At 46.3% G+C, this 144,179-nt stretch overlaps 4 protein-coding genes across 4 annotated transcripts; 2 read left to right on the top strand and 2 right to left on the bottom strand.

Annotated features, from left to right (window-relative positions):
* Nucleotides 1-10,972: 10,972 nt before the first annotated feature.
* LOC119383154 (general transcription factor 3C polypeptide 3) lies at nucleotides 10,973-13,755 on the bottom strand. The gene has a single exon (XM_037651170.2). It carries the CDS (start codon nucleotides 13,723-13,725, stop codon nucleotides 11,125-11,127), a length of 2,601 nt encoding a protein of 866 aa, XP_037507098.1. The 5' UTR covers nucleotides 13,726-13,755; the 3' UTR covers nucleotides 10,973-11,124.
* A 42,121-nt stretch (nucleotides 13,756-55,876) lies between these two features.
* LOC119383152 (centromere protein I) lies at nucleotides 55,877-93,302 on the bottom strand. Its single transcript, XM_037651169.2, has 16 exons — nucleotides 93,174-93,302; nucleotides 91,963-92,094; nucleotides 89,705-89,823; nucleotides 87,335-87,439; nucleotides 85,675-85,770; nucleotides 83,061-83,144; nucleotides 82,068-82,160; nucleotides 81,228-81,290; nucleotides 77,728-77,851; nucleotides 74,664-74,737; nucleotides 71,179-71,361; nucleotides 70,575-70,651; nucleotides 67,722-67,875; nucleotides 63,392-63,516; nucleotides 60,278-60,566; nucleotides 55,877-56,127 (listed from the first exon to the last, which is right to left on the bottom strand). The coding sequence occupies exons 1-16, from the start codon at nucleotides 93,214-93,216 to the stop codon at nucleotides 55,993-55,995; spliced, it is 1,896 nt and encodes a 631-aa protein (XP_037507097.1). The 5' UTR covers nucleotides 93,217-93,302; the 3' UTR covers nucleotides 55,877-55,992.
* A 4,895-nt stretch (nucleotides 93,303-98,197) lies between these two features.
* LOC119381656 (endothelin-converting enzyme 1) lies at nucleotides 98,198-104,661 on the top strand. The gene is made up of 3 exons (XM_037649430.1): nucleotides 98,198-98,425; nucleotides 100,000-102,036; nucleotides 104,653-104,661. Exons 1-3 carry the CDS (start codon nucleotides 98,198-98,200, stop codon nucleotides 104,659-104,661), a joined length of 2,274 nt encoding a protein of 757 aa, XP_037505358.1.
* A 29,033-nt stretch (nucleotides 104,662-133,694) lies between these two features.
* Nucleotides 133,695-140,941, top strand: LOC119381200 (putative gamma-glutamylcyclotransferase CG2811). The gene is made up of 3 exons (XM_037649151.2): nucleotides 133,695-133,759; nucleotides 137,383-137,614; nucleotides 139,082-140,941. Exons 2-3 carry the CDS (start codon nucleotides 137,402-137,404, stop codon nucleotides 139,463-139,465), a joined length of 597 nt encoding a protein of 198 aa, XP_037505079.1. The 5' UTR covers nucleotides 133,695-133,759; nucleotides 137,383-137,401; the 3' UTR covers nucleotides 139,466-140,941.
* The last annotated feature ends 3,238 nt before the right edge of the window (nucleotides 140,942-144,179 follow it).

Here is a 144,179-nt window from a genome sequence, read left to right as displayed (position 1 = left end):
GCATGTAGACAGAAAAAAAAAAAACTGCTGATCCCCAAGAGGAAAAAAAAACAAAAAATAATTAATACCGTTCGCATATAAGTTAATCAAAGCAATGTCATTGCGGCCCTAACAAAAAGAGCGAGCGCCCTAATTGCGAACCTGATTTTTTTCTTCCCGCTCCTGCTTCCCTCTCCTGCAAGAAAAGTAATTAACGCAGAGACTCGTCGTATAGCTCTGATTTTTTATGTTCACACAGTGTAGCATTCTCTGGCATTCGTGCAGTTTGATGCCTGCTCTAACGTTGGACTGAACTCGCTTTTGAAAATTTTGGGGGGAGTTTCTAGCGCACATCTTCGGTTCTAGACATCATATATATAGGACAATGACATAAACGTAAACTTACTATGATCAAGATTAGGATGGAGGTACTTTATACGTGTCAGCCGTCAACTTCTCACTCGTTATTCTCCACCACAACCGCTAATCAGCGATTGTTCCGCGTTCCTTCTCGACACCTCTGCAGGCCATGACAGTATAGAGAAGCCTTCCCTGATTAATGCGACTCCGCCCTTTCATTCGCGCGCTCCTAAAGAACGTGACTAGGGCCGGTATTACAAGGCTCAATGGTGTGGTCATTCATCACAGGGTTGCGTCGCGGTCACCAGTGCCTGGACGGACCCTTGTTCGCAGGCACGCAATCACCACGTCCACAGAAAGAGCGCTTGACCCAGCGGCCCAAAATGGCGCAAACGTGGAGGCCATCTTGCTTTCCACGAATGTCGCAGAATGCTGGCTTACCTTAGTATATTTTTGATGCTCGTATTCTTATTTATTTATAGGATCATTATAATGCAGACGTAGGCAGTCGTCAAAGTTATCATGCTACAGCCAAAATGATATCTTGGATGTTGCAGAAAATACAAATTGCGGGGGCAAAAAAGGTACGTTGAATATTTGAAAGAAACGTCCACATATAACTCGAGCTCTGAAAAGATATTGCAAGGACACAGTTTAGAATAAATATTTTTGGAATGAATTTCAAGTACGAAGGATTAGCATACGTTGGCAACATTCCGAGGAAACACAACTTATTTACGGTTTGTTGGGCGCGAAGCATGAGCAGTAAGATTTAGGAGGAATTTTCACACATTTTCAAGGACATACATCGTTTGTCTCCGAGCGCAACGCTTTGTACATATATATATATATACATATATATATATATATATATATAATATATATATATATGTGTGTGTGTGTGTGTGTGTGTGTGTGTGTGTGTGTGTGTGTGTGTGTGTGTGTGTGTGTGTGTGTGTGTGTGTGTGTGTGTGTGTGTGTGTGTGTGTGTGTGTGTGTGTGTGTGTGTGTGTGTGTGTGTGTGTGTGTGTGTGTGTGTGTGTGTGTGTGTGTGTGTGTAGAGACGTGGCGGTGAAGAAAGGTGTGTGTATGTATGTATGTTTGTATGTATGCATGCATGTGTATGCGTGCTTGTGTATGTGTCTCGCAGTCTCTCGCTCTGCTATGCGAATATTTTCTTCTCTGCGGGTCTCTCTCATTTGCCCTGAGGAGTCTATATCGGCCAATACTTGTGCGGCCTTTCTTATAATTCTTGTCCTAACGAGACAAGAGAGAGAGAAATAGATGAAAAGGAAGAGGCAGGGAGGTTAACCTGGTGCGAGCGACCGGTTTGCTACCCTGCACAGGGGTGGGGATATAGGGGTCGGAAAGAGGACAGAGAGAAAGGGAGATAAAATAAAAACAAAACAAAACATGCACACATGCACATACATGCAGGATGTCCTATCACAGCCGTTCTGATAGCCCGGTTGAACGCAGAAAGCGCATTAGCGCCTGCACAGCCTTCTTCTGAGACGTAAAGTCCTGTCGGTGGCGCAGGATTCTTTCTTCTGAAAGAGTTCGGTTGTCCAATTTGTCAAGCGCGTTGCAAAGTGACTGTCTCTGCGAACAGTACTGTGGACAGTCGCACAGAATATGCTTAATTGTTTCATCACTTCCGCAGTGGTCACAAGCTGCGGTGTCGGCCATTCCTATGCGGAACGCGTACGCACAGGTAAATGCGACACCCAACCATAACCTGCACAGAAGGGTAGCGTCACCTCGACGAAGTCCTGGGGGAATTCGAAGGCTGAGTGTTGGGTCTAGGCCATATAGTCGTGCGTGCTGGAAGTGTGGCTCGTTCCACTGCGATATGGTGAGATGGCGAGCAAGCACGCTGAGCTTCCGTGCAGCGTCAGTTCTGGAGAGCGGTATTAAGAGTTGATTGTTTTCAGTATGGGCGGAACGGGCAGCTTGATCGGCCCGTTCATTGCCGATAATTCCACAGTGACTTGGAAGCCACTGAAAAGTTATTTCGTGCCCTTTCTCAGTTAAATGGTGCGTCTCTTCTGCAATCTCAAATACAAGTTGTTCGTGCGGGCCGCGTCGTAAAGGTGACAGAAGAGACTGCAGTGCCGCCTTGGAGTCGCTGAACATAGTCCATTTTTGTGCCCGTTCATCACTTATGAAATGTAATGCGACACGAAGCGCTGCGAGCTCTGCTGCCGTCGATGTCGTAAGGTGGGAGGTCTTGAATTTGAGTGTTGTGGCTTTGATCGGTATCACAACTGCTGCAGTTGAGCTGTTTGGCAAAACGGAGCCGTCAGTGTATACGTGTACATAGCCTTGGTACTTCTCATATAGAAGAAGTAAAGCGAGCTGTTTAAGGGCAGGTGACGACATATCCGCTTTTTTCCGGATGCCAGGTATTGTTAGGCTGATGTTGGGCTGAGTCAGGCACCACGGAGGAATCGAAGGTCTCGCGGCGGGCATGAAACATGTTGGTAAAGACTCGCGGTAAGCGGTTACCGTTTGGCAAAAAGATGCGCGTGGTCTGTCTTCTGGTAAAGAGGCTAGGTGGTGGCGGGGAGTCCGAGCCAGATGCCTTATATGTGTCCTGAGTGTTTCAACGTCAATGTGTGTCTTGATGAGATAATCTCCGGCGATCGCTATAGAAGCCGCCGTCGATGCACTAAGAGGCAAGCCTAGACAAATCCGGAGTGCCTGGGCCTGAACACTTTGTAACGTTCGTAGGCTTGTTTTGCTTGCGTTGGTTAATGCAGGCAAGCTGTACCGCAGGAAGCCGAGAAAAAGTACCCTGTACAGCTGTAGCATGGCACTTGGGGACATTCCCCAAGTCTTCCCAGCGAAAAACTTCAACAGATGACAGACGCCAATCAACCGCTTTTTTAGGTACGATACGTGATGGCTCCATGATATGTCTCTGTCAATTATGACACCCAGAAACTTGTGGGATCGAATATACGGTATAGCTTGACCGTTGATTATTACGCTGTAGTTATTCATAGGCTTGCGCTAACGCAAGCCTAACGAGACAAGGTCCACACAATAAAAGTGGCGCTAAAGTTAAGTTTACAAAACTCGAACGAGTAAAAGATCACGAAAGTGCAATATCCGGCGCCTTTACAGGCGATAGGTTACATTTCGAATCCATGCTCCGTCTCAACCTACTTTCTGACGACACTGCAGCCAGTTTGATTCACTCTGCCACTGGGTTTCGACTCAATGAGCGCATAAAGTCAATGAAAAGCCTTTTCTCTCTTTTCTTTTTTTTTTTTCACGCTAAACAAATGCGCTATTCGATGACCCCGATGCTCATGAGCAACATTTCTACTCTCCTCTTATCTGTTAAACTTCTTCGAGTCCTATGGTAATGCCAGCAACCGTTTTTTCTTTCTTTCTTTCCTTCACCTGTCACGCGCTTCAAGAAATGCAAGGACGCAAAAAATAATACGCATTTGAAAAATATCTCACCACATGTGACTTCTTGTCTGTAGGAGTTGTATTTGCAGGTTACTTTATGAAAGAAAAACAAGTCATTAACACATATTATCTACTACACACCACAGAACTTTCAGCAACTAAATTCCTTTAGGCCTACTTTCTTGGCGGAAGCTTAATACATTTTCTAATTCTTGAAAACGCTTTTAATCATGGCAAAAAGGTCACTCCAATGCGAAGAGAAGTTAAGAAAAAAACATCAGTTATTTTGTACAGCGAAAATACATTGGAAATTATGCGGAAGCATGAACTAAATATATATTTACTCGTTAACGTAGTCTCCAGGGTGGTATCCATTCGGTTCACTGCACGTTTGCTAGTGCATGAATAACGTCACCTGTTGGCGCATCAACATATATTTAATTTCAACGCTCAACTACACGATTTCATTGACAAGCGCGCTATTATTGAACGTAACGAGCACTAAAATAACTACATTTGCAGCGAAACCGTGCATAACCCCCGAAAACGCGACAGTGACGGGAAAATTCTGCAAGCGACTCGGTGAAATGAGGAGCCCAATTCCGCTTGTTATAGGAGGAACTGGCAACTCTGATCCCCGAAGACAATCCAACAACGCAGATAACGACAATGAAGATAGTCTTTTTCCGTTTCTCCACGCTAGCAAATGCAGTTATGTAAGATAATGGTGATATGCAATGATATTCATCAGCATATACTCGTAGACTAACGCAAGCGAACTGATTTACAGACCTGATTAAAAGAAAATGTTCTTTTTTGCGGCTTATTTTAGCAAGTAATCAAAAATTCCACGCTGATAGTTTTTCCTGATAAGTTGACGCGAAGATTGGGACGGAGACGAGATCCCTATTTCCTTTCATGTTCACAAAAATGTTAGGTCGATGTCGATAGTGATCCTGGAAGCACCGTCGTATCATAACCTGTATACGTGGAAGTGCTACAGGACTGTCTGAACGTGTATGCATAAATAGGAAATTTGCATACGAACTCTCTTTTCGGCCCTGTTGGGAGCACCGAGGCGCAGCACGGTTTGTACAGTCGTGGTATTTGCTTCGCGAAAAACGGATCATTCCGCTCCGATGCTCGAATTTGCTTGTTCCTCTGTTCCTCGATCCGTTCAGCGGAGAGACAAGACATTCACTCGGCGGGCGCTCCGCCGCTCCCTTACAATGGTATAATCACGCTTGACAAATCTCAAGCAAATTCCAAGCTACAGTACAGAGGTACGCTCGCTCATTCGGAAACGAAACTAGGGCTTTCTTCAGGCTGCTATCATTTGTTTCACGCTTTTTTACTCACATGTACTCGAGTACACACTTCAAAGAAATACGCAAAGAGACCCTATCATCTTAAGCTCCAAAAATTCACGCATAATGCACCTGTTGAACTCTACTTTATCCACGTAGCAGAAAAGAAAAAAGGGGGAAAAAAACTAAGTGTTCTTAGTCATCAGGTTATGTTCGTCTTTGGGCTTTACCAGAACATTTTCTCGTTATTCTGCCCAAGAAGAGCACTGCCTTTAAGATAAAGGGGGAAAAAAGTTTCATCGTGCTCATCTGGAGTAACACGTTAGGTGTACCGTCAGCCAAATCTCTCTAGGACTCGTTAAAGAATTTACCTCGATAATAAATAATTCCTTGGGTTTTACGTGCCAAAACCGAGATCTGATTACGAGGCACGTTGTAGTATTGACACCAGATTTTATGCTTAACAATGTAACGACACAACGCTCCGATACTGGGCCTGTGAGGTATATAAATAAATAAGATAGGTTAATAAATAATTAATTAAGTAATAATATAACTGAGTAACGAATAGACTAAAATTGTCATAACATGAGACAACCTTCTTGTGTGACGTGTTTTTTCAGAGGACAAGCACATTTGACGCTTGTCATCGGGCATGATGATATCGTTGATGCCTATAGGAAATTACCATGTATGATTTTTTAGGTGCAAAGCACTTTAGGGGTTCGGCTTGTTGGCGTCTAATTTCGTCACGGTGTGTCATGTAGTAAGGTCCATCATTAAACGGGTACGCGCCACAAAAAATTGGGTAAATCCCACTGCTCGCCACCGGTCCACTACAAATAAAGAAGGCAACAGCTAGCCCAACAAATAGCCGACGACGTTAGTGGAGGGGAAACACCCTTCCCTACATGCCATATGGAACTGAAACCGGGCATGTAAAGAAGAAGACGAAGAAGAAGCACCTTGGGGTAAGCTGCATTCCGACGCAGTTTTCCGACGGCGTTAGTGGAGCGGAAACACCCTTCCCTACATGCCCGGTTTCAGGCTTGGCACCACAAGTGCCTCATCAAAGATATCTCTCAAAAGACTGCACGCTACGCACCTGCCCAGGTTTCACGTTAGTGGAGCTGAAACACCCTTGCCTACATGCTTCGCACCTCCCGAGTTTGTTTTTTTCTGCACACTCCCTGTGGTTTTAATGTTTCACCGTTTTTGACAGACTTCCGTGCGCTTAGCGACCTTAGTTACCCGTGTTTCTGTCAAAAATATCCACGACATTCGGGATTATTTCACCGACTCATTAAGCTCGCCTTCCAGATAAGACCGGTGATAGGCGTCGGCCAGGCTTACGTGGTGTTTGTGCCAGATCGACAGTTTAAGAACTATAAACGCATACGCACCGTGTAACACTTTCAGGAGATCGTCAAATACGAAACTCACTTTCTACAGCCCCGTTCTATACGATTGGGAACTCTGTATACCTTCGGCAAACTGGAGAAAAGAAACTTCAATCGTGGCGATGATGAGGAGCCTGAGAGCGAATTAAACTTAAATGTCGACAGTCCAATCTGAGTTCCTAGCGCCAGTCATTTACAGTATAGGTAAGGAAGGAAAAGATGTCTCTCGCCCCATAACCTTCGCTGTATAAGCGTATGCAAATTCCCTGCGAGATAAAGTTTCTCTAGCTGCCGTTTAGCTCCCATGAGACTTCCGCGATGTAAGTGCTAAGGCGAGCTCTGCATTGCCTTCTCAAAGCACTGTCTGAAACATTTTATTGTTGTTCTTTTTTTTTCTTCTAAGAACGTGCGCCGAACATTATTCGAAATTTACGTGCCTTTACGTGCGTTTACTTGGCTGCATGGCATTTTCTGGTTCCCCAATAAGTTAAAGAAAGCAAAGCAGGAAGAGAGGAGAGGCAGGAAGCTTAACCCTTTGTTTCCCACATGCAGTCTGCGCAGTGCCCACAACCGAAAATGATATTTTCAGACAGTTTTCGTTCAAGGTAATACCTGGCAAAAATCTTACAACAATACATATACATTTTATAAGAATTTTATTACTGCCACGTTTGTTGCCGTCAGGAATGAGGAGTTGAAAATAGGGGACCATGCATTGAACTCTCAAGGGCTTTTAAGAGGCATGAAAAATTTCAAAGCAGTTGATTTTTTTTTTCGGTATAACGCATAGATAAGACGTGTTCTTCTCCACAGTTGATCTTGAGATCCTTCTTCACCCAGTGCCATATCTTTTTTTTTTTTGTTCGAGTCGATATAAGTTCAACTTCTTCATCCTCACTGTCTGTGGAGCTTTCGCCATCCGTGCGTGGCAGTGTCTCCGGCGAAATATACTCATCTCTGCAATCTTAGCCTTCCAAGTCTTCATTTTCGCTTCCGCTTGGATATTAATTTTGAAAGAGAATCTTTTTCATTTGCTCGTCTGTCAGCCGTTGCCTCCATAAAGAAAAACCTTTTTAAGGCTTTGAGGTGCTCTAAAACTTCTTTTGCAGTAAATTAATGAAAAAGAAACAGAACTGCGAAGCACTGCAAACTTCTGTACACTTTCTTGGCCTATCTGGAAGCTGGACTTCGTAGTCCTGAGTGTACAAACGTGTATGCAAGCCTAAACTGCACATACGCTTGACAATAACCAATGATACAGAAATACTACAAACTAGGCTCGTTCCGTAGGCTTCGAGAAAAAGAATACAGGAATTTATAACTAAATATTACAAGTAATGAGCAAAGAGGAGCATGAACAAGTCAGAAGCTCGCCGTCCTTGCCGGCCGCACGTGGTGTCCATGTTTGCAATGGAAGAAGCACTCAAGTGCACAGAGCCATATATACCCTTCGGGAGAGTTTGGCGATTGTTTCATCTCGCCGCTCTCCGCGCCCCGCCCCAGCGCCGCCTTCATCACGTGACGTAAATCCTCTCTCCTCGCCGGCTTAGTGTTAGTCAGCGCCCGTCGCAGCCATGGCGGCGACTCGCCGCCATGGCTGCGACTGGCGCTGACTAACACTTCTAAGTTTAAATCCACATATATACACTATAAAGTGGACGGGGAGATGACCGCCCCCGTAGCTCAGTGGTAGAGCATCGGACGCGTTATTCGAAGGTCGCAGGTTCGGCCCCTGCCGGTGGCAAGTTATCTTTTCGTCCACTTTACTTTCTTCACATTTACGTTCTAACTACTACAAATAACACCCCCTATACTTTCCTTGGCATTGCTGCCTGTTAGTTCTCATTAATGTGTGTTGAGAGAGAGATAGAGAGCAAATTGACTGAATAAAGCCGTTTCCTCCTCTACGGGTACCGCTGTAAAAACATAAAGGCCGTTAAGCGTAAACAGAGACACCTGGCGCTCCCGTCATACGAGTAAGAGTTAATAGAGTTCGCAATAGGGGAGTAACAGTTAGTACTATAGAGTATGACCAGCCACTGCTACCGCGACAGGGGTACAACAGCGTGACGTTGACGAAGGCAGTAGTTGGCGTCTTCGAGGCGAAACTCTTTCTTTGGGCGAACTTCTGCCCTGAAAATGAACAGTCAAAATGCATACGATACACGCTGCGCACTGATAGCGGCGAGAACAGTCGTCGGCAGTCGAGTAATCTGATCATCGGCGGAACGCGCCGTCCTTTATACAGCAGTCATCGAACCTTCTAGCGTTATCGCCGGTGCTCGCGTAAGCTCTCGAATAAACTCGACTAATCACGTCCTGCGCGTAATCTTAGCAGAATGATCTCAAATAATCGCGAAGCTTCCCAAACATTGCGGCGCGGTCTGCGCCGAGCGCTGCTAACAACTTTTGTGGGGGAAACCCGAATACGCCAAAATAAAGCAAGAAACGCTCGTGGCACTATGAACAGTATCTGTCCTCACTCGGCGCTGTGGCCACAAGATATGGGTTTTTTGCTGTACCTGGACAGGAGGCCACGGGCTCGACTCCCGGCCTTACAATAAATGGTGTCCATACTGACGCCTCAGAACCGGCGTCTTTCAAGATAAAATTATACAGACCTTAAGGAGGCCATTGTTGTTGTCCTTGCATGCAGCGAAAGTAGGACGCACTCTAGCGTTGGACACCACCCATGCGGACTGAATTCAAGCGTGCTAGCCTACTTAGATGCAGGCTCACATATTCAAAAAACAAAAATCTGGTGGAACATTCATTGAGGCTGACCTCTCAGCTTTTCTACCGCAACGTATGTTTCTCCCTCTCTCTCTCTCTCTCTCTCTGATGGGCCCATCTAATGCGGAACTTTTATTTTTTCTGTATATAGCGCGGCTCACAGCTACAATGTTCCGCTCGAACGTTGAACTCCAAGAATCGTTACATTGATTCGCCAAGAACCGTAATTGAAGGTGCTACTTGTCTAACGTGAGTTTGAAAAGCACCACCACCACCACATATGTTAGAAAAACATCGCCACAACTGCTTACGGAACACCTTATTTGCGATTTGTACAGCGTGGTTGGTTGATGTGGGTCATTAAAGCACGTGTCTGGGTTTGTCTGCTGGTGAGATTAAGATCGCCAATGTAAGAAACGGTATATTTTTTTCTCTTTTTAAGCCACGCAAGGTGTGCTCTTATAAAATGTTCGATGTCTATCTTTGCTGGTCTTAGATTGATATAAGCTGCATAAACTGCCAGAATATTTCTTATTTACTGTATGAATGCCACAGTGGGTGAACACCAAGCGCTTGTTGTTTACAGAAAAACAGAGCTTGAGAACTAGGCACAGCATAGCACTACAACAACCACCCCCACCCCCCGTTGCCCCAAGCATACACAAAGAATGTACCCACACGGCTCTCTCATATACGTGTCAAGAGCATCTGTAAGCGTAAGGCAATCGCAATCCAGCAGTCGTTTTGCGTAAGAAAGCAATCGATAGCGTCCGTTTTATTCACGTAGGTCCAGTAAACACCAGTAAGAGATATATGGGTCATTCAAAAGTTCGTTCCAGCAACTTCAACGTATTTGTTTTGTCTGTTTTTAGGTTTATTTAGACTAACTTGAACGTGCGCTAGCCGTTTTCACACGACTTGGGAAATGGAGAGCGAGAAATCACAGCCATTTGGGATAGGCCGTCTCGAAGTTCGTGTGGCGCTCTATATTATCGACTGCGTTCCCTCTCATTCCTCGCATTTCAATTTCGCGAGCCGTCAAATCAACAGCGAACGCAAGCTGCAGATTTCACTTGGCTGAAATGAGGGCGCGTTCTTTACGTGAATGCGCGTACGGCGTATCTGAAAAGAACTGGGGAAAAAAAGGGGGAAAAAACGATGAATTCTTGCGGCGTCTGAGGTCTCGAGTTCTACCTTTCTTTTTTTCCCGACCCCGTCATGCTATTCATTCCATAGCGTCTCCCGTTTCAAGTGAACACCACAGATCAAACGAAAACCAACGAAACCTCTTCCATTATCCGTCTACGTAATTCAGGAGCAATGGCAAAGTGAGGCGTTCGGCTCCGTTATCACGCTGTGAAACGGCACCTCACGCGCGATTGGTGTAAAATACAACACGAAAACTAAAAAGTAGTCCTTACACAGAGACACGGATAGGAGTGCTTCACGGCCGTAACACTTGCATCAAGCTGTACTACGAAGAAAAAGGGCAGAACGGATGTTGCTGTAGAAGTTTGAGATTGAGAAAAATGAAAATAAAAATTCCGGAAGCATAAGCAAAACATCCATGCGCATGTTGTGCGCTTTACTAGGTACGACAGAAATTGATTTCGTTTGCCACCAATATACGCAAGTCCGGAGTGAACAAACTGCTTGAGCTAAAAGAACGTGAGCCCCGGCTATGTATTTAAGGTTGTTAGAGGCTTAATTTATGAATGAACGCTTCAGCTAAGAGCTCCCGAACCGAATCTGCGAAAGGTGACTGAAAAACTTGCCCTCCTTGCTTCTGCATGAATTCGCGGTTCTAAACATGACCCACGATAACCTTGCACCTTGATGACTGTCACATAATGTGGTCACATGGCGACTGCACAAATTTTGATTATATGTAAGCAATTTCATCCCGCACAGAGTATTCCGATTCAAATGACACAGTAGTGGTTGATGCACCAATTGGCCAATTCACTGTTGCCTCCGAGCTGGTACAACAGGCTCAGATTGAAGGCTATCTCCCGTCGAAGGTCGAACACCTCTGGCATCTCCTGCACTGCTGGTGGCGTGGCGAGTGCCCGTTGATACATGTCGAAAGCCATATGCGGGAAGCCCAGTTCTTGAAGAGCGCGGCCTACGTTAAAGAGGGCCTCCTGGCAACCACTGCCCCGCGCACGTAAGTAGCGGCACAAGAAGGCCATCCCCTGAGTGGCCAGCCAGTAATATTTCCCTGAAGACTTCTGGCTCCCTGAAGACTTTTTGCTCAGCGGAGAGTTTTGGCTTAGAGACAACTGTTGGCCTGCCAGACGCAGCAGGCAGATGCCGGAGCACAGCAGCAGCATTGGCTCCTCCTCTCCAAGATGGCGCAGAAGTTGCGTGTACTCCGGCAGGGCGTGCTTGTAGTTTGCACACAGAAAAGCGTTGTGCCCGACGAGCACCCTGAGCGGCAGGCTATTCTCGTGTTTGTATAGCAGCCGGAGGCAGAATCCCTTGTTACGGCACGCCGGCATTTGGTTGACCACTAGGCCCAGCAAATTCCACGCGCGTACTTGGTTCGGATACTTGAGCACCATGGAACGGATGAGGGGAAAGCTGTGCTCTACGTGGCCCGGGTCCTGGTAGTGGGCGAGAAAACTCAAGAACTCCAGCTCCTCGGTGCTCGCCGTGTCCCTATTAAACATGGGCGCAACGAGAACTTCCGTCGCGACTTGCCTAAGGTCGTCCATGCGGCCGCTCTCGTGCAGTGCTCGGTAGAGCTCGAGAAAGCATGCCTGCAGTTCGTCGACAGAGACGCCGCTCTCCATCGTGAGCCAGCCTGGTGCGAAGCCGCGTTTCTCATGCAGGTCGCGTATTGCCTTCATGCGACTCAAGTGATAGGTACTCGAGTACACTGCCTCGTATTCTTCGGTGGTGCAGACAGACAGACAGTGCGCCCGCACCAGCGTCATGGCCGACTCGATGAAAGCCTCGCGCGGCCCGGACTCCCACAATAGGCGCGCCTGACAAAGCAGCACGGACGCCGAATCCTGCTGCTGCGCTGGCGTGCTGTCCTTGGTGTCCTGCAGATGTCGAGAATCGGTGGCGAGACAGTCGATGGCTTTGTCGCGAAGCCCCTGCGCGGCTAACAACTGGCCCAGGGAGAGGCGTGACGGCGCGTGGCGCGGTGCCAGCTCGCACGTGCGTTCGTACGCCTTGGTCGCATCCCGCTGGCGGCCGAGTCGCTTCAGGCATTCTGCGTATCGGAGCCAAACAGCCGCTGTCCCACAGTTGCGAGTTCGCACAAGCATGCGCAGCAGCGGCAGTGCGTCGTTCTCGAATTCTGCATCCATGAAGGCTTCGGCCACTTCCAATAGAAGGTCACCAGATTTTTCGGGGTCCAGTTCACGCTTCAGTTCTCTTAGTAGATCCATCACGAGGTGTCGGGCATCCAGATGTATTAGACAAACCACAAGCTTCGTCTTTTTGTCAACGGGAAACTCAACAGGCACTAAGCATCTCTCAAAGGCGTCGAGAGAGTCTTCAAGTAGTTCTGTGGATATTTCTTCGTGCCCCTCAGGCAACGGCAGCAGCTGCACTCCGCAATGGTCGTGAAGCACTAGCAGGGCACCTGAATGCATTTTGAGCTTCAGCTGCATCTCCAGCAGCGTGCTGATATCTTCAGCTGAGATGTGCGCGGGAAACTTAGTGGCGGCGTTCAGGAGAACTCGCACAGCTGAAGCCAGGTTTTGGCGCTTTCGGTAGACATCCACGAGTCGTCGTGACAGCTGCAGGCATTCAGCCGGTTCCTCTATTCGACGTGCGAGGACTGCGCATGAAACCAGCGCTCGGGGTTCGTCGCCCAGCTCCTCGTACAGCGTGCACAACAAGCACCGTAGTTCCAAGTCGTGCGGATCAACCCTAAGCGCCCTAATCAGACACGAAGCCGCTTTACGGACGAGACCCTGCTCCAGGCAAAGCTGCGCCAGCCGGCCCCACTCGTAAGCCTCCTGCGGGCCCAAATAGGCCGCGATCAAGCCGAATTGCAGCGCCCTACTAGGATCACGCAGTTCCTCGTAGATCATGGCGAGCGTCTGGAAGGGTAGCGGCGAAGTGGGCGCAAGTCGGACAATCTCGAGGCACATCTTGATAGCGTCCTCGTAGCGACCTTGCGCGAAGCACATGTTCGCCTCGCCCATTAGCCCCCGAAGGTAACGTGGCAAGCTTATGGGAATGTTTTTCGTTTCCACGGGGCGATCCTCGACGACGTCGTCCTCCAGCGCGTCCTCTTCGGAGTCTTCATCCTCGGATGCGAGAAAAGAATCTACACATCCTGTTAACCTGTCGATCGTGGTCTCCGCGTCGGTGCGCTTGGAATCGTACACTTCGTACTGCCCTTCGTCATCATCCGTGTCAGTCGCGTCACTGTCCTCCGATGACTCCGGCGTCGTTTCATCGCTAACCGAACTTTCCGACCAGCTGTCATCGTACAGCGAGGCACCTTGTAGCAGGTACGTATTTAAGGCCATGTACTCGTCACACTGGTCTTCGGCCATTGCGCCGAGAACGGGCTTGAACAAATCCGCCTCGTCGTCCGTCATCACCGCTGCTTAGACCTGATGATGCTGATACCTGTACAGTGGCGCACACCCACAACGAGAGAGTGGTCAAGAAGAGGAAAATAAGCGTCATCGTATTTTCCCATGTATTAGCAGAAAACACCCTGAATTAACCAGAAATCACGGTAAAACGTTTGTAAAATGCACATTAACCGTCATTTTATAGGATTCTGTTTAGCAGAGGAAAGATGTATGTTCGCCAATCAGGCCGCTGTATTAAGGTGTGCTTGAGAGACCATTCGTCATTACAACCATACGGGGAAACGCATATGGCCGCACATTGTACATAATGTTGGCGGGATCCTTGTTAAAGAAAGTAGAAGTTGCTTTATGCGTTACCTGCTAACACCGGAATTAACAGAGGCCTGTCACATTAGATACAGTGGAGAAGCATGTGTAATGCAATATACTGTGATGATTTACGATAAGGTGTTCCTTGACTGTCAATAACTGCGCATTGTCTGTTTTAGTTGTTTTTTTATTGTTCGGCTTTGCAAATAAAGTAACTGTTATTTACCTCACTTACCAGTGCCCTATAACGCATGCGCTGTCGCTTTGTTGTATGTGTAGTCTGTTCAGTGAACATCTAAGTTCAGACTACATGCCATGTCCTCTTCTTACCTGCGTCCATTTTTATGCCCTTAATTTTTGTGTTCAATAACTTCGTAACCTGGATTAAACTTACTATAGCGTGGGTGCGAGTGCGAAATACAACTTGTAAAACTTGCAGGGTCTCTTACGCATTCGCCTAGCACGACTCGAAGGGGAAAGCCATCGTCTTCTTCTTCTCAGACGATGTAGTGATCCTAACCCTCCCCCTTACGAAAGATTTCTGCACCCTAGCGCGGTTTTGCACTGCCTCCAGAATCACAGGCATTGCGAGCTTTCTGCGCCTCACCCGATTTTGCATTGCCTCCGGGATCGGTGCACCTTTGATCAAGCAACGATGTCATGTGGTGACGTCATCATGTGACGTCACGTCAAGCGCCGTCACAATATGACGTCATGACGCCGTGAATTTTGCCAACCTGTGACGTCATCGCGTGATTTTTTTCTGCATCACTTGTGTTGACGCCAACAGTCAATTACCGCCTATGATGAGGCACTGAAGCTTTCGCCCTAAAACCACAAACTCTCGGTGAACAGTCCACTTGTTCTGCTTCGTCTCCTACTGTCCGTACATGCATAAAAGCAACCGCGATAGGTATTAGCCTTATATCTAATGAAATTCATAACCCACGGAGAGCCACAATTTCTTTCTTATGCGCAATTTTCGTTCGGACCACGCTCGCCAATGCAGTTACATATTGCCCTTGGTAATTTGGTTGGTAATTTGGGTAAGATGGCGTTAACGACATCCTAACAATGCTGGCGAAAGCCAATAAAATCTATATAGGGTACCAATCAGAGAGCAGTCATTTATTTATTGAGGTAATTTCACACTATTCCAGCTAGTGTGAAAAGTCAGAACGCATTTTTGGAATAAAAATTGTATGTAAAAAGGAAGAAGGCAATGTGTCTCATGTTCAGGAAGTAAAAATTCACCCGATTTCACAATTATGCGATTACGGTTTCTTGTGTCCCGCCACGTCTTTAGTTGTGTATGCAAGCCATCAGACTGTAGCAGCTGTACCGACGATAACAAGTTAGCATTTGCCCCAACAGTGTCGTAGTAATTATGCGAAACTAGCCAAACACAACAGTGCATATCCGATGAAGGTGGCTGGTGCATGGTGGACTGGTTATCCATGTTCTGAGGAAGGTGTCATCTACTGGTGCAACCATGCATTTTTTTTTTCGTGGAACCAACAGCCTGCTGCTTGTTCCGTCGCAGAAGCTCCCGCGCCATGGTCTCCCTTAGAATAACTAAACTTTAACCTTGACCCACACCTTGTTTGTATTAGTGTCCCTGAACGTTTTCGCGCATGTTCACTTGAAAGAGGCAAATAATTCCAGTACGCAGGAATCCAGCAAGCACGTCGTACAAAACCGTCTTATTAAACAAGAAATGCTTTTAGCTCCCGTTATCGCCTGCCTTCAAGTGGCCTTAAGCCAAAAGTCAGAGCTGTTATCTGGGCACTCACACAAGACCATTCGAACAATCAAACACGACATACGGGCTCTTAAACGAGATCATCCGGGCATCGTTGCGAGAACGAAATGAGACATCCGGGCACCAGCCAAAACTTTAAAGATGCGGTATTTGGCTGCCAACCCTCCGTACAGGACCGCATTACATACGGCATAGTTACGGTCCAAGAAATTCTTAAAATATTGCTTCCGAGTTCTTAGTGTTTGTTCACACTATCACTGAAGCTGTAACTTTCAATACGCTGAAGTTGTTTTGTTATCTTCATAACAGAATTCATCTCTCCTTCGTTTGTTTGTCTTTTCTTTCGTTCTGAACTAATCGTCGTTATATTACGTTTTAATATTTTGTAGCACTTGCATAGAGAAAGAAAAACAAGTTGCACTTGCGCTGGATAAACCATAAAGAACGCGCCTTAGCAGCGAGGTCATTGCTGCTTCGCAACAAGCAAGCGCATAGACGCAGACACTGCAGCTTGTGAGAGCGTGTGCGTTCCTGGAATACGGAATACGAAATCCTGGACTGCGACGTGATTCAACTGCAACATACTCAAAGCGTGGCACACGCCGCCGTGGTGTAATCTTCTGCATAGTGATTGCATCTGCAACCGCATTAGTTCTTCGGGCTGTTTACCTTGCGGCGTTTGTTTTCAGAAAGTAGAGAGCTGCGCAATCCCGTGTTTAGTATCGGCCCAATCCTCGCTGCTAGCGCTATTCAGGAAGGGTTTCGAGCTCCTATGTATTCTGATCCTCTTGTTTGTACAATAAAAGCGCTCGTGCTCAGCCAAAACAAACATTCGATCCTTTCAGGCGTTGAATTGTATAATAATTCCTGTCCTTCAGCAGAGACGTTGCGCCATCAAAACTTTTAGTTTCTTGTTTATCTCTTCTTCTTCCATTGAAACTGCGTAACTTCGTGCGCAATGAACGTGTGCGGCCACAGTACATAGGTACTCTTCTCATCGTGCTGCACTAATCCAACAATTCAAGAACTGCGCAATGCAAGAATAAAACACTGCACATTTTACTTTTTCCTCTCTCACATGGGTTTATGTGACCCACATAAAAAAAAAACTTTATTTCACCCTGTGTGTTCCGGCATAAGCATTACATGCCCATGCCTACTACTAGACTTTAAAAAATTGTAGGCAGCTCCACTCTAAGTCAATGCTGGGGAAGTGCAATGCATGCCCTGTCCCTGTGTTTCCCTAGTGTTTATATTTGCTCGCTTAGACCTGACGGCGGGATCCGCTCTTCGTCAGTGCTGCTGTTCTCGGGCAGGCGAGCGTGCGCTGTCGTTCTCGACGAGCCTCCCAGCGACATCCATGGCGGGAAAGACCCCCCGCAAGCCGGTGCCTACCTATTGGATGGATGGATGCTATAAGCGTCCCCTTTATAACGGGGCGGTGACAAGTGTGCCACCAGGCTCGACAAAAAAAAAATCTTTTTAACACGAAAGTTCTTTATTCCGGGGTCCACCACGACTCCACTGACGTATTTCTGTCACGGATATGACGTTGTAAAACATAAAGACTAACAGATGGCAAAGAAAAAACTAGAAGAAAAAGATCCGTCACCGGGAGTGGAACTTACGACCCCTCGCTCCGCAGCACGCGGCGCGAAACGATTAGGACATAGATGGCACGTTCTTCGCCATGCTGACGGCGAGCTATTTATATACGCCATTTGCCCGTGGCGGTACTCAGAGATCGGTGGTACATCAGCGTGTTTTCGGTATCACTAGCGAGATGGCGCGAAGGGTTCGAAGAGCGCGCTTTAAAGATCGACGCCCCATGCACGAGTCGCGATAAGTGCGCGCCTCTACAGGGCGTGGTCGCTCGAGCGAGCGCTTATATCTTGATGGCGGTGGTTCGTACGTCTCGTGCTCTCACCGCAGGTTTGCGTTGAGAGCACGAAGGTCACTTCGCTCACTGCAGCGGCCGCTTTTGCGAAAAGAGCACGCTGCTCACTCAAAAATAAGTTACAACTGTGACAGTTCGCGCTAATCCTGTGTATGTTCGTTCCGTGTGTCCTTTCTGCTTGAGCAGCGGGTTGCAAGTTTCGAGCTGCATGCCGTTCTTCGCATGACATTACAATTTGTTGCTATAGCATTCATTCCTCCGCAGTTGGGGAGAAAGAATGCCCACCAAACGCTCAACTACGCCTGTGAAGACACGTTTCACTTTCGTGTTTTACCGATTCTTATGACAGTGGGATCAGCCATGTTTTTTTTTTCCTTTTTCCCTTCTTTTTTTAATGTTGGACTAATGCCTCTACTTCGATTAAATCTATCTTACTACAGGAAAAAAACGCCAGGCCTGCGCGGAAAGCGCAGCACAGTCACAGCGAAAGCTGGAAGAGCGGCATTTCTAGAGCCCGTTGTAAACTCTCTTGGGGCTACTAATCCAAGTACACTAGCAAGGTACTCACTACGCCATAAATCACAATATTTGTGAAATTGGGAAGCGCCTACAACGCCATTATTCGTCATTGTGCGCAGAAGCGAGGTTCCAGGTACACATATGTAAGGCATTATGTGCACTTTGTTTACGTGACGACTGATGACGATGAAGAATCGTGGCTCAGCCCTTGTAATGGATTGGAAACTTTAAACGGCTCACCAGTTACTTAATTCGCATTATGTGACACCCGGTTGCTATTTCACTCTCCCACCATGCAATATAACATACGTTGACGTGAGAAAGAGAGACAGAGAGAGGAGGGAAGAACTTTATTGAGACCCTGAGGAAATGGATTATGGGCTTACGGGCTTCCTGGGCAACCAATGCAAGTGCACTTGCGAGGAACCCACTACGCTATAACTCATCATAATTTCTGTGAAGTAGGGAAACAGCCACTATGCCATTTTTCGTCATTCAACGGAGAGCTGCGGTACCCGCTAAAAACATGTAAGGCATTATGCGCACTTTGTTGGTGTTGTGCTTGATGACGATGAAGAATTATTGCAGAGCCCTTTGTAATGGGTTGGAAGCATCCAACAGCCCACTCGTTGCGCTATTCGCATTGTGTGATGCCTGGTTACAGATTTCGCGTTGTGTGGTGCGTGGTTGTTATTTCACTCTTCTACCACACTAAATTACATATGTTAATGTGGTTCCTTCTGGACATGAAGCCTGTATAGCGTCTTCTTGCAAGGCAGTTCCAAGCACCGGCATGGCTCTGAGGTACAACACTGGGCTCCCACGCAGAGGGCCCAGGTTCGAACCCCGTTCCATCCTGGAAATTTTTTCTTATTTCGTTTTTTTTTTTTATTTCGAGCGATAGTGGTTACGGACACCGGCGGCGGCGGCAGACAACTACGGCGCCAAAAACGGCCGTTGAAATGATCTCATAACAGCTTTCGCTGTAAAAAACAAATTCTCAGCCCAGTTCTCTGCCCTTTACGGCAGAATGTCCTTATTTTTTCCAATATTTATTTTGTAGCGTTAGCTACACTGCCTAGCCAAGCCAGTTTCGCGTGCATCCTCAAGAGCCGTGCAGCGCATGCGCGAGGATCAGTGATGTCACGCACCGGAGCTAGGGATGGTAAAATCGATGATCGATTAATCGATTAAAGGTCCACAATTTTTCGATTAATCATAATATATTTGTGTCTTTCGATTAATCGGATTAATCGATTAAAACTATTCGATTAATCGATTACGGCATCCCCCACTCCCGCCCCCAACCTCGCCTCTTGGCCGGAGCGCATGACTGCGAGGCGCGCTATCCTGAGACGCAGACCCTGAACGCTATCCTTGACGCAGGAAGTTGCAAAGCCGAATACTACTACTTTTTATGGTTCTGTTTGGGATGCCGTCGATCGCGCACTTCTACGCAATTGCGTTGCACTGGAGTACGATCCGATTAACTAAATGCCTTCTCAGTTCAAGACATACTATAGTAACCCTGTAGTCGATCACCGCACCAATTCGAACCCACTTGAGACTTGGCACAGCATGCGAACTGGCCTAGATCATGTGTTTGACATTGCAATAGACTATTTGCCAATTCCTGCAACGTCAGTAGCATTCGAGCGCCTTTTTTCGCATGCTGGATGTGTGACGACCCAAAGGAGGTGTAGGTTGTCGCCCGAGCATCTCGGGCAACTAACATTTCTTCGCTCAGTAGAAAAATGCATGTTGTTTGGAGCAGCAACCCCGTGAAACAAAACAAAAGGGGACTGTTGAGAAAGTAAGCAGCATGTGGATTCGTCAACTTTCAAAAGAGAAGTTTCTTCTTTTCTGTAAATTTCATACGTGCCAGCGCATCGTCTTGTAGCTTATTTTGTTCGTGTTTGTTTTTTGCCGCGCTGTGTCATCGTGTTGCCGCATAAACGCATGTCTGCTTACATTTGATAAACGAGTAGTTTACGTCACCTGTAGTGTCTATCGAAACTTTCTTTGTATTTTATTCAACCCTCAGATTTTACTCGATTCTTGTACAAGTGCGGCATTGTAATATGCGCTGCTTATTTCCTCACTGGATCTGAGTGCCGTTCTGTTTTACTCTTTAGCAAATAAAATATTGTTTACCAATGAAAGAGAGAGAGAAAATATATTACAAGGCAGAGAGGGTGGCCCGAGCTAGTACGCCCCTGCCTGCTACTCTGCACCGGGGAAAACGCAACGGGGGAAAAAGAGTAATGAAGTACGATGATGGGGAGATGATTAGGTAATCCGTATATACATAATAAGACACGTTTGCTAGATTAAAGAGGAGAAGGACGCTAGTAACCATCTTTTATTATGCTGTATACCAACTAGCCCAACTGTCCGTCTTATAGTGTATATATACCATTTTCATAATTGTTGAGCTAACTTTCCTACGATGCAGTTAGCCCAATTAATGGCAGCTAGTCACTTCTTCAAACAGAGTGTTCAAGCGCAGTTTGCTTGCGCTGGGACGCGGAAAGTGTAGACTCGGCTCTCTTGACACGAACACGCATAATAGACAGCACGCGCAACTACGACCTCGTCTCCACTTGAAGCAAGAAAGTTGCTGCCATTACTTGAGAGAAAATGTGGCGCAGGAATGCGCACTCGCGAATTGTGAAATGGGTCTTATAGACCCTTTATGTAATCCGCAACTTTACGCGTCGGTTTACCGAACGTCTAGCATCCAGTGCATTACTATTGAAGAAGTGACCTTGAAACACTTAGTAATACTGCATCGTCGCGTATTTAGGGAGAAATACAGCTTTCAGCTAGAGGCCCCCGTCTTCTGCTGTGACAAGAAAGGACAGTCGCGCAATTTATGCTGTAATGTCTGGTACACTAGATAGCGCTCACAGTTCAGGATGTACGCACGATTGAAAAGGTGTGAGTGGCGCCGTGTTACGCCAAAGATCAAGTGAAACCTGCGGAGTATACTGACGCAGCTGCTGTTTTTTCTAGCCGGGAGGCAGAAACTCATGTCACTCTATTTCCCGCAATATTAATTAGAACTTACAGACAATAATGCCAAGGGAAGTATAGAGGATGTTATTTGTAATAATTGGGATATCACTGTGAAGAAAGTAAAGTGGACGAAAAGATAACTTGCCGCCGGCAAGGACCGAACTTGCGACCTTCGAATAACGCGTCCGATGCTCTACCACTGAGCTACGGTGACGGGTCGAGGGTACACATGTGCATCTAAACCTAGGAGTGTTAGTCAGCGCCGATCACAGCCATGGCGGCGAGTGTGGAACACTCTTTTTGTGCCTTTTGGCGTCACGTAGCAAGTGACCTTTTTTTATGAGCTGGCAGCTGACCAATAATCCCTCGCATACTACCTGAAGGCACCAAGTCTGCCAGAACGAGACCCTCGCTATGAATGAAGCAAAGAAGGTGACTTTTAGGGGCTCGTTTTTCTTTGTCATACACCCTTAACATCACCTATACTTTCCTTCGCATTATTGTCTGTCATTTCTAATTAATATTGTGTCTAACAAAGAAAAACGAGCCCCTAAAAGTAATCTTCTTTCCTTCATTCATGGCGAGGGTCTCGTTTTCGCAGACTTGATGCCTTCAGGTAGTATGCGAGGGATTATTGGTCAGCTGCCAGCTCGTAAAAAGATCACTTGCTACGGGACGTCAAGAGGCAGAAAGAGAGTGTTCCACACTCGCCGCCATGGCTGCGATCGGCGCTAACTAACACTCCTAGATTTTAAAATGCACACGTATACACTATGAAGTGGACGGGGGGATGACCGCTGCCATAGCTCAGTGGTAGAGCATCGGACGCGTTATTCGAAGGTCGCAGGTTCGGTCCCTTCCGGCGACAAGTTATCTTTCCGTCCACTTTACTTTCTTCAGAGTTATATCCCAATTATTACAAATAACACACCCTATACTTTTTCTTGGCAATATTGTCTGTTAGTTCTAATTATTATTGTGTCTAACAAAAAAAAACGAGCCCCTAAATGCCATCTCCTTTCCTTCTATTTCCCGCAGTTGCCTGTACGGATGGTCTGTTTAAGGCCAGTATATTTCTGTGTAATCTCTGCATAGGTGACCTCAAGAAAAAGATCGCGTCAGTCCGCAATTATAGTATTATGTAGGGCTTCCACAATATCTAACTGGCAAACCGAGAAAAGATGCCTTGCTTACTAGAGCGAGCGTCTTAATTTCTCATCGTCTCTCTTTTACGTTTCTCGAGATTTCCTCACCCTCCGCCGCACTGCATGTTTCAACTGCAATTTTCCAACCAGTGTGGTCCCCGAACGCGCCTCCGGTTTCGATGAGTTCGAGTGGGCAGGCTTCGAGAAAATACGACCTGCTACCAAATAGTCCAGGGATGATGGCCACAGATTCTTGAATCCGCGACATCAACCAACGACGACGAACCCCGTGTGTTCAGTGTGCGAAAGTGTGAATTTTCGCACACTGGACACAAGAGGGAATTTTGGATCGTCAACGCGTCTAATAAAAAGATTTGGGCCCATATTAAACACGAACGATGCCTCTCAAACAAAGAGATATCGGTTTTAAAGCACCCATTAAAAATGTCGATTAATCGATTAATCGATTAAAAGATTTCACCGAAAGCAATTAATCGATTAAAGGGTAAATCGATTAACGATTAACGATTAACGATTAATCGATTAAAAATTTTAATCGACCATCCCTAACCGGAGCCGGCAGCTCTCGCGTACTCCGCCGCCGCTGGTCTCCGCTTTCCAGAGGAGTGACGTCGTAGCCTTGGCAGACGTATTGGCGGCGGCGCGCGCGCAGCTATTCGCGTTCGCTCTGCAGTCGCCGTCTAACACTGCGCTGGAGCCGCTTGATAGCGCCTCTGACTGTCGTTTGCCAGTATGGTATAGCCATGGAGAAGGAGAGCGCAAATGCTGCTCAACGGCGCAGAAGAGCGGAGAAGCTTAACTCATCGGATCCCGAAGTAGTTGCCTGTCAAAATAAATATACGTGTGCCACATAACACGTATGCCGTGTGTGTGTGTCATTGGAGCAGCAGTAAGCATGAATAATCAAGCTAATCCTAGACAATCAGGAAAGCTAAGAATAATTAGCTGAACCTTTGCTAACGCTACGTTATCCTGGCATATATCCGAGCTAAGCCACTGCAACATTTTTTGTCCTTTCTCTCTAATTTTCTTCCGCCAATACTCTAACCGTATCTTCCTTATTTCAATCGCGGGTGTGTTCAGCTTTCCATTGTTGTCCCTAAAACGCAAGGGTTATTGTAGGCTCGTGCCCAAACGTACACCTGGGTGGATATCTCTACATTCAAACAGAACATGCTCTACCGTTTCCCTATCTTCCCTTCAGCATGTGCATTGTTATTCGTCTTTACTGAATCTCGCTTTATAAGTACGTGTTCTAAGGCAATCCGATCTCGCTTCAAACAGTAAAGCGCTTCCCCTTGAATTATTGTAAAATGCCTCCCTCCTTATTTCATTTTTGCCCTTTCGGTAGTTACTCAGAGCCGATTTTTTCTCCATAGCTGCCGTCCAGTAAATCCTCTCCGCCTCTCTGACTTTTCGCTTAACACTCTTTGTTGAAATATTGCTTACACTACCAGCCGTATATTTACTAGTGAGCCTCCTAGTTATTTTGCTCCACTGTATGTTCGCGCTCTTCCTATACAAATAACGGAACACCTTCTCTGCCTATCTACTCTCCGCCATATTCCTTAGCCTTTCTTCGAACCTTATTTTTGCTCTGAGCGTCCCTCGCCTCAAAACCTGCCCATCCCATATCGCCCTTTACAGCTTCATTTGTCGTCTTCCCGTGAGCACCCAACGTGAGGCGTCCCACAGTGCTTTGATTTACATCCATTCCCAATTGCACCTCTGCCCTCATGCACCACCACTACTGAGTTCCCAAAAGTAAGCCCCGGAACCATTACACCTTTCCACAGACCTCTAAGCACCTCGTACCTATTCTCACAACGCTCTGTGCTTCATTATTGCAGCATTCCTCTTTCCCTTTGCTGACGAGGCTTTTTCCAGTACCTCCATGTATATATCACTCATTTACCCATTCTCCGAGGTACTTGTACTCGCTTACCCTCGGTATTTCTTGGCCTTGTATTGACAGCGCCTGATCAGAGGGATCATTGAATACCATCAATCCACATTTCGTTACACTAAATCCTAGTCCAAGAGCTTCACCTTCCCTTCCGCGTATATCCGCCAGCCGCTGTATATCATCTCGACTGTCCCCAAATAAGACAATATCGTCCGCATAAAATAAACCTGGAAGCTTCTGCTCAATCATCACGCCGCCCTGTTTGTGTGACAGATTAAAACCAATGTGGCTACCTTCTAGCGCTTTTTCTATACTCACCATGTACAGCATGAATAACAGCGGGGACAAAGGACATCCCTGTCTCAGCCCCTTGCTAATACCAACGTTCTCTTTGCTACATATTCCTTCCCATTCTATGCAAACTGTATTTTCTCGGTATATCTCCCTCAAAAACTGTATGCAGTCATCACCTATGCCTATTCCTTTCAATATATCCCACAAAATTCCCTGATTAACGTTGTCGTACGCCCCAGTGACGTCTAGAAAAGCCACGGACAAGGGCCTATTTTCTATCTTAGATATTTCTATACACTGAGTGAGAACAAACAGGTTATCGTCTAACCGCCTGTCGACTCGAAATCCATTCTGAAGTTCTCCCAAAATATCGTTATATTCTGCCCACGTTTCTATTTCCATTTTTACTGCTTTAATCGCCAACCTGTGTAGTACCGGTTTAATGGTTAGTGGTCTACGAGCGAACCTTATCCTTTTCTCCCTTGCCAAGTTGCAGCGCCCCTAGAGGCGCTGCAACTAGGCACTGTCCGCGCTTTGTTATACTGTCCGCGTTTTGTTAAGAAACACTGTCCGCGTTTTGTTAAGAATTAATTCAATTGATGGCGTGCTAACACACGCATCCCGAAACCTAGCGATCTCCGATGCTTCGATAATCTCCCGTGCCGTTTGCGCCGGGTTTTTTTTTTTTTTTCTATCGCACTGCATTGTGTGCACTGGGGCTTGCGACCACAGTTCGTGCAGTGGATGGCTAAGTGGCCTGCTCCTCCTATTCTCATATTGTTTGCATGCTCCCGCAGCCTGTCGTTAGCGCACGTCCCCGTCTGTCCTACGTATGCTTTCCCACAGGACAGCGGTACCTTAGACACGACATTGCTCTCACACTTTACATAGATTTCATCGTGCCTTTTTGACAGTTTAGCTTCTTAGCATGAAGGCAGCTGCTCTAGCCCAGACCAGAAAGCTTGTTGGGGGCTGCAAAGACGACCTTAACGTTGGCTTTGTTCCCTATCTTTTTCAGCCCGTGTGAGGCGTCATGTATGTACGGGATTACTTCGCATTTTAAAACGAAAGCTTCACTGGCCTAGCCGAGCGAGTTTTGCCGTGTATGTCCACTTGGCCTTGAAGCGAAGAACGCATACCGCGTGAGTAGCCGCGTCCGCCGCCGCTGCTCCGACCGCTCAAACGCTGACTCGCCAGCCGTGTGATTAACCACGTGATTCGCCGCTCTCTCTGCCACGTTGGGTCAGCGGGCGAGTGCTTCAGTGTGGCTTCAGTTCAGCCGTTGTTCCATGGTCGCGCAATGGAAGGAGGGAGCGAGGACGCTGGTCCATCTGTGCCAAAGTTGTCTGCGCGGTCCCAGCGGCGAAAGCGGCAAGCCGCGTCGGACCATCCTGCGGCGTCTCTCGGCTTGCTAATGAGTTAAAGCGGAAACATGAGTACCAGTGCGCAAAGTGGCAGGCTGAAACGAGTGAAGAACGGAAACTTCTGCGAGCTAAACGTCGGAAGAAGAATGGAGAGAGACTCCGACGAACGACAATCTTTAGGAGCGGCAATGGACGCATCGCGTTCGACTTCAGCGACGGCTTCGGAAACTGACGAAACGACGGTACTGAGTGCTCGCAGTACGGCACGTTCGACTAGCCATATCGTTCGGTCGGCAAACTGTGTTTCGGCTACGAGGATAAACAAGCATAACCAAGTGTAACAAGCTTTCGCTTGCATAACTGGGCCTAGCTGAGCTAAGCCGCAGCCCTTTTTTTTTTTTTTTTTTTTTGCTCCACTCGCTCCTTTAGGAACGCTCCCGAGAGCCCGTTGCCACGGCTGCTTGTGGTGGTTTCGTGCAAACCCTCGGCCAACGACATCACAGTTTGACAGTGCGCTAAAATAGTAAAACTTAAAAACACTAGACTTTAAAGGCCAACTCCGGCGATTTTTCGAGGTCGATGGATCTCAGTGAAATTCGCTGGGTACGTCCTTGAACTGGTATAGCGCATTACGGGGAAGAAGAAACGGCCGAGCAGACCGACACAAGAGGACAGAGCGCTACAACTCGCCCAACCCAAACCAACTCGCCCAATCTTCAACACTTCGCTGGGTATGTTCCTTTGCACGTTTCCGTCATTTATGCCAAATTACAGGCTTGAGACATGCGCAGATTGTTTGCAAATGAATTTTAAAGATTGTCTGCAAACGCCCTCCTAGAACCCACAATTATTGGCAACATTGCGTCTGTGACGTCAGTGTTGGCAAGGCGGCGGAAGTGACGCAGCCGAGGGCACCGCTAACTTCGGCGCTTAGGCCGCTACAGCGAGCGTCTGCTGTGCATAAGGCGACAGACAGCGTTGGTTTGGCCGGCGCTTCGCTGGTCGTCCCGGCTGTCACAGTTTTCATACTCCGCGCCGGTGTGACCGGCATGCCTTGCACGACTTCCGGTTCGTTCGTAACAATGTCTACGTCATGCGTAGACAGTACACTCGGTTGGGTTTCGGTTTCGGTGTTGCGCTTTTTTGCTTATTTAAAATTATTCTCCAATTTGCCGAGTACTTCTGCTATCGGGCCCGTAACAGGAGCGTCTCAGGAACATAAAAGCACCATTACTTTGACATGGCCAAAAAATCGCCGGAGTTGGCCTTTAAAGCACGGCTAGATGTTGCAACGTTTCAAATCACAATTATTCATTCCAGAGTTTTTCGCTCTTAAGGAGCGCTTCATTCGAACCCCACGTGCAATAACATTATATGCGCAACACAGCAAAATACAACATTGTAGCATAAGAGCGGTAGGAAGCTGGCCAGGATCGATAAGAAGCCTTCTCATGATCCTGTCATGTTTCCATTTAGTCGCACGAGCACCGAGTAACACTGTTGTTTCTCTTCCAAGCATACCATGTCGAGCAGTTACGTAATTCCGGTTTTAAGAACATTCATAAAAAGTCTTCTAAAATGGAAATCGATGGTACTGCTTAAATTTAAGAATTACATTGAATACATGTGATATCGGAGTATAACTTTACCAGAGGCGTAGCCAAGGGGGGGGGGGGGGGGGTTCTAACCCCCCCCCCCCCCAAATTTTTCAGTTTTGCTTGCGTATATATACACGCACGCACACAAACGCACGCACGAACATACATAAAGTATGGTTGAACCCCCCCCCCCCCCGAAAAAAATTTCTGGCTACGCCCCTGAACTTTACTTAAGATAATGACCAGTTAACTGTCAGAATAATTAATGAAGGTTAAGTGCGTTCCTTGAAAAATCGTGAGCAGCTTGGATCGTTGCGGCACCTGGTGAAGTAGATCTCAACCACGTGCCTCTTTCTGTGTGGCCTCTGAGATCCGCCTTGGCAGCGCGCGAAACATAGTCAACCCAAGGAATACACCAGGGCGCGCGAATGCCGACGTGCGAATGCCACCACCAGACACCAAGTCCAGAATTCGGGTCGCCTCCAGATTTTATTCTGCCCGCTGCAGTTTCCTAAAGGTGTAGCGGTTTAGACTTGCCAGTGCGCTTAACATCGCACTGTCATTAGAAAAAACGTAGTGCTGGCTATGCCTGCCACTTCCAATGCAGCTCGCCGATGACTGCTCCACTAGAACAAGAACCTTTCGCGTGAGATCCAAAACAGTCTTTTACAGAGCAGCTGCTAAAGCCGAGCTTGACCGTAGTCATTGACGTTCGCAGCACAGCGAAGCGGGTATGTGCCACAGAAAGTGGGCAAACCCCACTATACTCACCTCCGGTCCACTAAAAATGAAGAGGCTGTCTATAACTAGCAGCGCCTAGCATAGCATAGCCATGTATAGTATAGTATAGTATAGTATAGTATAGTATAGTATAGTATAGTATAGTATAGTATAGTATAGTATAGTATAGTATAGTATAGTATAGTATAGTATAGTATAGTATAGCAATGGGGGTGGGAAATGAAAGTGAAGGTGAGTAGCAGTGTTCTTTTAATGTTCATGCGTTAAGCGTAAAGGGCTCGCGTAATGAAATACGACAGCAAAGCTTGATTATCTGGAGCAATTGCGCATACCAGTTGTCATTTCGTCTTGTCATTGCGAATCCGGCTGCTAAAAGTTATCTGGGCTATGACGTAAGTGTGCCGGCCAATATTACGCCACTGTGATACAAACTGTAGACGGTCGATACTAAAGCACGTTGCATTACATAACCCAAAATAATGCGTTTCACTCCGAGAGCAATGTACATAGTGGCTTCGAAACTCGACAACCGCAATGCATGACATACCATGTATTGCTCACTCTCGTTCCTCGCTGTTCTTAATTATCAGATATATATTGCCCACAAGCAGCGAATCAAGCAATCAGTCATTCGCGAAGCGTGCTGCCGGTCACTTATCAGCAATGTAACATTTAATTGTATCAATCTTCCTACGCATATTGCAACATGTAAACGCCAGAAATAAATAAAATAAAAGGTACTTTAGTATCACTGGTACCACACGACTAGTCAACATATCACTAAACAATAACAACTGCTATATAAGCAAAAATTAAGGTTCGAATTATATTTCTTCAACCGCGTTCATTGATCGCTTTTATGAATTTAACGCACTACGCAGCTTGCCCTAAAATATCGAGAATTCACCAAAAACTTCGTGACTACAAAGCAAACGACCCGTTTGCCACTCTAGAGAGTAGCATCATGCGTGATAGAAATGAATAGAAAATAACACGAAGACTTGTGAAATGGTATTTCGGCTTGCCCAGAAATGGTGTCAAAACGCCGTTACACTCCCCTTCACTATCATATGTCCGCACAACGTAGCGCATGGGTTGTAGATGACAATTTTGCAGTACCACAGCACTAAGCGAACGGGCAAGCCTTCTCATTCTTCATTCGATCTCCGGACTGGCACTGAAACACTCTGGAGAAAGCATCGACGTACATCAGAGGGACGTCGACGTTGTCCTTGCCGGAGACGCTGAACGACAAGGGACAGCGGTAGAATGTCTCGCGCATGTAAAAGAAACGGCTGTGAGACATGCTCCAGTAGCGCCAGGCAGTCTCGACTCTATACCAGTTGGGCTCTTTGAAACTCTTGAGCACGGACGAGAGCGCCAGGGAAGCGGCGACGGTGTCGATTTCATCTTCGATGTCTCGCTCCTCTTTGCTTGTCTTCAGGTAATTATCACGAAAGCACTGGACCAAACCGCCCATAGCAGCTCGCGCAGAGGGTGACCACAGCCGAGTCTCAGTTAAGATGAAGCGCCAGATGGATTTGGCCAAGGCTAGCGCGATGACCGGTGTGTTGAAGACGTCGGTGTGCGCAGGGTCCATTCGCACCAGAGAATACAGCGCCGGAGAGACGATGATGTTATCGCCATTCAGGAGTTGTATGTGATTGTAGTCCCGAGAGGCAGTGCCGGCGCTTTCAAAGGGAAGACCACGACTGGCCAGTTCCAAGCGGGTCTCGTGCTCCGAAGCCTGACCCCTGAGCACCTTCTCCAGGAAGCTTTCGGCGAAGTGGGTTTCCTTGATGCCCGACGGACTCGTCGCCTGAGGCAGCACGAGCGTCATGCTATCGAAGAAAGTCATCAACAGGGAAGAGTCATCTGGTTGAAACACCGAGCTTGAGATGCAGTCCGACTTGATGGCCTCGATGACGGAGTTGACCACGCGGGTTACCTGACGATTCTTTTCAGGAGTGATGAATTCGACCATGTACATCGTGTTCCGCACATTGGGCATGCGATCCACAAGGCGCATGCAGAACGCTTCCCGGGTCTGCATCGATGGCGATGGACGCCATTGCAGATCTATCAGGGCATTGCATGCGCTCGAAGCGAGAAAATAAACTGCCGTTGCGTTCCTGCTCATTGTGTCGGCATCGCTAAGCGTTCGGAATAGTGAGTCGATCTGAGGCAAGCCGCTGACGTCAACACGCGTGATATCACCGAGACCGATAGATACTGCCTTCAAGGCAGGTGCTACTTGCCACCGCTCCAAAAGCTCAGTAGCATTTTCGCCCGAGTAACGTTCCAGCGAGACGTCTTTCTCAGAACTGTTGTCTAAAGAACCGACGTAAGCAGTGACGTCGCTAAGGTTTGTCCGCCAGCCTAAGATCCTGTTCAATTCCGCCACGGAAAAGTTTAGGCAGATTTCAAATAATTCATTGGACAACTGGCAGCCTTCACGTGGATTGCGCGCAACTAAAATAGCATTGACTGCCTGAAAGGCCACCACAATTGCGGACGGCATTCCGTACTTGACGTTAGTGAGCAGTAGGTACGTGAATGCGTTCGCTGGTGTCATGCTCCGCAGCTGGTCACCCGCTATGCGCATGAGGGCTGCCCCGAGCTCCAGTAGGGCCGTCTTCTCGTTGGCGTCTGCGTTTAGGCACGAGTCGAACAACGACCTCAGGAACGTGCTCACCTCACTCCTTGTTCCATTCGTCGCCCTGAGCACGTCCAACTCGAACATCGGATTCAATCGCGGAGGCTCGGGGGAAGAATACATGGCCATCGGTACGGGTTCATCGGAGCGCCTCGCTACAACGCCGGCGCAGACGTAGTCGAAGAAGCTGTCGCAAGGGTCGGTGCTGCCGTTCACGTACTGCGCGAGCGCCTGCACGTCACTAGGACAGCAGAAGGACGAACTATATCCCAGAGAGGATTGCAGCGCCTCCTTGATGACTATGAAGCTTATGAACGCGGAGATGACGATGCACGCAGAACACACAATAGCCGGAGCAGCTCCTATTCCCTCGCTTGGCTGGTTGATGTTGACCGCAGGTGGCGCCGGGGCAGGGGACGAACGGCCAGAGTCCGGGGAAGCAGCGCGGTCCCGTCTGGATACAGGTTTCGAGCGCGCAGGGACCGCGCCTCTTGCCAAGCTAGAAGTCGACGGCGAACGCGGGTGGACTTGTGTCTCCTTTCGGTCTTTCAGTGCTTTAAACTTGGCGCCTTCTTCAGCTAGGACACGAGAAGACGGTTGAGTTGCCCCTCGGAGCTGAGCACCGCTAGCGGCTGTCGAAGCTTTGTCTGGCTGATGATCCTCAGCTGGTTTCACTCCTGTCACAGACGACCGATCGGTTACACTGCCTAATGATGGGGATGACGACGCACTTGCCACGACATCTGCCGACTCCGCGGGCTGAGACGACGTTCCCGAGTGAGCACGCCGGGAGCGCGAAGCATTTTTCTTCTTCCGGCGTCGAGTGCCGCTAGCGGATGCCGAAGCATCGTCCGAGTGGCGGTGATCTTCAGCTGGCTTCACTCCTTTCACAGACAAGCGATCAGTTGTGCTGTCCGGTGATGCTGGAGATGACGACTCGGTTGCCACATCTGCCAACTCTGCCGGTTGGGACGACGACCTTCGTGAGTGAGAAGAGCGGGAGCTCGGAGCGCTTTTCTTCTTGTGGCGTTTGACCATGGCGATGGAAGCTCCTTGATCAGCTTGGAAACTCCTGATAGCGTGTTCAAACAAGCTCAACGGGTTACACGTCAAATCAACGGCGCAACGTTTAAACTGCAACCTTGTTCTCGCGCCGGATCAAGGGCTCTTACCCACTACGGCATTTGACAAAGCAGCATGCAGAAAGACAAAAGGAAGAAGATGTTAATTATTAAAACCATCAAAAATGTAAAAGCAGTGATTCAAGATTAGCCTTAAGATACTCCGCACAACTTGCCAAATGATATATGAGTACGCTGTGTCAATTGCGACGTTGCGCAACTATTCTTCGTCAGTTATCTTGATTCCCAGTGGGCATGGTGAGAAAGAAAGAGGAAAATTTTGGTCACAAGAAACTGCTTCATAATCACCATTACATGAGTAAAATAAGTACCACTCTAATATACCAACATGCTAACGAAATTTCATTTAGATTTCTTCTTCTCTGCCTTCTACTGCCGACCGATCCATGGGCAATCTCCCGCGGCGAGTTAAGCCACAGTGCCAAACCGCCAGGACCCAATCAACCAATCAGCCCCTTATATTTCGCTGAAGCATAAAGTTCTGAAAGATGCTTAAGTTCTCCAGCACATGACACCATTCCCTTAATGAAGTTCTACTAAAACGCGGCAGGTCAGGCGCTATCTATCTATCTATCTATCTATCTATCTATCTATCTATCTATCTATCTATCTATCTATCTATCTATCTGTCTATCTGTCTGTCTGTCTGTCTGTCTGTCTGTCTGTCTGTCTGTCTGTCTGTCTGTCTGTCTGTCTGTCTGTCTGTCTGTCTGTCTGTCTGTCTGTCTGTCTGTCTGTCTGTCTGTCTGTCTGTCTGTCTGTCTGTCTGTCTGTCTGTCTGTCTGTCTGTCTGTCTGTCTGTCTGTCTGTCTGTCTGTCTGTCTGTCTGTCTGTCTGTCTGTCTGTCTGTCTGTCTGTCTGTCTGTCTGTCTGTCTGTCTGTCTGTCTGTCTGTCTGTCTGTCTGTCTGTCTGTCTGTCTGTCTGTCTAATGTTGGTTTAATTATGTTGTACATAACAAAGAAAACGAGCCATTGAAAAATTTCACTTCCTTCGTTCATTCATAACTAGGGTCTCGTTCTGGCAGACTTGATGCCTTCAGGTAGTATGCGAGGGATTATTGGTCAGCTGCCAGCTCGTAAAAAGATCACAGGCTACGTGACGCCAGCTGATAAAAAGCGTGTTCCACACTCGCCGTCATGGCTGCGAGCGGCGCTGGCTAACACTCTCAGGTTTACGTGCACAGAAATACCCAGCAAAGTGAACGTGAGGACGACAGCCGCTGTAGCTCAATCGGTAGAGCATCGGCGCGTTATCCGAAAGTTGTAGGTTCTGTCCCTACCAGCGGCAAGTTGCCTTTTCGTCCTCATTAATTTCTTCACATTTACGTCGTAATGATCACATTGCATTTAAAGACTATAAATATTGCCCCTATACTTTCCTTGGACTCAATGTCGATTGGTTTCGTTAGGCTGTACGTAACAAAGGCGAGCCCTTGATTAATTTCCTTTCCCTCGTACAGGACACGCATGATATGCATTATTTATATGAAGTGGTATTTGTAGTCTCACGGCCTTCTCAATGACGTGGTATACATCAAAATTTGTATGCCGCGACACGAGTATATGACGAAAAAAAAAAAAACGCCAAGCCTGCGCGGAAAGCGCAGCACAGTCACAGCGAAAGCTGGAAGAGCGGCATTTCTAGAGCCTGTTGTAAAGTCTTTTGGGGCTACTAATACAAGTACACTCGCAAGGTGCCCACTAGGCCATAAATCATAATTTTTGTGAAGTCTGGAAACACCCGGCCACTACGCCATTATTCGTCATGCTGCGTAGAAGCGAGGTACCAGCTACACATCTGCAAGGCATTGCGTGCACTTTGTTGATGCGACGGCTGATGACGACGAAGAGTTATGGCTGAGCCCTTTGTAATTGGTTGGAAGCTTTAAACGATTCACTAGTTACGTAATTCGCATTGTTTGACGCCCGGTCGTTATTTCACTCTCCCACGACGCTATGTAACATACGTTAACGTGAGAAAGAGAGAGAGGGGGGCAAGAACTTTATTGAGACCTTCAGAAAATGGATCATGGGGGCCTTATGGCCTTCCTTGGCAACCAATACAATTTCACTTGCGAGGAACCCACTACGCTATAATTCATCATAACTTTTGTGAAGTAAATAGGGAAGCAGCCACTATGCAATTTTTCGTCATTCTGCAAACAGAAATTTTGATGCGGGCAGGATCTCTGCCACAGCTGTACACATATTAGCCGTCGGACAGCCCCCGACGGAGCAGGTTTCACTAATCTGAACACCGGCTCATCAGGGTTTGCGAGGGAAGGAGAAGGCGCACGCGCTGGCCCGAGGTCTCACTTTCCGGGATTCCAGCGCTGTCTTGTCCACATCCCCAAGCGAGGAACCCCTACAGACCGCTGACGAACTGAGCACTTATAACGAAATCCTTAACCATTATAAGCTGGGGCGTAAGACTTACCCGAGAGCGCATAAGAACCTTTCAAAAAGCGAGGAAGTGATGTGGAGAAAGTTACAAACAGGGGTATTTCCAAACCCGCAATTGTTGAGCAAGTGGCATCCCTCGGTGTATAGCCCTCGGTGTAGGCATTGCGATGGTAGAGCGGACTTAGTCCACATGGTTTGGAGCTGTCCTAACTTTGATGAGCCAGACAGATGCAGAGAGTCCTGGGAGTCCTTGCTACTCAACGAAGAGGAAAATGCTCAACGGCAAGTCATCGGTCTCGCCCTAACCGCCGCCACGTCCTAAGGGATCCCGGTCGACGGTTAGGGAGGATGAGTGTGGGTTTAGGCTGACGCCTCTACCCCGTCATCTATTTGACGGGTGCCAATAAAGTTGCTTCTCTCTCTCTCTCTCTCTCTCTCTCTCGTCATTCTGCGGAGAACCGCGGTACCCGTTAAACACCTGTAGGGTATTATGTGCACTTTGTTGATGCTGTGCCTGGTGACGATGAATAATTATGGCAGATCCCTTTGTAATGGGTTGGAAGTATTCAACAACCCACTTGTTGCGCAATTCGCATTGTGTGATGCCTGGTTGCAGAATTCGCGTTGTGTGACGCCTGGTTGTTATTTTACTCTTCTACCACGCTATATTACATATGTTAATGTGGTTCCTTCCCGACATGAAGCCTGTATAGGGTCTTTCAAGCACCGGCAAGGCTCTGTGGTAGAATACTGGGCTCCCACGCAGACGGCCCCAGGTTCGAACCCCGTTCCATCCTGGATATTTCGCGCGACAGCAGTTACGGACACCGGCGGTGGCGGTGGACATCCACGGTGCAAAAAGCGGTCGTTGTTGTGCTCCCATAACAGCTTTCGCTGTAAAAAACTTGGAGGACGCTTGAGCTTCACCTTCAAGAGTAGAACGCGATAGCGTAATCGGGCCCCGTCCCCGTGCGTATCGCCTTCTCAACTGCTAGCCTGGCTTCGTTTCTCGATGTTTGCCTCCACCGTGCCGCAAGAACGTCTGTGCGTGCACGTAACAGTGGCCGTTTCAAACTATCCAAGAATGCCTATCTGCAAGTACAGTTACGCAGTGCTCACTACGCCATAATTCTTCCTTTTGCGAATCAGCGAAGGGCCCACTACGCGTCCGTAAGGCAACACGCGGATCTACGCAGCTGCTCACTTTGTTCATGCTTTTGCAGATGATTGTGATTAAATATGCCTGAGCGCTACGTAATGGATGGTGCTTTAAAACACCCATTCGTAGCGCACTTCACATGTTTTCACTCCTGGCGCGATTCTACGCTTCTGCCACGCAATATTACATGCGTTACGTACGCACGAGAACGACAAAAACTGATCTCATCGATTGGGCAGTATCATAGCAGGCCTTTAACCGATGAGGTTGTGTTAGGTCCTTGGCCTGACGTCAGCAGCGCAAGTGTGGTCATAGAAGCAGTCGTAGCCTTCTTACAAGCCACTGGACTGGATGCACGTCTTTAGATTTGCCCCAGCGTCACGATCGAACTATATTCTCATCTCCCTACCTTACCATCGTCATTCATCACTCTTTCGCTCCCCTGTCCCCCCTCCCCAGTGTAGAGTAGCAGGCCAGAGCAAACTATAGCTCAGGCCGACCTCTCTGCCTTTCTGTAAATAAATTCTCTCTCTCTCTACATGCGTTAAGAAGCCTCCTTCCACAACATGACATTTATATAGCGTTTTTTTTTTCCGAAGCAGTTTCCAGAAATCGCGTGGCTGTGTGGCAGAACACCTGCTTGCCACGCAGACGTCCTGGGTTTGATTCTCACTCGAACCCGAAGATTTTTTATTTGATTTGCATCCTATATTTCGGTCACGGACAAGATTTTTCGCTCACAGCCAACGACGCCGACACCGACACCGGAATTTGTGAAACGAGCTCTTTAATGCTATCGCGTTAATAAATTAGAGGTCGTAACCAGGCAATCATGACATGCATGACATGTACGTCATTGCTTACATGTAACGGTCTTGGTGCTTTCGCGGCCCTTTCGTTAATTTGATATATACCAATATTTTAAATGGCAGGACAGGAGGGTGACGAAAATAAATGACCGATCGTAACATAAAACTTAGACATGCATGCCATGTACGTCATGATTTACATATGGTCTCAGTGCTCTCGCGGCCGTCTTGTTAACTTGATAGGGGTGTATGACGAACATAAATGACGGGTCAGAAAGTGAAAAGATGTACATGCATGTCATGTACTTCATGAATTACACGACATGGTTTTGGTCCTCTCTGCTGTTTTATTACACCAAAATTGCCTTGCCATGACAAGAGTGTATAAAGAACATAAACGAGAGGCAATAACAAAAAATTGTCATGCATTTCATGTAAGTCATCATTCCTCGTTTGACATTGTCAGGCACGTTTTGCCACATATACCTTTCATTTTCTATCGGTACATACGCAGAAAAAAACTGCGGATTATGCACGCGAATTTTGTTTTAAATCTTCGTACAGAACACGAGGCAGCGAGTCGCTGAGCAGCCCCCGAAGCAGCATTCCACTGCACTTCAAAATTATTCTTCAACTGATAACGTGATACCAAGTGCGGGAAAGAAAACTTCGATAAAACTCTTGAAATAATCTGCAATCACTCACAACGCGTCCTACACGTACACTGAATTTACAAGTTATCACAGCTGATACACAACGTACATAACGACACGGCATACTGGCATGAGAACCGCCTAACGTGCTAGCCATACAGCAAACTATCGCGAGATCTTGCTTCTCTGTACAAACGCATTGCAACTGCGGCACGCCAAGCAGGCTATTCCCATTGTCAGTCAAAAGTGGTCAAGGTCCATGTTGCACACGCAGTGGCTATACATACGAGCCCAAACATTTACGTTAGTAGTACATGACTGCCCAAATCAATGAATAAAAATTATCGCAGGGCTGAAGTGGAAAATAACGTCATAATATTGAAAACCATGTTACGCTTGAGTCAACGCACACCCGCGTATTTTCGCCATTCGATCACTTCCCTGGCATTGGAAAGCTCTGGAAAAGGCCTCGACATACATCAGAGGAACGTCCACGCTATCTTTGCCCACAGGCCTCGAGGACATCGGGCAACGGTAGAATGCCTCGCGCATGTAAAAGAACCGACTGTGCGACATGCTCCAATGTGGCCACGCCGGCTCCACCTTGTACCAGTCGCGCTCCTCGAAACTGTTCACGACGGACGAGAAAGCCAACGACGCAGCGACAGCGTCCAGTTCATCCTCCCGACTGCGCAACGTCTTGCCTGGCGTTAAGTATCTGTCTCGAAAGCAGTTCACGAGGCCGTCAATACCGGCTGTGGCAGCGCGGGACCATAACAGCTCGGAATCTCGTAAAATGTATCTCCAGATGGATTCGGCCAAGGCTTGAGCCATGACCGGAGTGTTGAAGATGTCGGTATGCGTCGGATCCAGTCGCATGAAAGAATAGAGCACCGGCGAGACTACGATCGTGTCTCCCTTCTGGAGAGCCACGTAGTTGTAACCGCGCCCGGGAGCGCCAGCGCTTTCGAAAGGCAAGCCACGGTGAGCCAAGTTGAGACGAGTCTCGTGTTCCGAAGCGCGCCCCATGAGAAGTTTCTGCACGAAGCTCTGTGCGAAGTGGATGCCCGCGATGCTCGAGGGACTGGACATCTGAGGCAACACGAGGGTCATGCTGTCGAAGAACGTCTTCAAGAGCGACACGTCTTCGGCTCGAAATATCGAGCTCGAAGTGCACTCCGACTTGATCGTCTTGATGATGGAGTTAACTACGCGGGTGACCTGCTGGCTTCGTTCGGGCGTGATGAATTCTACCGCGTACATCGCGTTCCGCACGTTCGGCATGAGATCGACCAAGTGCACGCAGAAATCTTTCTTGCTCGGCGACGGCAGCGTCGAATTCCACTGTAGGTCCATCATAATGTTGCACGTGCTCGAAGCGACGAAGTACGCTGCCGCGGCATCGTTGCTTGTCCCACTAGACGTGTTTAAGGTTGCAAACAGGGCGTCAATCCCGTGCATACCGATGATGTCGACGCGCGTAATTTCACTGAGGCCGATCGTCTTCAACGCCGCCGTCGTCACGTGCCACCGTTGCAAAAGTTCGCTAGCGTTCGCGCCTGCGTAACTCTCCAGAATGGCGTCTTGCTCGTAAACTTTCTCCGCCGAAATGGCATAAGCAGTGACTTCGCTATGCTTCGTCGCTTTCCTAAATATTTCATTTAGCTTCGCCGTGGAGAAGCTTACGCAAGCTTCCAGCGTGTTGTCGGACGTCTGGCACCCCTCGCGCCGATTCTGTGCGAATAAAATTGCATCTACGTCTTTGAAGACCACCAAAACAACCGATGCAATACCGTACTTGATGTTCGTCAGCAGCAGGTACGCGATCGCGCTCGCTGGCGTCATATTGTGCAGGTGATCTCCAGCTATTTGTACGAGAGCTTCTCCAACCTCGCTTATAATACCTTTCTCGTTGGTGTCCGTGTTCAAGCACGAGTCGAAGAAGGACCTCAAGAATGTGCTCACCTCGCTTCTGGAGCCGTTGGCCGCCATCAGCACATCAAGCTCGAAGCTAGGATTCAGTCGCGACGGTAGAGCGGAAGTGCTATAGGACGCTCGGGTTGCCCGGTTACGCTGCGCTATGACGTTGGAGCAGACAAAGTCGAAGAAGCTTTGGCACGGGTCGACACTGGCATTGACGTAGAGCGCGAGTGCCTGAACTTCACTCGGACAGCAAAAGGCGGAGCAGTCTCCGTGGCTGGGTAAGTGTATCACTTCCCTTATGGTCAGGAAAGTCACAAATGCGGAGGTGACGAGGACGGCAGAGCACACAATAGCTGGCGCAGCTCCCAATCCGTCGGTCTTGTTCGTGTTGACCTCTTGGAGCTCCGAAGGACGAGTTTCTTGGACAGTACGCTGCTCTTTTCGCTCTGGAACAGATGCCGCTTGTGCGCCAGCCACGCCTGTTGACGATCCCGATGGCAACGGCAAATGTGGCTCCCCTTTGCGGTCTGTCACCGTCTTAAACTTGGTTCCTGCAACCAGGGCCTGGGGTGGCACCTCGGTCAACTTTTGAATCTGCGCATCGGCAACGGCTATCGGAGGTTCAACCGGTCGAGGGTCTTGCAAAGGCTTAGCTGTTCGCCCTTTAAAAGATCGTTCTCGTGGTGCGGATGATTTCTTTGTCAAAGTTGTCGCTTCCCCTAGAGAACATCTTGTCTGCGATGTGTCTTCGGGCACAGAACTGCGTGACGTTTGTGGGCGAGAACGGGAGCCGTGCTTCTTTCGATGTCCGCCCATGGTTGTAGAACCTTTCTGACCTCAAAGGCGACTATGTGGGGTGGTTCAAGCAATCAATGAAAGGGAATCTGCAGCACGCTGAATCGCTCTTCTAGCGTTCCATGGATCTTCTACTTCCTCTTGCAACGTCACGTTGCACGAGAAAGCTCGCGCCTAATTCGTTCGTGCCAGTGACAGAAAAAATCATCATCATCATACTCAGTTTTATTCCTCTTTAAAGGGGTCATGAACCACTTTTCCAAGTAATGATCTAATGACCTCACTATCGGAGTGTACTGCCTCCCGAATCGATTGCCGCAAAAATTTCTCGAATCCGTCAAGAATCAGCGGAGTTACGGGGGTTTGGCGCACGCTCTCAGCGCTTTCTCTCTTTTCTCGTGCCGACGAGCGCACTGGAAGCTAGACAGGGAGGGATGGCATGGGGGAAAGAAGTTACGTCAGCGCGCGTCATGAAACGTGATCGCTCTCCCGCTGTGATTCGCTTGCGCGAGTGCGGCTACCGTGTACTGAGGAGTGCGGCGCCGGCAAGTGGCGGCACCCCGCGGCAAGAAGCGCATCTGATCCGAACGCCGCTCTCGATTTAAGTCGGCTATCGGCCAATAAGCATGCTATGTCCCTTGCGACGTAAACTGACAGATCCGCGACGTAAACGGACAGACGCCCCGCCCACCGACGAGAGTGAGAACCGGCCTCTGTTTGAAAAGAGGGTGCCTGGGGAAACGACAACTTCGCGCTCCGCTTGTGGCCATCACGCGGCGCGCACGACTGTAATATTTGGCAGAGCAGTTCATAGCCGTGTCAGCTTTCCGCGGGATGTGTTTTTTCAACAAGCCCAAGGGGTGCTTCATGACCCCTTTAAAACGTCTCCTGAACATTCATTTTTTACAAAACTATAGTGCAGCCCTACGAAGCACGAACACCGGTGCATCGAAAATGCTCGGAAGAAGCTTTTATAACCGATAACTGCAGTTTGGGCGAAACAGTCATGTTTTAACACGAAAGTGTTTTATGCCGGGGTCCACCAAGACTTCAGTGATGTATTTCCGTCCTGGAAATGACGTCGAAAAAATTTACACGATCAGATGGCAAAGAAAAAAAGTTTCGTCAACGGGCGTCGAACCCACCACCGCTCGGTCCGCAATAACACATGCCGGGCACGCTATCCACTGCGCCACGGTCTTCTTTTTTCTTTATTGCCGGTTTATTAACGTCACAGTCACAGACTCTAGATGCTTTACCAACGCGCCTTTTATATCCACCACTCTCCCGGTTGGCGGGGTGGTTTTGCCCTCTGGGAACGGTAAAGTAAAGTAATTCGTTATTACTGTGGCCTCCGCGATTAGCACCTGCAACGCGTTACTCGTCCGTCCCATTCGGTGCGTTTTCAATATAAGTTCAATTTTGTCAATGCCTTAACAAACCGTGAGGTAACGACCTTAGTCCAAGCGTCCTAAAAGTGTCGGCCTCGCTCATAGCATCACCACGGCCGCTACATAAAAAAAAAAACTGTTTTTTTTTTTTTATGTAGCGGCCGTGGCATCACGCTAGTCAAAACCAAAAATAGCTCTGCGACGCGCGCCTGCCTCACCTGGCTGTACACGGCGTTACCAGCTCACGCGCTCGCTCCAAGAAAAATCGCGGCCGGGCTACCAGGGCGGCACGACGCGCTTTCCGTTTCCGTCGTGTTCAATGACATTTAACAGGCCGCGGGATGGCGACCAAGTTCTGCGTCCAATATGCGACGCTCTTCTGGCTGTCACACCTCGTTCTCTGATTAGGCTTTCACCGTTAACTACTACAGCTACCACAAGGGTTTGTTTAATCATTTAAAGGGCCCCTCACCAGGCCACATAGCAAATTTTAGTTAGACGCTGGAAATTGTTGTGTGCCGAATTAAGAGCAGTATGCCGCAAGAATTTTGTAGCGTTAACTACACTTGCCTAGCCGGAGCAGGTTTCGCGTGAGTCATCATGAGCCGTGCTGCGCATGCGCGAGGATGAGTGCGGAGCCGGCATCTCACGCGCTCTCCGCCATCGCCGCGCGCGGCGCCACGGCTGGTGGCGGAGGGCGGGAGGAGTGGAGTCGTATCCGGGCACCGGGCAGACAGATTGGCGCCGGCGCGCGCGACTCGCCGCTGCTGCTCTGCGCATTCGAGAGGGGTGACGTCGTAAGACCAGAACACAGCGAATTCCATGCGCATCGCCATATTTGCATCGCGCGTCGCGCCATCTATCGCACACGCGACGAAACAACATGCGCGGACTGCCACGCCAGCAGACGATACACGGAGCAAACGTGAAACTCCCGAAACTCAGCCCGTCGGAGAGCGTGTTTCGCGTCTTTTCTAGCCTAGACATTTTCGCTGATTTTATTGGAACATCAAGAACTTGCTCATGCAAGTCCACAATGTATACAGGAAGTGCTGAGTGGGCTGCGGAAGCAACCTCGTCAGATACGTACGCTGTTACATTTGTAAAAAAACGTTCTCGCTGTAGTACGCGTGAATCGTAATTGCAGTGCAGCTCGCGAAAGAGTGAAACGATGTTTTGTTGCCCCATATTACAAGTTGTGCACAAAGTTTTGTGAAAGCTCATTATTTCAGCATGCATCGCGTAATAATTAGAGTACGCTTTACGGGTAGTTTCGCGGAACGTAATTTTTGTTTCACGAGCGCTCTTACAATAATGCGTCTTCCTCACAAAAGCGGGCTATCAGAGAGTATAACCTGCAGTATCGTTCAGCGATCCCTTTTGGAAGCTACCTGCGCGATTTTATTCTTGTAACGATGGTGCTTTACAAGCGAAACTGTGCTACTCTTAGTTAAGCCGGTTAGCTACGCCTGCGACGTAAAGGACACTGGCGCGAGTACGGCTTGCTTACGTGCCAATATATGTATTATGTGCAGCTGAATGCCTCGTGTCCAGATAAATTTGGGGACATCAAACACTGAAATGAAAGCACGAAATTCTGGCAAGCTGTTGAGGAGCACCGTGCCATTTATTACCTTTTGAAGACGAAATCTCGAAGGCGTGGATGCCATCAAAAGCACTAAAGTTTATTACTGTGCTGAAAATGGCAAAGCATGCTGATTGCTTGTGCATGAAAGCGCTACCTTGCACCAGATTTTCGTCAAAGGAAACGCTCAAAGGTATGAAGTGCACCCCCACACAAAGTTCGCGGCTGCCTTCAACCCAGCTGCGTGTCACGCAAATTAGGTTCGCAAAATGAAATAGGTGGGCATCACACTGTAGAATACACGCAGTTAGTGTACTTGCTCGCGCATTTTCACTCGGCTCCTAGTTGTTTTTTTTTTTTTTTTTTGCTTGAATCGCAGTAATCGACTCGTGGTGAAGCTGAAAACACCGCACCGGCACTATTTCCGTGGCACGTCGTAATCGTCGCAGACAACGCTAATATCCTCTTGTTGCGCTGCTTGTTTTGGCATCCAAAGACGACGCAATAGTGCCCAGACGAGCTCTTATACGCTGAAGCGGCGTGAACGGGTACTTTTTCGCACTTTAAAGCCTCAGAATTGCAGCTTGTCCTGTTTACTTGGTGCAGCCCGCGCGCGCCTTGGCAGCCCCGTCAGCCCGGCGTCTGGGTGCGAGAGTATCCGCTCGGCTCGCCAGCAGCCTGGGTGCGAGACAGGCGTGCTCTGGTGTATTGGACGTGCCGGCCGCGATGTCCTGGATTTCTCCTCGTACCTCTCGCTGATCGGCGTCCCGTGACGGTCGCCTCGCCCGCTATGCCGTGCGCCGCTCATCGACGGGGCCTCCACCGCTTCGTCAATGTTGTGCCTCCGGCTGTGTTTCGTGGTCCCGTACCTGAACTCCCGTGACCGTCTCCCATATCTTTCCTGTCCTCTTCTCTCTTCGTTGGATGGATGTCTCCCTATCACTTCTTTCTCTATTTCTTCCTACTTTTCTTTTATTCCCTCCTTACCCCCACCCCTACAGGGCACTGCGCCGTGTCGCCTCAAGGTAGACAGAAATTAGGTGCCTTTTTCCCTTCTTCAAGAACCACTACCACCACCACCCTTCGCTGTGCAGTCGCTGTCTCACAATGCGCTGGTGCCACTTGATAGCGCCTCTGACTGGCGTTTGTAGGCGGGTAACGCCATGGAGAAGGAGAGCGCAAATGCTGCTCAACGGTGCAGAAGAGCCGAGAAGCTTAATGTCATCGGATCCCGAAGTAGTTGCCTGGCAATTAGCGGTTCAGCGTACGAAGAATGAACAGAGGAAGGCTAAACGTGCTGCGGAGACACTGGAGGAAAGGGAGGAATGTCTAGCAAAGCGGCGTCGCCAGGATGCTGAGCGACGTGCCCGACCACCTCTGTAGCAACAACAACAAGACGCCGTCGATAACGTCAAGGCTCGCCGATCGACTGCCTATACTGTGAAACTTAGCGAAAGCGCCAGTGCGACTCGGACCTTCGAGACGGACTTCGTAAACAATCCGTTTGGATACGTGTGCGACGTGTGTGAAAGACTATGGCACATGAAAGACTTGACGCCGCTAAGTAGTGCCATGCGTGAAACGTTGAGTTTAGTGGCGGCGCCTGAGTGGGGTGAAACCGTGGCGCGGGTTTGTACAACGTGCAAGAACTTTCTCGTTATTCCGCTCTTTAGCGTTACCAATGGGTATCGTTACCCGGCCATGCCGCCAGGCCTACCGGTTCTGAACGATGTGGCCGAATGTGTGTCATTGGAGCAGCAGTAAGCATGACAATCAAGCTAATCCTAGACAATCTGGAGAGCTCAGAATAATCAGCTGAACCTTTGCTAACGCTACGTATATCCTGGCATAGCCGAGCTATATATATATAAGGCACTGCAATTTTTTCAAATCGGTTCATTACGAGCTGAGAAAAACAATAATTTGTAGCGGCGCGAAACCATGATGCGAGGAGGCGAGTTTCAAACCCTTGCCACTCGCCCCGTGTAGCGTTCGCAAGCCAAATTCCTTCCCTGCCCTCTTCATTTGACACATACGCATGAACACGTCATGCGCATGCATGGTCACGTGCGCATGACGTGCCCGAACCAGCCCGAGCACGCGAGCGGCGTTGCACGGCCGCTACCTTTTTTTTTAAAGACGATAGTCTTTCTTGGGGAACTTAAACGCAGAAATTTTGGTCCGTCTTTCTGTTTGTCGGCACGTCCCTCGATTCAGCCACTCGGCCAAAGTTGAACCAATGGAGAACTCCATGGAGAGATAGAACGTGCCACCGCGAAGGACGATGCTGCAAAAGGCGGGATGTCCGTACGGTGCCGTGGCCATACAAGGGCGATTTGACGCATGACTTGCCCAAGGGCCAGCCATCGTGGACGGCTGACTAGGTTCATACTTGTGTACATTATTGATCAAAAAGCAAGCATTACGCATATCTGAGGCGCAACATCACTAGGTATAAGTATTAGGTGGTGTGTTCCTTTAATAGAAAATACATAGATACGTAATTCTAGAGACCCTAGTTTCTTAAGCTGCGCTGAAAATGCGACTGCGCCGAAACTTGGCTTCCTCCGTGCCCTCTGCACGAGCTCATTGTTGTGTTTCGGTTTCGGTTCAGTATTGCACTGTACGAATGCCATGGGGCGCCGCTCTGGCATTCCTGCTTTACCCAGGCGACGTGAATATAAAAGAGTGTGTGGAGAGTACTCGTTGAGTGCGGAGGTTTCTTCTGCTTTGGCGCTTCGCGCCAAACCGCGTGTTCGGGCTGGCTGGCGTCCCCGCCGGTCGCGTTACACCGCCGGTCTTCGCCTGCTGCTGCGCCGGGACTACCAGCCCGCAACACAGCATTCACGTTTCCTGACGTATTGCCAGATGGCGTTCATATCTCACGCAGCGCCTCTTCTATCGTCTTTAGACGACATTTGCAGCGAAGCACGCAGATACGCGGCCAATTTTTTCTGTAGCGGCCGTGGGCGTTGTGTCGGCGTTCTCTGTGGTGTACTGCCTGTTTCTGCGGGACGGGCATGAAAGTTGCGACATTTGTACGGGCACGAGAGTGGCGGTATCATGAGCAAGTGCCGCATTAACGTTTACTTGGACGCGGTAGAATAAATGAGCATAATGAGTGCTCGAACGCGCTAGAACATTACTTTTGTTTCCAGGGCTGGCGTCTGCTCGATGCTCTAACCGCGAGGACACGAACGCATGGGAAACGGAGGCACATTAGCCCCGCATCTCGCTGCAATTCACGAAAAAAAATGAAAAAAAGACGCACACATTCCCTTTGTGTGTCTCATTATTTCTCTCAAGTTTTATTAATCTATTCAAGCAACAAATTATACAAACTACACATGTCGTGTCATATAATTATCGCAGTGTCACGTGCTACTGTTGGCGACGTCAGAGCACAGTCGTCTACGTAGACGAGCGACGTCACAGCACTACCATCTACGTAGGACCATTTTCTCATGTACGTCATCCCCTCATTCTCTGGGCGCGCGCCCGCGAGAAGAAGGGCAAGCAGCGTTCACCTTGAAATTTGACCCATTTCTGCGGCGCGTAGCATTGCAAATTTTGGCAGACGTGATCGTGAACGCCCAGTGTATGCATTGCGCTCGTTAGCTCAAAATTGTCAAACCTGGTGAGGGGCCCTTTAACATGGACGTTGGTCGTCGGGATGGGGATGTACCACCAATCATCAAAGTGGGTTCATCCACGTTAAACGGTGCTATAGCTGCCAGACATCAATATACATTGTGCAAACTCTCTTATATCAATGTACAGTAAACATTCAGATACTCCTGTAAGGGCTCGCTTTACTTTCGTGTTATTCCGATTCCTATGACGGAGGGATCAACCATTTTTTGTCCGGACTGCGCGAATCATAACAGACGTACGAGTACGTGTGCGTTTCTGCGTGTGTATTGTATGTGTGGGTGTTTGCGGGTGTATGCGTGAAATGTCTGTTCACGTTAATATTAAGTATTTCGTTACAGACAGAGTATACATGCACGCAGATACTTGTTCCGTGTGTCTGCTGAATTTGCCTTCAGCCCTAACTTGCTCCACACACTTAACATAGTGCCGGGACGAACACTGCGCAAACCTCCAAATGCAAACCGGGCACATTGTTCGGTTCGATTTTATTGGCAGGGTAAGTTTTAAATGTTTAAAAGAAATTTAGTGCACGAAAAGGTATACATGCACTTCCATCTATAACTTGCCCTCGCGTGGCGCTTTTCTGTTGGTATCACAGGTCGGTACGCACGCCTGGTCAGCTGACTCGGTTTCAAGAGTGCGATAGTAGCAGCACGTGTTGTACCCCAAGAAACTTCCGGTTCTTCATTTCAACACCGAAATGGAAAGCGTGTTTTTAAGTTATGTCAGAGTAAGGAAAGGCCCTTTTTCCGCCTTCAGATAAAAGGAAGGCGCATAAGTTAAGTACTAACTCTTATAATATTGGGTATAGATTAGAGGCATCTTTATTTGAAATATTTGGCTAGGCACAGGGTGAGAAGTGTTGAATATCTGCTGGCTACTCGCCAAGGCTTTCGTTCCCTGCCAATGACGTCAGTGCACGAAACCGGAGGCCGTCCAGGGTCTGTGTTTGTAAACAGCGAAACCGTCTCGTAGGCAGAATTTGTTTCGGATGGGGGGGGGGGGGGGGGCTCTAATTCGACATGGGATCCGGGCAGGTAAATGTGGTCGAGTGTCATTTTGCGCTCTGTATCTCATGGGAGAAAAAAAATTTCGAGTGTGTGTGGGAGAGGGGGGCGGGCACTGCCACGCCCTGGCTACGCCGCTGTATACGTATAGTCTGAGGCAATACAAAGGTTTCAATATGCGCCGATTGAAAGAATTACAGCGAAGAAGGCACATGCGCTTTGTCCCATTAACCTCTGTTCTTCTGCGCGTCTTCTTCGTTGTAATTATGTCAATCAACGCATTTATAAACTTCGACATGAATCAACTAGCCCCAGTCATCGCCTTACTGACTGAGACAACACACGCAAAGGCAAAAATCGAGTGGTGAAGGCGTATTTCTGCCCCGTAAGTATATTCGTCATATATCACGCGTGCTTTCCTTACGTTATCGGCGCGGTCCTGGTACTTCCAGGTCACGAACGGCGTGCGCGCTATCAGCGTGACATCGCATTCTTGATATGGAAGTGGCGAGGGCCGAGTTTGTTTCAAGAAAAGAAACGCAAGCAAACCAGATGATTATCGTTCCGTGGCAGACATACTCCCCAAGTAGAGGAATTTTTTCTTGGGGTGTACGGTGAGGCTCGATAAGATGGAAAAGAACGGAGACACAAGAAATAATTTAATATTGCAAGTGTGCAGGTCCCGTGTGCCGTTCGGTAACGAAAATTCTGGTATTAACGGAATTAACGGTTTCCCAAACGCAATAGGTAACTTGGATGTGGGCGCGAAAAGACACGGACGAAGGGGAGAAGACACACACACTGGCGCAACAAGCCCGCATCGCTACCCTCGGCAATAGGTAAGTGTAGACATGCGCGCATTACAAAAATGTTACCAGTTACTACCTGGGAAAAGTAACTGATAAATTAGAAAAAAAAACTAATCGATTACTTTTACGTTACTTTCCTATCGATATTACGTTCCACTCAGGGCCGTAGCCGGGGGGGGGGGGGGGGGCAAGGGGCCCGGGCCCCCCCGAAATTTTGATGACACATGGCGTTTTATCGAAAATAAATGATGAAAATAGGCGTTTTTCTCAAATAGTCAAGGCTTTCAACAAGTGCCCCCCCCCCCCCCCCCGGAAAAAATTCCTGGCTACGGGCCTGGTTCCACTCGTCGGCCTGCTCACACCCGAAATGTCGTTAACGACATGGCCATGCCTCAAGTGGAACGGCTCACACTTTTAAAAAATCCCGCATGCCCATTGCAAACTGCAGTTTTGGCAGTGCTGCGTATGTAGTACATATGTGTCACATTCCTGTACGACTGGACTGAGAATATGACAAGATATTTTAATACAGCCTGTTCTCCGCCCTCGATTCCGGTAGTTTTCTGTGGGGAACAGGGACACTTCTAACTGCTGCAAAAGCGTTACCGACGAAGCTCACGGAAACCTCATGTGAACTCCACTGAGACCACCGCGATTAGTAAAAAGAGCAGTTTTCACAGAAAGAAACAGAACTAAGGCGCCAATTGAGTAACACCGTTTTGTCCTTAAGAGTGCGAGTGCGCGATCAACGACTGGAACAGCTGAATTAAGTAGCATACTCACACTTGAAGGCGATGCTACCGGTCTGAAGGTGGTAGTCGCACCGGGTTAGACCACCAAGCGTTATCTGTTGAAAACTGCCAGCGTTAACTCAGCGTAAGAACTGCTCATGAACTGGCTTTGTCCTGGGCTCGTCGGCTCGTCTCAGGTGCGGCCTTATCAGGCGCTATTCTTGAACATCGCAGACAAAGCATAAAGACGAGCATAGCTTGGCTCTTCACTTGCAGCGTCTACGACAAACCGCACCGGCATCACAGAGGCGCCCAGGCTACAGATGATAGGACGAAACGATACACCAAGGCGCCCCGATGTGCACCAGTGCAATTTGTCGAATTTGTCATCGCTTTTTATCTCCTTAGTGCTATGAAATAGACAGGAGCAGCATAAAACAGGGCAGGGAACTGGAACTGAACAGGAACGTTGCGCTTTTTCTTTTTTTCGGTCCAGAGGGAATCCCAAGAGAAAAAAATTGGCCGCGTATCTGCATGCTTTGCTGCAAATGTCGTCGAAAGACGATAGTCTGCTGCCATTTATGTTTTGCCTTACCTAAGACAGCGCCTCCTCTATGTCGAATCGGCCGCTTCTGGCTGGCATTGATAAAATAGAGGGGGCGACAACACCCGGAAACACGGCCGCAACGTTGGCCGCTCCGGCGTCCCAAAGAATTACGTCATGATGACGTCACCGACACCATCTTGAATAATTTGCTAGTTCGGCGGCCTTTTAAAAGGGGCCGTAACTGAAGGTGAAATTGGCGCTAGTGTTCATGGAGATTCAAAATTAAAGCAGCCAATGGCAGCCTGCCGCCGTGCCGGCAAAGCCGTGCACCCCGCGGAGGCCGTGCGCGCGCCGCGACGGCATGGCGACGCTAGTTTTGAATTCCTCGAAAGTTCCGTTGTAGCATGGAGCGAGTGCTGAGAACGGGCACCAGGCTGGCCGTGCAGGGAGGCTATGCTTGGCGGACACCTGCAAGTCTCCCGTTGTGGTTAGCGGGTCATTGTTCGCTCTTGAGACTTATCGTAGTGGTCGTTATGTCAGCCGTGCTCCGTCGCCGCCATACAGGAAGGAGCCCGTCCTAGTCGCCGGCCTTGATATGAAGTTTCGTGATGTTCCGTTACATGAAGCGAGCTTTGGCCGGCGTGTGGAGTTTTCGTGGTGTTTGCGTGTTGTGCGCTCTTGCCGCCGTGGTGGTTAACGGCACGCACCATTCGTACATCATGGAACGGTGCACGGATACTTCAAGACCGGCCGAGTTCCGCAAGATTCTTCGAGGTTCCGAAAAACTAAAGGTGAGCATGCGGCTTGCGTTCGCAGCCACACATTTACGAATTGCAGTTGGACAATACAGATATTATTTTTTTTAATTACGGCTGAATCGTGGAAAGCACGATGTTGCAGTTAATATCGCTGTTCCTAGAAGGAATGAAATTAAAGAACTTGAGACTCATAGTTTAACTTTTGCGTCTATGACAGAACTGCGTGATGGAAGTGCGTTTCGCTTTTTTGCCTGTTTATCACTCGCCATCGTTTAAATACGCGTTCCCGAGACGCAATAGGCAGTTTCAGAATAGCGTACGAAAAGCTTTACGTTGGCTTTTCGCGCAACTGTCATGCGTCGTACGCTAACCGCTTGCGGGCTCCCGTAGTGACGTAAATAGCGAGCCGCAAACGCTAAAATAGCGTACGCTATTCTAAAACTGCCTAATGTATCGCTGCTTGCACTGAGCCGAGACGACGAAACTACGTTTGCCTCATGCGACTGCGTAATTTGTATCGTTGGAATTAATAGTTTTCAATTGCTTTATTTCAGGACGGAAACGTTTTGGGAGTATTCGAGAAGGCAAGAACTGATGCGTTTGCCCAAGGAGGGGTTAACAGCTGTAGAATCAGCGCTCTGCGAAGTCTCGATCCGCAACTCAAGTGGACCAGCTTTCTACCCTGCCCCCAGTGCTTCTTCTCGGTGCGTGAATATGCTATGTACTTACGGCTGAAGAAGTAGTTTGTGTGTTTATATATTGTCTCTGTTATTGCCTATGGAAAAACCGCTCTAAGGATTCATGTGTAGGCATGAGACATGTCCTATATGCAGAATTTTACTGTTTGTGTTTATCACAATGAAGTGCTCAGTGTACCCAACATGACGTCCTCCCTTCAGTGGCGTTATATTCAGCTAGGCATTGTATTCGCGGTGAAAGAAAAGCTGCGTATAGGCTTATTTCACCTGGTCGTTGAGTAATACGCTTTTCTTCGAATGTCACGTGCTGCTGCATAAACTGACCATGGCCTGCATCCCATTGCCACCAACTAACTTTCAAGTAGTGTTCAAGTACCATATAATGTGTCTTGCTCTTTTTAGCGCAATGTACTACTTACTGTGCTAAATCTTATCTTTTTCATTTTGTTTATCTGGTGAAGGTGTCCAGCATTTCATGTATATTTGTGCAAAATCTGAGCAAATATGTAAGTGGTTGTTTTGTGTTTCGTATCATTTCAACGGTTAATAAGTAAATCATTGCAATATTATTTCATATTTACATATTTTGCGCTTCGTTATGTTTTTGTCATGCACTGACATTTCTTTAAACTACATGATTACCTCTCATCAGAGGCTCCTCTGCACTTTGCTCGGTATTGCACCAAATGAAAATCGTGTTTCTTATATGTGTGTACGTCAAAAGGCCTACACTTTCCAATGTGTTCGATTTTTTAATTTCTAAATTTTACAATGAACTTTTGTGTTTAGTCATGCACACACTGTGAATTCTTCCCTTCTGTTCTTCTCCTGAACTTGTATCGTGTCCCATTACATGCAAATCTTGAGTTTCGGAAACAGAACAATAAAAAGAGGTAACAGAAATGTTGTAGGTGGATTCATCCTTTATGCTCTAGCACATGCTGGCTGCGGGCAAACGCGAATGCGCGGCCAAGCGCAGCACGCGCGCGAGCGCACGCGAACAAAAAAAAAAAAAAAATCCCGGCGCGGGGCATAGGAGAGGAGAAAAAGCAAGCGTACAAAATAAAAAGCGGTGCGCGGCATGGAAGAGGAGGAAAAGCAAGCGCACAAAAAAAAAATAGAAAACGGCGCGCGGAAAGGGAGGAAGAGGGGTTGGAGGCGAGCGGCTGTTGTTACTGTTGCCCTGACGACGTAAGCAACGTAATCGCTACGTCATCGCCCTTTGAGCTTGGCGGCCTTCTGCAAGGGGCTCTCGGCGCTGTCGGCGCTTGCGTCGGCGGAGCGTTTGAATTTCGCGTCCTATGGGAGGTATACGAAGAAACCGACCCTTGGGGGCGATGCGTACGTTAGAGTTACTGTATATGCTACCTTTAAAGGTAAAAGGTAGCATATACAGTAACTCTAGCGTACGTGAGATATGGACGCCATCTCGCAGTGGCGTCGGGAAACATGAGCTTGTGCAGAACCCAGGGCCACTGCCAGGTGGCAGAACCATATCGTCGGCGGAAGGCTTTTTCGTGCAAGGTATTTTCAGCGCAGCCTAAGAAACACTAGGGTCTTTATAATTACGTGTCTATGTATTTTCTAGTAAAGGAACACACCACCTCATACTTATGTATTGATGTTGCGCCTCAGATATGCGTAATATTTGCTTTTTGATCGACAATGTTCACAAGTGTGAACGCAGCTACCAGTTCAAGATGGCTGGGCGTGCAGCAAGTGCTTAAACTTTGGCCGGGTGGTTGAATCGTGTGACGGACAGAAAGACAGACAGACAGACCAAAATTTCTACGCTGAAATATCCCAAGAAAAACTGTAGTCTTTAATATTAACCGTTTTTGGTTCAGAAAATCGATTGCATCTCCAGGGTAGATCACGCGCACCTTGGAATAAATGTTCAGTATTCCAAATATGGTAATTTAACTGATGACTCAGCCTCTAGCGATGAAAGAATTACTGTTTGTGGGCCACGTAGCTGAAAAGATGGAGGCGAAAGTAACAAATACGTTGTCTCGCTGCAGTCTTCGCCAAAGTTGGGTGCAATGAACGGTGTAGCGTTACAATTGACAACACTCTCAACAGAGGCGCGAGTTACGGAAGGGCGGCAGGGAAGCGCAGAGATGTGACCATGCACTCGACATGAGGTGCACATGTGCATCGAATTATGCAAATAGTTGTCTGCGATTCTTTTTGCCGCGTAATGGTAAACTCGCCGTGTGACCGACGCCTTAATGAGCCGAAAAGCAAGTCTTGAACCTTTTCGGTATATACGTGCTGAGACCGGCCGACCAATGATTCCGGCTACAGCGCGAGTACGGAGATACCTTTACGGATAAGCATTTTAAGAAAATGTCAACGAATATTACCAGAACAGGAAAAGCTTGTGATATATAATGCTCTATTTTATTTACTTCCCGTTTGCGCGACTGGCATTTAATTTGGGGTACCGGGACTAAAAATAAAAAAAAAATCATTACATAACTTATTGCCTACCCAATGCACTAAACAAATTCAATTTAACAGATGGAACTTTGCGTGTAATGCCTAAAAATTCAATTTTAGCAATGATGTGTTTGAATGTTTCGTTTTCTAGCGTAAATACGGCGTCTTCAGTGTTTGTTTTCAACATTTGCATTGTGAGTTGAAATGTTTGCCTTAACTAAAACTCTTTCTGTACTGCATGTTGGTGCCATTGTGACGGGGCTAGTCAAGTGGCAGATATTGCTGCTTTCAACCTGCTATATCCTCACCATAAATGGTACATTCCCCCACCCCTTCTTTTTGTTCTCGATCTTTGTTACAGATGCATCGATTATGGTGAATTAAACCAAATCTTCAATCTCAAAAGCACGAAGGCTTTAATGGCGGCCGCCGCCACACAAGCCGCGTTAAACGCACCAATACAACTTACCGCAGACAACACCATGTCGATAAGCATCTTTAGCAGCGGCGTAGCCAGGGGAGTGGTTTGGGGATTCAAACCCCACCTTCAATTTTTTGATATTCTTCACATGCATATACACACGCACATATGCAAGCACATACACGAACATTCATAAAGGGGGGTCGAACATCTCCCCGCCCCCCTCGAAAAAAAATTCTGGCTACACCCCTGACCATCAACTTGGCAGTGCGTACAGTACGTGGTGTTACGTTGTTAAAAGCGTACTGCGCGCTTTTGATAGCTGACAACCCAAACCAACCACGCCGCCATTCGCTTCCGCCTCCTTGCACGCCACTGAATGCGCTGCAGAGTGTGCGTCGTTAGCACAAAAGAAATAGTCGCTGTTGAAGGAGAGGAAATTGGCGCCGCCCTCTGCAACACCTGCGGTAGCAGGGGCGTTCAACTACACTTAATGTATGTTCGTGCGTGTGTATGTATGTGTGCGTGTATATATACGCAAGAAAAACTGAACATTTTCAGGGGGGGGGGGGGAGAGTAACCCCCCCCCCTCCCCTCTGGTGGCTACACCCTTGTGTGGTAGGGTATCTGAGGTAGCACGGCTCAGGGCAATGGTGTAGGCAGATATTTTTTTCAAGGGGGGGGGGTCCGGGCAGGTAAGTGTGGTTGAGTTGAGTGTCATTTTGTGCTCTGTATCCCATGGGAGAAACAAATTTCGGAAGGGCTGGGAGGAGGGGCCCGGGCCCGGTGTGCCACCCCTGTCTCAGGGCCATTGGGGAAGGGGAGGTGGGAACCACAGATGAAGGAGCGCAAAAGTGTAGATGATCAATAGATGATCAAGGCTCATAGTGTCCGTGGAAGCGGGTGCCCTGCGTGAGGCCCTGCTGATGGGAAGGCTGTAAAAAAAAGCAAGCAACAGCTCGCCGTCTTTGCGTTGCAGCAGCGATATACTCGTTACGCTTTTGCACGGTCAGGAGCGGAGCGCATACAAATAACATAAGCCTCGGAAAAGCCCGCGCGTACAGTTGAGCAAGCGACCGGGCAGCAACAGCGTTAGATTGTTAGGCCATTGGCTGCGCACCTGGAGACGATGGGGTCCACGTGGCAGCGTGGTGCCACGTTTCAGTGAAGCTGCGCTTGTTATCGCTCAGAACGCCTTCTTTAGGAAGATGCCTGCGGCATCGCTCGCCAACCATTGTAGTCGCCCTGCCTTGAGTAGTGGTCGCTTGTCGAGAGATGGCGCCACGTTCTTCCCTATTGTTTTCAATGGGGATGGGGTGGTGTAGCTTCGGGGGTGGAAGTGTGCGCATGCGTGCATGTGTATTGCAAGCAGCCACCGCAAGGATCGCTAGCTACTGCCTCCATTAGAAACGATGAAAGAGGGAAAGGAAAGGGCAGGAGATTTTCGGCTCGCGCGGCAGACATCTTTCTAGAGGAGGCATTGCTCAGAAGCATATCGCTGTATAGATTTTCATGTATGCATCGGGAAAACCTGGACAAGTCGTCCGTTCGCTCTGCCACCATGTCAGCGGCTGCGTGTTCCCCGTCAGTTTCGAAATGCTCATTGGCATCCCCACCACACGCTATAAATCACCACCACGCGCCATAAAAGAGAGCCGGTATTTTTTCTGCATTTAAAAAGAAAGAAAATGCCTGGCAACTTCAGTCAATATTTACTTTTGGCATTGTATTAATTTCTTTCTTGTTAACGGCGGCGCGCGTCGCGAGATTTAGGTTCACACCTGGCGGTTACTGCGCACCATCATTTGGTGTGGAGATGCTGGGTTCTTAACAGGCACGTGTTAACAAGGTTTGACTCTAACTAATGCCCGCAGTGGCGTGCTCCACGTGATGAGCTGGTGCACTGGAAAAATATTCCTCAATAATAACAGCACACTATAAATGAGTACAAGAGAAGGCGTGCACACAAGTGCCAATTATCAACTGGAAAATTTAACGAGGAGACAAGTTCATCTTTGTACATTTTTGCCATGTGCAATAAATATTCATACTAGAAGAGATTAAATCAGACTGCGGATGTCTTCAATGCTGTGGAAACCCTTGATGGCTCAGTCAGGTTTGATATTTGCCGCATAAGCTTCGCCGTGTGTGGTTGGCTGGCCGCCAAGATGTTGAGAAAGGTAAACCATATGTCATCGCTCTGTAAAAAATTAAGGGGAAAAACATGAAGAATGTAACACTTAAAGTGATAGAAAAACAATTTGTGTGGTACTCATTTCCCTTAGTGCAATGGAAAGCATACAAATCAGAGAGTCATGGAATGGTAACACGGAAAATGCAGTGAAACTTTTTCTAAAAGATTTTCTTTTTAATCTGCAGTACTGATGAAGTCGTACAAGCAACACATGCTTCAAACAATGGAAGGCAAGCACGACTGTGATTATGCGCTGGCAAGCAAGCCAGGCATTATATAGAAGTAGTGTTTATCAACCCTGTGCTGCTGTGGTTCATGTTTGAATGCTGTGGTGCATTGCTCATGCATGCGTGGCGGCTTATTAACGTGTGGATGCCTAATAACATACAGATAGTAAGTTTAAGCACAAATTATAGTGCACCTAAACAACAGCAGACTACATACAGCAATCCGAACGACTCCTCCACGCAGCACAAAGGCTTGTCCATCAGGCCACATGAAGTACCAGTTCTTATGACTTTTAAATGCAAATACAAGTTATATTCAAATCACAAAGGGACTGCTCGATTCCACCACTATAATTCAAGGCCTTTCCATTTCCACTACGGTCTAGTCATACAATGTGGCCGGCTGTCAGTCCCTTTAAACAAATACTGAATGTCGCCACTTGATTGTGTTATCATACTGAGCAGTGCAAAAAGCTGAAACAAAAGTGCGACCTCAATCAGCGCACAGCTGCTTTTGATTCCTTCTTGAACTTTTTTTTTGGCCACAGCACCGAAAAGTGGATGAGGATTTCCATTCATGCTCTGCCTGACTTTGCAATCATGGAAATATGATTTTTTATCTTCCCATCGTTTACCCAAACCAGTGGTCGCATGCACTAGCAATTCCGCGATCCCTAAGCAGATCCTCAGAACTTGAACTTAAAGGAGCACTGACACAAAATTTCGAAGGTGAGATAATGAGTGAAATAGATGTATGTGGAGCCGTACACAACGTCTACGAAATATCAAGGGCCAATATAGCCTAGAACATATTTAAAATCAATTTTAAAGTGCATGCCGCGCGACTGAGCGATATGCGAGCGCTTCGCGACGCCGACATCAACGCGGGGGATGCGTAAACAAACCTACGTCACGAGTTTGTGCTGGCTGGTGGCTGGTTGTGCCCTTGCGCTTGTGCCGTGCTACCTGCTATTTCTTCCTCCGTGCCTGCGGCTTTGCGTGTGCTAGTTGTGTCCTCTTCAGCTGTTCTTTCGTCGTGCCCGTTGGCAGATGTTATGGTCCGCTCACGCTACCGGCTAGCTTGCCGCAATGGCGCGGTGCCGCAGAACGTCGGCCGTCGCCGCACGCGCGAGAGCTGTCCAACTTGCACGGCAAGCTTCGCCGGCGAGGCATTCGCGCCTCCGAAAAACATGGCAGCACTGCCAAAAGCGGTTGTCGTCCACTTCGAATCTATCAAGTGGCCGCCGTGCGCTCTGTAACGTGTAAGTTCCGAACTGATGCTTCCATTTGCTTTAGATTCATGTCCTCAAGCTTCGACAGCAATGTATTCGTCCCGATTCGGCGCCGTTTTCGAGAGCCATAGTCAAATAATCGATGCTGTAAGCTTAATGAGTCGAGATGGGCGCTTCCGAATGCTCGGAGGACATATATTATGCGTTTGTTAGTTGTTTCTAATCCTCCATAGCTGGCGCCACTTGACCTGGTTCGGCGCCATGGAGGAAGGCTTACCCTCATCTAGGAGAAGCAACACGGATTGTTACGTGCATTTTCTTTTTGCCTGTCCTCATTGTTAAGTTTTTTTACAAGCCTTCACCAACATCACCGGCCTTGCTACTTGGCGAAATCTAGCAACGGGCACACCTTGCATCGTCCGAATATCTGCAGATAACCTTCGTTAGTGCAGCCAAGCGAGGAGACCCTTCACACATTTCCTGCTCGCAGAATATCACATTCAGATGACCGAAGTACAACACCCATTTTGCCTTCTGAATGTTTCATCACATCCCTTCATCGCCCCATCTTTTACATACCATGTGAATACAGAAAATAAAGGAACATTTTCTTTTCCCAACATTTCGTGAAGATTTCGTAGCCAGTGCACTTCAAGAGTAGTATTCCTTCCTCCATGTTCAGCGCCCACCGCACCTACGTTCGCGCGCCGCCTACGTCACAATTTTACGTGTTCACGTGGCCAGCTGTGTTTTCCCGGCTTCCGGAGGACGCTGTCTAGCTTGGTACTCTTTGAAACCGAAACTGCGACTGGGCGCTCTAAAAACGTCTCTAAATAAATAACCGTCGCGCACTGGCGCAAACGAGGTTTGCAGCCGTGATAAGTGGATCATAAGCTATCTATTGCAACAAAAAAAACAAGGTGCAAAATTTTTGTGTCAGTGCTCCTTTAAGAGAAAGCAATTGTAAAAGTAAATTTTTTTCAACTTGTGCTCCACCACGCAGTGCCAATATATTAGAATTAGAGATGTACGAATAGCAAAATTTTGGGCGCAAAGCGAATTCGAATACTGAAGTGTGAGTGTGAATCGAATCGAATATTTTTCGAATATTTCTCGAATATTTCTAGAATACTTTTCGAATACTTCGAACCGAAATTTCAGAAAAAAATGCTGGAGAGGATTTCTAAGCATATTCTTATGAGATAGCAACATGAAAGTGTTTCTTTTCACTAGGTTGAAGCGCAACGAAGAGGCCGAATTGTATTTATGTACATGATTTGGTGCAACCAAAGTGTTGCCGACAACACATTACACGTGGTAGGCAAAGATGCTATTTCCTCAGCCTCTCCTCCTCTTTCAACTTCTGTGGAAGCCCAACTGATGTGGCAGACAAGGGTCTGCTCTCTTCAAGTCCGGAGTTCCAAATCTGCCTCAAGGACATCAATATATAATAACATCTGAAATTTTGGATGCTAAAAAGCTTCGGCGTCCGATTTTTCGGACTTCTTGTCCAAAACAGCATTAATTGAGCCCCCACCTCTGCCGCATCTTTCACCTCCTTGTTGCAACCAGCGTTTTCTTGAGTTAATACACTTGCGACCGTAGCGGAGCTTGAAAGGCAGCTTTGCCGCAATGCGGGGGCGTGATGAGGTGAAGCATATTGAAAATCTAGGGACCACTTCTAATCGGACGTTGACTGTGTCTTGGCTATGTTCGACCGTTGCGGAGCTTGAAAGGCAGCTTTGCCGCAATACGGGGGTGTGATGAGGTGAAGCATATTAAAAATCTAATGACCACTTTTAATCGGACGTTGACTGTGTCTTAACTATGTTAAACCGTAACGGAGCTTGAAAGACAGCTGTGTGATGAGGTGAAGCATATTGAAAATCTAGGGAACACTTCTAATCGGACGTTGACTGTGTCGTGGCTATGTTCGACCGTAACGGAGCTTGAAAGGCAGCTATGAGAGTGTGATGAGGTGAAGCATATTGAAAATCTAGGGACCATTTCTAGTTGGACGTTGACTGTGTCTTGGCTATGTTCGACCGTAACGGAGCTTGAAAAGCAGCTTTGCCGCAATACGAGATGTAATGAGGTGAAGCATACTAAAAATCTGAAGGGGTCACTTTCAATCTGACGTTGACTGTATTTGTCTTTGGGAATTTCGAATAGTTCGAATAGTAAAATTCCAGTCCGAATCGAATCGAATAGCAAACACTATTCGAAAAATATTCGAAATTCCGAATATTCGCACACCCCTAATTCGAATCATGTCATGAGGTTCAATTTTTTCCAAATTTCTTGTTATTTTGTGGAGTTATCACTCAGTAAAGGTTCTCAAAATTTTTTAAGTTCAATCTCTGGCTTCCTTAAAATACAACATGGTCCACCTTTGCCAATAACAAGTTAACTAGGCACATGAAGAAGCCACCGAAATTCATGGTGCCAAGGCTGGTGTACACAACATTCTTTTAAAAAAAAAGTTAAAAAAAACCACAGGATTCAAACTCGCACCGTAGCAGTCAAAAGTACTACAATGCTTTTAGTGGGCTGCCCCATAAATCCCATATGGAAAAAAGCATCTGTCAGGGCAGTTTCATTCATCACCATTGACACTGAAGCGTGAAATGCCCAAATGATGCCGTGTTCACGAGGAATTATTAACACGCCACATGGGCTGGTGTCCATGTCACTTACACTGGAAATTTCGTGGGGCTCGATGTTATGAGTGTGACAAAGTGTCAAAACAGCCTCCTTGACAGCAGGTTGCCACCACAGCGCCACGGGACTGTAACTGTCGCTCAGAGGAACGCCTGCCGCTTCCAAGACTTTTGGTGACAACTTCGGGCCAACAGCAATTGCGCCCTTCCAATCACCAGCGAGTGCCAAGCCAAGCCAGGTCACTTGGTTGTTGAACTCGCTGATCATTGACTTTAACCAAGGGCGCTCAAAACACTCTCTTACTTCTTCAAAAAACTCCAATAGGCTGCCAGGAAAATGAACAAAGAAAAAAAATAAGAGACTGATATAGAACTGCCAATCTACCAACTTGCAATATGAACATATGAACTTGCATATGAATAACTTGCAATATGAACAACATATGAAACATCAACATGCTAAGTATAATGCAAAATACTAAAAAAAATTGTGTTTTATTTATTTATTTATTTTTTATTTATTTATTTTCAATACTGCTGCTCTCAGCTAAGAGCGTAGCAGGAGGGCAATACAGAAAGTCAGGAAAATATACGAAATGTTTACAGCATAATAAACTATGCAAACGAACGTAGGAAAAAGAAGAGGTTACAATAATATATTACAACAACAAACAGTGGTTACATAAATACATACGATCAACTTGCATACATTTATCAAATCACTCAAGTGACACTGTGTTAAGGTTGAACACCATTTGTACAATGAAGCAGTAATATATCACATCCCATGAAAAGTATTTTCAGGCAAAGAAAAGAGGGAATTAGCCTGTATGTTTTCCTAGCTGCGCCAAGGGGAGGCAACCGACAAGTGCTAATGGGGGATAGGAGTAGGCAGTATGACATCTGATTGGGACAATACTAGCTGTGTGTACCTTCAATTTTATTGGCGAATTCCGAGAACGATTTAGTGTTTGCGATAGATGGGTGTAATTGATTCCATTCCCTAATGGCAAGTGGAAAAAATGAATGTTTAAAGGTTTCATTACTATATGAATATTCTGTTAGTTTATTTGCGTGCCTTTGACGCATAAGTCGAGATTCGGAAAACGAAATGTATTTGGACAGAATGTATAGTTATAACGTGCTTTCTGTCGTAAAAATTTTCAAGTAGGCTCTGCAAAAATGCAAAAAAAAAAGATAAAGGCACATCTCTATACGGTCAGAAAGAATGATCAGTGCGATAGAAAGATATCTATGTTGTAGCAGGTTCATGAAGCTTGTTCCTAAGCGTCCAAGTAAGGGGGACAATACTACAATTGCTGAGATACATTCCTTCTACAAGTGGGTGCACTGCTGTGTGTAGGCTCATTTAATCGAGCTGGCCTGAAAAATTGGGCTCTTGTAGAATTGGTTACCAATTAATAATTGTATTCTTCCAAAATCAATTTTGCCCTAAAACTGGAACCAAGTGTAACATGAAAGCCATTGGTAATAAGAAAGATGATTGTATATGTACCCTAAGCTCCAAAAATTCTGACATTTTATAACAAAATCAAAGTTGGCAGACATGCTCACGACAATAGTTTGAGGCACAAACGTGATTACCTATACTCTCTGTTTCCTGTAGGCTCCACATGCAATGGCAGGATATTGTTCCATGTTTTCTTAAAGGGACTGACAATTGATTTTTCTCGACCCATTTTTTTACAGCGCAACAAAAAGCTTACCCTTTGCTGTGTTGGTAGCTGCAGTAGTTTAATTCGAAAAGCACGTAGCTACTTTACAGGCAGTGTTTTTCGATCTGAAAGGCTCTAAACCTGGACGTACCTTTCCTCCAGCAATGCTGAGAATTGATAGCGACGCCGCCAGCCCTTCTTGCGATTTGTGAAAGCTATCGTTGTTCTGCTTTCGCAGGAGTTCCTGTAACTATGCTTAACCACCTTTATTTAGAGCCTTTCAACTATTTTTGAAAATAACAAGCTGTTACAATCAGATGATGTGGCATCATACATCTTCCCTGTATTTGTACTGCGTTGTGTGTGCATGCGTTCAAGGTTGCCCGCGCCTGTGTCATGGGTGGCTTGTCCCGGCGTCATTACTCTCTCGATGCACTAGCCAAGCCAAGTCATCGAAAACGTCATTACTCATATGCGCGGCTCTGCCAAGTAGCAGAGCATGTCATTTCTGAGATGAAGCGCAGGTAGCAAAACTTTGTCGCTCCAAAATCTTAGCGACATGGAAACTGCATGCACGGTTGCACGAGACAGCTGAAGACGCGCTGACGAGATCATTACGTCATGCGAAGGCAGCGCCACTTTAATGCATACTACTAACGCAGGCCTATATGTACGTTTTTATGAAGTAATACCTTTTAATATAAAGAAACGAACAATATTTCAATACTAACAAAAAATAGTCGACAGAGTACAGCAATCAACGGTCACGTGGCCGGGTACATCGGATCGTTCATGTTTTTGCCGCCAGAGGTGCCACAAGTCATTTTTCGCGACTTTCAATTAAGAAATAAAAATATAAATCCACCTCTCACGAAAAAAACAGGGTTGGTTTAAGTCAATGCAACGGAAAATCTTTCCATCAGTGGAGTCATCTCATTTCATGTTCTGGGCAGTAGTCGGTCCCTTTAAGCATCTTACCTGCCACCATAACATGTTCTACATTACAACATGAATATGAGTGGCACTGTTAGCTTTCCACTATGGTGTGAGAATTGAAAAGCCTTCTGTTTCTTCAAGACTTCATCATTTCGTATCGAAATTGGATGGTTGTGCTATTGCCAATATCAATCAATAAAGATGCAACAGAACATTTACCGCAGTGAAATTTAGCTCACAGTGAATTCTGTAAAAATCTACAATGTGGGGATAGTCTCATGAAAGTGAAAATTTGTCAACCACCAGCAGATCAGAGTAGGATGAAGAGGTAACGCTGCTCCCTCTTGCTACTCTTCGTGTGGACGACAATTGTGCCCTTAATTTCGCAGTCGTAAAGCCATACCAACCAGCTCAGTCCCATACCCTTTTAAAGCACATAGTATACTTGTGCTTCCATGAATACAACACACCTTTGTTGCGTTGCGGATATTATTTCTTTCATCATTTTTTTTCAGGAACTGCTCTTTCCTCCTGCTCACCTTATGTACATTCTGCTGACTCCATCGATGAGAAGAATGTTGCGTGAGAAGACTGAAAGCACTAGAAACTGCCACTCAGGCAGGCAAATCAGCGCGACTCCTGATTTCCTGAACACATCCAGTCTCTATAAAAAATGGAAGAAACAGAAAGCAAGAGTTTTTGCCAGTTGTCACTAGTACTGCAAATCCATGCACTCCAAGAAGAGAGAGCGTGTAGGTGTGCCCCAAGCTAAGCAACAGGAACCGAAACACGAAATCCTTGAATTACTTTCATTGCTTTTGTTACGTTTATGGGGCCCCTCCCTGCATGCTGGCTGTATCCAGTTGCTTCAACCAATACCTACAGGTAGGCTTGTGCAAATATTACTTTTCTGGTTCGAAGTGAAGTCAAAGCAAATGTTAATCAGTACAGAATAATTTCGAAGCAAATTGGAATAGTAACAGGATTTAAATGGTACTAGGGTGCAAGCTGTATGCGTTAATATACGTTATGTTTTAACATTTGCGATACTTAAGCTATATACTTACACGCTTTCGAACTTTAAAAAAAATGGCCGAGGTGCAGGCAATATGCTCACTTAACTATGAAGTGCGGCTTCATGGCAGTGTGGATTTTCCATGAATAAGCGGTTTCACACCATAGCAACTGCACGCTGCAACGAAACCCCCTTTTCAGGCGAGTTCCATGCTGTAAAATATGTCTATTCGTTTGTTTTGAATACTTTGAAACCTCACAAAGCTTCAATTAGTGTCGAAGTGAATGCAAATACTGTAATACTAATACTATTCGTTTAAATTTTAGAAGCACTCGAATATTCCCACATGCCTACCACCATGTATAGAGTCAAACCTTATTATGACAAAACCACATTCAGCACAAAAATACCTTCATTATATGTAGTGCCTAGAATTTGTTATGTGCTGATATTGGTGAGAAATATCATAGAAGATGTGAAAGGTAAAAACAGCGCAAAAATAGACGAGACGAATGGACAACAACACAGGACGAGCGCTGACTAACAACTGACTGTCCATAACACTGAGCAAAGAAGAGATTAACTATTTCTCATGTGCCTAGGTGCAATCTCAAGTGTAATCTTGTTGATTAACAGCTCTACCCTTTCTATCGTGACGAATAACTTGAAGTCCAAGTGACTTGTTTCCCCGCCTTTTCCTTTTTATTGCAATGAAGCAATAAATCAGTCAGTTGTTAGGCAGCGCTCGTCCTGTGTGGTTTTTCGTTCGTCTCGTCTATTTTGCGCTGTTTTTACCATTCACAATGTGTGACCAACTAGCCCAATGAAAAAGACTTCTGGGATTATAGATGTGCTTCATTATACAGCTGAACCCAGCTGTATCAAACCTGGATACATTTTGAATCATGCTGAATATCAATCAGTTGCAACATCCAACTGGAAATCCAATGCAAAAAGTACACCACTGTATTACACATATACTATTGAGTTCCCGTTCACCTCTAGATTCAATGTTTTTAAAATTTTGCACTCCTCTGCGGCCCTGTGAGTACACTTCTCCTAGCTTCCTGGAATCTCTTGCATCATCAACCTGTTCTGGCAGACACGGTCAAACGAGGCACTGAATATGAAAGGCAGCACTATGTGCCATGGAAAAAGATAAGCAAGGTGCTTGCCTTGAAGTACGGATGGCTTGTGCAGAAAGGTGCCTTCTCTGGACTATGTAATCGTGAATTTGCCTAGCAAGCTTCACTGCAACACATCCATGTAATGCAGTGGCAGAAATAACCATGCAGTGAAGCAACTTAGATTGAGAACGCAGTGAGCAATGGAAAGGAAAATGATAGGTGTAACCTTTAAGGTACAAGAAGAGAGCAGAGTGGGTCAGGGAACAAACAAGTGTTGAAGACATCTTAGTCGAAATCAAGAAGAAGAAATGGGCACGGGCAGGGCATGTAGCGTGTAGGCAAGGTAACCGCTGGTCATTAACAGTAACTGAGTGGATTCCAAGAGAAGGCAAACGCGCAAGGGGGAGACAGAAAGTTAGGTGGGCAGATGAGATTAAGAAGTTTGCGGGTATAACATGGCCACAACAAGCACAGCACCGGGTTGATTGGCAGAACATGGAGAGGCCTTTGCCCTGAAGTGGATACAGTAAGGCTGCTGCTACCGATGATGATGAAGCATACTACGAGGAACTTACATCTTTCAGTATCAATATACAGATACGTAGACATTTCTATGATCAAGAGCAAAAAGCTTGTCGACGAAAAACTACACCGACAAAAGGGGCACAAGACTGACAGGAAAGACACTCTTTCATGTCAGTCGTGTGTCTCTTTCATCAATGTAGTTTTTCATCGACAAGCTTTTCGCTCTTGGTAATAGACATGTCACACCAACTAGCCCAACAGTTCATGCTTCTACGAATACTCAGAACTACAGCAGACTCTAATTTAATGGAACCTGAAGGGACCAGGAAAATGTGTTCTGTCTATAGGGAGTTCAGTTTACTGAGAGAGGAGCAGGGTTGCAGAATTTAAGCACAAAACCAATCATACCGCAGGCAGTTGTTCCATTTAAGCAGCAATTCTGTTTAAGAGATTTCCCTTTATTGAAAGTCTACTCTATTTTCTAACCTCGTTAATATTTGATACATCCGGGTTCGACTGTACTCACTACGTCGTATTGGTGACAAAGAATGTAGAGTTACTTCATTATATACGTCATCATGACGTCGAGGTTCAACTAGAATATGTACAGAAGCCCATACGTTTCTCCTTTATCACAGCCCCCGTTGCCTGGTGCATATCCAGAGGCATCTCTATACACCAAATATACCTGAGTTGTTCCGATCAACTGCTGGCTACATGTGTGCTGCGGGAATCCAATTTTATGGAAGCACCATGCCTATAACATCTGCTCACTCCGAGCCAGAGAAGCTCCTCAGAGAAATGCACAAACTCTTTATCTTTGAATATTTAGCTGTTTCTTGGACAAGTACATCAGTAAAATACTATTCAGAAACAAATGCTACTGTAATGCAATGATCTATGCAATGCACTCGTTTGTCTGCATTGCCCAAGCCAGGTAAGGAGCTCCTTGAGAACCGTGCTCATTTCTTTATCACTGTCGTTATGCCTGTTGTTAAAAGAGAAAATTGCCATCCAGCCATTTGTAGCAGAAAGTTACAAGGACGTCCATAAGTATTTCCCCGAAAGGAAGACCTCCTAGGTGAAGAAAAAAAAAATTAGCGCAGCTTGCACTAAGTCGTGGAAGGCTGGGTCACAGCAGAGCTGGTGGACACGTGTCAGCTTCTCTCGTTAACCATGTGTACAGAATGCTTGGGCGGTCATTGAGCGCGTGCCGGTTCCTAATGATGATAACTTTCTATCTATGACACACGGCAAACCTTGACCGTAACAGCTTTGCTGTAAAATTCCTATAGCATGCATGTGCCACAGAAATTTGGCAGATCCCACTACATTTGAGCTCCTCTTGTTAACCATCTGCACAGAATGCTTGGGCAGGGATTCAGCGCGTGCTGGTTCATGATGATGATGATAATTTTCTATCTAAAACCTAACCTAAGGTCAACGTTTTTCTGGGGTGGCTGCTCTACCATTTGAGCTAGCCAGGAGGCTTGCCAACTGCTAGCCTCCCGGTTAGCTCAATTGGTAGAGGAATCAACTCTGCTCACTGTCTGGCTAAGCCACTGGACTGAAATGCAAAGCTGTTGATCTTGGCTTCTTGTGATCACAAACTGTGTTCTGTGCGGCAATAACAGCCCACATGGTGAGTGAGCAGTTGACACCCCTGAGTCAGGTAATAAGTACAATCAGTTTGTTCAAATCACTTTTGGCAGTGCAAGCATTGTGGCCCAGGGCACATAATCATGCTGCAGATTTTTGTATATCTTGTGTGCCAGTAGTAAAAAAATAAAAATCAATAAAAGGTAGTAATATGTCAGACATAGCACGTTGAAAACGACCAAAGTACGCTGAGATCACACTGGTGTGCCCAGAATCTTGGGGGCCTTAATGTCTGCAAACTTAATATTCTGCTGACATTAGATTAGTATCATCATCGTCACTGTATCCAACCAGAATGTAATCCTGTGTACTTGGATACGCCCCTTTGTGAATCATGGACACACTACGCTACTATTGACAATAAAGGTTGAGTTTTTACAAGGCAGCAGTCATTGAAAGGGTCAATAAGATATATGTGGGAGAAAGTGTGCGTACTGTGGCAGTTGACAGAAAATTTGTGGACTGTGGAAGTTTCACACTGTCAGCTGTAGGAAATTATTTCGTGTTGTATAAGAGCAGCGATGTCTCGGATGTCGGGCTCACCATGTGGTAAAGCTCAAAGACAGGCACCAGAATCTCGACGAGCCTGTCTGGGTGAAGTTCCACTAGTGCCATGCCGATGCGGTTAAGCTCCGATACAAGGTGCGTTAATGCCTTCACGGTTCCCTCCCCGTAGGTCCTCTCGAACACAAAGTCCCTGCAAGAGGAGAGAGAGATTAATAATCTTTAATGAAAATTCCGGAGAGGTTAGCCTGGTTTGTCGCCTGGCTTGCTACTACGGGTGTCGGGTGATGGCTATGGTATTTACAATGAATCACATATACACACAAACGGTACGTACAGTCACATACGCAAGAGGACAGAGTTTTACAGACAACCATACCAGAAGAAACGATACATTACCACGCAGCATTCATTACACAACAAATAGCAGTCAAATTATTTTATCGAATAACGGGACTGAAAGAGAGTTCCAGAATGGCAGTATATTAAATTGGTAGTGTTAGTGTTGCACTGTAGCAGATGCAGCCACACAGCTGTAACATTCAACTGCAGCAAATGCAGATTTTCGGACGTTAATCTTACCTATTGCCTGTTGACTACTTGCCTTACCTGTTATTATACGCTGGCTTGGTTTTTGAGACGTCCCCGAATGAAACATGCACCCACGTTTTAAGAATCCCGAGCAGAAAATTATCTAATAAATGGTCAATTCCACTTTCACAGTGACTGGTCATAACATGAAGGTGAAGCGTGTTTTCATTAAAGCAGTTTTCCACCTACTTTTTGTAACGATGTACAATTAACCATGCCGTTGTCGAACGAAAGTTTGCTTGCTTAAAGGGACACTAAAGGCAAGTATTAAGTCGACGTTGATCGTTGAAATAGCAGTCCAGAAACCTCGTAGTGCTACTTTTATGCCAAGGAAGTGCTTATTTTGAAATAAAATCACATTTTGGTGGTCCGCATCGCGTTAGCACACTTCAAATCACCCGCCTGAAAGTGGTATTTCGCACATCACTGTTGCCGTGCCCAACGTTGCCCGCCTTTACTGCGGGGCGGCATGCACCATTCGGGCATCTGGCAACATCACATGCATGTGGTATTTTGTCGAACTTTCTGTCAGAGCGACTTTCACGAGCGTGCAAAACACACGCGGCAGTACGCAATATCGAAAATACTACTGAGACGCGACTGCGTGAGCGAAGCAGGGCGCCGGGCGAAGCGCAGTTCGGCGAAAACGAAACTTTTGAACCACGCGCGCCGTTCCCCATGGCAACGCCAAAGAGGTTCTTTGTTCCATGAATCAAACAGAAACAAACAAGCAGCATTTTATTACGTGTCTTGATGCACGGAAGGTTCTTTTTTTATTGCAGCTAGTTTGATTACTAGTGATTATTTGTATTCAGACTCTCCCACGTCATCGGGATCACTTCCAAAATGTCCCACTCGTGGCGCTCATCGTGTGATACATTTAGCTTAATTTCTCGGTAAGTAGGGCACTGCTGTTGATAATACTGCCGTTTTAGACGTTGTCATACATTGAGCTTTCACTCTGACATAAATTGTTATTTGCCTTTAGTGTCCCTTTAATGTCCACGATCATCACTGTTAGGCAATCTGCTATCAATATGACAAACAAGATACATACTCCTGTGTATGGTCAATAGTGCATTTGATGTCCCGCATCTATCACACGACACCTCACATTGAAATAACAAGATGGTGGTCCACGCCAGAGCACTTTGCTAGCCCATCCCGCAAAGCACGAATTTCTCCGAAACACAGAGAACATATGACGCAACGTGCTGCCGCTTTTTAAATGAGTAAAATAAATTATTGCCTGAAAGTACAGTCGTAATTGGACTAAAGGCAGTGTCATCATTGACATGCTGCCTGAAATTGCGCAACGTGCCATGCGTCGTGGAGTTTCTTACAATGTGCCATCCACGGTCGCACTGGTGATGATGCTGGCTTTGACTAACCTGTTCTGAATACAGTTTTGGTTGCATGAAATCCCTTTCAGATGGATTTCTTGAACTTTCATATGAATTTTATTGAAGAAATGCACACACACACAGAATGGCAAGTGATAGGATCGGATGATGCTCAAAGAACTCATTGTGATTCACTAACCTCACATTAAAATTTTCCTGGGCCAAGTCAAAAATAAGCGATTTCGTTGGGAGATGATATTTTCGTTGGGAGATGACCCCCCGTGCCATCACGGGGCAGACCCCCCGTGATGACACGGGGGGTCTGCCCCGTGTCGATACAGAATGGCCGTGTTACCAAATAAAGGCACACAACCACAATCGCGACAGTGCAGCGATAGGTGCGAGCTAGCTTGGCCTTTTAGAGAATTATTGTGCTCACGCAGACGCACATTAATGCAGCGCCCTGTCTGCCCAATATCGACACAGGGGGCAGACGCAGCGGGAAATCGTGGAGGCTGCGCATATAAGCTCTCTGTCAGATGTGTGCGTTGCTCAGGACTCAATCAGCTTAATTCAGAAAGAGATAGACTATCTGGGCATACGATGATAGTTACTACAGTTTCTGTTTGTTTGGTTCTTGTAATAAGTTTTTACCTTTTCGCCCCCTCATGTTCACGTGGTACGCAGCAATGTTATTTAAGCATGAGTTATGCGCAACAAATGTTCTAGTTGGCAGTTAGCGCTTGTCCTGTGTAGTATTTCTTCTTTTATCTCTCGTTTTTCGCGCTGTAAAATTTACTATGAACGCTTACCAACTAGCCCGGCTTAGCACTCTTATTTTCACCACAATCAGAAAAACTTTTCCGAGCGGTAGACAGTCTCTTGAAATGAAAGCGAGAATCACTGCACAGTTCTACAGGTATGCCTTGAAAGCTGTAGAAACAAAAATAGCACAGACCTGTGCCCTTGAGAGCGAGGCACCTCCACCAGACACCAGAAACGACACAGCTCGGTGAGGCATTGGAATATATTAACCTGCAAAATAACACAATACATGACAAAGGCCATTATGGCGTTTAGATACTGCGCGTGCTGCGCATGCCGCACACTCACTCACTCAGTCATTCCCACCACCGAGCGCAGCAGACGCTCTCCCCACCTACTCCCCACCCTACCGCCTTCATGAAAGCCAGCAGCGAGATCAGGTGCATGTTCGTTTGCGTCCCATTTCTAAGGAGCTTCGCTCATCGGTTGTATTCGTACACGGAACAACTGCTAGTTTTTACAGCCTGGGACATTTACCCCATGTGATGGGCTTAGCACCTTATCATTTTCAGGCTTCTTTAGATTCCTTTTGCATTTTGCATTCCCCATTGTACATGCATATTTTCCTTGGACGATCACACCTTGAGCAATAAGGATTCAGTCAGGTGCTGGCCAATTCCGTATGCACTTCTGCGGTGTCCCCTTTTTATTTGCACTGAAGGTTATGAGTGAATTGCGGCCAATAAACCTCGCATTCAGCTTTCCCAAACAGCTTAGCACAGCAACCACTGCCCCACCTGCTTTTCGAGGCTCTGGAAGAAGAACAGCTGCATGAGCGGCTCCCAGATGCACGAAAGAAAGTGACCGGGCGAGGTCAGTGAAAAGTTGGATACAAGTGCCAGGATCTGCTCCCAGTAGTGATCACCATCCCATGCCGCCATACACTCCATAAGCCACTGATCTACCACAGGCGGATTCTCCTAAACAAAGAAACAGAAACCCACCAGCGTTTATGGGTCACCACACCATACACAGTTCAGTACTCTAAGTACACGTACGGTGTATACCTCAGCTCTACTTCAGACCTCATTACAATTCTAGAAAGAAATTCTCCAAGAAGACATTCAGATCCCTCTTATGACAACGAATTTCAGACCTCATACGGAATAGTTTTTATGCACACAAATGACAAAGAGCCAGTGCAGCAAACAGCAAAGCTTCGTGAACATTAACACAACTTGTTCATTATTATACACAATGGACTCTCGGTAGTTCAAACTGTGATACTATTTCATAGTCCTGGTTAACTTCAACAAATTTCAAATTTGCCAATTGCCTGCCTGCACTTGTCAGAGTGCTCAAAACCATGAGCAGAACAGAAACTAATGGCGTTTTTCACTGGGAGGTTCAGAGCAGGTTTTTTTGCTCCGTGGTGACGAATCTGAATTTCACTGGAAGATTTGGAGCGGGTCCGCGCGTTTCACTGGTAGTTTCAGGGCAACTCGCTCCGAGGCGGATTGCTCTCACTTGCTCCGCCGCCAAGTCGCGCATTCGGGCGGAAACAGGACGGGCAGCATACGTCACATCCGTCATTGTGCATTCACTGAGCGGCTGAGCTTCGCAAAATGGCTGCGTTTGCTGCTGTGGTGGAACTTCTATCTAGCGACGAGAGCAGTTCCAGCAGCAGCAGAATAGAAGTCAATTAGCACCAAGAAAGCGTTACTTCTGTAATAAATTTTTCATGCACGTATTCATGTGCAAATGCAGGGAGCTCGCCGTGCATTTTTAGCAGAGGTGGTAAAGCAGTAATATAATAATATAATAATATCTGGGGTTTAACGTCCCAAAACCACGATATGATTATGAGAGACGCCGTAGTGGAGGGCTCCGGAAATTTAGACCACCTGGGGTTCTTTAACGTGCACCTAAATCTAAGTACACGGGCCTCAAACATTTTCGCCTCCATCGAAAATGCAGCAGCCGTGGCCGGGATTCGATCCCGCGATCTTCGGGTCAGCAGTCGAGCGCCATAACCACTAGACCACCGTGGCGGGGTAGGTGGTAAAGCAGATATGCTTGGTGAGTGTTGAGATAATTCCGACGCGCCTGTGATATTCTAAAGCAGTAGGACTTCTAAGGCGGCAGGTACGTAACTACTCAGATGGAAAAAAATCCTGCTCAGAACGTGTCGCATTTTTGCGAGCGCCGATTGCGGTCGTTGCCACGTTCACCTACATACTGTACGACTATGTGACCAGCCTTCACGCGTAGCTATCAAGAGTTATCATTACGGACAGAATTTATTATCAGTGTGAAGTATGTAGCACTTACCACTGAGATCGTTCCCGCCATTCCTAAGCACGCCCAGCAACAGGCGACGCACAGCCGGAGTGAGTTCCACGTGCTCGTCCATGCTCGCAACACAACTGTTGTATTTGTCGAATATTGGGAAGCAGCCCCCCACTTCGGAGCAGCTTTTTAATTGGAAGACCCCGTGGCGAAAAGAAGGAAGAAGGGCAACCCGGGGGAACGCGTTTTCGGGGTTGCGATCGCAGCGGCCCGCAATTTGGAGGCGACTACGAGTACGGGAAGAGCGGAGAACGTCCTTGACATCGTCGTTTTACGACCTACACGCCCACCCCGTGAAAGAATACTGAAAGCCATAGGGACTGTCACCCAACACAGGGAAAGCGTTTTCTCCCTCTGTTCTCCAAGTCTGCTGCACGTGCGGGGTGCAGAGAAAACTCTTTTGACTGTGCTTGTGTTTCTGTATTTCTATTTTCCTTTTAAATGCGAATGCATTTCTTAGTCAGGCTATGTGAGGCATCCAGCGTTGTCCGCGGCGCCCTCTCCCATAGCAACAGCTGCGGGCGCGCGCGCTTATCCTCGCCCCTAGCAACCGGAGCATGTGGTGCGAGAGAGTGTAGGAGAGGGTAGGTGCAGTGCTTCGCCGCTCCTTCTCTCGCCGTTCGCTCTCTCTCCTCCCTGCGCCCCACTCTCCCGTTTCGCTCGCGCCTCACTCTCGACCGTTCGCTGGCTGGGCGCCTCTCAAGGCGATGGCAGAAGTCAGTGAAGGCAACTGTCTGACGGCAACGGTACCCTCTCTCAGCGCAAGAAATGCATTCGCATTTCCTCACGATTCCCTTCGGGGAGGTGGGGGCATTTTTTTTCCCCTCTCTACGAGAACACTGTAAATGCATTCAAACCGAGCGGACGTGTTGATTCTCTGTCGTCGTCCAACCTACTAAAGAAAGTTTTGCCTCCCCGCTATTCTGCCACAATAACAACAAAATTGTGTCCCTGCTGTTTGCGACTGCGTGGTCGAAATGCACGCCTTGCAGTGGCGGCCAAAGTTGCCATAGAAACTGAGGCAGCGGAAAAAGGAATTGCTTCCGGAACCGGTTCACGTGACTTCCGGAGCGTTCCCCCGCGGAGCATATTCCCGTGTTCCACTGGCAGATTTGGCTTCATGAAATCCGAATGCTCGCTCCGGGATTTCAGCGGCCGCTCTGGATCTCCCAGTGAAAAACGCCATAAAGGAACATGAGGACAGCAGCAATATACGTACATGATAATCGGCCATCTCTGCTTTTCCTGATATGCTGCATGGGGTCAAGCTTATGCTTGCATCTCATAATTCAATCTTCTGATAATTCAAATGAAATTCTGGTGTCCCCTAAAGTTTGAATTATCGAGAGTCTGCTGTATATGGGATGATGAACAGGTTAAGCAAATGGCAAAAAGAGCAGCACAGAGTAATAGTGAAGCTCCGAAAAAGTACTATTGCTGCTGTCTAGTTGGTTCGTTGTGAACTTTGCAAATGTATTGTACGACGCAATCCCCTTAAAGAAGGTGCATTTAAAAGGGGAGGAGACAGTGGGAAAGAGCATAGTTCCCGTGATATTTCAAAAAAGCTATTCACTTTATTAATTAAAGAAATGAAAAGCTTGAAGGTGAATGTCTCGAAGTGAATACATCTTGCTGCTTGTTGGCAGACTTCACATAGAATAGAGCTGATGACCAGCTCACTAGTAGCAGCGACGCAGTGCCTATAGTATAAGCTGGAGCTCTCTATCGCAGTCAGCAGAATAGGAGAAACCGGTGGGAATGGGGGAGGGATTGACCCGTTCCCCGTATTGAAGCTCCTCTGTCAATTTATCTGCTGAAATGCCCATTGTTACCAAAAAACCCTACATGGTAGCCAAAGAAAGCTAACTGCTTAATAAAAAGATAACTGATTAACTTATGTTTGCCTTAACAATATGGAAGCCTGTGTTCTCACCTCCAGTATGCTGACCATTCTTGAAAGTGATGTGAGGAACTCCCTTCCTTGAACATTTTCTGGACTCCTGAACACTGGACGGTAAAAGTACAGCAATGTAGCAAAAGCAGCAGTACAAGCAAAGATTGTTCAATGACTGTAAACAATATCATCACCATCATCAGGGAGAGGTACAGTTGCTTCCATAAGCAAACAACGCCATGACTCTTCATGACTCTTCATGAAGCCGGGCTCTTCATGACTGAAGTAACTTAGAATGTTAAGGAACGATGCCAAATTTCGATAATGCGTCATCTATTGAGCGCACCAGCAATCGGCAAAACACAGCACGAATAATTCCAGCCAGACACGCAGACTATTCATCGCAGAAATTTGGGCCAGTTGACGATAACTGACCTTAGACATCTTAACAAATCACAAAGGAATCCTGACACAAAGAGATGCATAGACAGAAAGGGTGCAGATGCAGCATTGAGAAGGTAAGGCCCTTGCATCCATGGAAATCCCAAAGTGCTTTAACCGTCTCAACGCGTTAGCTTGTTAGCATGCACACAGTAAATTCTTTGGGCTGTTTTGTTCACCTTGTCATGGCATAATGGTTACAGTGTTAAAGGGGCCCTGCAACACTTTTCCAAGTAGCCATAGAGTGGCTTCATTAAAGAAGCTTATTTCCTCCCGAATCGACCACCGCAAATATTTTTAGAATCCGTCCAGTACGAGCGGAGTTAACAAAATTTGTCGCACACTGTAGTTGCTTTCACTCTTCTCTCGTCCCCACGAAAGCACTGGAAGCAAAGCAGGGAGGGGTACAAAGTACGTCACGCGTGCCTCGTGACCTTGAGCATTTTTTCTTCTTTTTTTTCTTCGAACGCGTGGCGTACTTTCAGTGCGATCACGGAAGCGCGCGGGCAAGTGTCAGCCTCCCGCGGTGGCCGCAGTAACTGCCAAGCGCGCCATGTTCAAATCAGCCAATGGCAGTGATGCCATAAGCATCAATTTTGTCGAGAGAAGAGAAAGCGCTTTTTAGCTGACTTTGAGAATTTATTGTAAATCCCAGGCGCTGCGCTATAATGTCTGGCTCGCGTGTTCTCGGGAGCCTCGACTACCGATCAGCAGCGTTTTCTGACCATGCTGAAAAAGTGTTGCAGGGCCCCTTTAAAGGGCTCCTAAACCACCTTAGATAATGTTTTGTTTTAATTTCGAGTAAACAAACTCACTGAGTTCAGAGTGCCATCTCAATCAACAAATCCAAACACTGCAGCGCTACGGGCCACGAGTGCGCTGCAAATTCCTAGAAACAATGCCTTCTCCTTTCCGGGCCTTTACATAATCCTCAGCATTGGCCATGACGTCAACATTCGCATCTAATCGTGTAATCCACAAACAGAACCCGTTTGTCTGCCCGCACGTACACACACTCGCCGCTCTTCATCCTTGCACGATGAGGAGGAGCACTTGGCCAGGAGGAGAGACAAGCCAACAAACGGAGCAAAGCGAAGGAAAGAGCGAAACAAGCAAGCGCATATTTTGAATCATCAAAAGCATGTACGTAACTCCACTATTATGGCATCATTGCAAAAAATTTTCATGGCTACGTATTTGTTGAAGACTTGTGCACAACTGCAACACCACAACTAAATTTCGACCTCTGGGTGGTCAAAGGGGCCCTTGAAGCTTCTGTGTTAGAGGACTGTGTTTGAAACCTGCGAAAACTTTTTTTTCTTGCAATGGTTTATTTCCATCTTTATCAGTTACACAATTTAGGTGGCCACGCTGCCGCCAACAGACAACAAACCAAAGATTTTCCCAGGCCTCTTGCTGCACAATGGTACTTAATTAGTCCTTAAAGGGACACTAAAGGCAAATAACAATTTACGTCAGAGTGAAAGCTCAATTTATGACAACTTCTAAAATGGCAATATTGTCAACAGCAGCACCCTACTTACCGAGAAATTAAGCTAAATGTATCACATGATGAGCACCACGAGTGTGACATTTTCGAAGTGATCCCGATGACGTATGAGTCTGCCTACAATAAATCACTAGTAATCAAATTAGCAGCAATAAAAAAAGAACCTTCCTTGCATCAAAAGACGCAATAAAATGCTGTTTTTTCGTTTCCGTTAGATTCATGGAAAAAAGAACCTCTGTGGCGTTGCCATGGGGAACGGCGCGCGTGGTTTAAAGGCTCAGTTTTCGCCGAACTGCGCTTTGCCCGGCGCCCTGCTTCGCTCACGCGGTCGCGTCTCAGTATTAGTTTCGGGATCGCGTACTGCCACGGCGTACAGCCCAGCATCGCGAGCTAATGTCTCGTTGTCAAGTTCTCCGTCCACATCCATTGCAAAGATTGCGGCAAGCTTCGATGGCTTCGATGGCTATTGTTGCTGCTGTGGGTCCCGCTAGTTTTGCTCTGCTGCTACTAGTGTTGGCAGCCGCGCAGTAAAGGCGGACAACGTTGGGCATGGCAGCAGTGACGTCTGGAGGTCTGATTTCAGGCGGGTGATTTGAAGTGCGCTAGCACGATGCGGACCACTAAAACGTGATTTTATTTCAAAATAAGCACTTCCTTGGCATAAAAGTAGCACTACGAGGTTTCTGGACCGCTATTTCAACAATCAACGTCGACTTAATATTTGCCTTTAGTGTCCCTTTAAGACAGAATGCTCTGAAAATGATGCAGAGCTCCATTTTGCCAGTAATGACAGATCACCTGTACCAATCGCCTGTCCTGCTACATGTGCATACATTGAGGGCTTGGTGTACCTGCTCTATTCAAACGCAGTTACCGTTTCAAATGCAGCTACCGTTTTTCTCCTGATAAACGATTAGCAGTGCCCGGAACAGGTGTGGCTAAACTTCATGACATATGCGGAGCTGGTGTGTGAGTATTCAGGAGCCTTCACTGGTCTCCTTCAATTTTCGGGTACTTCCTGGCTTATGAAGAGTGATGTAAACACGTAATATCTGGCATTCTTGACATGCTGCGTACCAGCCCAACTTGATAGTGAAAGTGCAAGTGGCCAGTGCAAGGGAGAGAAACAAGTGAAGCAGTCAAACAACTCACAATCATTGAGTGTGATCCGCAAGTTGCCCTGAAAGTGGGCCAGCTGGCGATGCTTTTCCTCGCTGGCCATGGCCATCAATATCTCCGGGTTCAAAAGCACTCTCATCAAGTCGAGGGGACGCCTCTTGAGAACAAGAAACAACCATTCTGTGACAATGGATCAATAACCTCTTTCGTTTTTTGCATGGTAATACAACAGCAGAAGGCTGCAGGCAATGTGAAGGTTACCAAATTTGGTTGAATGTGCAGCGCGGTACACACGAGGGACAAAGAACAGACCGTTTTCATAATTCGCAACTGTGCTTTCCTGCGCTGCACATTCGCCCAACTAATGGCGACGCCTGTTGTGCGTCAAGTGGGGAGGAGCTCGTAACTGCACGCGCTGGGGCTTGCCTATTATGTGTGTTGATATCAAGAGAGCTCTGGCTACGTTTTTCGCGTCATAACGCAAGCAAACTGCGCTTGAACACACTGTTTGCAGAAGTGACTGCCACCATTAGGTGGGCAAACTGCATCGCAGGAAAGCTAGCTTTACAATTATTAAAAGGGTCTATTGGGCACCAGAAATGACATGCAGTCGTTACAGTCTCCAGTTCCTGGGTGCCGTTTTTAATAGCGGAGCTGTTCTAGGGCTGGGCCTAGCGAGAGAGGAGTGTCCGCAGCTCTCACGTTCCGGCTCCCAGGTACATCCATAGATGAAGTAGTAACTGCCTTGGTCACAAACAAAGCAGTCTTTTTAGGTGGCGTTGGACGGAGAGGCGCGCCACAGAAGTGGTAACCATTGCGAGTCCGCGCTGGGCACGAGGGGGAGAGGCGCAGTGGAGACGAGGCGACTGGTATGGTTGTAAAGATGGGGGGTTATGTGCACCGTGCATAGGTCAGCAAACTCACTCATGAGTCGACTCACTCAGACTCAGATCGAGCCGTGAGTGTGAGTCTGAGCGAGTCCGAGTGAGTAATATTTTGGCGAGTTTGAGTCTGAGTGAGTCCAGGTGAGAAAAAATTTAGTAAGTCTGAGTTCGAGTGAGTCCGGTGGAGGGAAATTTTGGTGAGTCTGAGTCTGAGTGAGCCCTAAGCACAAGAGATATTTCTTGAGTGAGTCTGAGTGAGCTCCACATTTATTTGCCGACCTATGGTGATAACTACTCAACTTCAGCATTACTATCAGCCTTATGTCGTCTCACGTTTATACTAACATCTACTCACACATACGTCAACGAACTAGCATTCATATGCCAGCTCAATATTTATTGATCAGAGGCTCATGTTACAGGGGGAGGTGTTTTTACCCCATCCCGCAAACTCTTTCACAAGAAATGCATCATAAAGGTATCTGGTTTGAGTCATATCTTTCAATAAAAATGTCCTTACTGGATTGCGACCACTGATAACTCGTATTTAAAGGCACGAGATTAAAATGCGTATCGTAGAGCACCGATTATGCGAGATAGTGGCGTTAAAGTGCCAATGATCGAAAAAGCTACTTATACGCGTATTTTGATTAAATTTGCAAGGCATGTTTAATTAAACTAATTAAACATGCATTTTTTACAAGCCTAATTTGTAATCAAGGCTTGTGAAATTTAAAAACAAGCATACTATGGTTCCATTAACTTCAGTTTGTTGTTGTCTTTTACAACAATGAAACTGACCATAGCAGCTTCAGCAATTGCATGTTGTATCCAAAGCCCAAAAGCAGCTAACGTCATGTTGAAGCCTTTGCAAATGCTGAACTGAATATCGCCAAGTGCATCCAGGTAATAATATGAGAGTGGCTAAAAGTCATGTATAAAATAGTTTTTACATGATAGGTGCTATGTCAGATGATTTATGTATGCTCTGCTGTGCAGCTATGGCGTTGAGAGAACGTATTTAGCAGTCCAATGAGTTCTGATAAATGCAGTAAGTAGCGAATGACATCAGTGTTTGTCTGTAAGGAATCAAGCAAACGGCATTAAGCTTGAGGCATTAAGCTGACATCATTTTCTGTGCCTGTGTCATGCGGGTATTACTATAGTAAGAGCAGAATCTGCATAGTTCTCAGATGTAGACAGGACTGCAGACATCATGTAAGGATATCACAGTGGTGCGCTGTCATTTCTTCTCTCTTTCCATCCAATCTAAGGTAAATTGACAGCATAAAAAAATTTACACCTACAACAAGAACACATTAATCTACACATATGTCTATCTATGATATGAGAACAGCAACAGTTATATATTTACTTATATATTACAACCGTTACATATTTACCAGCTCACAAGTACGTAAATAGTTTAACACTTTCATGACCGTGGAAAATCGGTTGTTTCTGGGTAATCAGTCCAGGAAATATTTTTCTTCCTGCCAAAGAAATTGGCTGATGCTAAAAAGGGCAGGGTATCAAATGACAGAGGAAGAATTGGTCTTTCCAACAGTATTAATCGCAAACAAATTTATTTCTAATATCATCACAAAATTATCAAAACAATAAAATGCAAAAAAAAGAATAAAAAATCATAGAAACATCAATGTTACTCTGCACAGGGTAAACATAAAAAAATCTAAATATGTACTATACGTTTTGAACACAAAGCCCTCATAGAATAATAATGCAAATATAAACTCTGTAAGTACAAAGATTATTTACATACATACAAAAATATAAGCGCTAGTGCCTATCATGCCACCGCGCAAAGCAGTTTCTCAACACAGTGAAACAAAGGTTGGCTCACTGTTCGTTGGCTTTTCAAAAATACGCATCCACGCATACTTATTTGTGTGGTTGCATATCTCTCTGACGACTTCTGCAGTGAAAAGCAACACGGAGAAGCCGCCGCACGGCACTCTGGGACGCTAGGTCAAGGTCCACTCCATGCCGTCTTCGGGGAGAGAACTCCGCTATTTCTGCAGCCGGCGCCACATGCTCCCACCCAAACGAAGTTGACACCTTGCAGATAAGAGCTGTGACCTTTAGTATGCACGGCATACATTTACATCAACATGCGGCAGCAATAAAACGGCCCGAGGAGAGAGCAAAACTTACTCGCGGATACCTGCTATGTTCCTGAGTGGTTTGACGCACTATCGCTGCCCGTACTGAAGTTTGACGAATCGAAGTGCTACTACCATCACCCAGAGCTTGATGCTCAGATTCATTGGAATCCATCGAAATTCGCCGTTTTCGTAGAGTACCTACGAGCGACATTGAAGCCGTAAACGAAACCACGAGCGCTCACCTCCCCGACTGAGAAGAAGCTTTAAAAATCCCCCCATGTCGGAAAAATGAAACTGAGAAGCGAAATTGATAAAATACTGCCTCTTTTACCCTTTAAATGGCGTTAGCTGTCCGGAAACACTCGGAGAGCACCAAAATTTGAAGTCGAAGTCATCGTTGACATACCATTCGACAGGAATAGGTGCGGCCACGAAAGTGTTATTAACAGTTTAGACAGGTAAACTAGCATTGCATTTTGCCACTCATTCAGCAGAATCTGATCGATATCGTGAATAGGCATACCTCTAAGGCTTCTGAGAGTTGGTTACTGCTGGTGTCGATGCCAGTACACTTCATTCCCAGCTCCTATAAAATAAGGATGAGACAGACGAAACTTATGCTTCCCGTCTCCATTTCGTTAATAGCTGAAAAAAAAATAATCATCTTTTGCATACCACACTTGCCCACAATATAAATGCAAGGAGTACTATTGCAACATTCTTTGGAAATGGTAATAGAACGTTCATGATGTGTGATTATGTAAGCAAAATATTATTCAGTCACACGAAGCATTGTTCGCTTTCTTTTACAGCATTCAAGACACCCTCTGTGATGGTCTGCCTATGAGACAAATGCGATAATCAGCGTGTGCCAACCATATCACCAAACTTCATGATCGAGATCATGAACGGCCACCTACCTTAAAGAAATATCGAAACTGTGCTTCCTACATTCGCTCGTACAAATCGTGAATTGCTTTTAAGAGTAGACTCTGTACAACACAAACGAATTACCTTTACTGCTTTTCAAATTTTGTCAAAGAGATGAGCATTTGCGAAAACCAAAAATCAGAGTGAACCCATAGCAGTTTACTATAGACATTCCAAAACCGTGAGAAACATCACTGAACAGAGCTGAACACTTATTCACTGAAAGCTATCTTTTTCATCTCTTGCAAACTTTCATGCATGAAGTATTTGCTAATGGTTGCGTAATCATAACCAATTCAGACACGTCGATGACACTTCATGTCCAGGTACATATGAAATATTGTGCCCCATTGTATCGTCAAATAACCAATGACCAAGCAAAAAGTTCATGCAGCAACAGTGGAAAAAGGAAAAGAAAGCGTAAAAATGAAACCTTTGAGCGGTAGCGATGCCTGACTTTTCCAAACAGCTCCTGTTGCAACTGATGCACGTGTACTTCCCACACTGAGCCAATGGCATCCATTTTCTGAACAGACAACAGTAAACAAGCGAGGCAAGTCCGTCATACATCATTCTAGAGAGGCAAAAGTACACTGAGGGCGTACGTAAATCGAAACACGACTAGGGAAAAGATAAATTGACAAGCTACCACACTTTTTGTGAACAGCCCTTCAAGTGACATGTTTTCAACTATTTCAAGGCTGAGTTTCTCCTGCAAAGCAGGCCTTCTGGCAATTCCATTTCCTTTATTGTTGACACTTGAACATTACAGAATGGCACAAGTCATCATAAATTTAGTAAAATTTATAAGCATCCAACACATCAGTCTTACAAGTAGCGCAAGTTGGAGCCACTGCAAGAAAGAGAGATGCCGTATGGGGAAATTCAAACTTTAGCACTCAAAACATGTACACTGAAACCACTGAATTGGAAGGTGCCATAGCAGCATTAATAATGTGAAATATCATCTATGCCTACCTGAACCTTATGTGAATGAATGCAGCAAAAGTTGTGCTAACAATAAACCAAAACTGTAATCAGTTACAAGCACACAATAGCTACTCTCTGTTATCTGCTAAAATATGCACCACTTGTTTCAGGCATAGAATAAAAAGATACACCTGTTATCCAACGATGTTCACGCCTACCCTATATGATCTGTTTAAAGTAATAATAATAAATAATTGTTAAGATCTTACGTTCTAAAACCACAATGTGATTATGAGGGACACCGCAGTGGAGGGCTTTTGAAATTTGCACCACCTGGGTTCTTTAACTTGCACTTAAATCTAAGTACACAGGCCTCCAGCATTTCGCCTCCATGTAAATGTGGCTCAGCTGCCAGGATTCATTCCTGCAACATTCCAGTTAGCAGTCGAGCATCATAACCACTAGGCCATCGCGTAAATTATAGGACAGTACTCACCTCGTCTTCGATAACCTTGCGACTTCCTGGATCAAAACAGCACCTCTCGAGAACATAGGCAAGATAGAGGAGTTCGTCGGAAGGCTGAAAGGCCACAACACCAGCATTCAAGCTTTGTCATGAACAAGCTAGCACTGCAGGACAATGCAGACTGCAATCATCAAAGATATAACAGTTTCTATCAATGTGACCGAAACTGTGAAGGAAGGTACTAGACATAACAGAGAAGGAAGGTACTTAGCGTAATTACACTAATGCAATTTTTTTTGATGAACAACATCCACATTCTCGGAACAATCTGTGTCCAGTTTCCATTTTCAAACTGGCCTGACTTGTCGGGTTTTCACTTTACTTCAGCATGGTGCACCTACACTGCCATGCGTTTCGGTGTTACCATTGTTATACTGCTGTGTTTGCATTTCACTGCACAGTGCAAATGCTATCATTATCTTTATTCCCTTTCTTTTGCTGCACAATGCCAGGACGTGATACGAACGTGTGGTGCTGCACAAGTGTCCGTGTATGCAAACAGTCTTATACTACTCACAATTGCAATAAAAAATTTGGACAGAAAGAACTGGTGCAACAGTCTGTGAACAAGTACTGCGTTATCAAATGGTTAGTGGTAGATACTCTGCGAACCACATGTCCTACATCTCACGTTATGTAGGCCTGTTCGCATATTCGAGCGCTTTGAATATTCGAACGGACAGTACATTATTCGAATTCGCTTCAAGAGGAATTAAAAATTTCCAAAATTTCAAAGCATTCAAACGAACGAATACACATATTTTACTGCAAGTAGCCTGCTTGAAAAGATGGTTTCACTGCAGCTTGAGGCGGCTATGCCATGAAACAGTCTATCCAAAGAAAATCCATACTGTTGCAAGGCCACACTTCAAGGTTAAGTGTGCATGCTATTATACCTTAATTTTTGTTCTTAAAGGGACACTAAAGGCAAATATTAAGTCGACGTTGATTGTTGAAATAACAGTCTAGAAACCTTGCAGTGCTACTTTTGTGCAGAGGAAGTGCTTATTTTGAAATGAAATCACATTTTAGTGGTCCGCATCGCGTTAGTGCACTTCAAATCACCCGCCTGAAAGCGGTGTTTCTCACGTCACTGCTGCCGTGCCCAACGTTGCCCGCCTTTACTGAGCGGCGGCGTTCACTGGCGGCGTGCGCCATTCGGGCATCCGGCAACATCACATGCATGTGGCATTTTGTCGAACTTTCTGTCATAGCGACTTTCACGAGCGCGCAAAACACACGCGGCAGTACGCGATACCGAAACTACCACTGAGACGCGACCACGTGAGCGAAGCAGCGAAGCAGACTGCCGGGCGAAGCGCAGTTCGGCGAAAATGGAACCTTTGAACCACGCGCGCCGTTCCCCATGGCAACGCCAAAGAGGTTCTTTTTTCCATGAATCAAACAGAAACCAACAAGCAGCATTTTATAACGTCTCTTGATGCACGGAAGGTTCTTTTTTTATTGCAGCTAGTTTGATTACGAGTGATTAATTGTAGTCGAACTCTCTCACGTCATCGGGATCATTTCCAAAATGTGCCGCTCGTGGCGCTCATCGTGTGATACATTTAGCTTAATTTCTCGGCAAGTAGGGCACTGCTGTTGATAATATTGCCATTTTAGACATTGTCATACATTGAGCTTTCACTCTGACATAAATTGCTATTTGCCTTTAGTGTTCCTTTTGAGCTTAAAAGCACGTAATAGTACAGGCTTATACGGGCTACGTATGGAAAATTTTAAAATGTAACGTATTTCACCACTGATAACTTGCATCATACTACTACGTATTCAAATTCACTTCGAAATTATTCAAGACTAATTACTATTCACATGGGCTTCATTTCAAATTTTAAAAAAGTGATATTCACACAAGCTTAACGTTATGAGATCTTCATAACAGTGCTCAACAATTGCAAATGGCTGATAAGATTAAGTGAAGGCAGTTTGTCTGCTTGCTGTCTCCCTCCTTCTATTGCTTTAATACAGGGCACAAACCTATTTTCAAAACTCACTTTATCACCCCAGACCATAGCAAGCATGCATACACATCAGAAAAATTACTGACACATACACACAAAGAAATGAGAAAAGCAATGTTGCAGCAGAAAGGTGGAAATTATCATAGCAAGCTGTATGCAGAGTCATCAAAAGTCACTGTAAAAGGTATAAGAAGCTCTCAACAGGCTAAAAAATATTATATAGTGCAAGAACATTGGGACAAAAACACAAACACTATATGATAAAAAAGTAAGCATGTCGTCAGCAGCCATTCAATAAGACAAGAAAGGAAGAATTTGGATCTGAATGTGAATCCATGCAACCTCACAAAGTAGATTAGTGTGCACATTAGTGTATTACTGTCACATTCACATGTCGGTGTACCTAATCCGGGATTCCTATGTATAATTCCACAATGCCATTGCGTAGCACAAGCTTCAGCCATGTCTCTGAGAAGTATAATTCCATGCTGTTGTTTAAGCAGCCAGAGTTTCTTCACACCATAAGTACTGCTGTGAAAAATAAAGAGCTCATGCACACTATTCAAACATGCTTGCACAATGTCAAAAGTCCTAACAGTCACCTTTCTCTGCATTGCTTTGTAAATCGTGGACATGGTGAACGACGTGGCAGTCTTCTCAGAGGCCAGGAGAAGCATCAAGGTTACCGCATCACCACACTGCGGAAGGCCAGAACCACATACAGCACAATTATGTGACCTCGCGCTGGGCAGTGTAATACCACAGCCATTGAACCATCACATTGTTCGAGTGGGACAAGCAGACGAAGGCAAAACGACATCTGTTCACTGCGTTCCACTCTGAAAGCACCGACACATGTACAGATCCATAGTTTATGGATATTTTGTGTTTTCTGAAATACCGGGAGGATGACGGGAGCCAACGCTATGCTAAACGGTAGGGTGGATCCAGCAAAGTGGTTTTCCAAAATGGGTACTCTGCGGGACAAAGGTGGCGGGGGGCTTAATAATTTTTCGATCTTCTCCGTGCCTCACGGATTCTACACGAGATGCAGGGCAACCGCATGATCTGTCCATTCGACAACACGTGCTACAATCAGGTGCACATTGGCGTGAGATCTCTTGAACAGGAATACAGTAGTACAACTTGCTTCAATTGACATTAAACAGCTGCATTAAATGGTTGCATACCAGACACATTTTAACACATGCCAGTATCTATCACGCCGTTCCCGGTTGACAGCTGCTTTATGCAAGTATTCTTACAATGTAATGAGGGCTGCAGTACTAGAGCAGCATTCCCAGGCAATCGTTTTCGGCAGGCCAGTCCAAACATTCGAGTGCTTGGAATATTCGAGCGAATATTACAGTGTTTGAGTTCGCTTCAACACGAATTTAAAATTCCCAAAATTTCGAAGTATTCAAAACCAATGGTTAGAATGTATTTTGCCGCTTATGACCCACCTAAACAGGTCATTTCACTGCAGCGTGAAGCCACTATGTTGTAAAACCCCTGATTCAAAGAAAATCCACACTCCTGCGAAGCCACACTCCCAGGTTTGGTGAACATGTTACTGGCACCCCGATCCGATTACAGCTCTTACTTTAAATTTAAAATCCTGCTATATGGGCTTATACAAACAACGTATGGCAAATTTTAAATGTTATGTGTTTTAGCACTTATAATCTGCACCCTACTACTATTCTAATTGACGTTGACTTTCACTTCAAACGAAAAAAGTAGTATTCAATACACAGAAGCCAAGTTCCAATTCTTAAAAATATTGTGTAAGATAGTTTCATCATGACAACAATGCTAATTTTTCTTGATAATATGTGAAATATACTGTTCAACAAAATACACTCAAACCTCATTATAACAAAGTCACATCTGCCACGAAAATAACTTCATTATATCCGAAAATTCGTTATAAACGTTTATTCGTAACACTGCAGCTATAAGAAGACTATTCTTAATTTACTTCGTTATAACCGATAATTCGTTATATCCGTGTTCGTTATATCGAGGCTTGAGTGTATCCGAGTCAAACTTATTCGACAGAGTTGCTATTTGCTTCAAACCTCAAGTTTACTATTTGCCTATGCGTAGTAGTCTGTGCATCTTTGTTGACTCTTTATATGCACGCTGTTCGATATGAATAAACTTCAGTTGTGAGTTGCAACTTGCCTATGGTCCACCTGTTCTTTTTTTTTTTTGTCATTAAGTGTGCTCACAAAGACCAGCAAGTTGTAAGCAGCATACCAGTGATGTGTCAAGAAGCCTTAGAAGACACCTGCAAAGCAGCACCAAATTGCAGCTGTTGTCGAACAAGTGGTGCACTGCAACCATCCACTGCATGATGTCCCTCTATTAAAAAAAGAAAGAAAGAAATGCAGTAAAGCAATTACTTTCATTTAAGTTATGCGCTTTTACAACCTGTAACAATGATCTGGATATGAGGCACACCCTAGTGGGAGAGAGTCCAGGTTAATTTTGCCATCTGCAGCTCTTTAACATGCACTTATCTAAGCACACAATTGTTTTTTTTTTTTTTAATGCGGAGCAGTTTTAAGGGGCTGCCCTGTCGCCGTCTCATGTCTCACGTTGGCGTCACGCAGGTCCGACGTTTGATACACATAAGCCAAGCAGGCTGCATGTTTCAAACGCCAGCACACACCTGCCCATGAATGCCAGCATCGCAGAAGGGCTAATTCAGTCTCTCTGAGCCAGAAAAGCGACAGTGAAATGCCAGCATCATTGGGAGTTAGACACAGATCTATGGAAATGAGAAGCGGAGATGAAATGCCAGCACCGGGAGTTGAACTGCACAGCGCTTGGAGCAGCAAACAGTAGAAAAACAGTGGAAAGACCATAGAACAGAAAATAGATCCTCGTAGAACAAATCAGATAATCACAAGAATAGAACAGAAAAGGATATAAAATATCACTCAATCACACCAAATGAACAGAAAAGAGCAGATGAACACAAGAAAAGAACACAAAATACCTAACATAGCAGATAAACACAAGGGAAACACAGGCGAATCAATGCTCTGCAGTTCGTACAGCTTTGACTTGGGGTGGAACTGGCCTTGATTTTGTTTTGTGTGTGTGTGGCTAGCACTAAAGCAAACCGGAGAGTAAAAGTCATGGATGACGACACAATAAATAGCACTTAAATATATCTAGTTATTTCAGCAAAATGATGAAAACTAGGATTTTTCAGCAAGATAGGAGAAATGCAATTAAGAAAATAAAACAAGAAACACTTGTTTTGTGAGGAACCTTTTGTTCAAAAACAGTGCTTAGCAAAGTGGCCATATAAAAATATAAAGAACTGCACACTTTATAGTAAAATGGAGAAATGGTTCCCCCACAAATAATGTGAATTAATCTTTTTCATCACAACAGAAAAGAAAAAATCAAACTTTTAAAGATATGCCTAACTGATAGTATTTATAATGTATTCTCAGAGATATATTTCAGTGTACAGGTGGTCTTCATCAAAATGGCAAAGAACGTATATGTTGCAGCAGGATACACTACCCCTGAATGTTACTGTAGAAAATTTAATCATACTGATTGCTGTAAAAAGTCGTGCAAAAAAAAGAATGCATTACACAATTCAATACTGCCAAGATAATCGCTAAGGTGAATGATAAAAAGGATATAGGCTGAGTCATGTCACAATATTTCAAAAAGTAATATGAACGGTTGTTTGGTTCATGGGGTTTAACGTCCTAAGGCAAGTCGGGCTATGAGAGACGCTGCAGTGTAGGTCTCCGGATAATTGCGAGCACTTAGGGGTTCTTCAGCGTGAACTGAAATCACACAGGCCTCTAGCATTTTGCACCCATCGAAATGCAACCACTACGGCCAGGATAAGACCCGCCTCTTTCGGGTCAGCAGCTGAGCACCATAACCACTAGGCTACCGCGGTGGCTCAAAAAATAAAAATAACTGAATGAAGAAAAAAAATGAAGAGAAAGGGTAATAAACTCCATAAATCCCAGATACCATTCCACATCAAGAACGGTTCGAACATCTTGTTCATTGCCACGAATGGTGCATTAGTACAGCTTAACTGGACCAGTTATTAAGTAGTAATTGGTATTCTGAGCTACCAACAATAAATATTCGCTCAAGCATATAAAAATGTTACTAAGGACATTGTGTTGTGGACAAGCTTCCTGCGGTCAAGTCAACCTTATAAGGCACATAACTGAGCTGATCAGAAGTCATCCGTTGCGCTTTGTGCTAAGAAAAATCATAAAGGCAGATTGCCAGAACCACTGTGAACAGTAGTAGCAGTTTACCAGCTTGGTTTATGTAACAATTCCCTTCCACTGTTAACAGTGGCCTGAAGGCACCTTAAATCGCCTTTGGCACACTTTTTATCATCATGAAGCTAGCTCACATTCGTCAAATATCAAACCTAGCTTAGCAGTCATGATGATACAGGTTCAAGAAAGTATCCTTGCGATAGAACTCTTTATCCTTACGGCCTGTGCCTGTTAAAGCTATTGTAATATGTGCACAAAAATCTCGAGCAACTATATACATCGTTAAGGAAGCTGGTTTTGTGGCAGAGCCTACACATAGGTCAAGAAAAATTAAATTAGTTATACTCACCTTGACAGCAGGGGACAACGAATCGTTGCAGAGCGCCCCAGAAAAAGCAAGGACGACTTGCTTAGTGACATTCTCCGCTGGCACCATGCATTGGAGAAGAGGCTTTGCCAAGAGGGAACCTGGAAATCACATCTCAGTTCAGACGCTAAGAACAGCTCCCCAGTTCGGATGGTTCAACAGCGCACTTTATAGGTTCATGAACTACAGGTACAACAAGTGGAACATCAGTGGAGAGCTCTGAAATCATCTCAAGCCTCTCGGGTGTTTTTAATACACACAAGGGACTCTTCACACAATGTACCGGAACGATGAATAGAACCCATGATGAGGCATGGTGGAGTAGGAGACTCCGTTATAATACAGACTCGCTGGTTTCCTTTAACATACACCTAAATCTAAGCACGCGAGCATCCTTTTCTTGTTTTTCATTTCATCCACCTTGAAATATGGCCATCATTGCAGGGAAGCAAACCCACACTCATTCATTAAGCTGGTGTACTGAAGTATGAAACTAGCATAATTGCAGCAAAACACACGAGAAAAGTGGCCCAGGTGTTTTCGCTGCATAACCCTACAACAATGACAGTTTTTCATGCCATACACACTGTGCTACAGATGTACTTTAACTAATCTAAAGAAAAGTCATTCAAGCAAGTGCAAGCCATCAACAGTGCTCCACAGCAAAGACACAATATGATTTTGTTGCTGTAGATAACTAAAAAGTCATAGAGAAACAGTAAAATAATAATGCCAAGTGCAATGCTTAATGTTGTGGAGCAAGAAACGAGACTTCCCTGAGTGGTAAGCATATTAGTAATTGCCCTTCCATCTTTCGTAAGTGTAGGCCAGGCCAGGAAGCCAAGTCAGGTGACCAGATAAATTGTGCACGAAGCACGGACATGTCTCGAAGATATCTGATTGCACTGCGGGATGTTGACAACCTTCAATGTGTCCAGTCACCTTCACCAAATGCACAATATGATCGGTTTTGCAGTATAGCTTTCTTTTTTTAAACACTCCATTGGTTACTATTCATTTGTAGCGTCATCAGGTACATCAGAGTCATGCAGTGAATAACAGTGGTTGTACACAAAATGCTTGCAGCGCTGAATCAACATTTTTACAAGGGGATTGTTTTTGTAAGCGAAAACAAGTCCACTTAAAGTAGGCTGGCTTTCGACAAAAACTTCCATTGTTCCACTACTCTTAAGCATCAAATTGTGGGGACTCTACGTGCGAAAACCATGACATGATTATGAGGCTTGTGAGGCACACTGTATAGAGGGACTCTGGATAACTTTTGAACACATGAAATTCTTTAACCTGCATGTGAGTACAAGTACACGAGAATCTATCCCCTTCGCAATTATCGAAATGTTGCCGTCGAAGCTAGGATAGAATCTGTTACACCAAGATTAACAGAAGCAAAGCCATGGGCATTAAATAAGCTACTAAGACAGGTAAGATGTTCTGCTGATCTCATTAACTCTGTCTTCCTGTGGCCACTCTGTCTTATTTAAATAAACGAAATTTTATATGAAATGCTGACAAAAAAAAAACAAGAAGTTAAACATTTGTAAATGCTGCGATAACTTATTTTTGAGCTCCAAGCTCAACATTGAAAGGGAAAGGCCTCCATGCTTTCAGCTGCACAGGCGATTCTGTAAAACCATCCCTTGCAATTAGGCACAAGATCGCAATCTGTTTTAACAAGAGTAATATCATAATGCCATCATATAACATGTCTGCAATGACCCACTATTTATAAACACATCACCTTATCACGGTCAGGTCAGTTATGGTCATAGAAAGCAAAACACTGTAATGAAGTAAAAACATTTTTGCTACAACTATCATGTTTTGCTCAGCTTATCTCAGTGTTAGACAAGAATTTTCTAAGAAAAGTGAACATGCAACTGAATGTTACAGTAAACACACAGAATTAAGGTGTAAATAACAAATGGGTATTTACTGCAGCTTTCATATTTCTGTTCAGGTTAGCTCAGCCTCTGTCAACCTAAAGTACGTCTAAATATGTTTAATTATGCCCATTACAGCCAGCCAATTTCGTACAGAGCAATGACAAGTGAGCAAGCATTACAACAGCCATGCATAATTGCAGGGCTCCAATGAGGCGAAATGTCAAGACTTGGGCATTATCAAGCGGATGCTCAAATTGTCAACAAAGCACATAGTCTTGAAGTCATGTGACTCTTCTTTTTTTCTTGCTTAGAAGACAAAATATGCAGAAAACTTACGTGTTCTAGGTGCACTGATGATCGTACTCAACTGCTGCATGTGATCTGCTGAGAGACCAGTCTCTCTGGCAAACACTCGCAGCTTGCGAACATGCTCCATTGTTTGCTCCGAACTCTCAAGCTGCCCATTTCCTACAATGTTGGATAACAAAATTTGTTCAGCAGAATTAGCCAAGCTGTTTACAACTAGCATCAGAAGTGAAGTTGCGGATATAATGTGTAGCTGTAAGCATGTCTTCATTTATACACTGTGCAGATATCAAGCTAGGTGGAACATTTGTGGAAAACCAAATTGGTAAATCTTACCTGGAGCAAAGGCTTGAAAAACTCTCTCCCCCACAAAGCAAAAAAAGCGATAAAAAATAATACATCCTTGTGGTGCTTTGACATTCTTTCACAGGCATTGAATAGATAATCAAGGAATAGAGATAACAATGCTTGCAAAAGCATGCAAGAAAAGACCTGGCAAAACATTGTAAACCCTGTTGCTGAAGACAAATGGCAGCAAAACACAAAATCATAACGCATTAATTCCAACGAGCTGACAAAACAACCAATGCGATCTCACATTGCTGTGAAACTGAAAGTAAGCGAGTGGATTTACGTAGAGAAAATACAGATGTTAGGCGTGTTGTTTCCAATATGAACTAAGAGGAAATTGTCTTTAAACGCACCTTTGGCTCATATCAACCCGCGTGTCCCTGCCCGCGTAAGAACTCGACACGCGACAAATGCGCCACTAAATTTTGTAAGGAAAACACAGTGAAAACAGCGATCATCGGAGCATTAGATGCAAACTAAGATCCCTTGTCAACAAATGCCAGTTTCACGTCATCGAGCGATCAACATGGCATCACTATGTAAACAGTTACTAATAACTCTTGTCAAAAAGGATCCGTTCTACTTAGTGGAGGCCACGAAAAGTACTTGAACACGCGTCCCCATATACTCATATGACAACTCCGACGCTTGTGCAGGACGCAATCATTCTGGCGGAGCCCGCGTGTGAAGCGTCCTTTGCGGAATGTACCGAGGTCAGAATAAACTTCGAATACCTATGCGGTAAACCTTCATTATTTAGAGAATGACGAGTGCTGTTCTCAACGTAATAAAATGCAGGGACGCCGCGCGATCTGCTGGCCGAGTCTCAGAGCTCCATGTTACATGGTATAAAACGCTATTCTGAGTTTTTAGGTTAGAGCCCCACTTACCAGACACAAGGAAACGTACGGCTCTCTCAGCACGAGCTGCCATTGCCTACAATTACTGATCAAAAAGTTTCACATACAGCAAACTGCTCGGCGCTCGCTCTCGGCGCTTCAAATACTTCAAACTGTAAAGACATGCGTTTGATGACGATGCAGATGAGGGAGCGGCATTCTCAACCATGTTTACCAACGTTCTTGACTGACGAAGGTAAACTTCCATCGAATGTTTGCAATAAAGAAATTTTTAAAAATTTGTACGTTAATAAAACTCAAAATTAGTTGTGCTCAACTACTGTGAACGCGGTGTTGGCTCAGGTTAGACCACTACAATCGGTCGTTTTATGACGCGCGAATTTTGAACGTATACGGGTGCCCTGTCAGCCAACAGTAATGAAGACCGTTTAATGAATTGAAGACATGGGTGAGATTGGTTATTATAACCGAGTAGTGTAGTGTTAAGTTTCAGAAATTTCCTCACTTTGGTGCTAATTTGATTTGAATGTACTTATGTCCAAGTACATTATTATGTTTACATTCAAAACAAGGGCGCGTTCGTGCATCGCGCCTTCGTGGATTGACTGGTGTAGTAACGTTGCTGTCAGCCGTGTGTCGTAGATAGAAAATTATCATCATCATGAACCAGCACGCGCTTTCTTTCAGAACACGTGGACCCATTTCTCCGGCGTGGGATGCAATTACTCTGGTGGGTGAGAGAACGAGTGCAGAGAGAGAGAGAGAAATGCATATAGAAAAAGAAAGAAATTCTTGCTGAAAAAAATTCTTGGCGAGAGCAAGCATAGCCATATGTATAATATACATACGGGGTATGTCACGGGGTCGTGACGTCGACGAAGACAGCAGTCAGCACGTCCGAGATGAAACTGTTTATTTGGCCGAACTTGTGGCCGGGAAACTGAAAGTCAAACGACAGCAATGCACTGATAGCGGCGAACAGAGCGTCGACCGTCGATCAACTGACAAGCGGTGAAGAGCGTCGGCATTTATGCATGTGCCGTAGAATATTCCAGCGTTATCGCTGGTTGTCGCGCAATCTCTAGAACAAGCTCGAGTGTTCGCGTAGCCAAGGGGGGGGGGGGGCGAAATTTTTCAGTTTTGCTTGCGTATATATGCACGCGCACATACAAACGCACGCACGAACATACAAAAAGTATGGTTGGACCCCCCCCGAAAAAAATTTCTGGCTACGCCCCTGAACAAAATGATCTACAATCATCGCGAAGCTTCTCGAACAATGAGGCGCGGTTTGCGCTGAGCGTTGCTGAAAGTTCTTTTTGTGGGCGAAAACCGAATACAGCAAAAGTAATAATAAGAAACGCACGTGGCAATAGTATAGCAAGGTGTGGGAAAGAGAGAATTGAGAGGGTAGAAGCCTAGCCAAGCCAGGACCAGCTAGGCGCCCACAAGCTCTGCTGTGACCAAACCTTGCGCGGCTTAGTGCAAGCTGCGCTATTTTTTTTTTTATTCCTGCTAATTAAATAAAGTTCGTTCATCATCCTGCCTCGTCATCACACTCAGGCTTATTGCTAAAAGTCCTTAGCATTGTCGTATGTGTTTGCTGATAATGCAACAATGGGTTATAGGTTTCTTTTCTTTTACCGTATAAATGAAAGAAGAACATTACTATGCCATGTATTATTGTTCCTTACTTCGTCATTCCTTTTGTTTCACATTTATTACGATGAAACTGATTCTTATTTGAATCGTGAAGTCCTTACTACCTAATGAGTTATCATTTCTTGAGTACCTTGCCATCTGTTACTCTGACCACTTGCCGCTTTCAGTACCATCGTCTATTCGATATATTATGTCAACTTAGATTTAATGCCTCTCCTAACACATCCTCGTGTCACCCGATTCTTGTTTGGTTGGTTCCTAGAAGAATGGCTCAACCCACCACGGTGGTCGGACACGAATCGTGCGGCCATGGAATTTGTGAAAAAAAGGGGAAAAAAAAAGAAAATCCTACAAAGATAATTTCTAGGCAAGCGAAAATATTAGTGGTGCTTACGATTTCTTTGTTGTATGCTAAAGGGAGAGAAAAGAGAGTTAAATGAAAGAATTAAACAAATAAGTGAAGATGAAATAAATAAATTAAGAAATAAAATAATATGTACTTCTAGTATTAACATGGCATTCTCCTTGATTTATTTATATTATTAAAAACGGCATCATCTATGCCCCTGTTGCAGTGACCCAGCGCCGACGCGCCGAACCATCATGAAAAATGAGTCATGATCATCGTCGTCATCAAGACGCAAGTCATATGCACGTTGGATGAAGAAGAAGCGAGTCACACGGACGGTACAGGTCTCTTCACTCGAGTCTGGCGAATTCAGGCAACCTCTTGTATAGAGGTAAGTCACATGAATAACCATAGGCGGGATGTATGACGGGGTGTAATATTAGAGTTAAGCATTAAACGCAATTTGTGTTCCTAAACTATAGCTTAGGTCGTGCCTTCCTCTGCCGTTAGCCATACGCCATCGGATCGCAGATTATTAATCTATAACTGGTGCTTCACGTTATACATGTGAAATTCCTTAGATTTAAATGATTTCGTCCGGATTGTTTTTACCACAGAGGTGTACATTTGTAGATGACTCGAGGTTGTCGCTAGACAACTGATGAAAATTAGGCCAATTACATTTCTTAATCGAAAGATATAGACGGTTGACTGCAATGGAGGACCTGAAGCACGCCATGCGAATTAAGTGTTTTCATAAATGTAAAAGGGTGTGGCTGTTAAATTTTGCAGCGTAGTGAACTTGGGCAAGTTTCGGGATGAAGAGCGTACTGATTAGACGGAAAAGGTGCTGCTATCACGCCCTAGTAAGGGCCTGACAGCAGCAGCTTGAGTACGTAGTTGAGTCTCACGAGTGGGGTCATGCTTACGTCTCAATGTCGGGCGAGCAAGAAGCCGGCCAGATCGAGACTTATGAGCCTGTCCCCATGGTGAGGCGCATAAGTCATGAGTGGTCAACTAAGGGCGTAACACATAGCGCTTTCCGTTATTCACAAAATTTCTCTTTGTCAGCTGCTATTTGCCACTGGCCGGCCAGCTGCTTAATTTCACGTCCTGCATGTAATGATTGGACTAAATATCTCACGAACTTTTTAGATGCGAAGCATCTTATGGCGGAGTTCAATCCGGTGGTGGTGGTAGTGGTGGTGTGCGGCGTGACCACCCTTACTGTGCATGCGCATACCCTCTCCACACACCTCCTCTCCACTCACCCTCTCCCTATTTCCCCTCTCCACTCCCCCTACACCCTCTCCACTTTCCTTATCCCCTCGCCCTCTCCACTCCACCTCTCCCCTCTCTACTTTCCCTCTCCCCCTCTCCGGTCCCCCTCTGAAACGCGGGCTCGACATGCCGAAACGCTACTTCGCATCGCCTCACGGTCCCCTTTAGCGGGAGATGGTGTGATTTTTTTTTTTTTGCGTAACTCGTTTTGGTGAATACGCGTGCCCAGTTCTTCAATGTAGAGTAATCGTAATTAATACATTGTGTAGACCAGGTCGAACGGCGCGTTTGCAGCCTTCTGCTTTGGATCAGTCGCACAATTATTTCGTCTTAATAGTTATAGCCTAACTTGTGTGATAATTTGTCTAATTAATAACCCGAGTCGTTTTCAAAAACGTCTTGCCGCTAAAAATTTTCGGAAGAGTATATTTCAGCCAATCACGATGCGGGACATTAGCGAAGCTGGCTGACTAATGGGAAAACTCACTTACGGAAGAGAAGTATCGTGAATTCGGTCCCAGATGTATACATCCATGCTAGCAGCAACCCAGAGGAAATCGTTTAATCATCTAACCTTACCATATATTTTATCAATTTCGACACTATGGAACCTGCAGGCACGTTCGCGCCGTCGTCGCTGCCGATTGTCCGTCATCAGTAGAATCTGGATGTTTAGTCATTAAAAAAGCGCGTATTAGGCGCCAAAAATAGGCACGCAAAACAACGTTTTCGGCGTCCAACATCGTAAATCAAGGCACAACAAATTTTTACGTAAATGCGAATAATTTCAAACGAAGTACGTGCGCGACCTGTATTAAACAAAAAAAAATATTGTTTATGATGGCACAAAGGCGCCAACAGTTGAACATTGCCGTGTGATGGTTCTTATTTCCGCACAGTTCGCAGAACACGGTCTCTCTGTTTAATCTGTAGCATGGTCCACTGTCGAATAAACACACTCGTGGGTGTCTTTCTTTTCGGCACTGGTGGGCAGAGCAGGAGCAAATAGTCAGAACGCTGAAGATGCCTACTAGGCCTGATCGAATCGCGCAGAGTCAATTTCTCTCCAGGTGGTGAACACCTTAGAGAGTAAATTACAAACCGAACAAAAGCCACGTGCACATTACATTTTTTTTTTCTTTCCTCTTTTGCTATTCACTCTCCATGTCAGCGCGGCGGCGTATGCTGGCCGGCGCGTCCCACTTCTCCTGGAATTTCGTCTTTCTCTCCACTTCACTGCTGCTAGGGGTTGCTTTCTGGCAGTTCGTTGAGCTAGATTACTAGGTCTGAACCCCATAGATTTCCGAACAATGTTGCCCGCTAACATGAATAACGGTCTGAAATTGCAGCCGAAAGCGAAACTTGACGGCTAAATAACGTTCATATAGGCGCAGATTTTGAAAATAGGCATTTACAGGACATTTATAGGCATTTAGGCATAAATGCCGAAATAGGCATTATAGGCACTATAAAAACACTATAAAAGCCCTTCGTAACCTCTCATTCATGCTCATATATCAAAGTAGGAGTGCGAGGAACACACTAGTCATTTGCCTAAAATCCGGTCTCCACTCATCAGTTTCGCCGCAACCAGTTTGTATTAGAATCCTGCATCTCATGTTTTTTGTTCACCACCGCTGGTACTGCATGCGAATAATTTCACATTTCTGCCTCTTGCTTGCTGACAACGCTATATACCTGACTAAACGCGCGGCACAAATTACCCGCCACTCGTTACAGCGTGATACCATAGGTCACCGCGATGGCAGAGCAGTTGGAGATGAAGAGCGGCGGTGCCAAAGAGGTGCGGGGATCACCACGCGCCCGCCAAGAGCGGTCTATTTCGCTGAGGGACGTGAATCGTGATCCGGAACTGGCGAGGCGCCTTGAAGTGGCGATGGATGCCGTTCCGGCCAGGGAGCGCCGACGTTCCTTGCGAGGTGTCGGCGGAGAGATACGTGAAGAGCCGGATGCCACCGACCAGAAACCGGTGAGGCGGCGACCGCGCTCTCTCTCGCCGCATTATAATCGTATTGTGGTGACTTAGCCTGTCTTCCATAAGAATAACTTTGCTTTGTGTAAGTGAAGTGTAGCCCGGAACCTCAGCATGAGCTTGCGGCAGAGGGTGAGACGAAACAGCAGTTACGTTATTGCTAATGGAGAGAGCGCATGAATACTAAAACTCCTCGGCGGAGACAGTATTACTGTCACGGGAACACGCGAAAATACGCCGTTGGCGTTAATGTCGACGTTGGTGTGCTGGTCTGTAAAAGGTCCAAATGCTACAAGACTCTGTCACGCGCGTCACGTGCGTCATACAGTGGGATAGAGGAAAATATTGCAAAGGAGCACGCCATCATCGCGAGCGCGAACATGGGGGGGGGGGGGGGGGGGGGGGGCGGTGACGGTGAACGTGCCCGGTCATATGATTGTCGGGCAAGCACGTGCGTGGCAGAGGGGGTGAAAGGAGGCGTTGTATATGTAGCACAGCGCCATTTTCCTCTCCTTCAAGGATCACTTTCTCTAGCCGAGGCGTAGCCAAATATTTTCATGTCTAATTTCTTTTTTTTTTTTTGGGGGGGGGGGGGGTCGGCCGCCCTTTATATATGTTCGTGCATGCGCTTGTATGTGTGCATAAAAATGTAAAATTGCGGAAAAGTAGTTTGAGCCCCCAACACCTCCTATGACTACGCCAATGTTCTGGTCTTTCAACCCAAGAGCAGCCTAACCATTGCTCCGCGCAGCAACGGTCGTAAAAGGCAGCGCACCCAGCCTTGCAAGTAATCTGGGGTGGTTCGAAGGCTCAGCGTGCCGTGATAGATGGATGCTTGGTGTTCGCTGTCCTCGGTGACGCCACCGGATCCTCGTGCACCGAATGTTGTAGCCAAGGAGATTCAACCTCCTTGGTTGTAGCTCCCCTTATTTTAAAGAAGTTAGAGGTAACACGATGCGTTTGCTGACATTTGTTTGCTCTGTTGATCGCGCCAGCGTTCTGAAAGTCTGTCTTGTGTGGACATCGAGCGAATTGCGTACATGCTCCCTGTGCTTACATGACACCATGCTCACCCCTTTAATAGTAATACGAATGTTTGTTGCAATATGCAATGCCGATAAAATTACAAACCTCACTTTGCAAAGCTCTTCAATAGTGCAAGAACACCCTTGTACTCGGATCTGCAGGTGCACGTTCAAGTGGCTCAAAACAGTATAGCTTGGTTTAACACGAGACCCCAGAAATTATTATAGTTTTTAATGCATTGCTGTCGCTTATCAACAATATTACTTATACAGCTTTGCATCAAGCAAACTAGGCTGCTATCTCAAGCGTAATTTTGCATTCGGTTCCCGCGAATTTTCAAGCTCACAAATTCGTCTCGTCCTTGTATTATTGAATTATGCTTCGTATTTGACGTCGCTTGAGTATTTGAACCTCGTGTCTATTTTTTATGTACCTCTAGCTGCCTTTTATGTACTTGGTCTTACGCTGGTGATTTGGCTTCGCATCATTCACATGACACGGTTGGACGTCAACGATATGTCACACTATGACCTCTGCGCTTACAGGACCTCTGCAACGAGAAAGCGGACCCCAACGCGGTTCGGCGAACCCCGGCCACTACGTCTCTGCTGCGGTCGCCACAGCGCAGTCCAGGCAAGACCTGTCTCCTGGCCAACTCCACCGTGCTCCTGGTAGCCGCCATCTCGGTCGCGCTCCTCATTGGCGTGCTTGCTTGGAACAAGAGTCGGAGCAGATATGGCCGGTACCACCTGCCGCCCGATCCCCGTGGCCCATTGCGAGTGAGGCGCTGCCGCAGCGAAGCTTGCCGCCGAATCGGAGCGCTGCTCAATAACGCCCTGGACGATAACGTGCAACCCTGCGACGACTTCCACGCGTATGTGTGCGGATCCTGGTCGCACAAGTACCCGGGCAAGACCATCGCGGAAGTCCTCGCTTCGGCATTCCTGGGGTACGTCACTCGACGCGCGAGAAAAAACGTCGTCATCCCGTCGAAGCATGCTGCCAGCAACCAGACAGCAGTTCAGAAGGCTGCCACGCACCTGCTCGCGTGCGACAACATCGTCGCGCTTTCGGACGACCAGACTGCTGACGTCAAGCGCGTTCTGGCTGAAGGTGGCATTGCCTTGGGGTCGTTCACGGAGAATGGATCCACGCCTGACGTGTTGAAGGCCATGTTTTATATGTCGCAAGTGGTTAAGATTCCCGTGCTTCTAGACGTGTCAGTGGAATACGGCGTGGAACAGCGAGTGTCAATACAGAGCCCGGAAAACACGGAAACACTTCTGGAAGAGTCGAAGCGTCATTTGAACGACGCAACTTCCGAAAAATACGACGGATACGTTCGCGCCATTTACGAGAGTTTTTCAGGAAGCGAAAATACCTCAGAGTTCGAGCAACTGTTCATGAACGTATCCCACTTGGAGTCTACTTTGGTGACATTCCTGAGCTCTTCGCTCGCCGACAGCGAGGAAGACGAAGACAGTGTCTGGTACTATACCACAGCTTCCATACACCAAATTTCACGAGCCATCTCGAAAGACCGCTGGCTGAAGGCGTTCGAAGCTTTCTTGAGCATACCGCAAGAACGCAATATGCCGGTCGTTGTGCACGCGGGTGCTTATTTCCAGGCACTGTTTAACCTCCAAGAGAAGCTCGGAGAGGCCGATTTCGCGCAGCTTTATTCTTGGCTCTGCATACAAGCGCTCGTCCCGTTCACAAGCGGGCGCATCGTATCGGCGCAACACGCGGCTTCTCGCAGCACCGTTCTGCAAAGACACAGGTGGCAGTGTTTCCGCAACGCCGAGCGAGTCTTCCACTACGCCCTTCAGTACCCGTACATGGCCTACGTCGCCGACGACAATGTCGGGAAGGATATCGTGGCTCTGATGCGGACGATTAGCCGGTCTTTCAGCAAGGTCGTTCTGCGAACGACGTCACAGAACACTAATTGCACTTTCAACAGCGACGAGGTTTTGGCGGGAGTGCACGCGGAGTTGTTCAGTCGCACCGTGCCTGACTACTTCGAAGGCTATTACGCGGACTTTCCGGACATGACGTCGATAGCCCTGACCAACTGGATGCGAACGGCCGAATTTGGTGGCTACATCACAGCAATGAGCGGCGACACGCCGTCTAGCTTCGGAGACATCGTGGACGTCAACTATGCCCGCGCCTGGAGCAGACCTCTGGAAGCGAGTTACCTCGATGCCCCGTGGTACTCGCTGGGCGTACCCCTGGCTGTCAAGTTCGCCGGGCTAGGTTCCCGCCTTGTCTCGAGGTTAATTACGGAGCTCGTCTCCAAAAGGCGCGCCTGCAACAAGGCGCTCCTCGCAGAAGTCGAAGGCACGTTAGACTGCCTCGCAGCGGCGTATGAAAGCCCCATTCGGAATTTCAGCGCAATCGAGCGCGACGTTCGGGCTGCGGTGATTTCCTGGGATGTGCTGTGGACGGCCCTGGGTACCCGCGTAGACTCGAAGGCTAACGACACCGTGCTCGAAGATTTCCCTCGCTTGTCCCAGCCGGCGCTGTTCTACGTCCTGGGATGCCTGCTAACGTGTGGAGAGGACAGAGAAACGGCGGAGGCGAGGTGCAATTTGCCTCTCAGACATGACGCCAATTTTGCCGCAGCTTTTTCATGTTTTGAGGGGTCTCCCATGCGCCCCAAAATTCAGTGCCCTCGTGATTTTGCGGCTGTGGGCACCCATTGAGCACATATGTATGTCGTCACATTTCGGAACTGTTCTCGTGTTGAAGTTCTCTTCAAGTATCACACACACTACACACCATTATGTATAAATAGGTTCCTTACATTGTAGTGCACCACAGCGAAAATGTTTCGTAACGAATCCTATCAATAGCGAAATAATGCGAGGCGGAGGAGGAGAGGTTGAGGAAAGGAAAAGGCGCAACTTCTGCAACCCTAATTGGGAGCACGGCTCAGCGCCGAAATAATGCGATCAAGCAGTGCTTGCATGACCTTACTCGATCCTGCTTGCCTCTAAGGTGGGCATGTCTTTATACAACAGTGGCAGCACTCACTGCCAACACAGAAAAATTCAAAAATTCAAGAGCCATTCCACCCTGTGAAGGTTGATGACCAGAGAAGCTGTGTAGCACACGGCACAGAGCTGACAGAATTGCGATGAAAAGTACAACAAGGCACAGAGTTTTGTGAAGTCCCTTTTGCGTTTTGCCTATAGTTCTTTAACGTTTCCACCAGTGTGTCGGAACTGAACGGAAACCGAAAACGAAAAACGAAAAAAAAAAAGAAACGATATTTTTGACCGGAACGAAAACGTAGCCGAAACTTTATCTATTTCGTTCCGGAGTGAAACCGAAATTTAAATCGCTTTTCGGTTCGCGAGAAAACTTGGCAATCTGGAACTACTGACGTCATGCAACGTGAGCACTTATGCATGTCTCAGGGTACAGTATTAAACCCGTACCTGAGGCAGGAATTCCAAAGCAAACATATGTTGAAATTGTGCGAAAAACGAAAACAGTGGCAACCATAGTTGTTTATATTACGAAAGTGGACATTTGCGCGCCTGTCACGCAGGCGAGCGTGGAGAGGGCATTGTCGGCGCTGACGTTTGTAATAGCGAAAGCTGTTATGAGATCACAACAGCTCATTTTGGCGCCATAGTTGTCCGCCGCCGCCGGTGTCCGTAACCGCTATCGCGTGAAATAAGAAAAAAAAAAATGAAATGAGGAACAAATTTCTAGTATCGGATGGGATTTTAACCCGCGCCCTCTGCGTGGCAGTCGAGTATTCCACCACCGTGCCACGTTGGTGCTTGTAACTCCAAAGCAAAAATACTCTATACACGCGTCATATCGGGAAAGGAATCGTGTTAATATATGTGATATAGCGTGGCAGAAGAGTAAAATGATAATTTGGCGTCACACAATGCGAATTGCGCAACAAGCCGGTTGTTGAATGCTTCCAACCTGTTACAAAGGGCTTAGCCTTAGTTTTTCATCGTCATCAGCCACAGCACAAAGTGTACATAATGCCCTAAAGATGTCTAGCGGGCGCCACGATGCTCCGAAGAATGACGAAAAATGGCATAGAGCGTGCTTCGCTACTTCACAAAAATTGTGATGATTTATGGAGTAGTGGGTACCTTGCATGTGTACTTCTATTAGTTGCCCCAAGAGAGTCTACAACGCGCTCTGGATAGGCCGCTCTGCAGCTTTCGCTGTGACTGTGCTGCTTGTTCCGCGGAGGCCCGCCGATTTGTTATTGAAACCAAGGGCGTCCGCAGAAGTTTTTCCAGGGGGGTGCACCCATGCGAGGGGGGGGGGTGTACTATCGTGACTTGACTGGCAAGGTTAGTCAATAATATGTAATAACGTGCAAAGTTGGCTGGAAATCCTGAAGGCCGTTTCACACGTGCGGACCTTTTGTGTGCAAACGAACGTGTGCAGCTTATTGCTACTGCATAGAAAGATATCCGAAATTCCAGGGGGGGGGGGCAGCCGCCCACCCATGAACCCCCCTCCGGACGCCCATAATTGAAACAGCGGTCTCGCACATCAGGAAGCAGACTCAATGACGTGTTGGTTCTGAGATCGTGCTCACTCCCTTGACACAAAGCATTCAGCCCGCTAAAAAAATCGTAATTGACTTTTCAGAAAATAAGTACTACGACTTTCAAGGGTATACTCGTTTGTGCTAGTTGGTAGGAATTGACGGTACAGTTACTTCCGCTCCTCTGAAGAACGTGGGAAGAACGGGTTTTACCCCTGTCCCACTTTCTTAAGACGAGGGCAAGTAACTATATCACAAATCCAAATTGTTTTATGATTACCTTAACTTCAAATTTTTGCATAAAAAATAAAAACGTTACGAACCGTTACGGAACATTTTATTTTCGTTCCGGAACAGAAAAGGAACGGAACTTTTTGCGGTGGAACGAAACAAAAACCGAAACGAAAAACATTTCGTTCCGACACCCTGGTTTCCACGAGCAGCGTGCGTCTTTTTGCCGCGACATGCGTCGCTTTGTCTGGCTTGCCGCATGCGCTTGGCGTTTCGTGCCCGATCTTGAGGAGCCATTTAAGAAGTATGTGTGTGTATTTGTGTGTTTGAGTGTTGTAGATAGTGAGGAAACACCGCAGCCTGAATCTTTCCTTCTGGTGACTGATGAAATGATTCCAGTGTTGAGTAAGTCTGTGGGCATTGTCGAATGCAGTTTCCCTGAAATAAGTTCGGGATTTCAAACACGAGTGACAAATTTCTTTGAAAGAGTAAGTTTCTTAAATGTTTGCTCAAGTATGAGTGCGTATGTCAGCACTCACATCAGGAATATACAATATTCCCTCATGCCATGTGTCAGCCTCTCTCCGCTGCTCCGAAGACAAGGAAAGCACGGCGTTGCACTCTTTCCCCGGAATCCGCTTCCGCAGTCGCACTCCGTTTTGTGGCGCGCGATTTGTAAAATGCGTTCGCAAAAACCGCGTGCAACTCAACCATACGACCATTGACCCAGACGCAGCTTAAAATTATTGCCTCCACCTTCCCCTGTGGCAGCACTGAAACTTCGTTATACGGAAATCCCAGACTAACGCGCTTCGTTATATTGAGGTTTAAGACACATGGGGTTCAGACACAAGCTGTGAAAAGTGAAATACTTTGATATATTGAGAATTTTGCTATATGAAGTTCGTCGTATCGAGGTTTAACTGTATCGTATACCGATGTTACTGCTCGCTCCGTGGACAATATTCCGTAGTGGGTAAGCATCATTACTCGACAAGAAGAACAAGGTCATTACTTTGGGAGCTTTCATTGTGGAGTCTATCCACCCCAGCCATAAGTCGAAGCGTTTGACCACCTGCAAGCGCTAAGCCAGGCGGCACTATGGCATCAAGTAACGCCTCTTCGACGGGCCACCTGCAGCCCGCACCACTGTCATCGAAGCAGCAGTCCACACCGCCGTCATTGAAGTTGCGCAAGCAGCGAACACCGCCGCTTCTGAAGCAGCAGGCCTCGACACCTTCATTGAAGCAGCAGCCCACAGCGCCATCATTGAAGCACAGGTCCATAACGCCCTCGTCGAAGCAGCAGCCCACACCACTGTCATCGAAGCAGCAGTCCACATCACCGTCACTGAAGTTGGGCAAGCAGCCAACACCACCGTTACTGAAGCAGCAGGCCACGACACCCTCATTGAAGCAGCAGCCCACAACGCCATCATTGAAGCAGCAGTCCATAACGCCCTCGTCGAAGCAGCAGCCCAAACCACGGTCGTCGAAGCCACTGCTTTCAGCGCAGCCGCTGCCACAACCGCCTCTGGCGAGGCCGCTCACTGGCCAGCCCATCACCAACCTCGACTCACTTTTTCCTGACACCGATGCGCCAGCTAAGCAGCGCTCTTCGGTCATCACAGGGCAGCCACAGACACTCAAGAGCGTTGTAGGCAATCCGCCGCTCATGATTGACCAATACAAGTTCGCCCGGGCGCTGATGGTCGACAATAAGCACCCGAAAGCTAACGAACAGGCGTACCAGCGGCGGTTCAACCTGATCTGCGGAGGTGCCATCTTTCTGGTGGTCGCGTTCGCCTTGGTCACAGTGGGTGCATCTTTGTTCACCCATAAAGGCGGCAGCCGATCTACGCCTACGGAAAGCCAGAATCCGACTTACCGAGGTGGAAATAACACATTTAAGGACATCGCGGACATCAGGGACATCGGTAACGACACTGATGTCAAGTTCGAATCGGCAGCCGAACCCTCCTCCCGATTGGATGTCGAGGACGACTCCACGACTGCATACGCCCTCTACAGCGAAAATGTTCCGGCAGTGTATGACAGGGTCCCTAGTTCGACGAATACTAGTCAGACTCGCGAAACAGCCGAATTCAACGATTATGTTTGAACGATCAGCGCTCCTCGACTGGAAGAAAGCGGTCGTGGGCAAATGCGCACAATTGAATAAACGAGAGAAATAACCACAAATGGAACATTTTCATCATTGTTTATCACTATATTTGCACGAGATGCCTGTGTATCACTACTATTTCAACTTTATTGAGTAACGCAAAAGCATATGTAGTGCTTGCTAGGCTCCATAGTTGGTAGGTCGGTTGGTTGAGGTATAGGGTTTACCGTCCCAAAGCGGCTCAGGCTATGATAGACGCCGTTGTGGAGGATTGCGGATAATTTAGACTACCTGGGGTTCTTTAACGTGCACTGACATCGCATAGTGTCTAACACTTCACTTCCATTGAAATGCGACCGCAGCGGTCGGGATCAAACCCGCGACTTTCGGGTCACCAGTCGAGCACCATAAACACTGTGCCATCGAGGTGGCTATATGCTTCATAGCTCAGGTGCTCTTGAGCATTGCGATTTGCAGATAAGTAATAGTGCACTGCTGCCGAAGTGTCTTACCATGGGCCAAAAAAGTCAGCTAGTTACAGGCGCGAAAATTATTGAACATGAGTGGACACCATGCAGTAAAGGCAGTGGCTCCGGCGGTTAATGGAAGATACCGATTCACGGGGTTCGTAAGCTATTTCGCTAACTGGCCTGCCTTCACTGATATGTTCAGCTTCAGGACTGGTCGAAATTTCCTCTCAATGTCAAGTCTTCCGTGAGAGTTTTTTGCGACCAAAGGCCCAGGAGCAAACAGGCACGGGAAGGTGCGCGCAGAGCGAAAACGCGGAAAAGGGCATTTGAGTCAAATGAGTCGGAGGGCTCTTAGAGAGGCATGCTGCAATGAACTGGCGAGGACTCGGGTACTCTGGGGCAAGTCGCCATACCAATGCTCAAGGACGACAATCGAAACAACAGATAGAGAACGGAAATTAAACAGCGGACAGTTTGCATGATACTGGCTGGAGTGGGCAGGCTGGTCTCCTGACGGGAGGCTGTGTCTGGTTCGGTTAGTCATAACAAGTTCTAACTTCAGGTAAACAAAGCTTCGTGCAATGTATGAGTACGCCTATTTGCAACATTAAAAAGTTAGAAGTAACAATTACAGGACTAAATCACTGAGACCCTTCCCATTAAACTGCTACCTTCGCAGGTCTGCTCTGGTTCAATCATCTTCGTGCCTTTATTGCAATGAGTGAATCTCTAGAGCACTTCTTTTTACAGGCCGCCAGCTAACAATTTCAAGCGTAATATTTTTGGCGGAACCCCCTGCGCAAATGCGCTTGAATTTGTTTCCTGCAGTTTCCTTTTTCCTTTCATGCTGCCCTAATAAGCTTTTGAGACGAAAGCGTTTGTGAAGCCGTATACCTTACATATACGTACGAACAATTACAGTCACCTTCGTCAGTATACACTAGGCAGCGCGATCAAAATCTAAGCTGATAACCTCATTTTCGTGCGTTTCTTATTTCGGATGCTCGAAGATAAAATTATTTTATTTTAAAGCAGTCACCCTCCTGCCGTTACAACTGGTGCATTATAAAACAGGTCAAGCGAGTAATGTGAAGTGTGAAACTCAAACCAAAGAGAAGAGCCAATATACGAATTTACTCAGAACTCGCAAAATTGTGTATAGTAAAACCATGACTTTGTTTGCGGCGTCCGGGGCGTTGGACTTTTATGCTTTCGGTGGTAAACGCAAAATGGCTTCCATGCATGCAGGTAAAGCGTGTCAGCTTTGCAACAAAGGTTGAACTATATTCTGTTACAGGAGTTCCTCTTTATATAACCGTATGTAATATCTATTCCGAAAAGTCACCTATTTCCTTTGCAGACATTCAGTGTCGCTCATTTATTATGGAGGCGAATTGGTGGCGAATGCCACCTCCGTGCGAGCATCAACCGTAGCACCTGCAGCTTCGGTGGTTTCAGCCGCTCGAAACGCCTCCCGTGAGCCCTTCGAAGAACCGTCGTGACGTCTCGTCGCTTGGTGAACCTCGTCGTTCGGAAAGGCGCCTGGACCTGTGGTGTCGTCCACCGCCTCTGCTCTGAAGGACTCTTCGTCGATCGTGTCCTCCTTCGCACGCGCGTCAATATCGTAGCCGGCGTCGTTCTGCTCTACGTCCGAGCTGGAATTGTAGGCCTCTGCCTGGGTGGTGCCAAAGTGCGGTTTGTGCGCCTGCCTCGAGAACAAGGACGTGCCCACTGTGGTCAGCAGGAAGGCGACAGTGAAGAAGACAATCACACCGCACAGCAGATTGACGAACCTTTGGCGAGTGTGTACGGCGTCCATTTTCAAAAGCTCCCGAGCCGCCGCCTTCGCCTGAGCGATCTGCAAGGGGCTTCCACGGTCAGGATTCCCCGGTTCACTCCTGAGCGTCTGCGACGATGCTTTGTTGATTGATACGGGTTGGCATGCCGGCGGCGCATGGGGCCCCTCGTCCTCGAAAAGCGTGTCGAGGTTGGTGGTGATGTGGTCGTGCGTCTTCCGCAGAGGCTGCTTCGATACCGGCGTCGGTGGTAGCGGCTGGGACGGTAGCGGAACTGGCTGTTCTTGGGCATTCTGCTGGGCAGTACTGGCAGCCATGTGGCAGTCCTGATTAGAAATCGCCGATTCTCTGCCGATGATGACAGATGCGGAGGGGTGACCTGTCGTAGAAGCTAATGCCCACGACGACAACCCGTGGCCCCGCTGTACTCTTCGTTTTCTTCTTTGGCCGACAGAAAGCACGCGCATTGCTTGTTTGTTGGTTGGTTGGTTGGTCCTCAGTTACTTGGCGCAACCCACCACGGGGGATCGGCCATGAAACAGGCGGTACCTTATTTTAGAAATTAAATTGTTTTACAATACGAATAAGTTTAGGAATGAATGTTTTAAAAAATTAGATCCACTGGTACAATCCAGATGTTAAAAAAAAAAAAAACCCATTTGAATAGGTTGAAACAGTGAAATGGTGCATAAACTTAACATTCTATTCTTTTTGTTTCCCGTAAAAACTCGCACACGGCTGCGCAAACGTTCCTGTGGCTAAAGCCCATTTCAGTTGCACCAAAGGAATGAATCACCGGAAGGGATAAATTTAAGCCCATCCTTCGGAGAGGTTGATCTAGCAATCGTTTTCTTTGATTTGTGAACAATCTGCATGTTAAAAAGAAATGATGCAGAGATTCACTCTCGTTGCTTGTTTGTTATAGTGGAGATTACAGCTCTAATTGTACAGCGTAAGCTATGTTGTTGTTGTTGTTGACCTCTCCTCATGGCACATGTGCTGTTATGTTGTGCTAAAGTGACTGAATGAGCATATATTCACGAAGATCTACGCAGATCGACGAGGGAATTGGAGGGAATGTGGCAAACTTTATGCTACTGTGTCCATAATATGTGCTTATTTCCTCGTCGTTTGGCCTGGATCTTTGTGAATAAGCTGATTCGATCGCCTCACATCGAACTAAACGGAGCATCCGTTGCGATCATGTCGTTGAGGACTTTGAAGCATTTAAACCTATTTTGAGACGCCCTAAGAGTCATCGCTCTTTCACCGTATGCACTTCCTAAATCTCTGGAGCAGCGTCTGCGGCTTTGGCACTTCAATTCAAAGTAATATGCAGAAAGTGTCGCAAATGCTCTATTTTGTCGACTTGCACTCCATTTTAATGACCTGAAACAAAAAACGACCGCTGCATTAAAAACTGAACACACTAATATTTAGAGCAGATAATTCTTTTCGATTAACATCACACACATTGCGAACACATTGTCTATTGCATGAAAAATTCTCACTTAACTAAAACGCCAAGACGCCTGGGCCAACCCAACCCATTATGCTCCTTGCATGGGTGGGTGGGTGGATTACTATGGTTCCTCGGAACGCGCTCTAGCACGTTGCGGGCCGCTCCCATGTAGGAACAGAAAGACCAAGTCTCTCTGCTGCGTCGCGAGCCCGTTGGATTGCCCATAGCTGTTCTTCGAGTCCGGAGCATTGGCAGGAAAGAAACTACCGAGATTGCACCGCTTTGAATGGGTACACTGTTCGTAAGGTCTGTTGTATAATTTGCCTACACATACAGTGCAGTGTCATCACAATCACCTGCCGTGGTTGCGCAGTGACCATAGCGTTTCGATGCCTAGCTCGAGGTCCTGGGCTCGATGCTGGCCACGGCGCCTGCACGTCAAGGCGGGAGTTATGCAGAAATTGTCGTGCAACCATATTTTGGTGCGGAATAAAAATTACAGATGGTCAAAATTAATGTGCAGCTTCCTCATTATGAGAAGCCTCATAATGGCATCGAGGTGTCGGCACGTAAAACTCCAGAATTAAAATTTGTCTGATCGAATTTTCTTTCAGCAGTCAGGAGCAATTAACGCGATTTTACAAGTGTTGGACAACCGCATTAGATCTATATACGCTACACGCTACACAAATGCATGTGCAGGTGCCCCACATTATAAAAGTGCTCCTGCAGGATATAGGACCCATGTCACCAATCCAATGAACAAGCTTATGCCGTAACTCGCAATCACATAACACCGAGCAATACCACGAAGTGACCTGAGGTGTTTAAGAGCCAAATGACGGGACACCCTACTATGATCATTTCAAGAAATCCAAAAAGAACAGTCCTACCTTGTCATCCCCACCACAAGCACATGTTATAGGGAGCAGTCTAAGCGTTACCGATTTGTTAGGAGGAAATGGTATTGAGAATATGCCGGAAGACCGGCGTGTCGATGTGTGACGCACTTTTCCGTATACGCTACAACAGAATGGAACATTCAGCCTCCCTTTCCCGTACCTGAAACAACCATACAGCCCCCCAGCAACAGTTGTGCCTCACGTTACAGCCACTGCTGGAAACCAACAAATTCCAACAACATGAAAACGCTATTACCTTTGTTACTGCGTGTAATGTAAGACATACGTGCAGTGCGCTGGTGCCTTTGAGTGTGCAACACAGCCACACATTGCGGTCACAGTTAATGTCAATTTGCAAATTATAAAGGTGAGCTTCGCTGATAATAATATTAACAATTTGATGGGTCTTACGTGCCAAATCCACGATATAATTTATGAGGCACGCGGCAGTGGAGGGCTCCGGAAATTTCGACCATATATGGTGTTCTTTAACGTGCACTCACATCGCACAGTACACGGGCCTTAAGCATCTCGCCTCCATCAAAACGCGACCGTCGCGGCCGGGATCGAACCTGCGACCTTCGGGTCAGCATCCGAGCACCTTATCAACTGTACCACCATGGTGGACAAAGGCGAGCTTCGACGAACTATAGCGGCAGCCTGCCTCCCGCCCAATTACCGAGTTGTTCGCTCCCGCTGCACGTTGTATTAATGAACGCTTGTCCTGTGGTATATAGTATCACATCGTTTATTCGTGTGCGGAGCGGCTCACAAACGCCTCATTTCATGGAAGAATGATGGAAGAATAGTCGGTCGTGTTTGAGTCATCGACGACTTCGGCGCCGCGGCGCGCCTCCGGTGGGACCACGAGATCCTCCGCTACCAGGACGGTCTCTTCCGCTGTGTGCGCCTGGGCCGTCACACGGGAGCCGCTCTCCTCGTCGGAATCGAGTCTAGCCCTAGCGTCATCACCTCTGTCCTCACTGTCATCGTTGTCGACATTGACAGTGGCATTTGGCGGCGCGGTCGGTTGTTGCGAAGAGGCCTGCTTCGTGAACAGCGAAACGCCCAAGCTGGCCAAGAAACACACGGCAATCAAGAGGACGACGGCGCCGATCATCAGGTTGACGCGTCGCTGGCGAGCAATCTTGGCGTCCTGTTTCAATCGCTTCTGGTTGACGAACGGCGTGTTGGCGAACCGCGCCTGGCTTACGTTGCTCACTTCTGCGCCCTTAACACCCTTGGCCGCGCCTTCGGTTGGTGCGTGCTGTTCGGGATTGTCGTCGAAGAGCGTGTCCAGGTTGGTGACGGTGTAGATGGGTTTCGCCGCCAATGCCGGCTTGTCACGCTTCGGGGCTTCTGCCATTTCTAAACCGTGCATCGTTACTTGTCTGCAATATGTGTCGGACTGACGACGCCGGCGATGAGTGGCGATTGCAGCAGACTGACCGTTCTTGTTCTTGTTCTTGTTCTTGTTCTTGTTCACCTTCAACTGTGGCTCGCACCCACTGTGTGGGATTGGCCAAGAACTGAGTGGTTTTATATGCTGTTATAGTACTTTAGAATAAGGGAGGTTGTAGAATAGAAACATTACAAGTTTGATAGCAAACTTTGGCGCTCGACCAAATGTGTAAAAAAAAAACCAAAGCTGACCGACGCTCTTCCTCCTCTTCTTTCTTTCGCGGTTGCACGCGCGCACAGTATGGCTCTTTTTGTCGTAATCCGATGGATCAAGGAAGCTAGATTATATAAGAAAACTGGAATTCATTGAGTAAGGTAGTTTTTAATTCATCATGATAACGATTAAAAGCTAGCCATACTCGTAGTTAAGCAAAAATGAGTAGCGGTGTGTGCAGAGAAGTGGTGGTAAGAGTTGTTTCAAACATTCGTCAGCGTAATGCGATGATGAAGAGGAAGCGGAATGAATAATCCCCCAGAGTGGGTGTGAGCCATTCATAGAGGCAATCATCATCATTATAATCATCATCAATAGTAAGACAGTACGCAACAGGAACGTTTGCTTAGCCGTATGCAAATTTCTTAGGGACACAAGCATTCCTTGTATATTATTCCCAACCAAAATTTGGTACATCGGACTTCCTCGCGCTAATTCATTTTATTCCATATAATTGGCCTACTCCTATTTTTATTGGTACATAAACCAATATTTCTTCAATTTTTCTGTATAACCTAGACGGCCGATTAGTTCCTTTTCCTGCGTCTAAATTCTAAATTTTCCCACTTATATTAACCGCCGGTTTCACGGCCAATCTCCCGTAGTGGGTTAGAGTCAAGAATTAAGGGTCAAACAAACAAACAAACAAACAAACGAACAAAAAAACAATCGTACCCCAAAATGCACTGACCCTTGGACACAGCGACGGGAAATTATGCTAGGCAGTTCGAGATTTCATAGCACAGTCAAGACATTTACACTATAACCACGGCTCCAAAGCTTCGTATTTAACCAAATTAGACTGCATTATATTTCGTTCGTATTGTTAAATCAATTATTACTCGCTAAGAATCAATTCAAAACCGATTTTTTTACTGTCAAATAATAATTCTGATCAAAAATATTCTTATTAAACAAAAGGACAAATTATTCTATTTTATATAATTTAAATATCGTATCTTGGCTGCTTGATTCTTGGCCAATCCTCCAGGGTGAGCCAGGAGTTTAGAATATACATAGATAATCACATCTACTTTCGACTGAGAGAGAATAAACTTTAATGTAGCGAAGTAGTAGGTGAATTACGTGGGCAGGGCCCCTCTTCCAGGGACGGGTAGCTGTCGAATCAGGGGTTTCAACGTTAAGTGAAGTGGCTAGTTTCCTAGAAAATATTGCTAAAGGGCTCGGAAGTCACTTTTGGCTGGATTTAAATATCGCGCATGAACCTCCTGATTATGGTGACTACTTTAAGGAGGTCAAGGTATATGAGTTCGTAAGAACGCCGCCACATTTTTCATCAGTTCCCAATGGGTCACCATAAAAACGTTACATAAGACGTTGTCCCAGTGCCTTCTTACTATTGTTAAGCGTTCTATTAGAAATTCATAAATTCTACCTGGTTGGAGACTAACAAAAGAAATTCTGTTATTTAGAAATGAATGCGCTTGATTTGCGCTGCATAACACAAGGCCGATATCACTCACTTCTAATCTATTAGACCTCATCGAAAGAATGTTGCACAGCCGCAAAAGCAAAGAAATAGGTAACCTAGTTATTAGGTGCATGTGGTGGCCCCACGCCGCCATTTTTAAATGCGAGGCATTTATTAGCGAACCTCAGGCACTTTCGGCGTTTCCAGCACCGGATTATGATTTGTGGCTCTATGGGCCCCACTATAGAGCACTGCTGATGTATATAGCGGAAGCCGGCCTCTATCTGCATATTTAACTATGTATGTCGTTGGGCAAACTCTCGAAATCAAAAATAAAAAATCTACGTATCTATCTATCTATCTATCTATCTATCTATCTATCTATCTAGTAGCCTACGTCTGGGCGCTCTCCTGGTCGTCTCCATAACTTGTAGTATACCAAATTCGCATAGCAGGGGATCATTGTATGACAAACACGATTCACTGGTCATGACATGAATAACGCAAAATACCTGTCGTGTACGTCAAGAAACCCTTTCCCTCAGTCACGTGTGGCACATTTCCGCATACCAGAGTTCATGTTATGCGGGTATGTGCCACAGGTGATACAAAGTCTCAACCAACACAATAACTGCGTAAACACACATCGACACGCAAAGAAAGTGATAATAATAACAATTGTTGGGGTTTTGTGTCCCAAAACCACGAGATGATTATGAGAGACGCCGTAGCGAAGGGCTCCGGAAATTTGGGCCATCTGGTATTCTTTACGTGCACGGACATCGCACAGTACACGGGCATCTAGCCTTTGTGCCTCCATCGAAATGCGACCGCCGCGGCCGGGATCGAACCAACGACCTTCGGGTCAGCAGCCGAGCGCCGTAACCGCTCTACCACCGCGGCGGACGCAAGGAAAGCGAGGAAACTGAAGACACACCACCCCTGGAAGACACTCAACTATCATGCACTCGTTCCCGTGGTCCGCAACGTGGACTACGTTGATTACGCAAAAACCGGGGTCAATGCTTCCTACAATAAATCTGCCGAGAGAACCAAGCCTCTCATCGTTACCGGCGACTTCAACATTGATTTATCAAGACCCAACAAAGCCTGGTCTTTACACTGCGTGAAAGACGGCTTGAATGCGGACAGGACATCAAGAAACCTCGCTGCCACGTCCAGAACAGGAGGCTTCATAGATCATTTCATCGTAAGAGGCATCCAGGATTTCCACCAGCTGTGCTATACCTCGCACTTCACTACACTGAGACCTCTCGTAACCGCGATAACGAACGGATCCGATTAACAAGTCCGGTCCAGCTGCTGGCGCTCACTGATCGCGGTGATGACGACCCTGTTCAGGAGCTTTCAAGAACCCCTTCTACACATACACATGGGTTCCTGAAACGTGCGTGTGTTCCCCGTCAAAACGGACAAGTATAACAACTGTAACGCAACTGTAACGTACGTGCAGTGCACTGCCTGCGCGTGCCACTCGGCTGTGTGTGTATCCAGTGGAACTTTCCTGAATAAAGCTTCGTTGCGAGTAACGCCTGCCCTGTGCATACGTGTTTATTCTTTGTGCTCTTCAAATTCGCGCTATCCGGTATTGAAGAATATAAGCACTACATAGCAGCTTACCGAGTCCGGCGTTGGTAACACCCATGCTGCTGTTGGCATCGTTTGGCAACTTTAAACAACTGGTTATATAATTCATATGCGACTCTTCAACATATGAGTGTGTGTATACAACTTACACATTTCTCTAGCGTGGTTCCGTAAAATTTCGCTCAATGTGAAAAATTACGCCACGGTCACCATTCCGCGCATGCTTCGCATAACACCGATACCCACGGTACGTGGGATCTGCCGAATTTTTCCACAAGGGTCGGTATTTTGCCAAGTGACTGGGAACTTGGTTCTGCCGAGCACCTGGCTCGGTAAGCGCCCGAAGTCTGTTATCTTATATCGCACAGGGAATCAAACCCGGTACCTTCCGCATCGCTATAATGAACGCTCTATATCATTTCGCGGCGATGGCGCGAAATGGCGACGCTATGATGCATCGCTAGAGTTTTAAATGCGAAGCATTTCTTAGCGAACCTCAGGCACTTTGGCCGTTTCTATCTACGTATCTATCTATCTATCTATCTATCTATCTAGCCGCCTACGTCTCGGCGCTCTCCTGGTCGTCTCCATAACTTGTAACATGCCATGATTGGCGTAGCAGGGGATCAGTGTATGACGAACACAATTCACTGGTCATGACATGAATAACCCAAAATACCTGTCGCGTACGTCATGAAACCCTTTCTCTCAGTCACGTGTGGCACATACCCGTACACCAGAGTTCATGTTTGCGGGTATGTGCCACAGGTGATACAAAGTGTCAACCAACACAGTAAGCGCGAACACACACATTGACACGCAAGGAAAGTGATAATATTAATAATTGTTGGGCTTTCATGTCCCAGAACTACGATATGATTATGAGAGACGCCATAGCGAAGGGCTCCGGAAATTTTGACCATTGGGTGTTCTTTACGTGTACCGAGATCGCACAGTACACGGTCATCTAGCATTTTGCCTCCATCGAAATGCGACCGCCGCGACCGGGATCGAACCTGCGACCTTCGTGTCAGCAGCCGAGCACCGTAACCGCTACACCACCGCGGCGGACGCAAGGAAAGTGAGGAAGCTGAGGAGAGAACACCCGTGGAAGGCGCTCAACTACCATCCACTCGTCCAAGTTGTCCACAACGTGGACCACGTGGATTACGCAAAGACATGGGTCAATGCTTTCCACAATAAATCTGCTGAGAGGACTAGGCCTCTCATCATTACCGGTGACTTCAACATTGATTTATCAAGACCCAACAATAATTGGGGCTTATACTGTGTGAAAGACGGCCTGGATGTGGACAGGGCATCAAAAGACCTCGCTGCCACGTCCACGACAGAAGGCATCATAGATCATTTCATCGTAAGAGGCATCCAGGATTTCCACCAGCTTCACAATATCTCGCACTTCACTACACTTAGATTCCTCATAACCGCGATCACGAACGGATCCAATTAACAAGTCCGGTCCAGCTGCTGGTGCTCACTGATCACTGTGATGGTGGCCTTGTTCAAGAACTGTCAAGAACCCCTTACGCATACACACGGGTTCGTGAAACGTGCGTGCGTTCTCCGTCATAACGGAAAAGTATAAGCATAACAACTGTAACTGTGACTGTAACGTACGTGCAGTGCGCCTGCGCGTGGCACTCGGCTATGTATATATCTAGGGAAACTATCCTGAATGAAGCTTAGTTGCGAGTAACGCCTGTCCTGTGCATCTGTGTTCTTTCTTTGTCCTGTTCGGATTCGTGCTATCCAGTATTGAAAAATATAAGCTTACCACGCCTGGTGTTGGCAACACCCATGTTGCTGTTGGCATCGTTACGCAACTGTAAACAACGGGTTATATAATACATATGCTACTCTTGAACGTATGAGTATGCGTATACCACTTCCACATTTCTCTAGCGTCATTCCGTAACGTTTCGCTCAATGTGAAAAATTACGCCCCAGTCACCATCCTGCGCATGCTTCGCATCACGTCGATTCCCACGGCAGGTGGGATCTGCCGAATTTTTTTTAACAAAGAGATGTGCAAAATGCCTAGGTAGCGACAGATATAAGAAAGCCTGACCACATCGAGCAGCCTAGATGAATCTTCGTTGCGGCCTTGTTTCAAATGAATACATCAATCATCGTTATAGAGACGGCCACCTCCGATTAATAAAAATGATCGCCGTTTATGTCGCGAGATATTAATCGAGTCTGAAATTCCTTCAGCTGATTTTGCGTTGACCCAGGTAGCACAAAAGAGATATAATCCGTCTTATTTCGGGATATATCGTCTAAACCGAAACCAGGCCGAATAGAAGTCAACTTAGAGAAGAATTTAATCAAGACAGGATATCGTGCTATAAGACGGACTTTTAATGACGTTTATAAGCGTCTTCTTTTTTATAATCTGTGCTGTTGACGAATACATTTTGTTAGCCGTCAGCAATACGGATTGAAGAAGTCACCTTCAATAAGAATATAAAAGGAACTTGAAGTTCCGCTATAAGTCCGATTTTGAAAGACCGTTAACATTGCACATTAATTGGTCAGTCCATGCACGGACATGCATAGACCACCGAAAAGTGAAATTTGAACTCCAGCCTGCGCACGCCATCTCTCATTGCGATAAAGAAAGTAACGCGCAAAAGGACAAAGGCGTGTGGCGTTCACATTGCGTCACGAATCATGAAGGCTTCCAAATTCGTTAACCAGCAAGCGTTACCTAATTTACTGGAAGCGATATCCGTTTAACTTAATACCTCACGAGCGTTGATCTTGTATCCATCCGCGCGGCTGTTTCTGCTTCTGCGATGTCAGTTAAGCCCGTCGATTTAGCATGCGCGGTCGCGCGCGTCGGTCATGTCCCCTTTCGCTTTATTTTGTGCTTGTGTCTTGATTCGTAGAGACGATGGACGCAGCTCTGAAGAAGCTGTACTTCGCTGCATGTGCAACTTTTGGGCCCGAATGCAAGTGTGTTTCTATGGAGCGGCAGTTATAAACGCCGACTGACGTTTAGAACTGCTCCCGTAAGATTTGCTGCGGAGAAATGCTCGCCTCGTCTTCCATGCGGAGTGCTCTCGCAACTTCGTTTCTTCTATACTGGATTGATGGACGCGGGCACCTTGATTTGCGATTACTTTTTTTGGATTTACGGATTTTATATAAACCACAGGATTCTGTCATTTTTAACGTAAGTTAATTTTTGTTGCGTTGCACTCTGTTTTCGAGAACTGTAGAAAACTGAACAAAAGAAAAGATGTCCCGTTGCATCACGAATTACATGTGCGACATGTTTCAGCAGTGCGTGCATGCATAATTAACACAAAATAAATGATTAAGCTGTTAAAACGTATACATATGTAAGCTATGGTTTTCGTTTATGTTTGAATGCACATGAACGGAACTATTTTTATTACTTGAACTGATTTCAGTAAACTGACCGAATGTGGTCTTTATTGGCCGCTTGATGGAGCTAAAGATATAAATTAGCTGAAGTTGCCTGTGCCACGTAAGAAACTCGGAGAAGTTACACGTGTCACGTGCTTTCTCCTGTCACAGAAACAAAATTGTCGATAAGAGAATCTTCATAATGACAATGTACTAGTTCGTCCTTTCTTGCACAGCACTATATGCACGTGCCGACCGCCGTGGCGAGCTTTTTTACTATTTTCGAATTTCTGAGGGCTTAATAGTCAAAGGCGCGTTTTAAGGGGAGGAGTTCGGCATTTTTTCTCAGTGCCTGATGACACCTTGCCTTTACTGTCTCAATGAGCACATTGGAACTTGTGGATTATATTTACCCTTCTCTGTTAACATCCTCGTTCATCTGCAAGACCAGCACCTGTCATCAGAATGACCGCGAAAGTTATCTAGCATGTCACTTGCGCCTGCTTAATTTTAACATGCTCGCTACCTGTGCCGTACAGTGTTATCGAGTTCTCGTCTTTTCAGGCCTTCCCCTGTAAGCTATTAATGCATGTAACAAATTTTTCCTCTTTTTTTTGCAGCTGGTACTTGCTCTATTGAGGTTTAGAAACAAGCACACGCCAACTAAACTATGGCTTTTCTACTGATGGGGTTAGTTGCTTGCTTCGTATGCATATAGATAGATGTCAAAGTATTTCACTTTTTCTCCTTTCCTTGTTGACTTTAAAGAAAACAAAGGGGTCACACAACTTATTAAAGCAGTCATGACCTTCTGAGAGTGTCTGTGTGTTGGCATCGTCAACAAATCGCACAGCGGGGTGCCCGAGCCGTTTCGGCAAATCATCGTCGCGCCATATGTGGATGGCATACCCGTGCTCTCTTAACTATGTACATACCTGATTCTAAGCTTTCCTATATTTCTTCAGTTAAAGGTTAGAGCATGCGCTTCACTGCCATTATTTGTGTAGCTCGGGCATACATTTAGGCGTATTTCACTTTGTTATGAGTGAAGTGCGCGAGTGTGGTGCTTCCGATGGTTGGAGCAGCAAAAACGACGAGGACGACGTACAACGTGCTACTTGCGCGAGCGCGCCGAACATCGGAACATGGGGAAAAAAAACGCAAAATAAGAAAATCGCCAAGAGCCACTGCGCCGAAAAGTAGGAAGAAGAAGAGCTGTGCGGACTGCACCGCAATCAGATACAGAAAATTGGCAATTCACACTGATAGGATGGAAACAATAACAACGTGGACGGAATACAAACATCTCAACTTCCCATGGAAGTCTCATTGGAGCCAATCTAGACAATCTGAAGTTACGATCACCAGATTTCGATGCCGTGTCCCCCCATTAAATCTATACTTACACAGAGCTGGTCTGACGATATCGCCCCTATGTCAATTCTGCGGAGAATTAGAAAATATTGCACATTTCTTTTTGTCATGCCGCAGATATTCAATTATTAGATCTCGACTGCTCATTACTCCGCTGTTAAAAATAGGCTTAAACTTAACTGAAGAAATTATACTAAGCTTTGGAGCCTCAGGGTTGGGATACTGCCATAGGGATGCCTTCAATGCCGTGTGTAATTTCATGCAAACCACTAAACGTGTACCATTTTAATCTTCCTTCAAAAACGCTCTTTATTAAAATGCGGTTCAATATATCTAATCTCACCAAATTGTTCTGATCAGGGTAATACGGCTGTCTGAAATACGAGCGCAATAGCATAATTTTTGAAGTATTAATTTGATGTCTTATTTATTATTACCATTTCTACTCTTAATTTTTTTTTAACCATTTTACATTCTTCGAATAACATTTTAAGCTTCAACTACATATTCTTGGCCCATCCCCCAGAGTGGGTACGTGCCATAGAAAAGAAGGCAAAACAAAACAAAACAAAACTGCGAGCTTGTCGGGCGCTTGTACCCGGGCTCTGAAGGCGTCCACCTAGCCGGCGCAGGCCTGCACGCGGACCTGGCGACCATTCTACCGGCGTGGCTTTTGCTGAGGCCCCGGGTTGGCGGGGTTGTGGTTCTCGGGCGGGAGACAGCACCGTCGATGACGGCATTTACCGGGAGCGGAAGTGAGTCGTCGGGCTGAGGGCCCGTGCTTGGAGACTTCCACCACCGCGTCTTCCTCACCTGACTGCTTGGTGGTCCAACCCATTGGTGAGCCGTACTACTCCGTTGCCACATCAGGACTTTCTTGACGACAGTAGCGTGTGGACTTGCACGACTAATAAGCTCATAATAAGTTTCCCTTGTTTAAGGAGAACTCTATGTAGTTGTGGTCAGGCTGACGCTTGTTAGTTTACCGTTTGTTCATTCTAGTGTTTCCCTTTTATTTTCTTGTGTGTACAAATATATGTTCGTTTGTCTGAAACTCAAACGCTCACCTCCGTGTCTTATTCGGGAATAGTACTGCACAACTAATTCCACTTGCTTTATTAAAACGAACCTGTCACACACTTACAGGGACACTAAAAAGCAAAACGATTTTTCTCATATTAGTAAACTACTCTTTCACGACACCAAAAAGACCACGCTCTCTGCGAGAACGCGCTTAGTAAGCGAGAAAACGCGCAAAAAGAAAAAAGCCGGCAGATCCCACGCATTGTGGGAATCGATGTAAAGCGAAGCAGCCAGCAAAGAGCGACATACATCGTCTTGTATGTCATTGAGGAAAATGCATGTCATGGTTTTCATGTTAACTCCTATTATTTACGTTCGTCACACAGTAATGTCGCGCAATACCAACTTCGGGGTATATTTATTTATTTTTATTTATTTCAATACCCTAAAGGCCCAATTGGGCATTACATAGGGGGGGATTTAAGTGAATACATACATTTCAAACAACATAAACAGAAAACAAAATACCAAAAAGAAAACAATAAAAAGGAAACAAACAGCGAGTACATCGAATCAGAGCATCAAGTCAGATACGTTCACCAACATTACTCGCATACACATTCGTTAGTACAATTTTTAATAATGATGAAAAGACCTATAGAAATTACATCGAAGAACACTGAATATGTATCTGGAGCAAGAACAGCAGACGAAACGAGGGCAATCAAACATAGGTCAGCCATACTATTCACTATGCAAATAGCCCTGAAGCATCGAGTTAAATATGGAAGGATCTGTTATTTCGGCAATGTTAGGTGGAAGAGAATTCCACTCGATTATGCATAATGATAGTGGCGAATTTCGAAACTTCTTGGTCCTGGCAAAAATGGGGGCTACCTTGTGCGCATGATCGAGGCGGGTTGAAGTATGAGGGGCTGGAAAGATATGAGACTGGGCGAAGGATGAGTTGCTGTGATAAAGTGAGTGAAAGAACGATAGTCGCGTATGTCGCCTGCGCATGGCAAGTGTGGTAAGGCTAAGGTCTGCTTTTAGTGAAGAAACACTTATGTAACGTGAGTAGGATGATGAGATGAACCGAGCAGCTTTATTCTGTACCATTTCGAGCATGTTAGTAAGACCAATTAGGTGAGGATGCCATATGATTGAAGCGTATTCTAGGGATGGCCGAATCAGTGAATTGTAAGCGCGCAGTCTTGTGTCCCTATTAGTAAAATGCAAGCGACGTTTAAGGAGGCCAAGTTTCTTGAGAGCCTTATTAGTAGTACACTCTATGTGTGCAGTCCAGCTTAGATCTGAAGTGAGTATTACGCCCAGATACTTAAATGACGTGACTTTTTCAATTATCGAGTCATTTATTTTATAAGAGCTAGAGCATGCAGGAGTGATATTAGTAAACATTAAGTGCTTGGTTTTTTCGACATTAATTTCCATCTGCCAATTGTTGCACCATTCCCTTAACCTTGTTAGATCTTCCTGTAATTCTGCAACGTCATCTGTGCAAGTTATTTTCCTGTATACAATACAATCGTCCGCAAAAAGACGGATTGATGAACTTATGTTAGATGCAATGTCGTTAATGTATACTAAAAAGAGAAGCGGTCCAAGCACACTGCCTTGGGGCACACCAGATGTTACACGGGTTGGATGAGATATGTAGTGGTTAAGTTTAACTGACTGAGACCTGTTGTTTAGGAATTCTTGTATCCATGCAGTCGTTTTCTGGTCGAGGCTGAGGTGACGTATTTTTAGCATTAGCCGGTTATGTGGAACACGATCAAAAGCCTTAGAAAAGTCTATGAAAATCGCGTCGATGCAGATGGACATATGAAGAGCTGTGTGCAAGTCTGTCACGAGCTCGAAAAGTTGAGTCTGACATGATAATTTTTCTCGAAAACCATGTTGGGAGTGAAGAAGTAAATTGTTACGGTTGAGGTGACGCATGACCTGGGAGTGTATGATATGCTCTAGTAACTTACATGAAATGGACGTGAGTGAAATCGGCCTATAGTTGTTGGGCTGATTGCTGTTACCAGACTTAAAGATGGGTACCACATTAGCCAATTTCCAGTCATCTGGTATACAACCAGTGTCAAGGGATTGCTGGAAAATGAATGCAAGCAAGTTAGCTGAATGTTGACAGGTTAATTTAAGTAGTTTGGCGCTGATGCCATCGGGGCCGGGACTGGTTTTAAGGGGAAGTCGATTGATAGCGCTAGCTACCCCGTGTTCCGTTATTAGGATTGCTGGAAAAGGGTGTTGAATGGGCAGTTGTGGCAGGGAAAGAGAATCATTCAGTGGGAGTTCGTCAGTGAATACCTCACTGAAGTGCTTGTTGAATTTTTCGGCGGAGTGTTCTACAGATAAGGTGCTGCCGTCTTCCCTCATTAATACTGCTGTTGAGTGGGTGCTTTTGGGGTTCACGATATTCCAAAATTTTTTAGGGTCCGTTTTCATGAGGTTAGGTAGCGTTTCGTTAAAGAATTTATTTTTCGCTTGAAAAATGACACTGTGTGTTTCAGCTGAAACGTTTTCGTAAGCTTCCCAATCTTGTGGACAGTTCGAGCGACTTGCTTTTCTGTAAACCCTTTTCTTCTTGTTCAGGGCACGTTTACGTCTCGTGTGAACCATGGGTCATCTAATCTAGAACTTATTGTTAGTTTAGGAACACAGGCAGCTTCAATTTCTTTAAGTTTGTCCCGGAACAAACACCAGTTTTCATCAGTTGTACGGTAGTCAAAGTATTCGTAAAATTCAGCTGCGAAGGTCTGTAACATACTATTCATTTTCGTTATGTCGGTACGCGCATAATTCAGCAACTGTTTCTTAATTTTGGATTTTTTGCAGTAGGAAGTGAAACCAAGAAATGGACAACCCTGTGATCACTGATTTCTTCTAGCACGCGTGTGTTACAGATTTCAGGGCTGTTAGTTAGGACCAAGTCTAAAACCCGATCCTTCCGCGTAGGTTTATGTACAAGTTGTGTTAAATTGTGATAAAGGAGCAGCTGAAGAAATCGGACACATTCAGATCGATTATTGTGATGAAGGGCAGACAGAGTGGACCAATCTATTTCTGGATAATTAAAGTCACCACCTAAGAATAAAAGCGAATTAGGAAATTTCTGTGTAACTTGTTCAATGGCGTCACCAAGAAGTTCTGGAAACTCTGAATTGCTGTCGGGGGGTCGATAACAAGCGCCAATAACGCAAGCAACATGACCAATGTGACATGATGCCCAGACTATTTCGAGAGGTGAGTCCACTGAAATTGGAGAAATATCAAGCTAGCGAAACGGCTGCCAGCGCACCATGAGCTTGTCACGTAAGTCATGCTGTACATGACATGCGTGTCATGATTTCCATGTTAACGCGTGTTTTTATGTTCGTCACAGGCACGTCGCGCAATACCAATTCCGGGGTAGATCAAGCTAGCGAAACAGCCGCCAGCGCACCATGAGCGTGGCACGTAAGTCATGCTGTACATGACATGCGTGTCATGATTTTCATGTTAACTCGTGGTATTTATGTTCGTTACACAGTCACGTCGCAAGATACCAATTTTCGTGTATATAAAGCTAGCGAAACGGCCGCCAGCGCACCATGAGCGTGGCACGTAAGTCATGCTGTACATGACAGGCCTGTCATGATTTTCATGTCAACTCGTGTTTTTATGTTCGTCATACAGTCACGTCGCGCAATACCAATTTCGGGGTAGATCAAGCTAGCGAAACGGCCGCCAGCGCCTCATGAGCGTGGCACGTAAGTCATGCTGTACATGACATGCATGTCATGATTTTCATGTTAACTCGTGGTATTTATGTTCTTTACACAGTCACGTCGCAAGATGCCAATTTTGGTGTATATAAATCTAGCGAAACGGCCGCCAGCGCACCATGAGCGTGGCACGTAAGTCATGCTGTACATGACATGTGTGTCATGATTTTCATGTTAACTCGTGTGTTATTTATGTTCGTCACACAGTCACGTCACGCAATACAAATTTCGGGGTAGATCAAGCTCGCGAAACGGCCGCCAGCGCACCATGAGCGTGGCATGTAAATCATGCTGTACATGACATGCTTCTCATGATTTTCATGTTAGGACTAGTCATTTATGTTCGTCATACAGCCATGTTACGCCATACCAATTTTGGTGTACATTCGATTAACCAACAGACCAGGAGAGCACAAAGTCGTAGGCGGCTAGATAGATAGATAGATAGATAGATAGATACGCTCAAAGTCGCAGAAGTTCGCTAAGAAATGCTTCGCATTTAAAATGTGGCTGGCGAAGCAAACCTTGAAGTTTCCGCACCATTCGCCGTGACGTGACATGTTTTCACGGTGCCTAATAGGGACTACGTAGTTCCTGATCGATAAAAATGAATTACATTGTTCTCTGAGGGCGCCAAAGAACTAACATACCATGTATGGGAAAATTGTGTTGAGCCAGTGGCGCCAAAATACGATCAATACATTTTGAAATCCCTGACGTCACGCGGAGAGATGTCGGCAAGAAATATTAAAATGAAAGTTGAACTTGATTTACTCCTTCATTCATAAATCTGTGATGTCGAAATTAGAGTTCTCGGAGTACAATTGATCGATCTAAACCTATTCATTGTTTCTCTTTTGTGTCCCTTTAAATAAGCACGTGACCTTTGCCATTGTTATTTTCTGCAGTCTTTGAATATAATTTTCCAGTGCCATTATTTATCAGTTTGTTCATAGGAAACTGATACCTGTATCACAACTGCTGCCTTTGCTCTGTACCTTGTTTGATTACTCAGTTCTGAAATACTGTTCTATCAAACAGGACTATATTATGGGAGCACCATTTGAGGATCTGATTTCTCGTTCATTGTCACTTTTGCGCATTTAGTGCGTGTGAACAAACAGCTGTGCACGAACATTTGAGATAAACATTTGTAGCCAGTGAGCTTCAATATAAGTTCATGCTCTCTTGGCTCTCGAGTCATCTCACATTTATACGACAGTCTGCATATGTGCTTATTACAATATGTGTAAATCCAGGCAGCTATGACCTCCACACATCCTTTTTCTGCTGTGAACACTGGTCCCACGAGACTTGCGTGTTTTTTATGGCCGTTCTTGCACTTTCACTTGTGAGATAATAAAAAAAATTGTCGCTGTACTTGTGCCTCCCGCATCATTACCTGCCGGCAGCCGCTCGTTCTCCTCCCCCGTATATGTACCAGAGAGAGAGCATATTCGGGGGAGGAGAAAGAGAAAACTAGGAGCATGGGAAAGGGAAACAAGTGGAGTAAGTTGAGAGGTCATAAAGAAAAGAAAATGGACATTACAATCCGGACTGTAGAAGGTTTCGATTCCTACTTTTCTAGGCTTGCGGTGGTCATTAGGTATCTCTTTAGAAGAACAGATTTCTGGGACATTTTGAAAGCAGGATTGTAGAACCTCTTCAAATGTTATACTGGCCGGCAATTACCGGAGAAATACGATCGATACAGTCGAATTAACGAATTTTATGCACCCGTTGAAAGGCATTCGCTTCGCATTGGCCAATCCTATCCGTAGCAGTTCTAAATCGCTTTTGTGCTAGCTGGGGAGGGACACGGATTTCGGCCCAACGTCAATCCACATTCTGACATACTTCACTGCGTGGAGAATATCGTTTGCATGCTGGCCGAAGTTAACGACACCGGTACTGCTTCTACGTCGTGGCTGGAGCAATACGACCGATATTTTTTTTTTCTCTTTTCTCTCGCTGTGGCACGCACCCGTACAGAATGACGACGTGTCGCGATAGGTCCACGGCCCTGAATGCAAAATTAGCTTACTCACTGTAAAACTTGATTTCACTATCGAAGGACAGATGCAAATTGCAAGTGGCTTGATATGCAAAAATCTCGACGTTTTAAGTAAATAAGTATACCGAAATCGTAAGATCGAAATAATTATTTGGCAGATTTTTGTTATTTATACCTTTGGTGAGGCGATCACTCGCAAAAATGGTTTCTGCCAAAGCGCGTAAGTCACTCATGCAAGTTGATTTCCAGTATACAGATATGTGGTGAGCATCGCATTTTTTATTAAAAGTTCCACTAGTCTGCCTTTGAAGACCCCGCATGTGTGCATCAAATGCATACGTTATCCTCTTCAGACCCCTTGTCCTTCTACAGGGACATTATTTCTCAGGATTTGACAAGAAACTGAGTTTCATAAACGATAGACCCGGTGTCCCTGTCGGAGGACAAGTATTCTGGAAGCACCTGTGAATAACATATAGCGACTTTTAGCTTACTTGGGAAGGCAACATGCCGACAACTCGCATGCGTTGGTTTCACGCGCGACATTGTCCTCACCTTTGAGGAGTACAACGGCGTTCCTGCATGTATTTTGGAGATCAAATCAGGCGGTGCTGCAGCGAATAATGATTACGCTTGGTTGGTTGCCGTGGCTCAAGTCATTTGAGAGAAGCGGTCATGAATGGGACACTAATTCGTGGGAAATGAATATGCCCCGCCACGGTGGTCTAGTGGTTTTGGAGCTCGACTGCTGACCCGAAGGTCTCGGCATCGAATCCCGGCACCGGCGGCTGCATTTTCGATGGAGGCGAAAATGTTTGAGGCCCGTGTACTAAGATTCAGGTGCACGTTAAAGAACCCCACGTGGTCGAAATTGCCTGAGCCCTCCACTACGGCGCCTCTCATAATCATATCGAGGTTTTGGGACGTTAAACCCCAGATATTATTATTATTATTATTATTATTATTATTATTATTATTATTATTATTATTATTATTATTATTATTATTATTATTATTACTATATGGGAAATGAATAAGACTAAGAAAGATCTTTTGTAAGCAAAGAGAAGACATTCAAGGGATATCTTATTGAACACGTCGCGGTGATTATGAATGAGCTTAATTTTTTTAACTTTGTTCGTATGACTGTTAGAGACACAAAAAAGGTAGAAGCTCAAGAGTAGATCGAGGGTTGAAGAGATGAAAAATCCTTGGACAGGGGTATCACTGGAGACAACGTTCTTACAAGTGGTCTTTATCTTCTTCGAGGCAGCAAGAAGCCAAGACAACTTGTCAAAGCGATGGCTCCATAGACACTTCCTGTTCAAGGATTTTTCATCTCTGTTAGAGATGCATTAAGAACGAGGATGCTTGAAATTTTCGAACTTAATGGAAACGAGGACATTTTAGCGCGGCTGTGTTCTCGTTTTGGTTATAAAATTCAATATGGCATCGCAAACATTTCTTTTGCAGCATCCCGGCGCTTACACCTTAAGGAAATGTATCGCTCTAACTATAAATCCTAGCTCAAGATGGCGAATAGGCGTTTTCCTGCAGAGGTTGTTTCCTTCGAATCACGAGCCTACTAAATTTTACACAGTGTTCGGCGGCTTCAAGTCCGCTACAATAATGATGTTGAGGCAAAGGGGTTAGACCAAATCCATGCGATTAAAATTTAAGCGGTGGTATTCGGTAACGCAGTCTCGGTAACGAAACTTGAAATTTTCTAGCGCAGTACCGTCTGCTGTGCCAAATAAATATGTGAGGCGCTGAGAATAAATGTTCTATAGAACGCAAGATTTTGTATGTTCCTCCCGTAACCGCAATTTTGGAAATTTGCAGTTATATATGGGAAAGGACCATATAACCTTTATGACTAGACATTTGCACAGATGCTTCTGCTAGTGCGTCCGCCAACTGCTTTAAAGCAAAGCCCGTGTCCTGGTACTCAACGCGAACGGACAAGGCTAAAGTGTTTGCTAATACAGAAATAAATGTCCCCCAAAGCATCTCAATGAATCTAGTACTGCCAAATTTAAAAAATCACAGCATATCCACGGGGTGAATGATGATGAGTGGGGCGAAGCTACGGAGGGAATCATCTGTAAACCGTGAAACTCTTCCGTGAAATGCGCCCAGTACATAATATAAAGAGTGTGAAACATCGTGTATATATTAAACATCAAACTTTTATTGTACTGTTGGTTTACGTGGTCCCTTCATTATCACTTGTGATCGATGAAATGCAAGGAAGAAGTCCGCTCCCGAGCGAAAGAGCGCCAAGAGCGACCGCATTCCCCGCTCGCCCTGTGCGAATTAAAGGCAAGGCTAGAGGGAAGACAGGACGCGCGTTCCACGACGCGAGGTCGGTAGCATGCCCAACGAAAGCCAACGGAACGCGATCGTGCAAGTGCTCCGGCTTCGCATCGCCTCATGGTTCCATTTAGCGTCCCAAAACCAAATATATTGCTCAAGGTGTGCCTTGCGTTTTTCGTAGAAATAATTTCTTTATCATGTACATTAAGACGAAAAGTTGAAAGCTCACTAGAGTGTATCGCCCGCAAAGTATGTCTTTTAGTGTGATTTAACTCTCGTACGGCAGGGTCCTCGCGCCGTTGCCGGTCCACCTCGCCCGTTGACGATCGGGCGAGGTGGCTACATACAACTACTACTACTACACTTTAAGAAAAACATCTGGCGTTCTTTCGTTCTGCTTTTACAAAACATCTGGCGTCTTTCGTTGGTTTATTTCATCAATCAACGGCGTTTTGAACAAAATTTTTATTGTTTAATCACGCACAGGAGAAACTCACCAGGCACTACCTTGGAGGTAAACAATGGCTGCTAATGGGAATGAGAGACAGAAGAAGTCGGCTTTTAGCTAACACTTACACTTCTACTTCTACTAACGTTTCCTACTGGAACATGCCAATGGCTGATAATGGGGAATGAGAGACAGAAGAATTCGGCTTTTAGTTAACGCGCACGCTGCGAATTTTTTATTGTTCAACAACGCACAGGAGAAATCTCCCACCGGCACCACCTTGGAGGTCAAAGCGCAAGACTTGTTACGGACTACTACGATGACGACGACTACGAGGGACGAACGGGTGCCGCCTTAAGGAGCTTCGCCCCTAAAAACCGAGAAGGAACCAGTCAAAATATGTACTGTCGGCCGCAAAAGTTTGCGGGATGTGCAGCGCGTGGCGGAGCGACGGAAAACTGCATTGCTGCGTCACCTACCGTGATGCGGCCGGTGTTGAGGCTATTGGCCGCAGCCTCCGCGATTATATCCGGCAACGGCACGTTGTCTAAACGCGCCGTCGCTGATCGCCGAGGCCGATAGCCTCAACACCCGCCGCATCACGGTAGGTGACGCAGCAATGCAGTTTTCCGTCGCTCCGCCACGCGCTGCACATCCTGCAAACTTTTGCGGTCGACAGTACTTAATGTGGGAGGTTTACGTAGTGCTTCAGCGATACCACCTATGCTCTATCCGGAATATTAGTGTCCGCCAGTCCGCCAGTCGCAGACAAGAGGACCAGCCTAAACACAGCATCCGCTAAGAAAGCTACACCTTTATATTTGAAATCCTGCTGTTACCGCTGTCACACAGTTCAAAGGTGAATGAATTGAGACGCAGAAATCTGCTTCGACCGAATTCACAAATGTTTTTGTTCGGCGTCACTTTCTCCCATTCCCTGTAAGGAAAAAAAAAAGAGTCATTTGACTCGTTTCTTTGCGAGTCCTGACTTCCCTTGCATATGAGTCTCCTTAAAAGGACACGCGAATCCTTTTTGGAGATCAATATGCTTTCGTCGGAGAGTCGTGTGACCCAAAACATAGTTAACGTGTCTCTTTAAACAGAGTCATATACGTGGTAAGTATGGACTAACCGAAAACAGTAACACAGACGCCTTTCTTTTTTTTAAGTTTGGCCGGTCGGCTTCACTATTGCTCACGTACCAGGATTAGCTAAGATTTTCTTCTTATGAACATTTATAGCCTAGCAAGTTTCTTTAAATATCGGCCCAGATTTTTCTTCTAGTTACAAGGCCACAGATATGAAACTTACTTCGATTGGTGCTACTACTCAAATGTGCGATTTAATTACTTTCTTTATTGAGGATAAAATATTCTAACTTTAGCAGGTTGACGTAAATCCTGCTTCCTCTTTTTGATGTCTTTGTCGTTGTGAACACCACCATAAATATACATCGCTAACATTCACGGAAGTCCAGAGTAACTGCCCTCAAACCCCCGTCAATTTCCATTGAAGACATCAGAAGGTCAACGGACCACACTTTCAGATACACTAGCACTTTAGCATATGCGCATCACCTGCATTGTTTCTGGTCGTTCTCCTCACCGTCGTCCTTATAAAAATAGCGAATCACTCTGCCTTTTACGTACTTGTTCCTAAAATCCCGCAGAAAGAATAAACGGTTTCGTGAATCATGCATCGCCAGCTGTGGAGCGCGATGAGGTTTGAGCCGTGCGACGTACGCAGGCAGGGATGATAGTGTGGCTAACCATTGGATTTAACAGGAAAAACTGAGGGGCTAGTTGGCATGACATGCTGTACACTGCGGCGCAATAAAACACACATACCATATGACACACAGGTGTTGTGTACTGCATTCTGCGGTGCAGCACCAGAGAGAGAGAGAGAGAGGGGGGGGGGGGGGGGGGAGAGAGAGAAACGAACGGGGAAGACGGGGAGGTTAACCAAGCTGTGGCTCGATTGGCCACTCCACACGTGGGATGAAGGAACGGAGGAATAACAGGTAAGATATAGAAAAAAGAACAAGAGTAAGAAAAAGAATAAATGAACAGTGTCAACAGAAAGAACACGAACTCGCGTTGTAATAGTCCACAAACGCTCGTGAAGTCCAGTCGTCTTCATGTAGACAATAGGGCTCTCGTGGCCTTGTGCCTGCACGAAACCGTGGGCCAAGGTCCCAGGATGTTCCCTGATAGTGGTCTTGTATATAGGTGACGGAGCTTGGCTCCTAGATCACGTAGGCCAGTCGGGCGTGTGCGTCAGCTAGCGGTTGCGGGAGCACCGTTAGGAATCTCGCCTTGTCGGATCATTGACCATCAGGGGCGTAGCCAAGGGGGGGGGGGGGGGGTGGGGGGGGTTCAACCCCCCCCCCGAAATTTTTCAATTTTGCATATGTATATATACACGCATACATAAAGTATGGTTGAACCCCCCCCCCCCCCCCCCGAAAAATATTTCTGGCTACGCCTCTGTTGACCATTGCCGCATTGGCCACGCTGTTTGTGTATTGCCACACTGATACGTTGTCCACAAACACTGACCAACTCCCCAGCGAAATAGTACAAGCTGAGACTAAAATTAGAAGCGAAAGTTACATTGACAGATCAGAAAAAGCGACGTTTTATTCTTTATATAGCAGCCTGTGCCGATTAATTTGCTTGGTTGATTTGTTTGTGGGAGTTTCCGTCTCTGCTTCATTTTGACCGGATAAGGCGCGCACACAAGCACGGACACACGAAGAAAGACGCAAACAACACATCGCCCGTGTTGTTTGTGTCTTTCTTCTAGTGTCCGTGTTTGTGTGCGCGCCTTATGAACAAAATGAACAAGTACCGATTAGTCCAATTAGCCGAGCTACTGTCTCTCTGCCTCTATTGTACGATGATATAGAAGTCAAATCACGCGCAACAAAACTCTCAGTTGTTGGGGCCGTGTCCCGTCGTCTTCTGTTGTGGTCTGCAAGGGAAAACCAGTAGCTACCGCACCAAGCATGGGAAATGACAAGAGCCAACGCATTTTCTGGACAAGGAGACCCGCCTTCCTTAGGCGTTTCATCTGAGGCGGTGGTAGTGTGTGTATCGCCCAAACAGGACGTCACATTGACCAAACAGTAACAAAGTTTAAACATTAACAACCGCGTATGCCAATCAGTTCTCGGAGGCCCAAAGCCAAAGCAACTTAGGAAAGGGCAAGGAGGAAACGTATGGATCATCGTTGGGAGATGGAGCCATCGAAGTAGAAAGTACAGGATAAGGCGAGCTGGGTTCCCCCAAGATGTTTCACCTGTCACCGCACTGGGTCCAAAACAGCGGACTACATACTGGTAGGAACACGAGGACAAGCAGAGATGTTTTGTCAGGTTTGCGATATTGCGGGGCAGTGAACGGAAAATTGCAAGTTTCAAGTGCAACAGAGGCAACAAAAGTTCGTGAAAAAAAAGAATTCACGAAGCAAAGGCTCAGTTCATTAGCGGTGCGTGCCTGAACAAACGACTAAATATTACGCTTGCTTTTATAGCCCGCTGCCAGATGTGCGAGAGGACCTGTTGCTATGCAGCGGACTACGCAAGTGCGCGACGAGCCCTGAGCATCACCTGCGCCATCTGTGATCATGCTGAAAACACGAGGCGAGCCACCTTCGCGAGGACTGCGCAAAGCGCCGACGGCTTAAGAGGACCAGCACCTAAGTATTGCGCTTTCTTTTACAGATAGGTATATTTGTTTCAAAATCCTGTTTATGAAGTCGAGGCTTTGACGGAAACCCGTCTGGTCGGGAAGTAACATGATAGAATAAAAGCAGGACACCGACCTTTTATTCTATCATGTTACTTCCCGACCAGACGGGTTTCCGTCAAAGCCTCGACTTCATTAACCTACGCCGGGCGTACGGCCAACCTGTGATCACCGAGATTCGCCAGTACATTTCATTGACAAGTAGAGTATCTGCGTTCAAAGATCACCTCAGTTTACGTCATATTTTAAAGCCCTCATAAGCATCGCTTCACTCGTCGTCGCTTTCATTGTGAACACGGCTCCCGTCAGGGGAGCCGAAACGTCATTCCGCATTTTATTTCATGGTCGGTGTCCTGCTTTTATTCTATCAAATTCTGTTTACTTGTGCATTATAGCTGCCTAGCAATTTCCCCCTGGTGTGTTTGCGCAGTTGATTTGTTGCTGCATTGTGCTGCATTGACCAAGGACGTGCGTGCTATGTCTAAGGTCTTCGATTTCAAGCGTGAGCTCAGGTTGGAAATCGGAAGCTTAAAAGAGAAATTTGAGGGCGTTGGTCAAATCGCGAAGCAGTTGGAGGAAGTTCTAAAAGAAAAACCGATAACTTCGTGCATGAACTATGAAGTTTACGAACAAACTAGAAGGTGTATAACTGTATTAGCGTTCCAACTATGCTGGGAGTGAAGGCGTTTCCCTTGAGGGTGAAGCCGTGGCTACAATCAAAGAAATTGGTATAGTCTTAGAGGAGCCAAGCTGTGAGCTATATAGGAGTAAGCCTTACAGGTGAAAGTGACGAAGGCTGACGTTGTCATTTGTCATCGTGTGCCTACAGCTCGGCCAGTCTTCCCAAAATTGTTATAAACAAATTTATATATTTTACAGTTCTCTATTCTAATATGAATTATTATGACGTATTCTAAATTTTGGCTTGAGGTACTACCACACACACAAACTATTAGTTCTCCAAAAAACGGTTCTGCAGTCATTCAAACAAACATCCCAACTATGTCATTATCACGGGCCTAAGGATTAAACCACTCTTTGAAAAGAATTCGATGCTAAAGGTAACACAACAACATCATTTCAAGCTTCTACACTGGGTTATACTAAGCAAGCCTTAATGTCTTCAGAATACACCAGAGAGTACAAACTACAATACGTGCCGGATAATTGCAAAGTTAACGATAAGTTATGGTGAGCAGTGCATGAAATTCCAAATATCTTCAAATATCTCCAAATTCCAAATATTCCAAATGGCTTACACGGACTCCATAGATTCATGATACATACCTTCTAACACCATGATAAAGTCCATCCTTGAACACAATAATATTGAGCATGCAAATATATTTTGCGTGTTTTATTGATCATGTTTTATTTATCCATTTTACATTATGTGATGGATCTGTTCATGATCATGAAAAACTGTTCATGAAACTGTTCGCCCTTGTTGTGCTTTTCTTGATAAAATCTGCGTTCATAAGAGGCTGAAATCAAGTGGGGACGGTCGCCGTCCACTTCTTGTCCCTCGTCCGAACGCGACATTTCAGACATAAGCAAGGCTTAGAAAGGAGAGAGAACGACACTGAAGTGCGCTTTATTCGTCAGCAGCATTTCTCCTTGAAATATGTATTTGCATATTGGGAGAGACGCAAACAAAAAGAAGTGCGTTCCTCGTCCTTACTACTGACAGCTGTTTCTACATCGACATCACAAAGTGAGTAGAAGCTGCAGCTTTAGTTAACATGATTTTAGTGATATAAACCAGAACACAAACGATCGTAGGCGTTGATGTGCTGGTAGCGGACGCTCCGGTAGCGTTAACTACTCCGAGCTTGAATTTAGGACACCGCTTGCGTATGAGCAAAAGAATGGCCACGTATCTGCGTGCTTCGCTGCAAATGTCGTCTAAAGACGATAGAAGAGGCGCTGCGTGAGATATGAACGCCATCTGGCAATACGTCGAGAAACATGTGGGCTGTGTTGCGGGCTGGTAGTCCTGGCGTAGCAGCAGGCGAAGACCGGCGGTGACCAAAGCGACCGGCGGGGACGCCAGCCAGCCCGAACACGCGGTTTGGCGCGAAGCGCCGAAACAGAAGAAACGTCCGCACTCAACGAGTACTCTCCACACACTCTTTTATTTACACGTCGCCTGGGTAAAACAGCAATGCCAGAGCGGCGCCCCATGGCATTCGTACAGTGCAATGCTGAACCGAAACCAAAACACATCAATGAGCTCGTGCAGAGGGCACGGAGGAAGGAAAGTTTCGGCGCAGTCGCATTTTCAGCGCAGTTTAAGAAACTAGGGTCTCTAGAATTACGTATATATGTATTTTCTATTAAAGGAACACACCACCTAATACTTGCCTAGTGATGTTGCGCCTCAGATATTCGTAATGTTTGCTTTTTGATCAACAATGTACACAAGTATGAACCTAGTCAGTCGTTCAAGATGGCTGGCCCTTGGGCAAGTGGTTCATCTTTGGCCGAGTGGCTGAATCGAGTGACGTGCCGACAAACAGAAAGACAGACAGACAGAAAGGCAGACCAAAATTTCTGCGTTTAAGTTCCCCAAGAAAGGCTATCGTCTTTAAAAGAGAGCAGCTATCGCAGCTGCAGCATTCGACACCCCATCATTACAACGTGCGCTGTATTCGCCTTTTACATTCCAAGCCTCGCACGCCTCGGTGAGTTTTCCTTCGTAAATCCCTGCTCGTATACAGTGCTGGCGCGCATTTTGTTTGAAAAATAAGACGCGACCAAGTAGTCGAAGGAAGCAAAGTATTCGAAATACAGAAAAGTGCAAGAAAGCAGCTTCCGTTTATCGGTTAATTGGTTTGCTTTCTGAAGGTATAAATTTTTAAAAAGCTAAGCATAATATACACATAAAAGTTGCGAGCGTGCAGCGCAGGCTAAATACCAGTATGCATGCATGAAAGAAATCGTTTGCTGTGGTGAATACTGTTGCTAATGAGAGGGGGACGGGGATCATGTTTACCTGTAATGGGTCAGGAGGGGGTGCACGCTGGGCCTTGAAACCTGCATTATTTTGCATGCAAGAGTACATATCTCAGTTTAAATGATGACATGGCGCATAGCCATGTGCTCTCAAGGGTTGCAGAAGGCAGCCCCATGCTCACCTACTTATACAGAACCGCATCATTACGACGAAGAGCCTTGAAAACGTTCTATTAAATTGCGTGACTGCAACCGCTAGCGGGGCGCGTACATATCGATTGCCTTTCGTGAAACGGTGTCCGAATGCGTTAAATACTGGCTTAGCAAAGTGCGTTGCCAGTTCTTGTGTATAGAATTGCGACATCAGCGAAGTGTAAAGTTGAAAGGAATGTTTCACTTAAAATAAATTACGCAGGGTATGCAAGTGAGCTTTTCTCCTTCCTTTTGGTTTGCTTTCTTGCATACGCGCCAAAGCCGGAAGAAGTGGAGAGTGGAAGGCATAGCTCACTGTTAGGCTGTGAAGGCGGACGCTCTATATACCAGTGAAGAACGCTGCGATGTCGTCCATGTGGTGCAGTTCCGCAGTAATCGCTATGACTCTCCCTCTATCTGTCGCACACAGCCAGGAAGAAGTCAGCATCATGGGAGCCGAAATAAACGCAGAGCAGGCGCAGCACCTGGTGTTCACGTACGGCACCCTGAAGCGTGGCCAACCAAATCATCACATCCTAACGAACCACAAGAACGGCGCCGCTACGCTAGTTGGCACAGCGAGGACGCTCAAGAAATGGCCGCTCGTCCTCGTGTCCTCGTACGAGATACCGTGTCTGCTGCCCCGTGAGGACCTGGGCCACGTAAGTCTGGATTCACTCACCCAAATTTACGAAAGGTCGCTTGCGGTAAAGGGACGGAAGTAGAGGATATGATACTGGTTCGACCAGCGGAACTGAAGAAAACAAAGGAGGGGCCAAGTAAGTACAGTCGAGTACGATATGAAGGCTATCGCGCGAGCGTCGACCGGCCTAGATTTCGAGGGGCCTAGCGGCACGTTTCGGAACATTGAAAATCAAGATTAGACCTTCTTGGCTGTTCCATGCTACAGCACTCGCCCCTACGACGAGCTCTATACCCTTTCTCTCTATTTTAAGCTTTACATTCGTTGCGATGTATATTTGTCGTTGGCTCTTATCTCCGCGGACGATAACAAAGTTATCCGCCCCATTTTCATGGTTGCGTCAAGTGCAAAGCTTGTTTTTCTTTCGAATTCGGGCAAGGGGGGGGGGGAGCTACGGCCGAGCGGTGCAAACATTTTTTTGTGAATGAAACCCGATCACATCAAAATAAATAAATAAGGGCGCGTGGCAGTGTGTGTACGTCATGACAGAGGATGATAACGTCGAGCATAAATTAAAAGATTCGGCAATATATGTACATCTGACGTAGATTGTTGACGCCAGTATGATTGGCGTCGAAGCGACGTAGAGACATACTGCGCACGTTGCCACGGCCGAAGCACATCACGTGTGGACCGTGTCGAAGTCCTTCAGTACCTCTGGGCGTGTACTGCAATCGGACTCCTAGCTTTCTCGCTGCAGCCTTCAGACAGGCTGTGCCGACTTGCGGCGCGGCCGCCCAGTCGGCGGCCGCGCCACATGTCGTTTTCACGGCTGCATGTCGGTTTTACGGCTAAGTATGATACGTACCTCAATACAGAGAAAGAATGAGCGGGTGATAGGCAAGAAGGGGACTGATATTTGTTTTGTGAAACATACCAACAAATTTACTGATTGCCGTACATGTGTGGTGTATAAGATTCCGTTTAGCTGCGGCCGCTTTTACCTAGGGCAAACGGGTCGCTGTGTTAACCAGAGATTAATGGAACACGAGAGACCGCTAACCGAAGGCTCACCATCCAATCTATCTTTACATTGACGAGAGTGTAAGTGCACGCCAAAATTCGATGAATGCGCGGTTTTGTACCGGCACAGGAATGAAGAAACGCATTTAATGGTTGAGGCCTGACATATCGATAATAGTGATAGCGCATGCGTGAGCCAGCCATCGATTAACCTGCATAAAGAAGAAATCAAGTGTCTGAATAGTTATGTCTCACGCAGACCCCCACGCGTGCCGCATTGATAGGTTCGCATATTGCTTGGGCATGCGCAGATAAGTTTTCGTGCCTTTTTTCTTTTTTCGTCGTTGTGCACCTTTTCACTTGCTAGTCGGCGTTCGTGGTGTCTTGACTTCTCTCTTTTGTCTGTGTTTTTACACACCATGTCTCTTTAACACAAATGTGCTTTTCGTTCTGATCAACGCAGAAGGTATCCGGTGAAGTGTACGCAGTCGACGACCGGATGCTGGAGACCCTAGACTGCCTCGAGTCTCACCCGGACGTTTACGTCAGGAAGCAGGAAGACGTCGTGTTGAAATCTTCACAGCCACATTCCGCCAACCCTAACGCCGAGGATAATCCGCTGTCCGGAACATCGCCTTCGACAGAACCCGGCGAGCGGCTAAAAACGTGGATCTACTTCGTGCGCAAAGTAGAGAGAAAACACCTGTCGCTGCCTTTCGTGCCTTTCTACGCGCAGAGGGTCGCGTATCCCACATTTACAGGGGAGAAAGAAGAGTCGCTGCAGTTCTTGGACAAGGAGTTCAAACCCATTGCCGCTGACGACAGCTGCCACAGAGAACAGGCTTGACATTCGCGCGCCATGCGGAAATAACCAAGAAAAAGGATGACGTTGAAACAACACCGGCATATGCCTGTGCATTTCGAGAAACTTTTCCGCATGCTCCCCACGGCGTAAACCGATCCCACTTAGCAAGTGTACACATGTAATAGAAAACGCTCAAAAAGATATGTTTCAATTTTAGTAGTATTTAAAGCCGATCTCTGTATGCCGGACCTGGCCTCATCGATAGTATTGTCACATGGTCGGGATGGTGAAGAAGGCGGCAGTCGGATTGTCGATCAAGGATTAAACTGTTTATTGAGCAAACTCGTGTCCAGGAAATCAAAAGTCAAAGTAACAGCAATACACGGTGTACACTGAAAGCGGTGATCAGTCATCGGCCGTCGGTAATTTCATCGTCCGCGGAACGCGTCGTCTTTTATACATCAGCGATCGAAACTGCCAGCGTTATCGCATGGTGCTCGCGTAAGCTCCTGAATAAACTTGACTAGTCGCGTCCTGCACGTAATCTTAACAGAACAATCTGAAACAATCGCGAAGTTTCCCAAACATTGCTGCGTGGCCTACGCCGAGCGGTGCTAACAGTTTTTGTGGATGAAACCCGATCACACCAAAATAAAGAAATAAGGGCGCGTGGCGGTATGTTGACGTCATGAGAGAGGGAAAAATTCGTTGATACCGTGCATTAGTCAGGCTAAGAGTGATAACGTCGAGCATAAATTAAAAGATTCAGCAATATACATCTGACGTAGATTGTTGACGTCAGTATGACATGCGTCTAAGCGACGTAGAGAAATACCGCGCACGTTGTCACCGCCGAAGTACGCTACGTGTGGACCGTGTCGAAATCCTTCAATACATCTGCACTCTTAAAAAAAAAGATTGTACTACTTATTAACTTCGGTTTACTAACTTCCTGTTACTACCTTCCTGTGTCCTGTGTCGGTTTACTACCTTCCTGTGTCCCCATCGTTTTTCGCGCTGTTTGTTTCACAATGCTACACCAACATGCGCAAGTTCGCTCTATTGCAAAGGAGCCTGATTGTTGATGCTCGAGAATTTGACCGTTATAAAAACAAGCGACTCGTGAGGCGAAAGGATCACGGTTACTACATTTTTGGGCAGTAACCGCTACTACCTAGATTTTACTAGTTAACGAGAAAGGTAGTAACCGCTACTAATTGCGTTTGTAACAGCGAGGGTAGTAACGGTTACTAACCACACTTACTAACAGGTTAGTAACATATGTGACAAGTATATCAGCGCTGTGTCTGTTTCCTTCCTGTGTCCCCGTCGTTTTTCGCGCTGTGTGTTTCACCGGGCTTTCTCACAGCACCCTTCGGACACACTGCGCCGACTTGCGGCGCGGCCGCCAGTAATAATAATAATAGTAATTGTTGGGGTTTAACGTTCCAAAACAACGATATGGTTATGAGGGACGCCGTTGTGGAGGACTCCGGAAATTTCGACCACCTAAGGTTCTTTAACGTGCACCTCAATCTAAGCACACGGGCCTCAAGCATTTTCACTTCCATCGAAAATGCCGCGGCCGCGATTCGATCCCGTGACCTGCGGGTCAGCAGTCAAGCACCATAACCACTAGACCACCGTGGCGGGTTGCGGCCGCCGCAGTGGCACCGACGCACTACCGAGATCGGTAGTGGGTCGGTGCGTGCTAACATTGAGAACTCATTCCTCGTCAGTGGACATCTATGTACGGGTTTGGTATCATTTCTTGTACTATTAGTGTTGTTTTCGACTTCATGTGGCTAACCTGTACTTGTGAAAAAATTTGAAACATAAATATTAAAAAAGGGAAAACTATATAAGGCCTCATGCAATGCTAAACCGTTGGACAGCTGAGACTGGGAAACCCATATGATGCCGGTTCCATTCGTTCCAGCAAGGAAGGAATGGCAATGGATTCTGCCAGAGTGAGATTAGGTAGGTAGGTAGGTAGGTAGGTAGCAGTGCTGGGCAGTATCGAAGATACATGTATCTTAGATACTATCTTAGATACTATTTGGGTATCTTGTATCTGTATCGCGATACGTCTCGCAATACGAGTATCTGTATCTGTATTTCCGATACATTCAATAATGTATCGTGTATCTTAAGATACAAGATACTGCTATCGGAACACCACCGCGCGAAACAATTATCGCCGGCTGAACTCCGTTTCTGAAGCTGGTACTGGCGCCACTAAGCTACCTGAATAAAACTAAGGGCAGCGACATAAACTTATCTTTCTGCCAGAGTCCTCTAGTGAGGGCAGGTGATGAGGTCTGCGCGTCCCTATTGGTGGAGCAGAGTCAAGTGGCAGCGCTCGCGCAGTCTCGACACAAACACGCGCGCGAACGTCTACACCCAGCCCACGTAGTTCTTGTTTTCTTGAATTTTTTGTCGTTTTATTTGTGTCATTTCCATGACACTTGCTCTTAGCCACGGTCCTGCGCCGCGCACTGAGCGCAGCGTCTGTCACGGAAATTCTTATGCAGCTTTCGGGTCGTTATTGAAGATTCTCTTGCGTGGTCCTTCGTTACGAAATCTGAAGAATGCAAGAACGGAGTTGCTTCGCGTCTCATGGCTTTCACACACCAGCGACTTGAAGGACTTCGTGGGTGTAAGTTTGCCTTACATACGATGAAGTTGGCTTATATGCAGATAATGTTTTAAGAACTGTAGCTCCACCGATACCGATGCTTGATCTATTAGAACAAGCCTTTACAAGCCTTAACAGCGGCAGTGTCCTGCGACGCTCTGTGCAACTATACTGCCATGCGCACTTATTTATTTATTTATTTATTTATTTATTTATTTATTTATTTATTTATTTATTTATTTATTTTGGAGTGATTGGGTTTAAACCGCAAAAAAAAAAAAAGCTGTTAGCACCACTCAGCGCAAGCCGCGCTGCAATGTTTCGGAAGCTTCGCAATTTTTTCCAATTGTTCTGTTAAAATTACGCGCAGGACGCGAGTAGTCTAGTTTAATCGGGAGCTTGCGCGAGCTCCAGTGTTAACGCTGGAAGCTTTGATCCCTGATGTATGAAAGACGACGCGTTCCGCCGATGATCAGATTACCGACAACCGACGAATGTGATCGCCGCTATCACCGTGCAGCATGCTTTGCTTGTACTTTCAGTTACTTAGTTTTCTTGGCGCAAGTTAGCTCAGTAAAGAGCTTCGTTTCTACAATTTGACTGCGGCCTTCATATTCGAGACTACACCACGTGACAATACAATACGTCTGAGAAGTTTCCTGGTTGCACATGTTCTTTCGTTGTCGAAAAAAAAAATGTTCAAAAATTGCACGTTAGTGAGTATATTGATAACCAACGCTTTACACTAGAAAATACGTAGAATACGAACAGCCATTTCTGTTTTATGTCCTCTACGTATACACTATGCGTCATAAAAAATGTCGCTACTAGCTTTGTTGCTGCTGTACACCTGTCCGGGGATTCAGTATTGCGTAGCGGTGGCTTACGGACAAGGTGCACGCCGGTATTTGCACCATCGTGACAAGGCTTCTTATTGAAGTTCTTGGGATTAGATGGCAACCCGCTAGCCGGTCGGCAAGCTGACCAGCGACTCCCATCAATTACAAAAAAAAAAAACAAGCAAGAACCGCTGTCAGCAGAGTTTATAAAAAGGTGTCCTGTTAAGCAGCTTAAACAAACCCCAGTAAGTAATTTCGGAATTGAGCTAATTGAGCAAGAAGGACAAAACTTGAAATGAAATGAAACAAGGTTGGTCACAGTCAATAAATTTCAAGCAGACATTTTTGCGCATTGGCGTTTGGTGCTACATTATTTGGATCTAAAATAACAAATTTGCGAATGTATCGAAGTATCTTAAGATACGATCGGCAAGTATCGTATCGGATACAATTACTGCGGTAGTATCTTGTATCTGTATCTGAAATACATTTCGCCTGACTATCTTGTATCGTATCGCGATACAATTTCAAAGTATCTTTGCCCAGCCCTGAATTATAGGTAGGTAGGTAGGTAAGTAGGTATAGCCAGGTAGGCAGGCAGGTAGGTAGGCAGGCAGGCTGGTAGGTAGGTAGGCAGACACTTTTTTTTTTTTGCGACATAGACTTGCCCTTAAGGCATAATATTTGTTATGTATATATGTGTTAAATGTGTGCCGTTAGGCCAGTGTTGTGTATGAAGTGAAGAAGTGTCTTGTGGAATGTGTTGTCATGTATCCACCGGTCATAACTGTTTGTGTCACTGTAGCGAAGACCAGCTTGCAGGAGATGACGGGTGCGTTCCGACTGTAATCCTTGGCATGTCCATATAAGGTGGTATGCATCTGCTTGCATCTCTGGAACAGAACAGTACGGGCACGTAGCACCAACTGGCAAATGCGACCAGTTCCATGTTGAGATAACAGCTGGTGTAAGGGCCACCCCTGCCCGAAGCCTCCTAAGCACGACTTCCTCCGCCCTAGTAAGGTGAAGGGGGAGAGAGCAGACACACGGTGGTATAAGAGCGCGTGTATCCTGCCGGAGAACATTTTTACAGGCACGGAGTGTATTTAGGGGTTGAGGTAGAAGGGGAATAGATGGGAGGTCTGTATTAGGAGGGCAGTGTGCGTGTTGGTCAGCAGCAATATTGTGAGGATTGGCAGCATGGCCTTGAATCCAGTGTACCCTGATGAAAGTGGCGGTTTTGCGGTTCGTCTTATGTATCGCCTCGCAGATTTCCATC

Source organism: Rhipicephalus sanguineus, chromosome 2 (assembly GCF_013339695.2).
Source record: "Rhipicephalus sanguineus isolate Rsan-2018 chromosome 2, BIME_Rsan_1.4, whole genome shotgun sequence".
Classification (NCBI taxonomy): Eukaryota; Metazoa; Arthropoda; class Arachnida; order Ixodida; family Ixodidae; genus Rhipicephalus; species Rhipicephalus sanguineus.
The sequence above is the reverse complement of the archived record's forward strand: the minus strand, read 5'-3'. Positions and strand labels throughout refer to the sequence as shown.

Excerpts from the sequence above, each read along its gene's own strand:
- LOC119383154 (XM_037651170.2), bottom strand. The coding sequence starts at position 13,725 with ATGGCCGAAGACCAGTGTGACGAGTACATGGCCTTAAATACGTACCTG.
- LOC119383152 (XM_037651169.2), bottom strand. The coding sequence starts at position 93,216 with ATGGCAGCTCGTGCTGAGAGAGCCGTACGTTTCCTTGTGTCTG. Across the intron at positions 71,362-74,663 it reads GAATGGTCAGCATACTGGAG|GAGAATCCGCCTGTGGTAGA; the intron begins GTGAGAACACAG and ends TTCTTTGTTTAG. Across the intron at positions 67,876-70,574 it reads CCTCGCTCTCAAGGGCACAG|GGACTTTGTGTTCGAGAGGA; the intron begins GTCTGTGCTATT and ends CTCCTCTTGCAG.
- LOC119381656 (XM_037649430.1), top strand. The coding sequence starts at position 98,198 with ATGGCAGAGCAGTTGGAGATGAAGAGCGGCGGTGCCAAAGAGGTGCGG. Across the intron at positions 98,426-99,999 it reads ATGCCACCGACCAGAAACCG|GACCTCTGCAACGAGAAAGC; the intron begins GTGAGGCGGCGA and ends CTGCGCTTACAG.
- LOC119381200 (XM_037649151.2), top strand. The coding sequence starts at position 137,402 with ATGGGAGCCGAAATAAACGCAGAGCAGGCGCAGCACCTGGTGTTCACG. Across the intron at positions 137,615-139,081 it reads CCCGTGAGGACCTGGGCCAC|AAGGTATCCGGTGAAGTGTA; the intron begins GTAAGTCTGGAT and ends TGATCAACGCAG.